The following is a 144,179-nucleotide window of genomic DNA, read 5'->3' on the forward strand; positions in this document are numbered from 1 at the left end:
TTTGTTTAGCTTCAAGTTATAATTATTATTATTATTAATAACATGTATTTTTAGAGTGCCAACATTTTGCTCAGTGCTGTAAATAAATGTGGATATACAAAGAAACCACATGAATTAAATACATAGAACATACAGAGTTACATACATAATGACCAGTACTGATACAAAAGGTGAACAAGGCCCTGTGCAAAAGAGCTTACAATCTAAAGGGGGAAGGGAATGAGAGCAGGTCAGTAGAGGAGTGTAGTAAGCGGTTGAGTGAGTATCTAGAGATGAGTTCAGATATGTAGGGAGGGGCATAGTTGTGAAGTGCTTTGAATGTCAGGGTCATTTTTTTTTTAATTTTATTTTGAAATGTAGCAGAAGCCAATGCAGGAATTGGCAGAGCAGCATTGCAGAGGAGGAGCAGTTGCTGAGGTGTAAAGCCTGGCGCAGTGTTCATTATGGACTGGAGAGGTGACAGTCTCTGGCAGGGAAGGCCAATTAATAGAGAGTTACAGTAGTCTAGACATGATATGATGAGAGGGTGAATAAGAATGTTGGCGGCATCTTGGGTTACAAATGATCATATTTTGGGTCTGTTCACCTCTGGAGAGTGTGCATGGAGAGTGGCAACACAAGCATCAAAACAATGCATTTAGCAGTCAAATTACTTTATTTATATGTATACTGTTTTATTCTTCACAAATGATGCTTATGCAAAGGTTGAACTTGATAGTTTTGGGTTAAACTCCATGTTAGTGTAACTGTATAGCAGTGAAGGGCCCGGCAGGCGTGATGCCTTGGCAACCTGGCCAGTCATGCCACATGCATGCGCGTGCGCACATACATGCAGACAGGCATGCGTGTGCTTATGCGAGGACAGGTGCGCTGAAAAGCCAGCGCGAGAGTGCAGAGGGGGGACCAGACAAGGGGTAGGAGGCAGAGAAGTTATATGCTTGGAACCCCCCAGCTTTGCGCCCTAGGCACATGCCTACTGTACTTACCCTTAGTACTGGCCCTGCTGTATAGCCCCATATCTTTGTTTTTCTATACATTCATGCCATTGTATAAAAATGTAAAGGCAGATATACCCATGAGTAAGGATTGTTGTAACATTGGTTAAAGTACAACTGGACACTAAGACATTCTATGTTTTATACTTGCATTTAAACAAGACTGTTATTGCCATATTGCTTGCTCTAGCAATGTAGAGGTTTTTCTAAGTTTAATACCAATTGGATGTTTTTGAAAAGCTGAAACTATGTTAAAGATTTTCATCCATCCCAGTCATGGTATACAGTATCTAGTACAGTTAAAGGAAAACTATACCCCCAAAATGAATACTTAAGCAACAGATAGTTTATATCAAATTGAATGACATATTAAAGAATCTCACCAAACTGGAATATATATTTACATAAATATTGCCCTTTTACATCTCTTGCCTTGAACCACCATTTCGTGACTCTATCTGTGCTGCCTCAGAGATCACCTGACCAGAAATACTACAACACTAACTGTAACAGGAAGAAGTGAGGAAGCAAAAGACAGAACTCTGTCTGTTAATTGGCTCATGTGACCTTACATGTGGTTTGTATGTGAGCACAGTGAATCTTACGATCCCAGGGGGCGGCCCTTATTTTTTAAAATGGCAATTTTCTATTTATGATTACCCAATGGCACATATTACTAAAAAAGTATATTATTATGATAATGGTTCATTTACATGAAGAAGGGTTTTACACATGAGCTGTTTTACTCAGTATCTTTTAATAGAGACCTACATTGTTTGGGGGGTATAGTTTTCCTTTAAGTCTAAAATAATCTGTGGAAATTTCCTGAAATCATTTAAGGGGATTTTTTACTGACCTGTAAAAAATGTGCCCATAGTGTTTTGGTGCAGTTTTTGGTGGACCCAAAATATCTGCAAAAATTCTTCTCCATTACAGAATCAGAAAACAGAAAAGCAAAAAGATCAAGGCAGTTATATTTAGAAAATACATTAGAATTCTTTTTTCCAATAACTGTATATTGGAAAGGTGCATAAAAGGTGGCCATCACAATGAAGACCACAGATCCACTGGCAATTAGAGTGTTCCGCCCCAAACCCTAGTGATGAGCAAAAACAAGCACAGTATTCATAAGGCCAATGACTAAGACATGGGTGATCTCATTCTGCACTGAGCTGCTACACATATTACCTTGTCTGTAGAAGCTGTATACATGGAGTTAACACATTTTTATGAAAGTTTAATAAGCCTTTAATTATAGATCCAAGTTTAGCAAAGATATATGCGAACCTTATTTTACCTAGGGAAAAACATTCTCATAACTTTCCTTCAAAATTAACATGATCCCCAAATACTGAATTTATTTGCCTCCTTTAGTAACTAAATCATGTTTTAACCCAACTTCTTTTTGCCACCTAAAGTGAAGCCCCCATCACCTGGTTAAATTAGGCATAACTGCAATTTGAGATTGAGTTTAATGAATCTGAAACAAGTTAGTCAAGTATTGTATTACGGGGCTGAAATAGATATGGAAGGAATCCATATTGGAATTACCTAGATGAGCCAAAAGAACTGTATCGCCTCACATTCTTTCATCTTAAACTTGCAATGTGTTAGATATATAGTATTTTGTATCATTTGAGTTCTGAATGGTGTATAAGATTATTATGTTAAAATATAAATATAAACACTTTATTTATCACTGATGTATAAGGTTGGAATGTACAGCATTTGGTCTTCAAAACCCAAAAGTTTCAAACATTTCTACAGGAAGGCCCGCATGTGGTTTGACCATGTGTTACAATATATGTGTCAAGTGCCATGGCCTGCCTCTTGTAAATGGTATAAAGATTTGTAATAGTCTTGATTTCCCTGAGGTGTAACCAAATGAGCAGTGGTTGACAAAATTACAGGTATTTTTAAGGATTTTATTTCGTAGAGGTACAAAAATTATTTATGAAAGAGGCGAAAAATATAATGTGCAATCATAGGATTATGGCAACCACAGTAACCTGGGATATAATATTTTAAATACTCTAAAGGCAACAAACAAGGGACTGAAGAAAGCAGCTGAATAATAGGTTGAACATCTAGTCATACCAATAGGAACAAAGGGGCCAATTTATAGCAAGGATACCCTATTATGAGGGTCACATCTTAAACAGAATGCAGACAGTCTAAGGGCGGCTATGCAAAAAGATGTATGTTAAATCTCACTGGGAACAGAATCATGCTTTGAAGGAGAAAAGAGATGTGACCAATCCCTACACGTATGTTGAAATACTTATCGAAGACCAGAAAGCTGCTTCAGGAGACCAGCAAAATATGGATTTATCATATACTTGAAGATGAGTAATAAAAGCTGACCCAATTTTAGCTGCCGACTTACCCCTCCAGACTATAGGGTGGGCTTGCTTTGGTTACTCTGGTTTCCTCCAACACTCCAAAAACATACAAGCAGGTTCATTGCTTCCTGATAAAACTGACCACATGGGTGTATATATATGTATATATAGGGACCTTAGATTGTAAGCTCCTCTGGGGCAAGATGTGGTCTGTGGTTTGCACTAGACTTTTTTACAACCTTCAGTCCCCTGAGTGCAAATTACTCTTTAAACCAGCCCAATTCCTGAATGACCATTGGACAGTGAGTCAACAGTTTGTTACAAGTTGAAAGTATCAAACTCCATTTTACTTTGGGATTGGGTAAGACCCACATAAACCAGTTTGCTAAAATAAATAATTATTATAAAGTGTCATGGGAACATTCATAAGGCTAATTTACTCAAGAGGTGTATCATGGTGCAATTTATTATGTATTACAAATTAGGGCACTGAATTATGATCATATCCCTTTGCAAACGTATCTCTTTCATAAAAGTATAACTTTAATATCCTTCTAGAAAGCCAAGATTGTATGCGTTTCTCTATATCGGCAGGTCTCAACTGCATAATATTTGTAAATATCATATTGATTGAATGTTCTACAGATGTAGCGTGTTCTGAAGGTGCAACAGCAGGGGTTGTTAGGTGCATGTCTCCTATAAAATCAGGTTAAAGTTCATCTAAATGCACAACATGTAATTAGAAATAAATTGAAGGATGAAGGCGAAGGCAGCACGAATACAAAGAAAGAAAGATGTTTTGGAAGGAAGTGATCTATGAAACATACCGGTTTGTCTTGCTGGATGGGTAAGTCTATTTCTTTTAATTTCTACATCTTATCTACCATATTATCTTCTTTGTTTAGACAGAGGGCTCATTTACAAGTGGCTCAGCAGGGTGCATAAAATACATGCAATTTGCTATATTTTTCAAATTTTGCACCCATTCCCCATCATGAGTGTCCACAGGCACTGGTCCTTGGGTACCAGCATGGAGCTCAAGGCTCCTTCCTGCTAAATACAGAGCTGCATGAGGGTTTGAGTGGAGGGAAACACATTGGGGTTGCTCATACCATCTCGCTAGGTTGTATGTCATTCATTACAGGAATGCCTTTTCCCCTAGTTTGCACTCTGCAGCTGGAACCAGATTTTTATTGTGTTGCAAGGTGCAGAGCACAGCTATATTCAAGATGCAAGTGCTGTGGGAATGAGCACTAAAGGGTGTAATTTCGCTCCTCTTAGTGCCCATGTGCCTCTTAGTTCACCCTTAAATTAACTTTTAGTATGATGTGGAGAGTGATATTCCGAGACAATTTGCAATTGGTTTTCATTTTTTATTAATTGTGATTTTTGAGTTTTTTACTTTTTATTTGCAATTTCAGCAATCTGGTTGTTTGGGTCCTAATTACCCTAGCAGCCATGCATTGATTTCAGCAAGAGACTGGAATATAAACAGGAGAGGGCCTCAACAGAAAGATGAGTAATAAAAATCAATGACAATAAATGTGTAGCCTTACAGAGCTTTTGTTTTTTTAGATGGGGTCAGTGACCCCCAATTGAAAGCTGGAAAGAATCAGAAGAAGGCAAATAATTTAAAAAAAATTATAAAAAATATAAATAATTCAGATCAAATGAAAAGTTGCTTAGAATTTGCCATTCTATAATATACTAGAAGTTAATTCAATGGTGAACCACCCCTTTAATCCTTTTTTGAGTAGTGAGTATCGTGACATTAAGAAGCATAATTATTTCTCCCTATGGGCTATATGGGTGGGCCAGGGGGTTAAATACTAGTGCGTTATTTTTTGTCTTGCAGCAAACGCAGCAAACATACAGACTTCTGGAACAGGTATGTTAAAATGTTGGGGTTTTTTTATGTTCATGGAGTCACCTCTAAGGCCGTTAAATATATTTGTTCTAGCACTGTATCTGATGTTTAACATAGTAACATAGTAAATTAGGTTAAAAAAAGACACACGTCCATCAAGTTTAACCTTTAACTTTTTTTGACCCGCCTAACTGCCAGTTGATCCAGAGGAAGGCAAAAAACCCGATTTGAAGCCTCTCCAATTTGCCTCAGAGGGGGAAAAAAATCCTTTCTGACTCCAAGATGACAATCGCACTAGTCCCTGGATCAACTTGTACTATGAGCTATCTTCCATAACCCTGTATTCCTACACTTGCTAAAAAGCCATCCAACCCCTTCTTAAAGCTATCTAATGTATCAGCCTGTACCACTGATTTAGGGAGAGAATTCACAGCTCTCACTGTAAAAAAACCCCTTCCGAATATTTAGGCGGAACCTCTTTTCTTCTGATAGGAATGGGTGACCTCATGTCAGCTGGAAAGACCTATTGTTAAATAAATCATTAGAGAGATTATTATATGATCCACTTATATATTTATATACCCCTTAAGCACCTCTTCTCCAGTGTGAACATCCCCAATTTGGCCAGTCTTTCCTCATAGCTAAGATTTTCCATACCTTTTACCAACTTAGTTGCCCTTCTCTGTACCCTCTCTAATACAATAATGTCCTGTTTGAGTGATGGAGACCAAAACTGCACGGCATATTCTAGATGGGGCCTTACCAGTGCTCTATAAAGTGGAAGAATGACCCCCTCCTCCCTTGATTCTATGCCCCTTTTAATACAGATCAAGACCTTATTTGCCCTTGATGCTGCTGACTGGCATTGCTTGCTACAGCCAAGTTTATCATCTACAAGGACTCCAAGGTCCTTTTCCATAATGGATTTGCCTAGTGCAGTCCCATTTAGGGTATAAGTGGCTTGGATATTTTTACATCCCAGGTGCATGACTTTACATTTATCAACATTCAATCGCATTTGCCACTTAGCTGCCCAGATTGCCAGATTGCCAAGATCCTGTTGCAAGGATGCCACATTGTGGATGGAATTAATTGGGCTGGATAGTTTTGTGTCATCTGCAAACACTGATACATTACTTACAATACCCTCCCCTAAGTCATTAATGAACAAGTTAAATAAAAGTGGGACCCCACTAAGAACCTTACTCCATGTACCATTAACAACCACCCTCTGTTCCCAATCCTGTGTTATAGTGTTATATCTGCAAAAAACTCTGCAGTGACCACACTGGAGAATCTCTTTCATTGGAAATTAAGTTTTTGATGCCTTTATTGGAGAGCTAGAGAGTGCACATGTTTTTAAGAAATGTATTTGTCCCCATTATATTAAACGTCATCAGTTTTCATAAGCAACATAACCTGCTTTTAAAATTCCACTTCCAGGTCAAGGCTGGTAAGATCTTTCAGAAAACAGATTCGACCCTCATACTGAATGAGCAATCAGTAGCTGAAAAATGTTGTGTGGTTACATGCAAACCACATACAGATTTTTTCCACACTCCCTGAATGAACTTGGTCCTTGTTTATATGGTTTTTAATTTTAAAGGGGTTATTCAATTTTGAATTAACTTTTAGTAGAGATCTAGCTGTAGAGAGTGGTATTCTTAGACAATTATCCAGGAGACGGCCTGGATAGAAAGATGAGTAGTGATGGGCGAATAAATTCGGCTGTCACAAACTTGCGGCGAATTTCCGAGTTTTGGCGCCGGCGAATAAATTCGCGAATTTTTTTAAATGGGGTCAGTGACCCCCCATTTGAAAGCTGGATAGAGTCAGAAGAAGAAAGCATTCGCCGGCGTCAATGTCCGATTTTCACAATTTTTTTGTGAAAACTTTCGAATTGCTCGATTTTTAGTGAAAACTTTCACATGGCACTATTTTTTCATGAAAACTTTCGAATCGCATGATTTTTTCGTGAAAACTTTTCGAATTTCAAGTTTTTTTTCATGAAAATGTTCGAATTTCAAGATTTTTTTCGCAAACTTTTCGATTTCACGATTTTTCTACGAAGCGAAAGGGGAGAAATTCACCCGTCACTAAAGATGAGTAATAAAAAGTAGTAAAAGCTATAAATTTGTAGCCTTTCAAAGCATTTGTTTTTAGATGGGGTCAGTGACCCCCCATTTGAAAGCTGGATAGAGTCAGAAGAAGAAAGCAAATAATTCAAATACTTTACAATTGAAAAGTTGGTAAGCCATTAGCCATTCTGTAACCTACTAAAGTTAATTTAATAAAACAATAAAAAGTTCCTTTTATTACCGGAAATACTATATATATATATATATATATATATATATATATATATATATATATATATATATATATATATATATATATAACCATCAGATCTTCAAAATTATGTGAAAACTGTGTTTTCAGTGATGTAACTATAGAGAACTAGGTCTGCTTCCTCTATAGCTAATAAAAAAACTCTCCTCCCCAGCCGCTCTCTCTTATCTGCATCAAGGAAGGGGGGCGTAAGTCGAATGGGAGTGGGCGGAGTCAGGCCGGGGTGGATGTGGGATGTGGGCATGGCAGAGGCGAGACAGGAAGTGGACAGGAGGAGGGAGATTGGAGTGTGCCGGGCCCCTCTGAAGATTTTTTTTCAGGGGGGCCCTCTAGTTACGCCACTGCTGTGTTTAATTATAGGAGAACTATATCTCACCTCCCCATAATTTTAACTATGAGCAGCCCTCATAGGGTGTCCTGCTGAGAGCTGTATTTAGGCCTGCAGCTGCCATTGCCACTGGACCTAAGTCTGCCTAAGTTTTGGTGGAGCAATGCATTCTGTCCCCCTGCCTTCTAGATGGGGAGTTAGAGTTTTTTTGGAGGCTTTAGATTCCCTTTAAGTATTACCTCACATTCTACTAGAATAGTATAATAATAAATAATACATAAAATAAAAGGTGTCACCGTATAGCAACCAATTAGCAAGTAGCATTTACCAGTTAACTGTTTGAAAGCACATAACACAAAACACAGACATTTTTATGTGTGGTGTTGTGCACCAAAGATTTTTCGCATTCCCTAGAACACCAGTGAAAGCATTCAGCATGTTAAACAAATGTAGTCATTTTGAATTCTAAATTCCAAAGCAATTTGAGTAATTAAATTTGTCTTTCATCTGTCTGATGTCCTTGATAATTTGCTTTCAAACAAATCCCCGTGGAGCCAATCATGTTTAGCGAGTGTTTATATTCCTGACAATAAACCTGTGGAACCCAATCTGAATAAACAGGACAAAAAAAAGTGAGTAAACTGAAGTCTATATTTCTGGGGATGTAAAGCTGTGCTATTAGCAGCGGCCAATCAAAACACTGAAACATGATATTTATCTAGTGATTCGCTCCAGGGCAAATTATAATGGCTGCCCTGGGATAGGTGCAGGGTAGAAATAAATTGATATTTTTTTTTTTACAAAATTAATATATTTGTCATGTATCTGAAAAACAATTAGTACCATATATGTTTTCCTGTTGCTGAGTGGCTTACCTTCTTTTTTTTCCTTAGGCCAGCATGGAAGATTGAACAGATCCCATGTGTAAGTGCAGTGATAGTTGGGTGGTATTCTATGGCAATGCAAGTAGTGGGGTCACCAACTATTATATTTTAGTGCCTTCCTGCCAGTATGCCCCCAATCTACCCTGACTAGGACAAAGAGGGCAAGGCTTGTGGTTGAGTGAACATGTGTTGGCGTTTGGTGGGTATTTTGACAAAATGGGAAGGGACAAGGGCAATGCTATTTATGTGGGCATTGGAGACCCATTCTACTTTTTGGCTGGGCCGTCCATCCAGTAGGCCCAGATGAACAACAGTCTAATAATAATTGTGAGCTTTTCTGATGACAGTCTGACTTCAGATTGCTGTAACTTGCCCCGAGCCAAAAAATAATTTATCCATGCATCCAGTGCGGAGACATCGATAGACCTTGCTCAAGGTGATGCTGTGAAACTGAGCTAATAGGTATATTTTGGCAATGGGGTGCTGCTACACTGAGTCTGATAAACAAAAGTCTTATTGTGTCAGAATCTTCCTTTGAGCAAGGTCCATACCAATAATGAAATAATCATGCTATGATAACTTGTGCGGTTTTCCATTGATAGAAGCGTGTCCTGGATGGTGGGGCTTGGTCCATAGAGCATAGACTTTCATCCATGAAGTTGAGAAATTTCAGGTATAAAGCATTTTTTGCATAGAAACACTCCTCTTGTATTACATAATACCAAGTATTACAGTATATACAGGGAGCTAGGGCTAGCATGGTCCTACCATAGAGTGGGCGCTCCTAATACAAGCCTTTGGTATTAGATCTACTTGACACTTGGCAGATTCTCAGCTACTAACTTTCTGATGTGCTTGCACCTAGCGTCATTGCATTGGCCCTGGTGCAGGGATACAGAGTAGATTTTGGCTCCAAAGTGCATATTCACTGGTTTTAGCTCCAAAAAATGTGCCTGCAACTGGGCCGACGCTGTGACAGTGGTGATTAAATTGCAGATTGTATTCTGTGGTACACCATGTTAAGGACACTTTTCCCCTGCCCTTAATTGCCATAGACGTTGTTAGGTGGGATCTAAATCCTCCATAAACTTGTCCCACAGCACCCCAAGTTCGGCGATAGGAGGAAGGACAGGCATGTTCAGTTCTGGGAAACTGTACTTAATGCTTCCAAAATCAAATGCTGGAACACAGAACATGGAGCCAGATCAAATGGGTTTCTTATTGGAAGATTATTTTGCATTTTAAAGCAGCGGGGGCCCTGGAGAGCCAATGAAAGATTTTATTGAACAATGTTGCTTTAAAAATACAACCCTAGTATTGCTTAACTACATACATCTTATGTGTATGTTAAAATAACCTGAGATTTGTAGTCCAGCAACATTTGAGCAAAGTATGGTTGAAGAACAGCATTTTGATTCCCTTTTGATTTTCCCTTTTAGGGCTTGGAGTGATAGAGTCTCATAAAATGAAGTCTATTTTTCCTTTCCATGACCGGCATGATTAATGGACATTTTGTGCATACTGCTACTAAAAAATGCCTTACCCTTTAAACAAAACAGGGACTGTTTGTCCATATATTGCAATATATTTAAGATGGCCAACTACGTCAAAGTCATCCCATATCTGACCAGTCCTATGCTCAATTTTATCTGATTCATTAAGAATTCTATTGCTTCATTATACATTTTACAAAGGGACTAGGTTTTACCTGCAACTTACTTGCTGCTTTCAAAGTAAACCTCCATACTTGGCTGCCCTTTTATTAGACACCGGTGGGATCACCTGACTATAGCTGGGAAGGGTGGGAGCTACAACATGGAGCTGGTCACTGCTCCTGTATAACTATAACAAACAAGGGAAAGTTGTGCTCACCACTAATTTTTAAAACCATTAGGCGGGGGTGCAATGAGGCTGTGACCACAAAATACATTGCAATATATTTCAGCTGGCCAACTACGTCAAAGTCATCCCATATCTGGCCAGTCCTAAAATGTCGCTGTCTTAAATATATTGATAATGGGTTGAGTGCAGAGGACTCACCCTCATTGCACCCCCGCCTAATGGTTTTAAAAAATAGTGGTGAGCACAACTTTCCCTTGTTTGTTATTATATATATATATATATTTATATATATATATATATATATATATATATATATATATATATATTCAGCACACATTAAATGTTTGTTATCTTTGTAATCTTTTCCAGGATTGTCTGATGTTATTATCTAATCATTACCTTATGAGTCAAGCAAAACACTGGAGGGGACATGGAGGAATAGATACCTCACAGTAAGATTTTCCTAATACCCAGACTGCATAAACACTGAGCTTGTTTGGGTCCCGGGACTTCTGGGCCCCCCTTTAACACATTCACTATCCAGTCTGTCTCCTGCTTGTCCTGCTGACAAATTACTTTATTCATGATTATTTTTACTTCAAGAACTGGCTCTTTTCCCTCGCTTTCTACATGCCAGATTCCCTGTAAATTTGCCCAGCTTACCACGTAAATAGAAGCACATTCAGTAGAGCAAAATGTACAAAATTAGTCATGGCAACATTTTTTTTTTTTTTTTGTATGACCCAATCCTCAACAATTCTTAGCCTAAAATATAACAATTTAACCTGTAACTTCTTGTTATTATGATTTATATATTCCGTGTAGACTTACTGAAGTGCACATTTTCACTCATTGGGGTGTAAATGCCTTTAAATAGCTGGCTTTGATTGTACATTATTGGTTTTAAGAGAGTGAGTGTAAAAATTTACTTTTGACAAAAAAAAAAAAGCTTCCCAGGCAGCCATTACAATTTAGACATGAAGTCCCTCTGCTTTCCATAGTGGATGGAGCTAGGTTGCCACCCATTCAACTTTAAAGGAGAACTAATGTTTAATTAATTAAGTAGGGCAGAAATCAAGCATATTCTGTTTTGGTTTTGGGGTTTTGTATCAAACCAAGGAGATCACAGCCCTTTAATAGCAAGAATCTGTGTCTCCAATGATGCCCCAGTAGCTTCTCATCTTCTTTTCTGCTGATTCATTGCACATGCTCTGTGCTACTGTCACTTACTGAGTTTAGGGACCCACTCACAATATACAGTACACATAGAATAAAAATGTCACAATATAAGGCCGATATGTAAATAATTCTCATTATTTGTACACGGCAGCTCAGAGACCAGAACAATTAGCATCAGAATTAATAATCAGCCCTGTAGCATCAGCTTCTATGACAGGCCAACCTCATTTTCTGCTTGATAATTTGTGACTACCCCTAAACTTAGCTTCTCAACAGCCGCTCAGAGCCGCACTGAGCATGTGAGTGTCACAGACACTCCTAACAAAATCCAACATGGGAAACTGTGACAACCCTGAAGTGCTGGGTCAATACTACTATAGAGATGCTGAATCTTTAGGCTGGTTCACTAAGTTGAATTGATAAATTATGGCATTTCTAGCGATATTCATTTTTAGGGTTTAGTTGTACTTTAAATAAAAAGGCCCGGTTTTTCAATGGGTTGAATGATTTGAAACAAAATTGTGGGAACCTGACAGAAATGCAACTGAATGTGCCCAAGTGACGCAACAAACACATCCCCAAAAATAACACAGTGCAGGTATGGGATCCGTTATCCGAAACCCTTCTCCAGAATGCTCCAAATTACAGAAAGCCTGTCTCCCATAGACTCTATTATAATCAAATAATCCACATTTTTCAAAATGATTACCTTTATCTCTGTAGTAATAAAACAGTACCCTGTACTTGATCCAAACTAAGATAACATTAATCCATATTAGTAGCAAAACCAGCCTATTGGGTTTATTTAATGTTTACATGGTTTTCTAGTAGACTTCAGGTATGAAGATTCAAATTATGGAAAGATCCCTTATCCGGAAAACCCCAGTTGCCGAGCATTCTGGATAACAGATCCCATACCTGTACCTGCTCCCAACATCATCGACAAACCAACTGATATCATTGGCCTACCTCCTTTAACCATCAGTAAATGTGCCAATCCCAGGTGGAGCACAGATTCTCTGGAAAGCAGGACTTCAAATCCCACAATCCATCACTTCACAATGGAACAAGGTGAGCATAGCTGCATGTGGGAAATGGTCCCTGTGAGCAAAGCCAGACTTTCATGGTTTCCCTTTATTCTGTGGAATCATTTATGTCCTTTTCTACATAAGACCAACTGCAAGTCAAATAGGGGAGTATATTTTGCAGTTAAGAGGGGTCCTGCCCCCCGTATTCATTGCCATGTTTTGGAATTTTTGCTTCTTCTTTCATTTAATTGCAAGATATCTTGTGTATCACAGTTGAATCAAAAGCAACTGAAGGGGATACAAACCCCAATATATGTTGAAAAGAAATGACGCACATGCCAGGAGAGAGTTGAAGAGCTGTGACAAATTGATTGCCATCATAAAAGAGGAGCTAAAAATATTATAGGAACTTTTTTTTTCTCTTTCTGCTTGAAAAAAAAAGTGAAACATGTTCTTTGTAGGAGCTGAGGAATAATGTGCCATCTTTTACTGACAAGTGATGTTTCTTTTATTAAAAGGTATAATTATGGGAGTAATTGCTCTTTGCATTGCTTAACAGTGGATTTGCCGAGATGGGACTGTTTTATGTGCTTGTCTGTATATTCATATTACTGGTCTTTCTATGTTTCCTGCAGCTCACTTGTCCTGTCAATATTATACTGTATTTAGTATATGACTTTTCACAAGCCACCACATTTATAGATTATCGGATTGGGATGTCTGATGCCCACCGGTGCTGCTACTTCAGGGCCCTCCACTCCAGTGGCAAGATCCTCCACCTGACAAAAATGAAGCCACCCCCACCAGGGGCCCACAGGAGCTGCCGCCTCAGGGCTCCCCACCCCAGCTGCCATATCCTCTACATGGCAAACCTGATGGTATGGTAATCAAAATTACAAAAAGATCCCTTATTCAGCAAACCCCAGATCCCGAGCATTCTGTATAACAGGTCCCATACCTGTAGTTTAATTTCCAGGGTTTGTAATTTCTTTTCAATATCTTCTTTCTGAAATTATAAATGTACAAGAAATGACTACACCCCTAAAAAAAAACACAGAACTGGAGTGGTTTTGATTGCAGTCTTTGCTGGAATAGAGCTGACTACTTTTTTATATATTTATAGCCACTTACAAACTATAATGAATGTATAAAGGAAAATTACTTCTTCATTGTGCAGAATACATTTTTTTCATTATTGGTATGTTGTTCTTTTTTCTTCTTCCAGCATATCTTTCCCTATCAATTCCACCGATTTTTTCTGTGTTTATATCATTCCAGTATAACGCTGGTAATAAAGTGAGGAACCTAGAAACCTAGAGCACATTGGGTATTCCCTCCTCTGTCCATCCATTGTTTCATCCTCTAAACATAATCTGTCATTAATATTCTTAACATTGCTGACTTCCTTTACATGGTCCCTGGTATAATTCAGTATGGTTCAGTATGGTCCAGAATGGGCACTAAAACAAATGCCCTGACTGATAATTAAAGTAGACCTTGCCTTTCAAGTACACAAAGGACCAAACAGCCCCACATAGATCCAATATAAAAACGCTGGCACACAGCAATTGCAGAAGTCCCTCTACCACCAGATTTCATGGGCTTGTATATACATCATGCTAGCACATATGTTCCCTTTATTAAATAACCCTCATAGTCTCATCTCTTTATCATACTGTACTTCTCTATACTCATTTTATCATCTAGCCTTCTCTCCATTTCTCATTTTTGTTTTAATACAGAAAAGATGAATAGCCAAGATATAGGCATACGAGACAAAATAGAGCAAGATGGGCCACTGACACCTGGGCCTACCAGAGGTTTTCCTGGTGGGCCAGTCCTACATTGTCCATTTTTCAATAATGCCACTTACACAGCAGAACAGCAATGGGTTGGAAAGGAGCCTCTGAAAAAGTGAGTGCATGATTTCTCAGCGTCTGGACTTTGCCATTTGACCTAATCGGGAACCCGTAGGTAAGAGGAAAGATCAAGGCAGAGTTGCCAGGTTGGCGGTTTTTTAGCCAAATAGGGCTACTAATTTAAAGCCCAGGCGGGTTTTGAACAAACTAGCCAAGGTACGGATTTGTGCTACTTTTTGGGCCTTTGGCTGGTTTGTACTCAGGAAACCAGCCAAATGTTTTTCTTCCCCTAATGTGCCAAGCCTGTCTCCCAATGCATGTTGGGTAATGTAGTTTTTGTTTAACAATTTGCCAAGCTTAATGTAAGACTACAATACCTAGCATGCAATGGTACTGACTTGTGTAGAAGTCAGGAGTTACCAAATTTTGGGATCTGTACCCCAGTCTCCCGTCCTGTTCTAACATTTTCCAGTGACTTTCCTCAATTTTGGGGCAAAAATCTGCTGGCCACCAAAATGTCTAGAGGTTGACCTGAAATTGTATATGTATTAAGGCCTTATGGGGCCCCTATACCTCCTGGACCCCCTTTCACTGCACATATTGTGCTACTTTTGAAGTGCCTCTTGGCTAGTTTTGGGCTGAATTTGTAGCTGAGTTTGTCTGGTTTTGAAAATTAGAACTGGCAACCCTGGATCCAGGAAGTAAGCGGCGAGAGTGCATTAGGGAAACGAGAGGCGACAGCGGAACCGCAAGCAGGACTGTGCAGCGAACAAGTAACAACTCGTGACTGTGACTGGAGGATCCTGTAAGTATAAATCAAGTAGGGTCTTCCTTCTTGGCATCACGGCAACGAGCAACTGCTTTGTATCTTGTTTTGTTTTGAGTTGATCGGAGAGGTGCTGACGGGGGAGTCAGAGATCACTGCCCGAAAAACAGTAAAATAGGACACATTTGTATCCAGTAATACATAAGAGACATACAATTCGGTGGAAGTAAGAGAGACTCCAAAAATCTTTTGGTGGAATATTTGAAACTGGATCATGCTACATTCTTGTCGTTTAGAACCAACAATATACTTTGGCAATAGTGTTGATAAAGTTCCTTTCTCTAAGGGTTCAAGCACACGGGCAGAATCGGGGAGATTTAGTCGCCTGGCGACTAATTGCTTCTTCTGCGGGGCAACAATCTCCCTGAACTGCCTTCCACCTGCTATAATGAGAAAACGCCAGCGCCAATGCACTCACAGGGCTTCGATTTCCAAAGTCGCCCGAAGTTTCCTTGTGAGACTCCCCGAATCTGCCCGTGTGCTAGCTCCCTTAAGCAGTGGCTCCTGAATAGTGGGGCTGACTCCATGGGAGGCAACCTTGTAGCCCAGTTAGGATGAAATGCTTATTTACATTATTGAATATGGCTAAAACCATAGAAAAGTAATCCAGGTTTTCATATATCTGTGACTTTGTTAGTAGGCCTGCCCAAAGCTCGGACAGCAAAAAGCCCGACACAAAGGTCTGAAGACTACTACTTTCAGGTAAGTTATTACTTAAGTCAGATTCAAGTTTCCCTGCAGCCCATTATCACCCATCATTTCTTATGTAACAGTGATGGCATTTAACCTACTTCTTTGTCCCTAAAATTTTGAAAGACTTCCCATTGCCGGTTCCCTAGTTTTGGTTTCTTATTTCTTACTACATAGTGAATCTTACAACATAACCTTTCAGAATAGGGCAACTTGATTTGCACTGATGCTCCCAGGCCTGGATTTGTGGCAAGGCCACAAAGGCCTGGGCCTAGGGAGGCACAATTTCAGGGGAGCCATGCCGCACAGCCGCATCTTCTTCCTAACGCACAACAAATGTCTCATTTACTTACCCACACATGTGCAGTTCTCAGTGCCGACAGGGAAAGTGTGCGCGAGTGTTGGGGTGGGCAGGGGGAGCGGACAGACAGCGGCCGGCCTAGGGGTGCCGGAAATAGAAATCTGCCCCTGGATGTTCCATGAAAAACCAAGAACCGGTTCTGAAAACAGGAATAAAAAGAAGAGGCACAGGATAAGGCATTTGCATTAATCCTAAATGAAAACAATACAGCTGTCAGCACATGGTCCATATCTGTTGTAAAGCGACATGTTCCTTAATGAGTCTTTCTTTAGCAATCAACAGCTGTGTTTATTTTGGGTTAGAACCACAATGCTCCCTTCCCTTGTCAATGGTTTGATGGTTTCCCTTTTAAACATGGAGCAACATTCTAAAGCAAAGTGAGGAAGGATATGTCTTACAGTTGACACCGTGTCCCAAGCCTATGCTATATTCAATAGCTCTTGTTAGACATATACAGTATTATTATGAATTCATTGTTGAATGGAGTTGATATCTCTATGAAACCTCAGTAGTTATTGTTGGAATGAATTTGGCTTCTCCATGACCCCTCAGTACAGTGTAATGATGCAGTAATTGTTGGAATTGCGTCGGCTTCTACATGAAACCTCAGTCCAAGAGCCCACTTGTAAAATGATTTCCACTTCCCCTTTCACCAACATTCTTTCTCATTATTCTCACCATATGTTATTTTCTCTGCCATTTTCTTCTGTCCTCTTCTTACTTTTTCCCTTTCGCGCGCCTCTTCCTTCTTCTTTCTTTCTCTACTTCATTATATGTTTCTTCCCTTAACCTTTTTGTCTCTGGTCTCCATCCAACCTTTCTTTAAAAGGGTGGTTCACCTTTAAGTTAACTTTTAGTATGCTAAAGAATAACCCATTTCAAGCAACTTTTCAATTGGTCTTCATTATTTAATTTTAATAGTTATTAATTCTTCTGACTCTTTTGAGGTTTTAAATGGAAGTCACTGACCCCATATAATAACAAATGCTCTGTAAGGCTCTGTTATTGCTACTTTTTATTACTAATCTTTTCCTTTCCTATTCATATTCCAGTCTCTTTTCAAATCAAAGCATCGTTGCTAGGGTAATTTGGACCCTAGCCACCACATTGCTGCTCATGGAGAGCTGCTGAATAAAATAGCTGCTCAAAAACCACAAAAAAAAAAATGAAAATGAATGGCAAATTGTCTCAAAATACCACTCTCTACATCAGGGATCCCCAACCTTTCAAACCGGTGAGCAACATTCAGAAGTAAAAGGAGTTGGGGAGCAACACTAGCATGAAAAGGTTCTCGGGTTGCCAAATAAGTGGTGTGATTCGCCATTTGGTAGCCCCTATGTGGATTGTCAACCTATATTGAGGCTCTGTTTGGCAGTACACCTGGTTCTTATGCAATTTAAACTTGCCTCCAAGCCTGGAATTCAAAAATAAGCCCCTGCTTTGAGGCCACTGGGAGCAACATCCAAGGGGTTGGAGAGCAATATGTTGCTCATAAGCTACTGGTTGGGGACCACTGCTCTACATCATACTAAAAGTTAACTAAAAGGGGAGCAACCCCTTTAACTTGTTCTATATCTCACTATTGTTCACTACTCCCCAATCTTCTCTTGTTCTCTTTTTCTACATTTTCTGCTTCCAATCTGTGATTTTACTTTGGTTTCTAGGGTTTTTTTTAAGTGTGAGGACAGGGTGGTTGAGCAGAAAGCAAAAGAGTGCCTACAGTTATTATAACAATCCTCCAAAAGGAATTCTGTCTGTTATGTTTTGTTGGAGCAAAAGGTTTATGTCTCCTGACTGCTGCTGCTATTGGAGATTTTAGCCATATCCTAGTGCTAATGTTATCACTTTTATGACTTTACCCCCCGGAGTACCTTCTATGTGTATATATTAATATATATCATATCATTGAACAGCAGGGTTGCTTTTTGGGCAAGATTTTTTTATTCCATTCCTCCATTCAAATGTTGTATGTTATTGTTTTTCTGCTACTCTGATTGGAACATTTCACTGTAAACCAAACAAGCAGCTCCATCGGATCTTTCTGACACACAAACACCTACTTGCCTTCTGGACACATTTCTCGACTGACTCACTATGGAAATAGAGCCCGCTCTGCTGCGTTTGCTTTACAGAAAACAACAAGGGGTTAATGGCATCAAGGACATCTAATTAAAGGGGAATTAAACCAGAAAAGGCACAACAGACTGTAGAGGTCAGCGCTGAAAAGCTAGGGAAAAAAAAAATATAGCAAATAGGGAATATATAGGGGCAGATTTATCAAGGGTCGAAGTGAATTCGAGGGAATTTTCGAAGTAAAAAAATTCGAAGTCATATTTTGGATACTTCGACCATCGAATAGGATACTACGACTTCGAATTTATTTCGAATTCGTTTCGAAGTAAAAATAGTTTGAATATTCGACCATTCGATAATTGAAGTACTGTCTCTTTAAAAAAACTTCGACTTCAATACTTCGCCAAATGAAACCTGCTGAATTGCTATGTTAGCCTATGGGGACCTTCTACAAACTTTTACACATCGAATGAAAACCCTTCGATCGATCGCTGAAATCCTTCATATCGTTCTATTCGAAGGAATTTAACGTTCGATCGACCGATTGCCAAATTTGCTGAAAAAACTTAGAATTCGATATTCGAATTTGAAGTATTTAAATTCGATGGTCGAATTTCAAAGTATTTTCAACTTCGAAATTCGACCCTTGATAAATCTGCCCCATAGTGTAGTAAGTTTATAAAGAGAGTTGTAGTTCAACACCTTCATCCACTTGTGTATTAAGAGTACTGTGTTCCTATTCATTAATTGAACACCACGTGCAGGTGATAGGTGGGTGCTCACAAACGTTTCAGTATAAAGCCAGCCTATAATAAATGTAGATGGGATATCCTCCTGGTGCGATCCTTGCTGCAGATAGATGTGGAACACACTGATAGTGTAAAACCTTTTATTACTTAAAAAATCTTAATAAAAATGCACTCACAATTTTCTAGTAAGAATTAGGCATATCAAATCATCCCTTCAGTTGCTCGTCTATGCTTTTTAGCAGAACCGAGATGTTGGTGGTTTGACTCCGGATTAAAGGGGAAGTTCCAGAAACTTTGGACATTTTTTTTTTTTGCTACTTGTAAAAAAAAACTTTTTTCTTTTGGTTTATTAAACGGGAATTTAGACCCAACCTTAAAATGGCCCCACTGTGCCCTCTAGTTATCTAAAGACATTGATGATAAATGTAGTTATACAATGAAAAAAATGAATCAATGAAAATTCTACTGACCAAAAAACTTAATTATAGAGGCAAAATAATTCACCAATGAGAATACTGATTTCAAGCACTATGTCAGTCATCTTGCTCTTATCTTCTATACAGAGATTACTGTATTATTTTGGCGTTGTTATATTACACTGGAATTAAACATGGGGAGGAAGGATAGACTTGCTCAGTCCTAGGAAACTGTGCTTAAAGGGCATGTAAAGGCAAAAAAATAAAATCCCATTTTTACTTGCTTTAATGAAAAAGAAACCTATCTCCAATATACTTTAATTAAAAAATTTGTACCGTTTTTATAAGAAAACTGACTGTATGCGGTGAAATTCTCCCTTCATTTACTGCTGTGGATAGGAATTGTCAGATGGTCCCTAACTGCTGAGCAGGGAAACAATCCTACTTATGAACAGCAGGGGGAGCCCCCGCCTTACTTCCCAGCCATGCAGAACTCAAGCAGCTTTGTTTATGACGATCCCTAAGAAGCCCAGACCACACTGAGCAAGTGTCTTAGTCTTGCAAAGATGTTACAAAGTTACAAGATGGTGACCCCCTGTAGCCAACTTTGAAAGCATAAATTATTAGTTTGATTGGGCTTGTGGTGCAGTAAGTTCATGTTTATATTTAGTATACAAAATACAGCATTTCTAGCCTTATTCTATTTTAGACTTTACATGCCCTTTAATGCTTCCAACTCCAATTGCAGGAACAAAGAACATGGAGCCAAATTTACACAGATCAGCTGGGATTCTCATTGGAGGATTATTTAGCATTTTAATACAGCCGTGGGCCATGGAGATCTTAAAAAACGTTTTATTGTGCAGTATTGCTTTAAAAATGAATCTCTAATGTTGCTGGATTACAGCTCCCAGTATGATTTTAACTTGATAATATGTTAAAGTATGTTGGGATTGTAGTCCCGCAACAACTGAGTACAGTGTGGTTAAAAAGAGCTGTAGACATAATGTCCCCCTAAAGTTGACCATATACTAACAGATCCACTTTTTTGGAGAGGCGGGCTAAATTAGGCTGATCCATTAGTTTGACCCCAGGCTAAGTATCAGATCCCAATACAGGCCTATGGTATGGAACCTGTTATCCAGAATGTTTGGGACCTGGGGGTTTCCAGATAATGGATCTTTCCATAATTTGGATCTTCATACCTTAAGTCTAATAGAAAATCATGTAAACATTAAATAAACCCAATAGGCTGGTTTTGCCTCCAATAAGGATTAAAGGGGTTGTTCACCTTTGAGATAACTTTTAGTATGATGTAGAGAGTAATATTCTGAGACAATTTGCAATTGGTTTTCATTCTTTATTATTGAAGTTTTTCGAGTTATTTAGCCTTTTATTCAGCAGCTCTTCAATTTGCATCTTAAGCAATCTGGTATCTAGGGTCCAAATTATCCTAGCAACCATGCATTGATTTGAATAGGAGACTGGAATATGAATAGGAGAGGGTTGAATAGAAGGATCAGTAATAAAAAGTAGCAATAACAATACATTTGTAGCCTTTCAGAACATTTGTTTTTTAGAAGGGAGTCAGCGAAACCCATTTGAAAGCTGCAAAGAGTCAGAAGATAAAGGCAAATAGCTATAAAACTATAAATAATGAAGACCAATTGAAAAGTTGCTTAGAATTGGGAGTTCTATAACATAATAAAAGTTACCTTAAAGGTGAACCACCCCTTTAATTATAACTTAATTCTCTTATATCTTAGTTTGGTTCAAGTACAAGCTACTGTTTTATTATTACAGAGAAACTCTTATATCTTAGTTTGGTTCAAGTACAAGCTACTGTTTTATTATTACAGAGAAAAAGGAAATCATTTTAAAAAAAAAGTTGGATTATTTGCATAAAATGGAGATGGCCTTCCTGTAGTTCTGAGCTTTCTGGATAATGGGTTTCAAGATAAAGGATCCCATACCTGTACTGTGCAGTCAGTGGATTATCTACTATACTGCAGTATGACATACTTATTGGACACTGCAAAATATTGCTGTTCACAATCATTTGGCACTATGCTGTGACATAGAGCCCCAATGGTCCTGATGGTGGGACAGTGCTGAATTATAGACACCCAATAGAGCAGTGTTAAGCAGACAGTTGTGGTCTGGTCTGCACCTTGAGCTGTTCACAAAATCAGTCATGCACAATGGCACATAAGTTAGGGGCAGGCCCAGGCCTAGGGTGGCAGGATTTTAGGGGGGGGGGGCATGCTTCCCAACCACACCCACATTGGTTCAAAAACATTGGGGATGCGCTGGAGATACAATCATTTTTTAAATTTCCTGTGTGCCAATCCCCATTGCTCCAGTTCAGATGATGAAAAATTGCACGAATAAAGGGGAGGGGACAGGGGCGACAAACGGCAGTGGGCCTAGGGGCACCCACTATGTAAATCCGGCCCTGGTTAGGGGGCAAGAGGTAGGACACCTCCGGAAACATGCAAATCAATGCATAATTACCTAGGGGCACATTTACTAAGCTTGAGTGAAGGATTCCGTGTCGGACTGGCCCACCGGGATACCAGGAAAACTCCCGGTGGGCCCAGGTGTCAGGGGGCCCTTGTGCTGCTAAATATTTGGCCTATTTCAATAGAGACTAGGAGAATAGAGGTTGAGTGAGGAGAGAAATAATAATAGTACAGAGAGTGGGCCCCTGGACTATGGTTCTTTGGTGGGCCCCTGGTCTAATGTTTTTGGGTGGGCCCCTGGGGTCCCAGTCCGACACTGGAAGGATTCGAAGTAAAAAAAACTTTGAATTTCAAAGTTTTTTTTGGGTACTTCAACCATCGAATAGGCTACTAAGACCTTCGACCACGACTTTGACTCGAACGATTCGAACTAAAAATCGTTCGACTATTCGACCATTCGATAGTCGAAGTACTGTCTCTTTAAAAAAAACTCGACTGCCTACTTCGCCACTTTAAACCTACCAAGCTTCAATGTTAGGCTATGGGGACCTTCCCCATAAGGTTTCTAAGATTTTTTTGATCGAAGGAAAATCCTTCGATCTATGGATTAAAATCCTTCAAATCACTCTATCGAACAATTTTTCCTTCGATCGTTCAATCGAAGTATTTGCGGTAAATATTCGAAGTTGAAGGATTTTACTTTGAGGGTCGAATATCAAGGGTTAATTAACCCTCGATATTCGACCCTTAGTAAATGTGCCCCTTAGTGTCCACATTGGTGGCCAGATTAGACAGAGGTTTCCATTGAATTTGTATGGCTGTCTTAACCTACACACAGGCTCTGGCACCTTCTCCATTTGTAACATAGTAACATAGTGAGTTAGGTTGAAAAAAAGACACACTTCCATCAAGTTCAACCTTTTAACTCTATTTTAACCTGACTAATTGCTAGTTGATCCAGAGGAAGGCATAAAACCCCCATTTGAAGCCTCTCCAATTTGCCTTAACTCACTTTCCTCACTTGCTAAAAAATCATCCAACCCCTTCTTAAAGCTATCTAATGTATCAGCCTGTACCACTGATTTGTTTTCATGTTCTTTTAATCATCACTGAAATTAGAAGAGCTGAGAGGTTAGACATGTTCCATCAAATAAATTCATATTTAAAGGACATCTGTTACCCTAAAATATTTTCCCTCACCAAAGGTGCAGTCTGGTAGAGCCCACACTCCGGTTGGGAGTAATATTTTTTTATTTTTTTTTTTAATTGGCCCCGCCAGCGTAGGACGCTTGTACCAGGAGGAAGTGGCCATATTGTGCTTCTGACATGCGCATTATGAGCAAGTTGCAGCATTCGCTCATTATGCCCATGCGTGTGCCACAACATGGCCGCTCCCTTCCAATGCGGGCAATTTTTTCAATAAAGTCTACTGTTACCCCCAACCGCAGTGCAGGTTCTATTAGCCCACACCTTAGGTGGGGGAAAATATTTTAGGGTAACAGATGTCCTTTAAATATGAATTTATTTGATGGAACATGGTAACAGGTGCCCTTTAAGTGATTAGCTTTGCATAGTTGTACTTCTGCTTCCCCATTTTTCGATGCACCATTAGAATTAGAACGTTAATGACATCTAGTGGTCACTTAATAAAACTTCACTGTCAACCAGAAAAAGTATTATCAATAATACCCCCAAAAATGACAAACTATATCACTTTAAGGGCAGAGACACAAGGTCAGATTCAGGGAGATTAGTCGCCCAGCGATAAATCTCCTCTTCTTTTGGGTGACTAATCTCCCCTAATGCCCTTCCCCTGCCTTCCAGAATGTAAATCGGTGGCGGGATGACACTGGGAGTGTTGGCCGAAGTTGCATCACGAGGAAACTTCGACGACTTCGGAAAAAGAATCACTCTGGGTGCTATCCCGCCGGTGATTTGCATTCTAGCTGGCAGGAAGGCAGTTCGGGGAGATTAGTCGCCCCGAAGAAGAGGAGATTTGTTGCCCATCGACTAATCTCCCCGAATCTGACCTTGTGTCTCTGTCCTAACTGTTATCAAATACACATGTGATACATGTCCTTTGGCTGTAACTTTTAAGATGTAAATGAACAGGATTCTGAGCACAGCCTTATATGGATACATATCTTTATTGCCTCTAATGTTACTGATAAATATATCAGTACAATTAGAGGCCATAAAAGTTACCTTAGATTGAAGATTATAGGATGCCGAGTTCACACATCTACCACTCCCTTTTTATCAGTTATTGCTTTACACAAACTTTAACAGATGTTATATATTGGTTTCAGGGGTGTAACTACAGAGGAAGCAGATCCTGCAGCTGCAGGGTGGCCCAGGTGCACAGGACTCTATTTACACTAAAATGACTTTTAGTATGATGTTGAGAGTGACATTCTGAGTGATGCTGTAATTGGTTTTCGTTTTTTTATTATTTTTGTTTATTAATTGAGTTATTCAGCAGCTCTTCAGTTTGCAATTTCAGCAACCTGGTTGCTAGGGTCCAAATTACCCTAGCAAATATGCTATGGACTGGAATATAAATAGGAGAGGCCTGAATAGAAAGATGAGTAATCAAAAGTAGCAATAACAATACATTTGTAGCTTTACAGAGCGTTTCATTTTTAGATGGGGTCAGCGACTCCCATTGGAAAGCTGGAAAAAGTCAGAAGAAGAAGGCAAATAATTCAAAAACAATGAAAAATATATAATGAAGACCAATTGAAAAGTTGCTTAGAATTGGCCATTCTATAACATGAAACTTTAACTCAGAGGTGAATTGCCCTTTTAAACTAGGGTAGTCAGAAGAGATACATGCTCTGGGCACAGGGTGGGGGCACTAGGGAAAGCCTTTAAACTTGAAGCAGATATGAGAGATGCTGCAGTTTTGAAAGCTGATTTCTTAGCTTGTTTGGTATCAAGCCAAAAAGGCCACAAGCTTAAAGCACCCCAATCATGTGCCCGCCACCATTTATCAGACCCCCTTTACGATTACTACACCCACACATTACAGCCACCCACATGCTGTAAATTTCCCTCCTGCTTGCTGATGTGCTACACTACTGCCTACACCTGCAGAAGGGCTGTCAGACATATGAGGTATGTGCCTAGTAGTGATGTGCGGGTCAGCAATAGGTTGAGCAACAGTGGTTCATATCCCTGACTTATGGCAGTGGCATAACCAAAGAGAAATCAAACCTCTACTACTGCGTCTGCTTCCTCCGTATTTGTTAGAAATCCCCCCCCCCCTCCCCAGCCGCACTCTTACCTACCCCGGCACAAGGGTGCAAGAGTGGCGGATGCGGGCGGGCAGGAGGGTGGTTTGAGACCTGGGTAGAGCTGTTGTTTTTGTTACGCTGCTGACTGATAGCTTATCATTTGTAGCTGTGCTGCCCAAATCTTATGGGTATGTACTTATTTATTGGACTTTGACAACACTGAAAGCATTTATGGAAAGAACAGTTTTTTACCCAGAAAATAAATGTGAGTGGTGCCGTCACAGGTTTTTGTTATTCTGTAAACTTTTTATTTGGAGTTAATTTACTAACTTACAACTTCTAGCATACTGCAATGTAGGTGTTAACCTACACGAGTGCTGTTACCGCACACAGTCTTTTGTCTAACTGGCAGTATAAAGGTCTCTACTTCAGTGTTAGGCACCGGGCCTCAGTCTTTGATCAATGTAGGAGCAGGGGGCAAAGGTTGCAGAGTAATTAATTAGCCTAATATACTGTAGAAAAGAAAAATAATTGACCTATTGCTTTGCACCTTCCCATCCCTCTTAGTCCAAAAACACAGTCATATGTCTACCCCACAACATGTGTTAAAACATAAGTTTAATATTTCTCTTTCTTAATGATATTTATTAAAAGTTATGTTTTAACACATGTTGTGGGCTAGACATATGACTGTGTTTTTGGACTAAGAGGGATGGGAAGGTACAAAGCAATAGGTCAATTCTTTTTCTTTTCTATATTGGTTTAATTATTTGACCTTGCACACCATCGGTTGTTTCCTATTTGATTGGAGGTGCTCCCCAATACTCCTTACTTATTATTTAATTAGCCTCCCACTACCCCTTTAGCTTTGCTGGATACATTTGTAAAATTTACCACATAGGCACCCAAGTCTCCCATAAAGCTTCCGCCATAGGCATGGGTCCTCGATTGCCAATATGGTAAATACAGCCCTGGAAGTAGACTAATTCACAGTGGGAGCAAGTGAGGGACATCAAGAGGACAATCTGGAAACAACAGGTTAAGCTTTAAAGGAAAATTAAAGTCGTACCCGCTCAGGCATGCCAAATGTTAGGCATCCCCAAGTGCTCCTATCAACAAAAAACTGCACTGACCTGGGATTGTTCCAGCGAGCACCACGGAGCTATCGTTTAGTGACTTCTCCTTTCATCAAATTTCCCTGGGCAGATACACGCGCATAGAATGAAATCACTGACTTTTTCATTTAAATTCAGCATTTCGCTTAAATGCGCATGCACAGCCTCGAGAAGAAAGAAGAAGCCGGAAGCCGATCGATCCGTGGTGCTCTCTGGAAGAATCCCAGGCCGGTGCAGATTTCTGATGATTGGGCCCCGGGTATCAGGTAAATAAATACATTCAATTGGGGGTCGCTTACATTTGACACCCCCAAGTGGGATATGAATTTCCTTTAAAAATTGGGACTGTGCCGGCGAAAATGCCTTATCTGAGCAATCATTCCAATTGGTCTAAAGGTGCCCATACACTGAGAGATCCGCTCGTTTGGCAATGTCGCCAAACGAGCGGATCTCCCTCCGATATGCCCACCTTGAGGTAGGCAATATCGGGCTGATCCGATCGTGGGCCCTAGGGCCCAATGATCGGATCCTAACAATGCCTTAACGGGCGGTCGGATCGCGGGACCGCATCAACGAATAGATGCGGCCGTGATCCGACGGGATTTTCTGTCCCATCCAATCGAGATCTGGCCGACTTTCGGCCAGATCTCGATCGGTGAAGCCCGTCGGGGGGCCCCATACGCCGGCCATTAAGCTGCCGACACGGTGTGTCGGCAGCTTTTATAGGCCCGTGTATGGCCACCTTAAGGCCGACCTAAACTAAATAATGGTCAGTTGCTGTAGTCTATAAGATATGTAGTAGATGTGTGTGAATCCACTTAGTAGTAGTTTTTTGAGGCATGAGCAAAAATAGTAAGAAGGCGGAATCTCATTAGTGCACCTATAACCAGGTACAGGGGCATCTTATCTGCAATGGGATACAGTCATTCAACACTGTGACCACCAGAGGTCAGCATTCTTCAGTGAAATATATTGCTATTCAATTGTGGACTAGCTAGTATAGGCTGCTTCTCTTAAACTACACTTGGGCTTTAGATTTTATAAAGCTGCAGAAAATAAACTCATGCAATCACTGGACCCTGGTCTTGAGGTTATACATATTTATAAAACATAAAGAAATTAAAGAACAGTCAGGGAGGATCATGGGGGATCTTGTAACACTCATTAGAGCACTGTCCCTAGAGAGTTTGGAGGAATATAACATTTATTTACTGGTTAGTTGTTTAAAAATACACTTGATGTGGGCAAATGTTCTGCAGTTTGGAACTAACCCACCAGTTGGATCTACAGTCACAGTGCCATTTTTATATACAACAATAATTATATGAACCATACTTTCCTGCTGCTTTCATCCTAAGCAGATAGAAGCTATAGGAAGAGTAGAGCCAACATTTAACTTGTACAAACATGGAAAATCCTAACAAGACAAGATGGAGAGCAGCATAGTTCCTGTCGCATGTATGAAGACATGCGGTTACTACACATGGTTCATGATCCTGGGTCATCACTGCAGAATCTTTTTGAATAGTAAAGGAGACCAGAATGATGTAAGTAGTGCTAATAAGGTAATCAAATCCAAAAAAAAATGTGTATACCCCTGTAGGGACCCTGAAGTTTTGCTATATTTTACTCAGGCAGTCTCACTTTTATTTGGCCACCTAAAGTGGTGCTGTTGGTTCTTCAATTACCCAAGGCAGCTATGTCCCTTTTCCTGGGCCATATTATATCAAGGTTTGCCCACTAGGTGTCAGTATCTAAGATATAAAGGGGTATAGCCCTTTCCTGGGACCTAACTTCTCTAGGAGCAAGAGGAATGTTTAGGGAAGATAGTGAGCAGCTTCTGCTCCAATGAGGAGGAATAGTGGGGTTAGGACCCAGGTGGAGTGTAAACCGCTAGTGGGGGGATTTCAGTGGGTGAGTTGAGGACCAGGTAAGGTGCCAAGATACAAGACCCCAGACTGAGGATCCCTATGCGCAGTATTCTGCCCTCAGAGAGTGGTAATTAATACCTATTGCTTGCTTTATCTCCGGGAGAGATTTGCCAGTCTTTGTACACTTTGCCTTGATAGAGGGGCAGCTCATTTAATTTATTATACTATTACACTTTTAATAAACAAGTTATTGTTGCAAAGAAATCCCTGTCACTAGATTCCATTTTGCCAAGAGGAGTATCCAAGGTACCGGGAGTTGCAGGGAGTTGCTCAGGTAAACGTGGGGCAGTGGCACAATACAAGCAGACATAGTCCTGGCCACACACTATAATACATACAGCTAAAATGCACTCAAGGGTGTGCTATCTCCTGCTTCTAATATTGGTGTTTCTGTGATCTGCTTGTGCCGTGTAAATATTTACATGGAATATCTCAAAGGGACCAATGAAAATTCACCTTTTACAGTGCTTGATCTCTAGAATGTTCACCTTAAAAAAAAAAAAGTTTTGCATGCTGTGGACAGAGATCTTCATTTTTTATTCATCATGGATTTTGAATTATTTAAGGTTTTGGTTTGCAGCTTTGCTATCCCATAATATAAACAGTTATATGGTTGGCAGGGCCCCATGCCACCAGCAACCTGGTTGGAATGAGAGACTGGAAGATGACTTGGAAAGGACCAGAAAGGAAATACAAGTAATAAAAATGTAGTTTGTAAAGTGCAAGAATCTGACACAAAGCCCCATGGTTTATTTTGCACTGGTCTATTAGTATTAGACTGGCCTCCTATGGTCCACCAGAGAACCTGAAATCCTGACTCTTATAACAGCTAAATGGAGACAGTGGTATAGAGGTTATTATAAAGAAGTATGGTGTAAGCAGGGGCTATGGTAGAAATACATTATAATTATTGCAGACTGGGTCCCACTAGGGCCTGGACCCACCAGGAGACCCTCTGGAACTATGGCAGTGTAAGAAGCTGAGTATTTTGGCTTTACTATGGCAGACCAGTCTCACCCTGTCCTGGACTTACTTCTGTTAGATTCATAATTCAGCCTCTGAATAAATCTGTGTAGGGCCAAATCAGGTACAAAGTGACTGAGGCAATCACCATAAGCATGTCTGGTGTTAATGTTCTGAATCCATTTTCTACAGAGAACTGACCTGGATGGGTACGGTTTATTCAATGCTCGGAAACAGTTTTCTGCAATGAGCTGCTCTTGAATCCATTTTTGTAGAGATCTTACTGGCATGTAAGGGTGGTGGTTCACCTTTAAGTTAACTTTTAGCATGTTACAGAATGGCTAATTCTTCTAATCAACTTTTCAATTGCCCTTCTTTTTTTATAGGTTTTTAATTATTTGCCTTCTTCTGACTCTTTCGAGCTTTCAAATGGGGGTCACTGACCCCCTTTTAAAAAATGCTCTGTGGCTACAAATCTATTGTTATTGCTAAGTTTTATTACTCCTCTTTCTGTTCCGGCCCTCTCCTATTCATATTCCAGGCTCTTATTCAAATCAATCTATGGTTGCTAAGATAATTTGGACCCAAGCAACCAGACTGCTGAAATTGCAAACAGGAGAGCTGCTGAATAAAAAAACGAAATAACTCAAAAACCACAAATAATAAAAAATAAAAAACAAATTGCAACTGAACACTTCATACCCCTGGAGAACCAGTCTTGGTAAAAAGTAATGATTATAGTCATGGTGGGGGGCTTCTAGTTCCCCTTTAAAAAAAAAGTCCAGTGTTTATGACATTCAGAATATGGCTTTAGAGTGGAAAGGATGTTTTTTTTTTCAGATGGTTTTCTATATTGTATTATGAGTGACTTTTTTATTTTTCTTGACAGGTTCCTAAAGAAATGTTGCATATGTTCAATGTCATAGCTAGTCCACAATCTGCTACTCAGATGATTCCAAGATGAACACAGAATACTGTAAATCACAACCTATATCTGAACCTGGAATCCTGACTGTGCCTTCATATGGGCCAAGCAAGACCTTCTGTTACCAGTCACTTCTTGCCATGGCAAATACACGGGCATTCCTACGTGATACAGAGAGGGGACAGTGTATGTTTAACCTTATTTCATAAGCATGAGACCAGTCAGAGCAACACATATATGTCCATGGTGTGTGCCAAATTTGTGTGCAGATTTCAAGTTCCAGTATGCAAGTGAAGGAGTGGAATCAGCACTGAATTTCAGTATATTAACTTGGCAACCTCTGCAAATGAATCCATGGCACGATGATTGGGCTTTCTCTTTGATTCAGACTGCATGGGCTGAAAGCTTCATTTGGACCAATGAGCTCTATATGTTACTAATAACGGCACAGGCTCAGATGGTGAATACCAAACAAGTGCATGTTACAGCCGCCCGCATGTCCAGAATGGAATATGTAGATATTTGGACTTGCTTCTCAATCTCCCATCTTGCATATCATTTATTATATTGTATGCTCCATGTACATGCTTAATGCTATAATATTGCTTGTGGCCTTTTCATTAATATAGATCTTTTCAAATCAATAGTTTTTGAATGCTTTCAATGCTCTTCCTAGGGGTGACAAACAATTACTAAAAAATAAATAAAATAAAGATGCCAAAGTGTCTTGGGAGGGAAATTCACTCAACCGCAGAGTGGTGGTCTCTTAAAGCAAGATTGAGCAATACAATTATTCCCAACAGGCATTAAAGGGCTAGGAACGTGCATTTCCCTGGGGTAGAGGGTGTTAATATGTGGAGCTGTATGTTGTTCCATCACTGCCCCCATCGGTGCATAAACAGTGCAGTTTGCATTTTGCGCTGATTGCAAAAGGAACAGGTATGTCCACCTCCTTCTCAACTCTGTAACTGGATTCAGCTGCAAGTATCCTGTAATATAAAGTCACTAGTGGCCCAATTCCCTAGGCCAGGGGCCCTAGTTGCCTATATATATATATATATATATATATATATATATATATATATATATATATATATATATATATATAAAAATACAGCCCCCTCTGAAATAGATGCCCTCCAAATACCAAAGCACCTAGCGAATAAAGACATCAGTAGTATGCCAAGATTTTATATGTTGCGAATTTTATCAGCATGAATGAACTGTCGCATTATGGCTGTTTCTTGAGATGCTATACAGGTCTGTACAAGACGGAATGTTTAAGGCTGTAACAATATTTGCACTGGTCAGTTTGTTTCCACCATGCCCAATTAATTATTAATATAACTAATACATATTCATCTCAGTTAAATAATTAAGCAAGGACAGACTTTGAGGCTTGAATGCAGAATACTTTAAAAACTAGCATGCAGAGCTTGAAAAGACCAATGAGAGGAATGAAACTCGCAATGACTTTCCTTAAAGGGGACGCGTCACCCAAAAAAAATATTCAAAATTCTATGTTATCACATTAGTCAAGCAAAATGAACTTTAACACTATATAAATTATATTAATCTTGTTTCATTCAGTCTGGGAATTCATAATTATAGCAAGCATGGAAGTAACCATTTTGTGGGCACTGTTATTAAAGGAGAACTAAACCCTAGCAATGAATATGGCTAAAAATGCCATATTTTAATACTGAACATACTGCACCAGCCTAAAGTTTCAGCTTGTCAATAGCAGCAATTATTCAGGACTTTAAACTTGTCACAGGGGGTCACCATCTTGGAAAGTGTCTTTGACACTCACATGCTCAGTGGGCTCTGAGCAGCTGTTGAGAAGCTAAGCGTAGAGGTCGTCACTAATTATCAAGCAGAAAATGAGATTGGTCTGTAATATATCTAATATGTCCCTGATCCACCAAGACCCAACCATTTCCTGACAAACCCATTCTGGGCTCGGACCTTTTTGTCCTTTCCTGATGGCAACCCTGCTGGGGATTAATGCTTTCATGAAGGCTCTAGTTCCAATGTTCTGCTCAGTCATATGGTAAAGTATATATACAGGAGTGCCCATACTCTACTAATGCTCTACTTTTAGCAATGTTTTCCCATTATGATCTACATCCATAAAAGCATTGTTAGCATTCTGTTCCATGGAAAACGTTACTTAAATATTATATTGATTTATGAGAGAATTTATATTGCAATATTTGATAAACTATTTCTTATGTAACCTTAAGGTGGCCATACACTATAAGATCCGCTCGTTTGGCAAGGTCGTCAAACCAGATATGCCCACTACGGCTGGGCGATATCGAATGAATCCAAACATTCAGCCCAGGGGCCGAACTATCGGATCACAAATGAATGGGCTCCAATGGGTCACAGGACCGCATCAACTAGTAGATTAGGTCCTGGATCGTACATAAATCAAACTTGACCGATCGATATCTGGCCATTTTTTGGCCTGATATCGATCGAGAGGACCCGTCAGGAACCCACACACCTGGGCAGATAAGATGCCTAATTGGTCTAAAGGACCGATATCGGCAGCTTTAATCTGCCCGTGTATGGCCACCTTAAACATAATAAATATCTGAATGAAAAGCATGAATAGGAGGGTGATTTAGACAAACTGTTTGTCGACATTGTCTTGAGAACTACTGATCACCCGCTAAAGGTCTGCTGGTAGTTCCCGACCTACCTTTTGGGCACCCCTGATATACAGGAATAATTATTGGACACTTAGCTATGCAGTGACATTGTTCCTTCTTTACCAAATAAGTCCTTGATATATCAGTTTAACATTTCTTAGTTCCACCGCCCTTCTATTTTCCTCTGTTAAGGCCTCTTAGTGCTACAGTGGTATAAATGCAAACATCTGCACTCTTGTTTATGAAAGATCATTGATCTTGACAACTGCAGAGTTCTAAACATATATGTAAAATTCCCGTCACAAAGCATTACAGGGCATTGACAGGGGGGGGGGTTATAACCAGTCATGTGCTGGGTGTCCTCAGACACAGTACAAAGAACAATGTTTTATTAATAGCAACAGAATGAAGAAAAATGAAACCGCAGGGACCAGAGGTCAATGATACCCTTGTTATCTGATAAATGCAATGGTATTGTCAGTTGAGGTTTTAATTTTCTCCCATTCTGTGCTTGTTAATAAATCATTATGTTTGGAATGGGGAATGAACAGCAGTGTGTTTCTACATAACTGTATCCAAGAATGTCATCTTCTTCTCTACAGATCTTCTTGTAAGGGCATGGCAGGTGTCACACTAGAAATGTTTCTATGGGGCGGTGGAATGTACACTCCTGGGCTGCAAGGTTGCTGGATGATCTCCTGGTGGGCCCAGGACCTGCTTGCCAAACTTCGCAAGGACACATATAGGGCTCAGAACTATAAAATATTGGTTAATGCCTTTGTTCTATTGGTTAATGCCAATGGTCTATTGAACCATGAATAAAGAGTGCAAATATAGTAGGTAGGATTCTCATTAAATGATAATTTGGCTTCAAATAGTTCCCTGGCCCCATATAACTTGCCCAGTGTTACTTTAGAACTCCTCAGATATTGATGGACTAAAGCTTCCATTCATGGTTTAAACTTGATAATATGCTATAAGTTATAAGGGGTCATTTATGAGTGCAAGTGCAGTGTACAAATCTCATTTATAATGCTGTGTTTTACCATAATTCAGTTGCCTGTTGCTATTGCACCTGATGTATCAAAACAAAATGTATATCTCCTTTAAATAGGATTTGACACATGTCAAGTGCTGAGTTTACACCAGAAAGTAAAATCTACTGTGCAGGTACTCCTGCAAACTAGTCTAGTGCCCCATGCGCCTAAGGGAGGAACTCCATGGGCAAATTCAGTGCGATCTGATGCGCTGCGCAAAACTGCAGTCGTCAAGTCGGATGCGACGGAAATGAGGTAAGCAATAGCAATGTCGGATGTTGTTGCATCGTTCGTCCAAAGCGACGCAACTGTTGGATGCAGACGCTGCACGATTTTCATCTCTTACCTTATTTCTGTCGCATCCGACTTGACGCCTGCGTTTTTTCACAGCTAGCAGAAATCACTATGAAGTTCATCCCTTATTTGTGATCAATTTCTTTCAGAACATTACTGAATATACCATTTATTTGTATACCCCTCTCTCTTCAATGCAATTGCGGTTTTCCATTACACAGACAGTTTGTATCCCGTCATTCCTTATTACAGCCTAAATAATACGTTTATGGCATTCTGCAGTATATCTACTACTGATCACATGCTCCTGATGACTGAAAGTCATTAGTGTAGACTTGCCAGTTGGTGCACAGTAGTAGAGAATGCCTTTTATTTATGGCTCTCATGTATTATAATTAATACATATATTTGTGCATTTCTGGGTTGAAATTCTCCTTGTGAGCACGGTGGGTTGCATTGTCATCACAGCAGGTAGTTGGGGCCAAATAAGAGGTTTCTCTGCCAGTAGATAAGCTTCTCATTGCAATATCAGAATAAGAAAAATAGATGAAGGAAAACTGATCCAATGTGCTATACTTTGTAAAGGAATTGACAAGAACAGAGATGGGTGGATTCACGAGCAACTGTATTACCGTTTCAGCAGATCATTTCCTCTACTTCTAATACAAGTAATTCAAAAATAAACAACTGGACTTGCAGCTTCTTCAATTCAACTGACTGGTGTGGAAAGTTCTCGACATATAAACTCTTCCACCAATCCAATCACAATGGCACATTGTAACTCTTCAAAGAGGTGACATCTGAAATTAACAGAGGTGTTTATTCTGTGTAGTTACTGTTATAGGATTATCCAATGTGTCATGCAACTCCTAGATACAGGTGTTACTTGTGAGAGTTGCATGAATGGATGTGTGTTCTGAAACCGCCAGGGTACAGATGTTAGAACAGCATTGTATGTAGCAGACAGGTGGTGTCGAAAGCCCCCGCCTCTGTTCAGCGAAGGTTTCTCCATCTTGACATGAATCGCCTCTTTCACGCCTCTTTCAAACCAGCGGTCTTCTTTATCCAAGATTAGAACCTTGCTATCTTCAAAGGAGTGTCCCTTGTCTTTAAGATGTAGAAAGACAGAGATGTGGTGTTTGTTGAAAATCATTTCTCCGACACTCCAGCTACATATAGGATGACTATGTTTCGCCTACTATGTGACTCTGGGCGGTTATTTCTTTTGGTCTTCCTGTTGGGCTTGGTTGCTGCTGTTTTGACAAAGGCCCAGTCTGGGTAGCCACACGCTTTCAAAGCTCCTCTGAGATGTTTTTGCTCTTTGTCTTTGGACTCTGTATCAGTTGCCACACATTCCGCCCTGTGGTGCAGAGTTCCAATGACACCCAGCGGATGGTGGGAATTGAACATGTTATGTTTTGGTAGCCGAGGATGAGTAGAGTATAACAGTGCTTTATAAGCAGATTCATGCAGGCATTACATGACAGATATTGATCCGTATAAGTGTGGTTCCTGTATACTTCCGTTTTCAAGTTACTCCCCTCTTGGATGCATATCAAACAGTCCAAAAAGGCAAGTTTGTTCCCGTGGACATCTTCCCTTGTAAAATTGATGTTATTGTCCACTGACTTAATGTGTTCTGCAAAGGCCGCCACTTCATTGGATCTGATTTTAACCTAAGTGTCATCCACATATCTGAACCAGTGACTGTGTAGTTCCCTGGAATTTAAGTAAGGCCCTCCTTTCCACTTCCTCCATGTAGCTACAATGGGAGAGACTGTAGGATCCATTGCACAGCCATGGTTTTTATCTATAAAAAAGGTTCTTGTACTTGAAGTATGTGGCACAAATCTAGCAACAAACATACTTGGTTAGGATTGAGCTTCGTTCTGCTGCTGAGGGTGTTATCTTGCTGCAGTCGATTTCTTACAGTCTCAATTGCCTCTGTCGTAGGTATGAAAATCTTCATAGTCATATTTCCTCTACTGTTACTTTTTACCGCATACTACACCTAATGGCAGAATTCAGAAATATATACATTATCTTCTTAGTTATTAATTGCATTAATTAATGTCATATAAATACACAGTGAACATCATTGATTTTTCCTAACAGTAAAATGTCCTTTAGCAACAATACATTGGGTTTTACAGAAGTGTGAAACAAAACAATTAATTCCAGACCAGGTGTTAATTGTTCAGTTACTGACAGGCCCAGATTAGTTGCCGAGGCCACAGAGGCCCAGACCTAGGGTTTCAAAATATTAGGGGAGGCATTCCACCCAGCTGCTTTCTCCAGCACATGTGCAGTGGGAGTGTGGGCGGGTGCTAGGGGAGCCCATGCAGGAAATCCGCCGATGGTTACTGAGATAAGAAAGCTTAGAAAGGAAGAGAAAATCTATTTTCATCCTAGCACGCAGAACCTGTATATTTTGTGTATTTTGTGTGTCTTGTGAACTCCACAGCGGGCTTATGTCCAATTCATCGTCATGTGATGACACACATGGGACAAGTCAGATGTGCAGAATAGAATGGAACTGAATGTATAATCGCAGGTACAAACTACATGTATCTGACTGTCGGATGAAAACGCAGTGTGCGAGTGACAGTCGGATACATGTAGTTTGTACCTATGACTTCATGTTCAGTTCCATTCTCTTCTGCACATTCTACTTGTCCCATGCGTGTCATCACATGGCGACGTGTCGGACAAATGCGCACCATGGAGTTCAGCCCTTAGGCCTAAACTCCATAGGAGACTTTGTTGGATAGTGTCAGATTGAAAAAATGCATTAGACAAGACGAATGCCGTCGCGTGGGTCAAAATATAACGGGACTGATACAAAAATCTGATGGGTAAACTACATGGAAAATATTCTATTCAACATGATGCCACTGTCTGATATGACCACTGCATGCTACATCTTCATCCGACAAGATAAATGTAGATGCAGGAACAAACTACACTATCCAACTTTATCTGATCCAACTTTACCGTCTAGCTATAGGGTAGGACTACACAGGCGTTTTCTATGTGATCTGACGTGGTGCACCGCAGCATCCGACTACATCCGACTTGTCGCATGTGTTTTATTGCGGCGACACCATCTGTCGAAAATCGCTTCTGGAGTTCAGCCCTAAACACATTGGATATAGTCGAGTGGGTCCGAATATAAAGGGACTCATACAAAAATATGATTTGTAAACTACTGTTGGATGGGAACGCTGCATGTTGCGTCTTCATCAGACAAAATAATACATTGACTGTCGGATGTAAACGCATTAACATCATACACCATCCTACTTTATCTGATCCGACTTTATATTACACATCAGATTTTGTAACATCCTACAAAATCTCGTGCTGGTGTGTGGTGCTGCATGGCATGATCAGATAAAATCTGATCTACAAAATCTGATCAAAAGCACTCATGAACTTTTACCCTAAAATATCTTTCATTGTTGCCTATAGGAAACACTAACATCTATTGGTATTTTTCACTAGATTTTCAACACAGAAAAGAGCATAAGCCTGATTTCAAGGAAATATGAGATGATTGCATTGGTAAAAAAATATCCTCTTCTGTTACCCAGAGAGATTAATTACTGCAGGATGAGACCCTCTTTCCTTTGCTTTGGTCCCCCATACTGGGGCCAGCAACACAGCAGACCATGTACCCTGCAGCCTGTGGTGGGACCCCCTATGACAAGTTACTACACCCTTAAAGTTTAACCCTACACCCCAACTCCTGTGAGCTCCTGGATTGGACAGGATCACAGTACAGGTTATGGCGGAGTTAGCAGTACCCACTTGTTAATCTCTTCCATGCAAGAGAATAAGTAATATTCACAGCTGACAGTAGCCTAACATCAGGGCTTGCTGACAACAGACAAACATTAATCTCAGTAAGTCTGCGGTTAACATGATATATTAAAGTGCATAATGTTTATTAGATAAATTGTGTTTTCTCTGGAAAAAAGACACTTGCGAGGGATTACACTTTACAAATACATTTGAGAACATTATAGACAAATAGCAGGGGACCTTTTTACCAAGAGGATCACAGCACCAGAGGCCACCCCTTCAGAATAGGGGAAAAGAACTCTCATTTTAAGGACAGTGAGGTTGTGGAATGCACTGCCAGGTGATGTTGTGATGGCTGATTCAGTTAATGCCTTTAAGAATGACTTGGATGATTTTTTGGACAGACATAATATCAAAGGCTATTGTGATACTAAACTCTATAGTTAGTATAGATATGGGTATATAGAATTTATGTGAAAATAGGGAGGGGTGTGTGTATGGATTCTGGGTTTTCATTTGGAGGGGTTGAACTTGATGGACTTTGTCTTTTTTCAACCCGATTAACTATGTAACTATATGTTTGTCTGACCCCGCCTAAATTAGCAGTACGATATGCCCAGAGGAATCGTGATGCTTACCCTGGTAATAATATTTTTTGGACAAAAACAATCATAACAAATCAACCTAATAATATGCAGTTTCCCTTTTATGTTAAGTAATCGCCTCCCAGTGGGAATATTGAATTACGCGATCCTGTCAGCTCCAGAGAAAGAGATATTTATATCAACGTGGAAGAAAAACAGACTTCAGATGTTTGCAAATAGCAGACAGAGTGTCAGTTAGGGAGTGCTCAGTACAGGGGGAATACCTCCGCTGGCAGTGGTAAAGTATCTCCATGTAATGGGCATGAGGAAACTTAGGAGGCTGTTCCTGCTGAGATGCTTTAGAACACGGGAATCCCTGTGATTACAAATTTGTATGGAATCTCTCTGCACAGGCTACATGAGAAGTTGGTTTCTCTTTACAAGCTTGAAATAGAGGCTATATCTGATAAGTTGTGCTTACTATAGAGGAATACAGGTTTGGGCTGAGCTGGCAGGACCACTGGCGTAACTAGCTATACATCAGGAGGGTCTGCTGCATCATAGTCCCCCTTCCGACCCATATTTTACCATTAAAATATTGTTGCAGTGCTGGCCCGGGAGGTGCAGCGTGAGCGGGTCGGGAGGGGGGGTCAGGGGAACAGAACTGTTAGTGCCGGGCCCTCTCAGTTAATTTTTTTGGCAGGGGGGCAATTGGCCCGCCAACACAATAGCCATTTTCTGCTACCTCCCTACAGATCCTGGGTGCAAGGGACAAAGCACAGGGGGAGGAGTGGGATTGTGACGCGACAAATGGAAGACTCCATGACTGAGATGGGGGGTCCCGGGGTATGTGGGGGCCCATGAGGCGGCAAACACATCAAGTCTGACACTGGGGGAATACCCATGATGCTCTTGCTTTTTCAAACCTCCCAACATTTGAACAATGGAAAGAGGGACAAAAAGATCTGCTGTGCGTATCGAGGCAAACATTTTTGGGCCACGCACATTTTATGGCCACAACCCATAAATACCATGTCCATTTTACAAAATTTGGCAGGTTATTGAACACATTTCTGCGGGTTTTAGGGTCATGTTGTATGTGTTATTACAGTTTTGATAATGAAGGTGAATTGCCCTCTCAGCTGTAAGTTTCAGTCCTCCCAAAATAGTTACAATTGCATCATTGCTTATCTTAAATATTTACAAATGTATGTAAGTGCAGGCGCTGAGTGTTCTGAGCAATATTTACTAATATGCATATGGCAATTTGATACGATTCTTTGTGGATATAAATGTGTATACCCATTATGTGGTGGTAGACAGAAGGATATGTAGATCGTATCACTTTGGTGCTTGTTTCTATTCAGTGGCAGAGCGCGTTTGTGGAGAATTTTATTGACTGGCAGGAAGATTTATATTTTTGTCCCCCTCTTTTGGAGCAATACATCTCAGAGGGTACAAAATGCTACCATCCTGTGTTCCATGTACACTTAGTTTTCTTTTAGAACACATATACTGTCATTTTTCTTTCAGTATTGTCCTGCCATGCTCCTCTATACAGCCATGATCCATCCAGATGACTGTCTGCTGAAAATGTGCCCCGACACATAGCAGACACCTTACTATTTACTATTTGTTTGGGGGAGTTTATGGGGGAGCTTATGTCCATTGCTGGCTTATGATTTGTGATCGAATATACATTTCTATGATTTAATTGCCTTGACAGCCACTCTCCATCTGTTTCACAGAGACTACTGGCAAGCGGAGAGACTAAACATCTTCTGATGAAGTGTCCAGACGCGCAAAATCTATCAGGAGCAGGGTAGGCTACCTCACCCCAGTCACCTTCTCAACTAAAAACTGCAGCAAAAGTGATTGTTACTAAGCAAAGGCAACATTTGCTATGATAGCTTCTGTTGTTATAAAATCCAGATCTGCTGTGGCCAAGAAACCCTGTGAGGATAGAGGAGGTTGTGGGGTGGGTTACACATAGCAAATGTTTTCAAACAGGAGACAGGTAACTGGTACCTGCTGAATAATCTATGTGGGATACTACTAGACACAAGGCTGTAGTTAGGTGTAGACATCAGTTTATCCCTGTTCCTCACAAATCACATCACTATAACAGTCTGCACGAGCGCTGACTACATAATAGGGGGTAGCTCCTCTCAGTTCCCCTGCTGGATTTATTAATATTATTTTCTATATTGACACTGCCCCCTAAAACTGTTACAGCTCCACCTACACGTGATTGGCCAGAAGCCGGCCGCAAAAAGGTGAGTTTTGACCAGACTGGGGGTAGTCCACGAGCTCTTGTTAGGTGTATTACAAATTTACCAGCAGGGTTCAGGTCTGGGCAGAAATCTAAGCCGTGGTGCTTGTATATAGAAATTATTGCCCTGGCTAGAACTGACATACATTTTACAACATGTATTATAGTTGCCCACTACATATTTATAGCCACTCAGCAGCTGCCATTGGAGAGGGGACACCCAAATTGATTTAGACTGGCACAGGGAGTTTGCAGCAAGTCAGTTGCAAACAGTATATTGTTATTGCTGGTGTATCCCCTTAAGGGAGAACTAAAACCAAACTAAAGAAGTAGCTAGAAATGTTGTATATTATGTGTTGGGCTTCTGTACCACAACAAGGCAACCACAGCCCTTAAGCTGGGAAGATCTGTGTCTCCAAAGATGCCCCAGTAGCTCCCCATCTTCTTTTCTGCTGATTCACTGCACATGCTCTGTGCTGCTGTCACTTACGGAGCTTAGGGACAAACTCACAATATACAGTACACATAGAATAGAAATGTCACAATATAAGGTTGAATAGTAATTAATACAGATAATTATCACATGGGAGCACAGAAACCAGTGCAACTAGCATCAGAATTTAATAATCAGCCCTGTAGCATCAGCTTATATTACAGGCCAACCTCATTTTCTGCTTGATAATTTGCAAAGACCCCTAAGCTTAGCTTCTCAACAGCTGCTCAGAGCCCAATGAGCATGTGAGTGTCGCAGACACTTTCCAAGATGGTGACCCCCTGTGACAAGTTTTCAAGCCCTGGATCATTGCTGCTATTGACAAGCTGAAACTTTATGCTTGTGCAATAAGTTCAGTATATAAAATATGGTATTGTAGCCATATTAATTTTTAGAGTTTAGTTCTCCTTTAAGAAATTAAAATGTGCTCCATAATAATAATGATAACACATAGCAGAAAAAAAACACTTTTAATTGTGGCATTTCATCAGAGTGCTACCCATCTATTCTGCCTGTGAGAAATTCCCAAGCTCCTCAGTGGTTTCCTTGGTTTGTCCAGTTCTTCTGTATGTATCAGACAATCTCTGTTTAACAGAGCCCTGGAGAATCTGGTGTCCCCTGAATACATCAGGGGACTCCAGCTTATTCCATGTGGATTTGGAGGGTTATTTTTCTTCCATGAAAATCAATGGGCAATAGCTTTTCTTGTTGGGTAGTCAATGTTGACAAATGTTCTAAGACCTGTAAGCTTTGGGGAGTAAACAGCCTGTGTTTTAATATCCTGAATTGTTCTTTTATTACTTTGGCCTAGTTTAATTATATGTGATTGAAAGGGGTAAACAATTCCATAATGTTAATAATTAAAGGTACAGGTAGAGGGCCTTTAATTTAAAGGCTGTTCGCCTTTAAATTAACTTTTGGTATGATGTAGAGTGTGATATTCTGAGACAATTTGCAATTGGTTTTTTTTTTTTAATTATTTAGCTTTTTATTCAGCAGCTCTCCAGTTTGCAGTTTCAGCAATTTCTGGTTGCTAGGGTCCAAATTATCTTATCAACTGTGCACTGATTTGAATAACAGTACATTTGTAGCCTTACAGAGCTTTCATTTTTTAGATGGGGTCAGTGACCCCCCCCCATTGGAACAGTCAGAAGTAAAAGTCAAATAATTCAAAAACTATAAAAAAAATAAATAAATGATGACCAATTGAAAAGTTGCTCAGCATTGGCCATCCTATTCACAAACTTTAAAGTGAACCACACATTTAACAGTGCCCTTTACCCCCTTGCTCTTTAAATTAGGTTTTCACAAATTATTTCACCTTGCTGCTCTCTAAGGTCATGAGATTACAATGTTGGCTTGTTGATATCCAAGATCAGAAAGACAAACTGCACGTTAATTGATCACTATGGCTGCTATAAATCCCCTATGAGGTCTCATTAAAAACATCATTTGGGTTCATGCAATATGTAACTATGAATACAGCAAGAGGGGGGATATTACCATGCAGCTAAGTAGGTACTGCACCTTGAGAAGCAAAAACAGATCATTAGTGGATGCTTTTCCCCTGCCAGAGGGATTCTTCCCACAATAGGCGAATGTGCCTGTTAGACAGAATAGGTTGGCCTGTTCCAAGCTCCTATGGCTCAATTGTGTTTGAGGCATGTGCTGTTTGCTAGGCAACAATGTGTTTCCACTCCACAGCCAATGACAATTCTAACATCAACAATCTAATTAACATTGTCAGGCTGTGGGCTTGCTGCACACAGATGCCTAGATGGATGGCACAACCGGCACGTAAAATCAAAGGCAGTTCATTGTTTAACACTTAAATTAGGGAAATCCAATCCAAACATGGTGCTACAGGTATGGCATCTGTTATCCGGAAACCCATTTTCCAGAAAGGTCCGAATTACGGAAAGGCCGTCTCCCATGGATTCCATTTTATACAAATAATCGAAATGTTTAATATATATATATATATATATATATATATATATATATATATATATATATATATCTAGCACAGAGGATCCGCACTCACAGGTCTTATATAAATATAAAAAAAATTTATTGTTGTATGCGAGACTAAGTCGTTTTCACTTAAAAATCTAGTAATTCGAACAAATTCACAAAAAAATTGTGAAAAACGGAAATTGATGCTGGATAATTTTTTTCCGCGGGAGATTCACAAATTTATTCGCCGGTGTCGAAACGCAGAAATTTGCAGCAAATTCATACCAGGCCAATTTATTCGCCCATCACTAAACATAACCACTGAATAGAATCACTTCCACCAAGAATCCTCGAGAAAATTCAAGGGACAAATGTTAAATACCAGACAATGAGAACAGGTGAGAACCATTGTGTGATATTTCTTGCATGGGAGATGTGCTCAGAAAAATGTTGATTTTTAAAATGTTGATAATTCTCCCTTTATGGATTTGTCCACTCCAAATCCAAATCTTGCAAAAAGTTTAAGGAATTCATTTGAATCCTGAAATTGTTGCATTTGTCTTAACATAGACGGGTATGGGACCAGTTTTCCGGAGTTCAGGGGACCTGGAGTTTTTCCGGATAATGCATCTTTCCGTAATTTGAATCTTCATACCTTAAGTCTACTAGAAAATCATGTAAACATTGAATAAACCCAATAGGCTGGTTTTGCTTCCAATAAGGATTGATTATATCTTAGTTTGGATCAAGTGCAATGTAATGTTTTATTATTACAGAGAAAAAGGAAATTATATTTAAAAATTTGGATTATTTGATTATAATGGGAGATGGTCTTTCCGTTAATTGGATCTTTCTGGATAACGGGTTTCCGGATAGTGGATCCCATACCTGCACTGTAATTGAAACACTCACTATTGGGTTAAACAGTGGAATTGACTCACTTTACTATAACGACAGAAGGACACAGATTTACAGCTGCGGTGTGCACTACGCATGATTAATGCATTTATTTACAGTACGTTTATTTTCAGCTATTTAACCCAAGCTGAAGGTTGCTGTACTGCAGCGTGTTCCAGTAATTCATCAAATGAATGCTTTCTGCTCTGTTTCTTGGTAATAAGTGATTCTACCCAGATGTTGTTAGTGATTTGTGCATGATGATGAATTTAATCCTAACAAGCAGAAAAAAAAAATACAATCGGGATAACCCTCCGAAACTCAGGCAGCTGAATGTGGTCTGAATCACCAGGAGACATGTATGGCCATGCTATTTTCAGATTAGAAAAGTGAATTTTTCTTGTCGGGTCACTAAATGATCCTCAGATATGAATATGTCCGTCAACTTTTTACATCCTCCTCAAACACTTTCATGTAAATTTATTTTTACCCAAGGCTCACTGTGCTACGTGTTGTAAACCCTCCATAATGTTGCCCGGTGCCCTACTGTACCTTTTGGGGTCCTATTTCATACCTCCCAACTGTCCCGATTTTGACAGCTCAGCCCACAGTCTCGGATAGTTACTGAAATGTCCCGAGTTTCCTGCAAAAAAAGCTACAAAGTTTCTGAAATGTAATTAAGTAAGAGAGAGAGCCCAGAATATTCAGCGCCTACACATAGATACATTTTAATTTAAGATAAGCAAAGAAACAATTGTAACTATTTGAGATAAGCAGGTCTTAACTGAGACTTTGCAGCTTAAAGGGTAATTCACCTTTATTAGCACTACTGTTATAACACATAAAAAACACAGAAATGTGTTCAAACTTTCCGTAACCTGCCAAATTTTGTAAAATGGACATGGTAATTAGGGGGTGTGGCCATAAAATGGACATTGTCTAAATGTTGCCCCTCTATGCTTGACAGATATTTTTGTCCCTCTTTCTATTTTTCCAAATATTGGGAGATATGCAATTTAAGTAAGTAAGTGTAAGGGTACAGCTACACGGACTTTTTTGGCGCGATCCGACGCACTGCGACAAAACGATAAATAAGGAAATAAGGTAAGAGATAGAAATGTCGGATCCGACAATGCATTCACCCTATTTCCATTGCATGCGATTTGTCCCCGGCGTTTTGTCGCAGTGCGACAGATCACGGCGAAAACATCCGTGTAGTTCTACCCTAGGGCTACTGTGATATAGCAAAATTAATTAATGGGGACATTAATTTCATAGCAGTGTTGCAGAAATATTGCAGAACTACAATTTCCAGCATATTATAAAGTGCAAACTGTAGCCCAGCTACCATAATGACAGATCTTTAAAGGGCCACTACACCTTGCCATACTGCAGTGCTCAACCACAATTACTCAGTTGTTGCTGGACTACAAATCCCAGTATACTTTAAAAGGGTGGTTCACCTTAAAGTTAACTTTTAGTATTTTATAGAATGGCCAGTTCTAAGAAACTTTTTTAATTGGTCTTCATTATTAATTTGTTATAGTTTTTGTAATTATTTGCCTTCTTACTCTGAATCTTTCCAACTTCCAAATGGGGGTCACTGACCCCATCTAAAAAACAAATGCTCTGTAAGGCAACACATTTTTTTTTTTATTATTATTCCTCTTTCTATTCAGACCCTCTCCTGTTGAATCTCTTATTCAAATCAATGCATGTTTGCTAGGGTAATTTGGACCCTAGCAACCAGCTAAAACTGCAAACTGGGGAACTGCTGAATACAAAGCTAAATAACTCAAACACCACAAATCATAGAAAATTAAAACCAACTGAAAATTGTCTCAGAATATCACTCTCTACATCATAGTAAAAATTAACAACCCCTTTTACATATTGAGTTTAAGGTATTGGAAGCTGTAGTCCAGTAACACCAGAGACATATTTGTAAAGCTCTCCTTCTTGGTTTTAGATAATAATTTTTCTAGCTCTGAACTGAACTATACATTCCTCATAATCCCATATATTTTGGAAATTAATGTAGTGATAGTTGTTGAGCCAATAAGGATGATTCTCATTGGAAAATTATCTTGCATTTCCACTTAATTTCAATTTACAACTGATTTAATAGCACGCCTATATTTTTCATGTACAGGTATGGGACCTGTTATCCAGAATGCGTGGGATCTGGGGTTTTCCGGAAAAGGAAACTTCCTGTAATTTGGATCTTCATATCTTAAATCTACTATAAAATCATATAAACATTAAATAAACCCAATTGGCTGGTTTTGCCTCCAATAAGAATTAATTATATCTTAGTAGTGATCAAGTACAAGGTACTGTTTTATTAATACAGGGAAAAAGGAAATCGCTTATAAACATTTGTATTGTTTGGATAAAATGGAGTCTATGGGAGATGGCCTTTCAGTAATTTGAAGCTTTCTGCACAACAGGTTTCTGGATAACAGATTCCATGCTTGTAATAATAATAAATTATTCTTATAATAATAATGGCAAACAACAGTGATACAATTGCCCATACTAGTGAGTAAGGGGACTTGGTTTCAATCATGTATTTCAGTTGAATGAAGGGAAGCATTCTTTAGGTAGAAACACAGTCGCTTTTTTTTTTCTTTGGCTGGGAAAAGAAGTTAGATTTGATATATTTGATAATACAGTCCGCTATATAATCTCATGGGAATGGCAAACCTAGCTGCGGGAAATACTCTTTCCCACGCCGATTTTAACATTCGATGGCAATGACATCTGCTTAGCTTTTTTTAAACACCATCTCCCTTACCCCAGAAAGCAATCAATTCCTTCCTTCTCTCTTTCCACATGAGGGAAAAGGAGGGCACCACTTTAAGTTCTCCATAAGAGGAATCACAAATTTAATGGCCCACCAGGTTACAATGCATGTGACATGAAGCCTGGCAGGCTAACCTACAGGGGGGGAATGTAATTAAAGTCGCAAAGAGAAAAACAATTTGCACCAATAAGAATAAAAATCCACATCTAACAATGTAATATTGTTCCTTAAACTGTTATTGCATTACCAATTTTAATAATCTTAAAATGTGCTCAAAGGCGTCATAATCTTTTGGAGCAAACTTAAAGACTTTTTTTTAGTTAGAAGTTTTATTACATTTACTGCGCATTGGCGCAAACTATAAAATTCGCAAACGGTCTTTCACTGTCGGAAGTGGTCGCTAAACAGTTTCCGGGTTAGCAAAAGCTATATTAAATTCGCACAAATCAAAAAAAATTTGCGCAAAGGCATAACTTTTCGCATTGCGAATAGTTTTTCTATTATCGACTTTTATTACATTCGCCTGATAGTGAAATAACTGTCCAATTGGGCCTTGTATAAATGACTCATTAGAAGTTGTTTATGTGTATATAAAGGGGACATAAACATGCCCTAAAAGTCACTCCTTTCCTGTTGCTATTTCATTTGACATGATTTCCATTGAAGGCATTTTAGACATTATTACAGATGCAAGATTATTCTCTATCCATCATTACTAGTGCTCTGTATCCTCTGGGCCTCATGTATGATATTTATGCACAAGCATCATTCCCTTCTGTCCCATTTTGGGGCCACACTCTGCTGCAATGCTTTTGCCGTCTTACTTTACATACCTCAACTTTCCCAAAGGGTCTTGGTCTATCCACCCATTTATTGCATCCCCTTAGGGAACAAGCCTGAGGTCATTTCCTTGTACGTGGCGGGTGTGATTCATTGATTATATTACGTGGTTGCAAATCTCACATCTCTTGCATTATAATGTTTTGTAAATAATCAATCAACAAATACAAATGAACAAATTGATAGAAATTTGTCTCTCTGTTCTTTGTCGTATGTAATATCTTTGGCATCACATTCCATCTGTTTTGTAAATGTTGAGAAATGTAATCGATTAAAAGCTCCAACATGGCCCAATTCAGCCAATATTTTTTTTATTTCTACAGAAATTCTTGTGTGCATGTAGATCAGCCACATGTCTTAGTAATCACGAGCATAACAATAGTGTCAGCAGGACTTGTGGGATGGGGCATATAAAGTGTCTAGCCCTAAAGAGGGCCTTAAAGGACAAACTGGAATTTTCGGTCGATTTAAGAGTTTTCTCCCGTTCTGAAATATTTCAGGAAAATGTATTGATGAATGAGGGGAAATAACCTGTGTGTATTTGATCGGAGTATATTTCAGAAAATAATGAGATCAATTTGATTTTGATAAATAACCCCCTAGGACTACTAGAAAATCATGTAAATAATACATAAACCCAATAGGCTGGTTTTGTTTCCAATAAGGATTAATTATATCTTAGTTGGGATCATGTGCAAGGTACTGTTTTATTATTACAGAGAAAAGGGAAATAATGTTTAAAAATGAGTATAAAATAGAGTCCGTGGGAGATAGTGGTAGTAATGTGTGTCACACAGCAATTGCCTTTCCATAATTTGACCCTTTCTGTATTCCAGGTTTCCGGATAATGGATCCCATACCTGTACTATAAAAATGGACTCAGATGGAATAAGGATACAATTGGAACTATGGCACTCCCCAGCAAATGTTTGTCCGGTCCCAATTAATTCAAGTTATACGGCAAGAAGGAACATTGAGGTTGGAAAGTGGCAATTAGACATAACAGTATTAGGATGTTATACAGGTATGGGATCTGTTATTCCGAAAACTCCAAATTATGGAAAGCTTGTCTTCCATAGACTCCATTATAATGAAATAATCCAGAATTTTTAAAAGGATTTCCTTTTTCTCTGTAATAATAACACAGTAGCTTGTACTTGATCCCAACTAAGATAAAATTAGCAAACCCAGCCTATTGGGCTTATTTAATGTTTACATGATTTTCTAGTAAGATCCAAACTATGGAAAGATCCCGCAGGACCCGAACATGGCTAACAGATCCGATACCTTTACTGCATTCATACTCTTATTATATTAAGATTTTTAATCTTAAACCTTTATTTTTATCATGAGCTATCCACATGAATGTGCAAGAAGAGAGCACATGTATTAGTGTCTAACCCTGTATTCTATACCACTGCGCATCTTAATGTACAAATAGGGGCAGCAAATGAATTCCTTGCATTGCTTCACTGCACCAGTAAAATACAACCCCCCCCCCCACACACACACACACACACACACAACAGACTGCGTCAACTCCTTAGAAATGAATCCAGAATGTTGCACAGTCACAGAGATGTATTATCCTGCTCCTCTATGATAATAAATCAGTAGTAAACGCTGCCTGCTGAGATACACAGCACTCATTACATGCCTGCTTTGTGTAGATAGATTATAAGAGGAAAGGGGCAAGGGGGGGCGATAATGGGAGACAAAAGAAAAAGAAAGTGATGAGAAAAGGAAGGAAGGAAGACAAAAGAAAGTGGAGAGAAAAGGAAGGAAGGAAGGAAGGAAGGAAGGAAGGAAAGGAAGGAAAAGTGGAGAGAAAAGGAAGGTATTATCCTGCTCCTCTATAATAGGAAATCTGTAGTTAACGCTGCCTGCTGGGATACACAGCACTCATCACATGCCTGCTTTGTGTAGATAGATTATAAGAGGAAAAAGGCAAGGGGGGAGTGATAATGGGAGACAAAAGAAAGAGAAAGTGACGAGAAAAGGAAGGAAGGAAGACAAAACAAAGAGGAGAGAAAAGGAAGGAAGGAAGGAAGGAAGGAAGGAAGGAAAGGAAAGGAAAGGAAAGGAAAGGAAGGAAAAGTGGAGAGAAAAGGAAGGTATTATCCTGCTCCTCTATAATAGGAAATCTGTAGTTAACGCTGCCTGCTGGGATACACAGCACTCATCACATGCCTGCTTTGTGTAGATAGATTATAAGAGGAAAAAGGCAAGGGGGGAGTGATAATGGGAGACAAAAGAAAGAGAAAGTGACGAGAAAAGGAAGGAAGGAAGACAAAACAAAGAGGAGAGAAAAGGAAGGAAGGAAGGAAGGAAGGAAGGAAGGAAGGAAGAAAGGAAGGGAGAAAGGAAGGAAAGGAAAGAAAGAAAGAAAGAAAGAAAGAAAGAAAGAAAGAAAGAAAGAAAGAAAGACATTGTGTTTGTGGAATGAGAGAAAAAGAGGAAGACAGAAGAGAAAGCAGCTGTGTGTGTGTTTGTGTAATAGAGAACACACAGACAGATTTAATGTATGTGTTTGTGGGGGTTGAGGAAAGAGAACCAGCATGTACATAAAGGTGTTTTTTGCCAGAGAGAAAGAGAGGAGACTCGTGTACTATTGCGTATGTGTGTCAGTGTGTGTGTCAGAGAGTGTTAGTGTGTGTGTGTTAGGGTGTGTTAGTGTGTGTGTTAGTGTGTGTGTGTGTCAGAGAAAGCTAGAGACAGAGGAACAGATTGCTCGCTGGAGAGGATGGCATCTGCAGGGAAGGGATGCTTAGTTACTGTGGATGGAGAGAAATAGCATCTCTGACGTCAGGACTAACGATTGGTGTCATCCGGGTTCCCTCTCCTGGTGTTATTTGTGCTCACTGAGCGCTGCCCGTTCCACTTCGAGCGGAGTTCTCGCTATTGCTGCGCAGCCAGCGCTATCCGTCTGGAGGGTTTCCATTGCCGCTGTCCTCCGTTACCCCCCTCCCTCCTTCTCTCCACAGATCTCCGGGAGGGGAGGAGGATCTGCGACATCGCGCAGAATGATTGGGACTGATGACTATTTCACGGTGTCGGAATGGAGATTGCTTTGGTGAGTTTGGATAACGGAGCGGCCCCAGCTCTAGTTGTGACCGGGGAAGATGCGGGCTCTGCCATGGCAGCCAATACCGCCACAAACAGGAGAGATCTGCTCCAGATCCCCAGGGCAACATCTTGGCTGAATGATTACAGTCAAGGGAGGCAAGAAGAAGACAGTGGGGAGAGCTGCCAGCAACAGCCACCGGGGACCGACCGAGGAGGAGGTGGATGTGAAGGAGGAGGTGTGGGCCATCACTTGCCAAGCAACAACATGATCATGAGCCACCTTGGCAGTACCATCAAGGAGTGTGACATCGAAACAGTCATTCGCCTGGAGGAAGAAGAGCCTCATGCCCAGCACCATTCCCACCACCACCACCACCATCCGGAGGAGGAGGAGGACCATCAATTTGATCTGGGCATTATGGACCACGAGAGTAACCAGAGGGTGATCATTAACATTGCCGGCCTCAGGTTCGAGACCCAGTTGTCGACCCTCAACCAGTTCCCGGATACTTTGCTAGGCGACCCAGAAAAAAGAATGAGGTTCTTCGACCCCCTGAGGAACGAGTACTTTTTCGATCGCAACAGACCTAGCTTTGACGGCATCCTTTACTTTTACCAGTCTGGAGGCAAAATCAGGCGCCCAGTCAACGTTTCCATCGATGTGTTCGCCGACGAGATCCGCTTTTATGAACTGGGGGAAGAGGCAATGGAGAGATTCAGGGAGGATGAGGGTTTCATCAAAGAGGAGGAGAAGCCCCTTCCATGCAATGAGTTCCAGCGCCAGGTATGGCTAATCTTTGAGTACCCTGAGAGCTCCAGTTCTGCCAGAGGAATTGCCATAGTGTCTGTGTTGGTCATTCTCATCTCCATTATCACCTTCTGCCTGGAGACCTTGCCTGAGTTCAGGGATGAGAATGAGCTACCCCCAGCGCTGTCCAAAGTCCTGAATGATACTCAGGAACACCCTTCCCGGCCTAATGGCCTCACAGACCCTTTCTTCATTATAGAGACAACTTGTGTCATCTGGTTCACCTTTGAGCTCCTAGTCAGATTCTTTGCCTGTCCAAGCAAATCTGACTTCTCTAAAAATATCATGAACATCATTGATATTGTGGCCATCATACCTTACTTCATCACCTTGGGAACAGAGTTGGCCCAACACCAGACTAACAACGGACAGCAGGCTATGTCTTTGGCCATACTGAGGGTCATCCGCTTAGTTAGAGTCTTTAGGATATTCAAACTCTCCAGGCATTCCAAGGGACTCCAGATCTTGGGGCAGACACTGAAAGCCAGCATGAGGGAGCTGGGATTGCTAATCTTTTTCCTCTTCATTGGAGTTATCCTTTTTTCCAGTGCAGTTTATTTTGCTGAGGCTGATGACCCAGAGTCTCATTTCTCAAGTATCCCAGATGCTTTTTGGTGGGCTGTAGTCACTATGACTACAGTTGGGTATGGAGACATGAGGCCAGTGACCGTTGGGGGTAAAATAGTGGGGTCTTTGTGTGCCATTGCTGGTGTGCTGACCATTGCTTTGCCAGTCCCTGTTATTGTCTCTAACTTTAACTATTTCTACCACCGAGAAACCGACCACGAGGAACAGGTAATGCTAAAAGAGGATTCCAGCAGCCGCCAGGGAAGCTGTACTGGAGACCTTAAAAGAAGTCCAAGCAGGGCCTCCCTCAGCAAGTCAGTTGTGCACTTGGAAAATATTGAAGGCATCAATAATGGCACTGGTTCCTTAGAAAAAACTAACCTCAAAGCCAAGAGCAATGTAGACCTCAGAAAGTCCCTCTATGCTCTTTGCCTGGACACCAATAGGGAAACAGATCTGTAGAACTAATCCCCTACCAACATAGAAACTAAAACTGAACAAGGCTTTCAAAACTTTAATATAGAGAATCAATGTCCTCTGAAGGTAGAGAGTGAACAGTATTTGCTGTTGGAACACATTTTGTTACTATTTTTTCAGTATTTCAGGTCATGATTATATTTTATAACTGCTGTTACGAGTCTGGGGAGCGAAAGGTTTATTCTTTACTGGAATACAGAATGTTTATTTTTTAATGCTGGGCAAAAAAAAAATGATAAAGAAAAAATTGTAGGTAGATTCAGGAAGGAAACATTATACAATATACTTTTATATAATGAAAATATTTCTGAAAGAAGACGAGTTCCCTCCTGTGCTTTCCTGGAAAATATACCAGAAAAATATTTGAATTTTTTTTATTGTACTGTACTTTCATGATATAATGTTCCTTGAAAATATTTCATCACCGATATGAACAACTATTCTGAAATTACACTACTTGTGAACAATGTTCTGTTTTTTATAGTATGTGCAGTGAATTTGGTGCACTTGAATTTAGCAGGAAATATTTTTTTCTCTCTGAGAAAATATTGTATGGTTATATATGTATAAATATATGTGAGCCTTAATTTATTTACAATATATTTCTTTACAAAATACTTTATTAAAATTTGATGTTACAGAAGCTCAGTTTTAATACTTCTCTTTTTAGGTTTTTAGAATGGAAATTTGCAGGGAAAACTGTTGACCGGTGTATTTATAAGAGTATTGGCAGATTTTTTTTTTAATTGCACAGAAAACATTTTGCATTTTTAGAGCAAATAACCAAATTATTTCTCTGAAAACCTCTATTCAATCGGTGATGATGTTTGCTTAGTAATTTAATATATAGTTTTCATGCATCAGAATTCACCTTTGATTTCTTTGTAGCATTCAAAATAACAGTATATACAAAAAGAAGATTTTTCTTAGATTTTTTTTTTTACCATTGAGCTCAGTTACCTTAATCTGTTTCTATGTCAAATGTTTAAAAAAAATCCTGCAAAAAAAAACAAACTCGTGTAAGAAACAGGCCACAGTCTATTTGTGAAATGAACTGGTTTAGGTACCGGGGTTCAAAACCAACTCTGATGGAATCTACCAGGATTAAGAGAAGACACACAGAAAACACACCACAATGGAATTATTGGTTTATCATCAAGACCATCAGAAGCTTGCAACATTTACAGTCACCAAGATTAAAGGACTGGAGGAACGAAAGGCTGGAAAGAACACCACAGTCTGCATAAAAGGTTTGCATTTCCATTATTTATCTTATTTGTTGGAGTGACCACCTGCTCATAAAGCATGTTGTGTGGCTGCAGGTTGTTGATGGAAGTTATTATCATGTTCTGTGGGTGTTTTAGGTTTCATTTACAACTTGGAAGGCAGGGTGCAAAGTGCAAAATATATACATAGTCCCAGGAGCACTTATACAAAAATATATATGAATATATATTTGCCTCAGACCTTTGTGCTCCATTTTGGAGCATACAGACCTGGGCCCCCCTTAATTACAGTACTAGCTGAGTTCAGCAGTAATGTAAGTGATGAGGGGCAAGTAGTGGGAGGCATCTCCTCTCCAGCCCCTACATATTCCCTAATGTTAGGGAGCACTAGCAGACACAGGCCTCAATGAGGCCCTGTACTCATCACATGTCCTATGGCAGGTGGTAAGGGCAGGGCTGGCCAATGCTTTGCTATGCATCTCATGCCAAATTTTTTAATCCAGTGTGAGGTGCATAGAGCAGCCAGAAGTGCTACCTGAATGATTGATAAGGGGTGTTTTTTTGTACTAATCTGACCTCTTTAAATCCTCAGGATTGGATGGTACTTACATTTAGGGATGCACCGAATCCACTATTTTGGATTGGGCTGAACCCCAGAATCCTTTGCGAAAAATTTGGCCTAATACCAAACTGAATCCGAACCCTAATTTGCATATGCAAAAGAGTGAGGGGGAAGGAAGAAGAGAGCCTAACAATTTTTTACTTCCTTTTTTTGTGATGAAAAGTCGTATTTGGTTCAGCCAGGTACAAGGATTTGGCTCAGCCAGGCACAAGGATTTGGCTGAATTCTGCTGAAAAGGGACAAATTCTGGCCGAATACCATACCGAATCCTGGATTCGATGCATCACCTACTCAAGGCCGAATTTGCGTCCCCTTTGCTCCGAGGTCTCGCAGCCCTAGTGCCTGCTGTCCGAGGCCTTAGGGGCCTAGCACCGCGGTCCACATGCACCCCCCTCCTGTGAGCGCACATACGTACATGCTCTAATATGCTGTGCTCCCAATGCGGCTGGGCGGCATGCCGCCAATAAACTTTCGCCTCATTAGGCCCGGGCCTATGTGGCCTCGCCATAAATCCGGGCCTGCACCTACTTAAAATATGTCTTTGGTATAGGTCACTTATTATTAAATTAATATTTAATTGGGTCATGAGTGCAAAAGTTTCATATGGTTTGATGGTTGAAACACAACGGCAAGCATCCCAGTTGATGGATGTCTGCAGTGGATTCTAGGAATTTAAGTTCAGCAGAAGCTGGAGGGCTGAAGACGAAATGTTTACCATGTACAGTACATAGTTTTCTTTCCAAGTAGAGGGGGGGTGTTGAATGTTTCCTTTAGGAGAAAGTACCTTTTTGTTCTGAGTACTGCCTTTACAAATAGCTTCTTGCTTAACTAGTTTATGGAAAAGCAAGGTTGCATTGTGGGTTTAACGACTGGATTCTTGCAGGATTGGATTTGTTTATTGATCTCAGAGATGTTTATGTTACTATATATTGATGTAAACAATAGACTGACTAGTCTTCTGCACCCATGATGATCGCATAGATTGGCTCCATGACGTCCTGTGGCTGTAGTTCATTAGGATCACGAGAAAAAGCCTCATTCATACATTGGCTTTTAAAAATACTGCTGGTAATGTGCTTAAATACAGAAGCTCAATTCTGATTGCTTCCCTTCCCTGTTACTTGCTTATAGTAAGAGAGCTCATATTGGCTCTTACTTATGCGCATTGTAACATCTATTTTGCCCACAGCAAACAAAATGCCCAGGACCAACAACCTCCATTGTAGGAGTAGGTAAGGATAATCATTCAGGTGGATTTATTGTAAGTGCAAGGTGCATGTTATACGTTTGTGCTTCAAGTGGAAAAAACAGCCCTATATGATAACATAAAGGAGGGTATTTAATAAACCTCAAATTTATCTAATCTGGCTTTTTTGGGCCAAAACTCAAAAAGACAGAATCCAAAAATCTGCCATCTCAGACCTGTCGAGGTCATGTATAAGTCAATGGAAGAGGCACCTCTCTCAATTTGAAGTTATAAATTTGGATTTTTGTAAATAACCCCCAAAATGTTTGGCCCATTGTGGTATCTATCTTTGGTTTCGTAATACAGGTATGGGATCCATTATCCGGAAACCCATTATCCAGACAGCCCCGAATTATGGAAAGGCCATCTCCCATAGACTTCATTTTATCCACATTTTTAAAAATGATTCCCCTTTATTACTGTAATAATAAAACAGTACCTTGTACTTGATCCAAACTAAAATATAATTAATCCTTATTGGATGTAAAACCAGCCTATTTAGGTTTATTTAATATTTACATGATTTTCTAGTAGATTTAATGTATGTAGATCCAAATTATGGAAAGATCCATGATCCGGAAAACCCCAAGTCCCAAGCCTTCTGGATAACAAATACCATACCTGTACTAAACCCAATATACCAGGGGTGTCCAAACTACAGCCCGCGATCCAGTTTTAATCGGCCCGCAGCCAGGGTCGGATTACCCACAAGGCACCCTAGACAGGGCCTCCCCATCCGCCCCCTACCGTGGCGCGTCGCTCTACACGCACACTTCTAGGAGCGCTCGGCGTGCACGCTGCAGAACAGCTCAACCGCACCTCTACTGCTGCGCATGCTTGTTGGCTATTGGGATATCGCATCACTCCAGGATGAGAGCGAGGTTAGGTGCATGTCAGAGCCAGCCGTCAGCATCCACTTCCTGGTCCACGCTGCTCTAAATACAGTCTGGCTGGCCTGCCACAGTACTCCTTCAAGCATCGCATTTCGTGAGTGTAGAGCGATGCGGCAGAAGGGCTGGGCAAGCGACAAGTGGGCTGGGCAAGCGGCAAGTGGGCCAGGCAAGTGGCAAATGGGCTGGGCAGGCGGCAAGTGGGCCCATTGGTACAGAGCAGCTGGTTCCTCTGGCACATAATGCAATTATGCAACTAGAGGGCCTAGGGCCCACCAATGCCGGGGCCCACCGGGTTTTAACAGCTGTCAGGCTCGCAGGTTGGGCATCCCTGCTTCAATCCTATGCCCGGGCATAAAACTATGGCAGCATATATCAGTATGCTGTCCCAGCTGCTGCATGTCTGGCCAATTGGGAATGCTGGGAATTGTGGTTGCACTGCTTTAGACTGGTACTTGTCGTTGTGTTACAGCTGCTGCTGGTTCAGTCCCAGTGTCTATAGTGGCTTCTCATTTCATATTGCCTGGGATCCAGCATGTCAGGCTGAATGGTCGGCCCCCACACATTTTCACCTCACCAAATCTGGCCCTCTTTGTAAAAAGTTTGGACACCCCTGCAATATACAAACAGATATTATATAAAAATGCATTTAGTTTTTAGTTGGTATTGAAGTGTAGAGGAGACAAGTCCAAAATGTATAAAACAGGCATAATTTGCCAAGCTTTTGCACTTTGTTTTTTTTTCAAGCTAAATGAATCATGTCCACAATATGAATACATCGCTGCTTGCAATTGCCAGTGCTGTATTTGTGAGGGACAGAGGATGTGGCAGATAGATACCCCCTTCCCGACCCCTAACTTGTGTGTTATATAGGCATAGGGAGTGTTTGCAGATGCAGTCCACACTGGGCCCTGTAATTACCGTCTGGGTTTAATGGGTTTAATTCTTTTTATCGATTTTAACCAAAAACCAGCTGATTGCTTTCAACAGGTTAATTGCAGGTTACAAAAGGTTCAAAACATTAGCACATTTCAGATAGCAATATAAAGTTTGAATTCATATGAATTAAATAAAAACTCAATAAAGTAACATATGATACCACATAATTAAACAAAGCTAAATAATAAAAAAAAATTATGCAATTCTCTCTACTCGACAACTAAGTAAATAGGGCTGTCTGTCCTATGGCAGGCAGTAAGGATAGGACAGTTTATGATCACTAGGAGGATGCACTTTTTTTGCCACATAGTACTCCTGCACTTGTAGCACATACAGTTGTAAATTACCCCCTATATACTAAAGCTTTAAACTCTAGGCAAACTTAAGTTGTGTAATTAGGGCCGCCTTTAGCAATCACGGGGCCCCGTACAGCAAATTTTCTAGGCCCCCTGGGCCCCGCCCACCCCCCAAGCCCCACCCCAGATGCCGTCAACACACCATAGTAAAAAGTCCATAAAAAAAAAAAACGCTAGCATCAGAAGTTTTTAAAAAAACATTGGCGGCCAGGGTCACCCATAAAAGTTTAAAAAAAAACATTGGTTCTCAGAGCACCCCTACAAGTTAGAAAAAAATCATTGGTGGTCAGGTCCCCCTATAAGAAAAAAAACCATTGGCGCCAGGGCCCCCCATAAAAGTTTTTAAAAAACATTGGTGGTCAGGGACCCCCCTTACAAGTAGAACAAAAACATTGGTGGTCAGGGGCCCCCCTTACAAGTAAAACAAAAACATTGGTGGTCAGGGGCCCCATAGAATTTTTTTTAAAAAAATTGGTTACCGGGGTTTAATGAAAAAAACAAACAAACAAAACAACATTGGGGTTCAGTGGAACTTACTTTAGCTTCTTCTTCCTTGTGTTCGGGTGATGGCAGATTCTTTGGCTTTGTTTGGCTTCGGGTCTTGCCACTGCCTTGTGTCTTTCCGCCACATCTTCCTTTGTCACTTCGGGGGGCCCGACTTTTCAGAGAGTGCAGAACGGCTGGGCCCCCCTTTCACCTCAGACTTTGCCAGGCCAGGGACAACTGTCCCCGCTGTGTCCACCTGATGGCAGTTACATAGGACTTCTGTGTTCAAACCCTTGACATATCACATGGTACTGTTTATATAGTGAATAAGAAAATCGTTTTATATGTGATTGAAACCTTCTTATATTTAGTTCTCTTGAATGCTTTGCACATATCTCTCCGAATATACCGTAATCCTTTTTCTTTAAAGTTTTCCTTTAAACTCTTTCGACCAGTTACACCACAAAATTAAACGCATTAAAATATATTGTATTGTTACCTTGAACTGGTAACGTGTGCTACAAAAACACTGCTACACTTTATATCAATAAGCCACAGTGTAACTATGGAGGCAGCCATTCAAGCTGAAGTAGGGCAATATGGCTTACGTTTACATAGCAGATAAGCTGTTTAAAATATGATGGTTCTTATGTAGAAGTCAAATGATGTTCGTGATTCTCTACAGAAGTTCTCTGTGAAATAGCACATTCAGTTTCTTTATAGGTGCTGGATGAATGCATACAAACTTTACGGGGGCCCATTTACTTAGCTCGAGTGAAGGAATAGAATAAAAAAACTTCTAATTTCGAATGTTTTTTTTGGCTACTTTAACCATCGAATGGGCTACTTCGACCTTCGAAAAAAAAACTTCGACCCCCTAGTTCGCCACCTAAAACCTACCGAAGTTGATGTCCCCATAGGTTTTGCAATCTTTTTTTGGTCGTAGAAAAATCGTTCGATCGATGGATTAAAATTCTATCGAACTATTTGCGGTAAATCCTTCAACTTTGATATTCAAAGTCGAAGGATTTAACTTCGACAGTCGAATATTGAGGGTTAATTAACCCTCGATATTCGACCATAATTAAATTTCCCCCTCATGTACAATATATATGTTTTTTTTGTTCACTTTATGGAGTCACTGATCTTTGGACTGATTTTAAGTGACCTCTAAGTGTTATCATACTTGTTATTGTAATGGTAATTTTATCTTGAATGTGAGCAATATTTTACTGTTTGTAGATCTCTCCTTAGGGGTGGTTGGCCCAGGGCAAAAAGCAGGTCTGGGGCACCACAGTTTTTACAAAGCAATGTTTTTCATCCTACAGCATGCACCTGGAGACTGCCAGTAGGATGTCTCTGATATAAAGTGTTAATGACAGCACATTGCCTACAGTAGTGGCCATTTCTCCCTAGAGATAACTCAGATTGTCTTTGTATTTTCTCTGCCTACATTCGCTGCTCTGCGTGACATAGTTTGGGGCTGACATATTCTCCCCTTCTTGCTTTGGTATGAATTAGAACCTTGACTGCAGACTAAACCTCCTGTACAAAAATATCTGAGCCATTGGCTCACTTAAGGGGGACACAGATCTTCCATAGCCTGTTTGACCCTTACATGCATTGCTGTACTATAACTCCCAGACTCTCCATTATATTATGCCCACCTTTCTAATGTTTGATTACATTTACAATATAATATTGGCCAACCAAAATGTACATTGTTCTCCATATATTCGATATTACCAATATTACTTCTATAGTGCTGCTAGGGATGATTCTAATAAATGAAGACTAGCTTTGATTCCGTGATTCATTAATGATGCTTACTTATGAGTTAATAGGGTAAATTGGCAATTTTTAGGGAAGGTTTGTGTCTTCTTCAATCTTTGCAAGTGAAATTTGGATGAAATCTATTTGGTTATTTAAAAACTGTAGGGCAGGGTGAAAAGTGCAAAAACAGCAGTTACAAACTGACACTTTTTTTGCACACTTGCTCCCTGCCCTGGACTGTTTTTAATAGCTGTAGCTATACAAAAATATAGATCAATGGAAGGCACACTAGTAAAGTAATCAGTAAAACATATATATTTTGGTAATGTGCAGAAACCCCAAAAGCACCCCCTCCCCATATAAGATACAATAGGCTTGCCCACTAAATAATACCGACCAGGTGGTATTGCAAAAAAAAATTCTCTTTATATAGCAAAGAGCAAATACTCAATACAAACAATGCATATCAAATCAATCAGCAATATAATTCAAATACATACAGCCCCAATACCACCTGGTCTGTATTCTTCAGTGTGTAAGTCCATTATGAGAAAATAAAAGGGGTGCTTCACCTTTAAGTTAACTTTTAGTGTGTTCTAGAATTACAAGTTCTAAGCAACTTTTCAAACTGGTCTTTATTTTTTATAATTTTTGAATTAAGTGCCTTCTTCTTCTTCTGACCCTTTCCTGCTTTCAAATGGGGATCACAAACCTCACCTTAAAAGCAAATGCTCTGTAAGGCTACACATGTATTGTTAATGCTGCTTTTTATTGCTCATATTTCTGTTCCGGTCCTCTCGTATTCATATTCCAGTTTCTTATTCAAATCAGTGCATGGTGGCTGGGCTGGGGTAATTTGGACCCTAGCAACCAGATTGCCAAAACTACAACCTGGAGAGCTATTGAACAAAAAGAGAAATAACTCAAAAACCACAAATAATAAAAAGAAATACAAACCAAATGCAAATTGTCTCAGAATATTACTCTCTACATCATACTAAAATTTAATTTAAAGGTGAACAAGCCCTTTAAATAGTTATTGGTATCTTGGTTACAAAATGGAAACCTTGGCATGGATCTGTGAATGCAGCATTGTCTGAGAGTACATGAATAATAATTGCTGCTGGTATCTGTGCTTAGTAACAGCGTTTGCCCCATGAATACAGAACTGTCTGAGTTTGGCAGCACTTTATTCATGAGGATCGGGCAGGGAAGACATATAGGTGTCCCTCCTCCAAACCTTTAACCTATCATTGCTGTGTTCTACACCTACAACCAGATTTCCCAATCCCAACTGGACCCTGGACACAAGTATTTTTTGATTACGCACTATGGGGGAATCTTTTGCACTCCTTTGGTGTCATAGCACATGAAACCTCTAGTGTTTAACCAGACCAATCCCAAACATATGTCATGATGTGGTAGGAAACTAGCAGTATATACAGTAAATAGTATTTAGTATACAGCCAATGCCACAGAATGTAAAACTCTTATGTAACAGCATCCAAAGCAGCAGCTCAAACTTCATTAAAGATGCAAGAGAATAATCACGGAGAATACTGCCAATGAGCACTATACTCAGTTTACTTCATGCCAGTATAGGGAGGCCAGTATTTTCCTTCCAGGAAAGGTGGCAGGTTGAATATGCATTATTTATTTAATGCCACCCCTAGGCCTACTTACATTGGCAAGGATCTCTGTCTTCTGCCATTCCATTCCTGATGTGATATTCTGGATATATTTATTCATTAGTATCATGGGACATTCTCTTTGTATGTCAATCACTCTTGATTGTATCCCACGCAGAGGGAACAGTTAAATCACTTTACTTGTCCATCTCTAGGTAACAGTGCACATTATCATCTAGTCTTACTGCTTCTTCTGTAGCAGATTCAAAAGCAGCATGGGATTTCTCCAACAATAATGCCATTCATCTAAGCCGCACTTACTGTGTGCTGGGCTCAGGTTTCCTCATCAGAGTGAAAGAATTGCAGAAACTTCACTGGTCTCTCTCTGTGAAATGGAGAAAAAATAAATAAATACCTATAAGGTTTCAGAGGCTCAATACATTATTGATTTATTATTGTCATCCCTAATTCAGAAAAAGCTTCTGCTGTCCCAGGGCATGTCTGAGACAACTACTTGTCTTTCCTTGACTCCTCTGGGTCTCAGGTTTACGAAAGAAACGTCTGCCATCTTGGCTGCTAATTATATTTTGCAGGAAGGAAATAGGTAGTCACGTGACAGGAAATGAGCTTCTCCATGGCAGCAGTATTGGTTTAAAGTTTATTTGTTCAAGTTTAAAGTACGCAGGGGTCTCTAATCAAGCAATGCCAAGGCTGGATCTTAAAGAAATGTGCTCAATTAAAATAAAAGTGAATCCCCCGGTGTGAATCCTGCCTCTTTTGTACACACATGGCTTTTTTATTGTTCTTAGTACAGGTATGGGACCTGTTATCCAGAATGCTTGGGATCTGGGGTATTCCGGATAATGAATATTTCTGTAATTTGGATCTTCATATCTTCGGTCTAACAGAAAATCTAAATATTAAAAATGTAAATATTTAATAAACCCATTACACTGGTTTTGCTTCCAACAAGGATTCATTTATCTTAGTTGGGATCAAGTAAAAGGTATTGTTTTATAATAACAGAGAAAAAGGAATTCATTTTAAAACAAAATTTGGATTATTTGATTATGATGGAGTCTATGGGAGGCGGCCTTTCCATAATTCAGAGCTTTCTGGATAATGGGTTTCTGGATAACAGATCCCATACCTGTGTCTTTGATAGAGGCAGTAAAACCATGTTGTTTGTAGCTTCAAACACCTAAACAACACCATACCAACCTTTTCTGACTTTATTTACAGCATCATGTAGCAAGTAAAAACCGGATATATTAAACTGCCACTATCTAATAATGTATTGGTAGTGCTGTTAGGGGCAAATGGAAATTCATCTTGCATTTATGATGCCTACTTTGCAGAGCAAGTTGGATGAAAATGGCATGCAAATTGGAGAGTTTAGGAGTTTTCATTAGAGATGGCTATACAATTACCAATAAAATGAATTGTATGATTGGTTTGTATACAGGGGCTCATTTATAAACACTGGACAATTTTTCACCTTGTCAGTAACCCATAGCGATCAAATGCTCGATTTCATTGTTCAACCTGCAACTGGCTTAAAAAAGCTAATCACTGATTGGTTGTTATATGGTGCAAATTTGCCCAGTATTTATAAATGAGCCCCACTTATGTTTGGCTGTTATTTTAGTCAAGGCACCCTTGCAGCCCACCGTGTAGCACGATTCATGCAGACCAGTGTATAGGTTAAAAATCGAAATTTATTGAGGTGATCTAATAAAATCATTGTTATTTTTGTGTCAGTGATATTATTTGAATCAATAGGACTGCCCCTTTTCCTTTTTACGGCTGCAGTTCTGATTGCTTTTGCTCTAATAAACCAGAACAGTACCCATAAAAAACAGAACAGTACCCATATGATACCTGCGATATACCTGGGCTGATACCTGGGCTAATCAGTCAGATGTTAAATAGTATAAGTCTGTGTTTGCCCACCTTATGTTTTCTTAAAAAGAAGGGTAGATTTGCTACCCCCCCCCCATCTCCAATGAATCTAGTGGCTTACTTTAGACCTCAGGATACATTTTATGCACCGTGATACCATCCTCTTCTAATGTCCCAGCACCCCTTCACCACCCTGGCAGAATGCAGAGATGCCAACCTGGATCCAAAGATATCCAGGGCTATCTTGTCTATTCCTACCCATCCTCTGCTCATGCCTGGTCTTGTCTCCGTTCAACCCCAACCCCATGCCATGTTCACTGCTTTGAATGTACATCTAGGAAGTTTGGGCAATGAATCCATGCACCACTTGTTACTCTGTATGACTGGGTGAGGGAAGCTTAAATCAAGGTGACTCCCAAAAAGTATAAGCACGTTGACATGTCTGAGAAAGTACAAAGAATGCTTGGGAACCAAATCATCATGGAAATACAGCACTGAAATGATGAAGGCCAGTGCATTTTTGAAAGAAGAGGAGCACTGTGTCTGAAGTAAGCAACAAGAATCACTGGGGGGTACCCAACAACTGGCACCCCCACAGTGATTCTACTTTTCCTTGATTTTTTTTTTAAAACCTATGAGAATTGTTGTTCAACTACAGCACATAGAAAGCTTTAGTACTGAAATATGCTGGAGAATTGTCGCCTAGAAATATTGAAATAACCCATGTTTGAGTACATTCCCATTAAAAATTTCGTTATTACAGTATCTAACTGTATTTTCCTTTCTACAGCTCTTTAAAGCAATAATGTATAATGTAATATATACTCATTAGAGGTCTCAGAATGAATGTTCCAACCAACATACATTAGTATGTTGGTTGGAACATTCATTCTGAGACCTCTAATGATTAGTTTGCTACCTACAGGGTATAGGTTGGAAGAGTTCCATTTCTTTTTCTCCCCACTGGCTCACACATCTACTTATAAAAAAAACAAGGTCAGTCTATTGCTCCAAAACAGTGGTTGTGTGGGTTCACTTCTTTTTCTGTTTGACTGCTTCTATAAACAGAGGAAAACCCATCCTGCTGGGATGCCTTTGAGTAAGTGCAGGACAGAAACTGACTGTATATAACAAAATAAATGGTTCTCTTGAAGCACCAGATTCCTGGGATCTCTCAAACACAAAGGAGCCCATTCCCGTAAAATAATGTCAAACTGTGTGTCAGACTTTCCCGTTATAGGTAAGCTGTTGTGACAAATGGACTATACAATTCGGAGGGGATACATATCATGTATGGCCTATATATATATATATATATATATATATATATATATATATATATATATATATATATATCCATATATATATATATATATATCCATCTTCTTTAGGTTCTGAGCCATCCCTTTAAGAGAGTGACCTCTTTAAGAAACACCAAAGGCTTTACCAGCCAGAGGTGTGGGCTGGAGATTCAAGGGGTGTTTTAGGGCCGTTTTTTCTGCGCTCCCCTGTGTTGCGATGTCTTCCGTTCAGCCGCATGGGAACACAAGAGTAGACGCACTCAATTATTGTGAAGGGGGTTGTACTCACACAGACGCATATAAGCTGCAAATGCAGGTGGGAGGTAGCGTGTCGCATCTCACCTGCGTTCGGTGCATACATGTGTCTGTGTGAGTACAGCGCCCTTCACAATAATTAAGTGTGTCTACTCTTGTGCTCCCATGCGGCTCAACGGAACAAAGCGAAATGCAGGGGAGCGCGGAAAAAAACGGCCATGAGTAAGAGCCCTTAAGGAGGTGAGCAGCAGGTATGTGAGAGTAGGAGCTACACGTGTGAGCTGCTGTGCACTTCACCGGCTGAATCAACTGAGACCAGGGTGTTTGGGTCTGACAGAAAGTTGGAGATTTGTCTGTCATGTTCACCTGTGAGATTTTCTAAGAGACCAGTCTGTTCTCATTGTGTACTGGGGAAAAAGATTCTCTGAAAGTGAGACTATTTACTCCATGCAGACTGGACACAGTGTTTGGCTGAAGTAAGCTATTTTGTATTTTGGGACTTGTGTTGCTGAATGCTGAATTCAAGTATATCTTTCTGTGGTCATTTTTCTGCTGCTAATTTAAGTTTAAAAATAAATGGATTGTTTTTACTTCACTTTGTGTCCTTTCTACTGAGGACACAAATAATGTAGACGTACAGCAGGTGTGTGCAATTTGGCCCTCAATTCTTAACTAAACTTGGATTGATTATTCAGATTTATTCTGATTGGTTTGAAGGTGTTCCAAACAGTGGCACTGGTGTACAGTATGACCCTGCTTGTTGAATTGGCTGGAAATAGACCTTTATGTGGCAAGATTTACGCATGAAAATATTAAGCAAACTGCAGAATTAAAGCATACTAATGACATTGATGAGGAAGGGGCATGGAGTATTTACCTCAAGCAATTATGGTGGCTTATAGAGGTTCAAGTGGTTGTTCACCTGTAATTAACTTGTATTAGTATAATGTAGAGAGTGATGTTCTGTGACCATTTGCAGTTGTTTTTCATTTTTTATTATTTGTGTTTTTTCAGTTATTTAAAGTGTCGGACTGGGACACCAGGGGCCCACCCAAAAACCTTTGACCAGGGGCCCACCAATTAATCTTAGACCAGGGGCCCACTCTGAGAGTTATCTAGGTTTTTATTCAACAGCTCTCCAGTTTGCAGATTCAGCAATCTGGTTGCTAGGGACCAAATTACCCTAGCAACCATGCATTGATTTGAATAAGAGACTGGAAGAAGAATAGGAAAGGCCTGAATAGAAAGACGATTAATAAAAAGTAGCAATAATATATTTGTAGCTTTACGGAGCATTTGTTTTTAGATAGGATCAGTGACCCCCATTTGAAAACTAAAAGAGTCAGAAGAAAAAATTATAAAAAAAATAAAAATGAAGGCCAATTGAAAAGTTGCTTAAAATGAGCCATTCTATAACATACGAAAAGTTAACCTAAAGGTGAATCACCCCTTTAAAGGGGCAGAGAACATTGCACTCAAAAAGTGAAAAGTCTGAGGGAAGCTTTTGGGGTTGGAGCAGGAAGTCCTTGAAAGCTAATAATTAAAATAAAGTATCCTCAAATTGAAGTTCCTTAATATCCAATGGCATTTCATTTTCTTTTTTTTTTTAAATTCACTATCCAGCCATATTTTATCCTCCCACGGTATTTTAAACAGCCAGTTTTATAATCAGTAACAACAATATAAGAACTTGATTAATTTCATAAAGTAAAGATTTCCTCCCTTAAGTGGATTATATACAATAAAAGGCAACCAGAATTTCCGCCCCTTGATTAAAAAAAATGAAATCCAATTGCTGGAGAAATAAAATCTCATGGCCCTCTTCTACATGTTATTAATGTTTTCATTGGAAGTGCCTCTGTGTTCAGCTTTCACGCTTCTCACAAAACACTGTGATTTACGGAGAGAGAATAGCTTTTGCATAAATCAGAACTGTTAAGACTGTAAACACAAGCCAAGGCCTGTGGCAATTTACAGGAAATGTGACAGAATGTCGAGCCCCATATTGCTTTAACAAGGCCTAAAATATATGGAAACAATTTTACATTTTAACGGGGAAATGCAGTGTTTGAAGGCAGATGTCAAGCTGGCCTGCAAGTACACGTATGGGACCCGTTATCTGGAAACCCATTATACAGAAAGCTCCGAATTATAAATTGCCCATCTCCCATAGATTACATTTTATCCAAATAATCCAGATTTTTAAAAATTCCTTTGTAAGAATAAAACATTAGCTTGTATTTGCTCTAGATATAATTAATCCTTATTGGAAGCAAACCCAGCCTGGGTTTATTTAAGGGCAGATTTATTAAGTTTCATAAGTTGTTTTCCCTGAAAATTCGAGTTTTCAAGTTGTCTTTTCTTGGTCAAAACTCCCATTTTCGGTTAAAAGGTGAATATTCTATATTTATTATACCCTGACCCTGGAAATAGCTTGAATCTGAAAATACACCATCTAAAACCTGTCAGTCAATAGCAGAGGTCCCTTGAACCATTTGAAGAGGGTTCACAGCCTGTATGATGTGCAAGTTTTTTTCTGAGGGTTTTAGCCCAAAAAACTCGACCAATTCAAGTTTTCGGGTTGCAGGACTGAAACTTACATATTCGGGTTTTTGCCATTTGAGTTTTTTCTTAAATAAAATACCATTCGAGTTTTGAGTGCATTCAAGATCTTTTGAGGTAAAAAAAAAACTAAGGATAGGACTACACGGCCGACTTGGACGAGTTTCCGTCCGATCCGACGATGGGGGCGACACAAAGTCGGATGCGACAGGAAACAAGCTAAGTAATACAAAAGTCAGATGGTGTTGCAGCGTTCGTCCGACGCGACTCGACAGATGCAGACGCAGTGTGCATCGTTTGCATTCAACAGTTTTGTCGCCCAGCGTCGGATCCGACGGAAACGCATTCAAGTCGGCCATGTAGTCCTACCCTTATAATCGACTCGACCTTTGATAAATAACCCTCTTACTGTTTGAATTATTTTCTAGTACACTTAGGGGCCAATTTACTAAGGGTCAAAGTGAGTTTTCGAATTCAAAAACTTCGAATTTTTGGGTACTTCGAATATCAAATAGGCCAAATTCGACTTCGATTCAAATTGAAAATACTTTGAATATTTAACCATTCGAACCATACTGTCTCTTTAAAAAAACTTTGACTTCGACACCTTAAACCTGCCAAATTGCTATGTTAGCGTATGAGGACCTCCTAGAACCTATAGCCAAACTTTGGCTAAGTTTTAAAACGTCAAAGTATTTTTTTTTTAATATTGTTCGAATCGAACGCAAATGGCCAAAAAAATTCAAAAAGAAAAGTTTGACTATCAAATTTTGAAAAATTCGATGGTCGAATTCCGAAGTTTTTTAACTTCGAAATTCGACCCTTGATAAATGTGTCCCCTAAGGTATGAAGATAAAAATTACGGAAAGTTCCATTATTCGGAGAACCCACGGTCCTGGGCATTCTGCATAAAATACCTGTATAGCAAGGAAGCAAGCCTGCTTCAGGGCTGCTGTTCTGTGACCATTGGCCATAGTTTAGTCCAGAAAGAACTGACAAGGAAATGTATTCAAACTGATAAATGGGAATATGCTTGAGCTGATTTCTACACAGCTATTCTTCACTAGTCAACAAATGTATTTTGTATTTAAAAGGAGAACTAACTCTCACCTAGTGCAGTCTGCATCAGAATAAATTCACCTTCTGCTAATGTGTTGATCTTTGATGACCCCTAAACTTAGTTTCTCAATAGCAGCCTAATGTACGTGCAGTGTCGCTGAAAAACAAAGCACAACATTTCTGTCCACATCATTTCTAGGCTTTAGTACTCCTTTAATATTATCACAATTAAATTGTCTATTGATTATCCTTTGGTAAAAAACACAATTACTATAGATGTGGGTGTTCGTGTGCATATAAGTGATTTAGTGAAGCTTAGCCTCCCCAAAAATAGAAGAACTGCTAAATATTCATATTTGATCATAATCAATTTGATCATAATCAAATAATCATACAATCATATAGGGGCCAACTTATTAAACCACAACTTTTTCGCATATGGCTTTTTGATGGCAAAAATCTGAAAAAGTCGCAGGAAAAAAAAGCGTGACTTTTCTGTGATTTATTATGCTACATAACTGTGACAATTCAGAATCTGAAAATACATGGTTTTAGAAGCTTATGTCTGTTTTTTTCCCGCTGGCTTTTGTACGACTTTTCCTGTTTGTGCTTTTTCAGTTTGGATTGTCATGACATTCGTGAAGTGAGTTTTTAGTCATGGTTACAAAAATCACTAAAATAAGACTGTTGGTAAATAGGCCTCAACATGTAAAGAAGAAGTTTAAAGTCTTCAATTAGTAGTCTTCACCCCCCAAATTTCTCTAATTCACAAAGTGAGCAACCCCACTGGTGTCAGTTGACCTCCTGTTGTATTTAAGGGGGTCACAATCTTTCTCTTTGATCTCCAGTAAAGTAAAGATGTCAGTAGGCCTTCAGGAAGGCCAAGGTCAATGTCAAGATAGAGACAAGGGAATAAGTATTTCTCAGTACTCCAATGCGATTGCAATATCTCTAGAGCTACTATGTACAATTATTGATTCTGTAGTGGTTCTGTTAATAAATTGTGGTCAACTGTTTAAGACCACAGAGGATTCACCATGTGATAAACAGCCTCATTCTTATCCAGAGGTGTAGAGAAGTAGTCATGGAGAGTTCCAGCAGTTGTGACACATAAGATTGATAACTCCTACAACAGAGATGGACCCAATTTACATAAAATGTGATTCTTGCAGAATCTAGTGGTTCATATGATAATAGTTTGCAATTATTTGCAAAATTGCAACATTTTTGTTAATTCATGCACAGAATGATGCTGCTTCTCACCTATTGGGACAGATTCAGTCTGAGGAGAACAGTTTACTGTCCCTCTTAATTCCAGATTTTCCCATAGAGTCGAATGCAATTCAGTTAAAAAAACTTATCTCACTGTTTATCACATGAAACCTCTCTGGAACTAATTTACGAGAGGGTTTTCTCAAGATGAACCATAAAATGATGTTTTTAATTATGCGCAAAATGTCTGTAATTCTGGCAGGCTGTTTAGCACATCTTGCTAGTTCAATGAAACATGATTTAAATAATTACTTGTGTATTGGGATGTTATCGATTGATCCTTCAATCTTTGGGCTTGCTAAAATGAAGAACAAAAATACTGTTTACACTGTCTCAATTTATAATTCAGTTGAGTTTGCTTTTTCTGGATATAAGAATATATATTTCTTCCGTAACAGTGTTGCTTCTCCCAAATGTTGCTGCACTACAACTTTCAGACATATTATCAGGGGTAAAAGCGGGATGGCAGCTATAACCAAACTACCAGAGAGATGGACAATAAAATGGATATACATCATATGGGGCCAGTGACCCAAATGATGCAAGAGGACCCTCCAATGACTGTTGTCTTCCTTTTAGGGATGCAACCAATCCACTATTTGGGATTCAGCTGAATCCCGAATCCAAAAAGATTCAGCCAAATACAGAACTGAATCCTAATTTGCATATGCAAAGAGAAAGGGGAAAAAGTAGACAAAATGCTGGTGGACCATTAGAAGCAGAAGTGCAGTGATGGATAACCATCAATAATGCTGTCCTAATGGAAGCCACTGTGATGCATTTGTGGCAATGCTGGCCTGATGTGCTACTAGATCAGTTCTTCTGTTCCAGATTTCATTGGCCTGTATCCCTAATTAATTTGAGGCCATGTATTATTTCTGTTTGGGGACATTAAATCATCATTAATCTGGAGCCACTACTTCTGATGTAGTACAAATGTAGCCACCTAGGAAGAGAATGTGCTTCCCAAGCTTGCTTTGGTAAAGCTATTTACTAATGAAATGTTTTTTCTGAAAACAGAATCAACAGAGAAATATTTAAATAATAACCTCTGCATAAAAAGGAAACCATTTAATCTTTGAAATTATCCAGATACAATGAACTAAACGTTTGTCAGTGCACGGATTGCAGATACGACATGCGGCTTCTGTTTACAGAGAGTCAATCACATCTGTGCTTATAAACAAATTAATTAGAAACATGATGATATCCTGTAATGAAACCCTGTGCTTGGCACAAGTATCCGTATTCAATGTAAAATGAATTTCCTCAACAGAATAATTGCTTTTGGAAATATGACAGGGCTTTGTAGCATGCTACTAAATACAGGTATGGGACCTATTATACAGAATGCTTGAGACCTGGGGGTTTCAGTATAGCAGATCTTTCCATAATCAAAATCTTCACACCTTAAGGACTCTTACTCACGAGCGGTTGTAGCTGCGCTCCCTTGCGTTCCGTTTTTCTGCGTTCAGCTGCAGGGGAGCGCAGGAATAGATGCATTACATTTTTTCCAATGGGGCTGTACTCACACAGGCGCGTGTAGGCGCCGAACGCAGGAAAAATGCAGCATGTTGCGTCTCAACCTGCGTGCAGTGCCTACACGGAACGCAGGTGAGCGCAGCTACAACCGCTCGTGAGTAAGAGTCGTAAGTCTACTAGAAAATCATTGAATACAACCCAATAGGCTAGTTTCTAATAAGGATTAATTATCATTCAACGAGGTTAAAAAAACACATTTTTTCAAGATTTTTTCTACCCCAAAGCTGAAAATCGCTCAGATAAAAAAATACTCCAGCTAAAACCTGTCGAGGTCATGTAGATGGCAGAGGTCCCTTGAATCATTTGAAGATGTTAATAGTGTTCATGATGTTTGCATTTTTTTCAGTGAGTTTTGTTCCAAAACTTGAAACAATTCGAGCGAAAAACTAAATTTGAGTTTTTGGGTTGTTCATCTTTAATTCACTGATTCGAGTTTTTTCCATACATTTTTTTCTTAATTGATTATTTCTTAATTGTTATTGATAAATAACCCCATAATTAAACCCAATAGGTTAGTTAAGTTTCCAATAAGGATTAATTAGATCTTAGTTTGGATCAAGTACAAGCTACTGTTTTATAATTGCAGAGAAAAAACTAAATCATTTTTACCTTTGCCTTTACAGTTAAGCAATCACCCATTCCAAATATTAGACATATGTGTAAAAACTGTTATAGGTATCGGACCTGTTATCCAGAATGCTCTGGACCTGGGGTTTCTGGAGAACAGATCTTTCCGTAATTTGAATATCATGTAAACATTAAATAAACCCAATAGGCTGGTTTTGCTTCCAATAAGAATTAATTATATCTTCGTTTGGATCAAGTACAAGGTACTGTTTTATTATTACATAGAAGAAGGCAATAATTTGTAAAAATTTGGATTATTTGGATAACAGGGATTCTATGGGAGATGGCCTTTTTGTAATTTGGAGCTTTCTGGATAAGAGGTTTCCAGATAACAGATCCCATACTTGTACACCGAAAGAGTCAGTATAGCGTGCTGTGGATTTATCAATTGGATACATCTAGTGGAAAATGTATAAATATTTTATACAATTTTCTTTTACTTTGTCTGAAGCCTTCTGTATATCTTGCCTGAGAGACTACAATAGAATGTTAAATGTTAAAAGGAACAGTTCAGTGTAAAAATAAAAACTGTTTAAATAGATAAGCTGCGCAAAATAAAAAATGTTTCTAATATAGTTAGCCTAAAATGTAATGTATAAAGGCTGGAGTGACTAATGCACAATAAAACTTTTCCCCAGCTCTCTCAAGGTCCACGGCAAACAACTGTTCATTTAGTTTGCTTTTGATAGTGACCACCTTTACAGTTGCTGATTGACTAACAAGTTAGAGAGGTGCAAAGAGGAAGTTGTGTTTTGGCTATTACGTTACGACATCCATTCACTCTAGTCTTTATAGATTTCATATTATGTTAAATATCGGTATGGGACCTGTTATTCAGAATGCTCATGACATGGGGTTTTCTGTATAATGCATCTTTCTGTAATTTGGATATACATACCGTAAGTCTACTAGAAAATCATGTAAATATTAAATAAACCCAATAGGCTGGTTTTGCTTCCAATAAGAATTAATTATATCTTTGTTTGGATCAAGTACAAGCTACTGTTTTATTATTATAGAGAATATGGAAATCAATTTTTAAAAATTTGGATTATTTGGATAAAATGGAGTCTATAGGAGATGGCCTTTCCGTATGGAAATCCAAATAACTGAAGAGCCACAGGTCCTGAGCATTCTGGATAACAGGTCCCATACCTGTAATATAATATTAACCCTTATGTACTCATTGCTATATGTAAATCATGTATCCTTCTGTATCAGATTGGAGAAGATTTTTTGCGGTATCCCAGGGCAACAGTGTGAAGAACAGTATAATCTATTTATTGCATTTTATAGCTGGCATTATGGAAATTCACGTGTTGCTACCACCTTGTATTATTTGGCTTCTTTTTTGTATTTCTCTTGTAGCAGTCGTCTTAAAACTGCCCCTTATTTTGTACCACCGTTTTTGCTTAATTTCTGGAAACGGTTGGTGCGAGAAATAAAAAAAATACAAAACTTCTGCAGCACTTGCTCATCTCATTCTGATTCTGAGATATGGGGGCGTAAAATGTGTCTGAAGTCTGAAACATGTGAAAATGTGAACGGAAAGGTGGGGGGGTATTTAAACTACAAACCTTTTATTGGAAAAGGTGTAAATGAATCAAGGAAACAGCAGAGCAGTTATTAAAATCTGCTACACAGGTGTCATTTATACACAGAAAGCTACAAAATTAGATGAAAGGGACAAATATGAATTGTACCCAAGTCTGTTATATAAATAGCAACTGATATATATATTACAAATTTATATTATTATGAACTTATGGAGGCAGTAGTAGGCATTGCTGCTTTGCTATATGAGGGCCAAGGATTAGATTCGACCTTAAGTCCAAACTGACCATTGTGTCATCTAAATTTCCATATATTTTTTTTATATCTGACACTGCTGAAGCACCACTATGTTTCCTGTATTTACCAGCTTCCTTTGTAGCTTTTTAGGCTTGTGCATGAACAGTACAGGCATGGGATCCCTTATCTGGAAACCCGTTATACAGAAAGCTCCAAATTACGGTAACCTTGTACTTGATCCAAACTAAGATCTAATTAATCCTTATTGGAAACTAAACCAACCTTTTGGCTTTATTTATGGGGTTATTTATCAAAGGTCGAGCTTTGTGAGGTTTTTATGTAGCAAATAGATAATAATAAAGGACTGGACCACACTCCAGAAACAAGATGTAGTAAAAAATCTTTTTATTGTAGCAAAAACATCACAACAAAAAGCCTTATGCGTTTCGTGCCTCAGGGGCACTTAATCTTAGCCTATGACTAAGTGCCCCTGAGGCACGAAATGCGTAAGGCTTTTTGTTGTGATGCTTTTGCTACAATAAAAAGATTTTTTACTACATCTAATTTCTGGAGTGTGGTCCGGTATGTGCCAGCCCTTTATTATTATCTATTTGCTACATTGCCTCCCTGAGCTGAAGGTCTGGGGCTTGAGCACCTGGACCCCTTTTTTTTTTCTGGTTAAGTTAACCCCAACTACCATTGTTACTGCATTTGACACTGAACGTCCTCTATATATATTTATTGTGAGGTTTTTATACCTCGAATGAACTCACAAGTCATTTTTTTGCGATTTTAAGAAAAAGGTTTATGGAAAAAACTCAAATCAGTGAATTTGAGATGAACAACCCGAAAACACAAATTGAGTTTTCAGCGGGAAAAAAAAATCGAATCACTCGAATTGAAAGTTTTCAAAACCCACTGAAATAAACTCAAACATCATGAACACTATTAACATTTTTAAATGGTTCAAGGGACCTCTGCCATCTAAATGACCTCGACAGGTTTTAGCTAGAGTATTTTTGTATTTGAGCGATTTCTAGCTTCGGGGTAGAAAAAATCTTGAAAAAATGTTTTTTTTTTAACCTCCTTGAATTTATTTTTTATTTTTAACCAAAAAATTTTAGTTTTTTACTGAACAACACCCTCGAAAACTACAACTAGACCTTTAATAAATCTGCCCAATAATGTTTATATAATTTTCTTGTAGACTTAAAGAGATACTGACACCTGAAATTAAACTTTTTTTTACATCTATTATAATATTGGCTTTGCAAGCTTCTTCTAACTTTGCCATAAAGTATTTGCATGATGCTTTTACATTACCTGTCTGATCCCCCATGTTCCTGTATGAGGGGGCTGCCATATTTGTGCAGCAGGAGTCCGTTAGCATTAGAAACTGTAACTAACAGGCTGAGATGGGACAGTCAGGTTGGCAAAATCAGAGTGTCAGAGTGTCAGAGAGTCAGGTTTAGGAACTTCAACTTACAATTATATACAAAAACAAACCTCTCAGCAAAAAATGATCAACATGACCTATAGGTAACATTTAATGTACATTCATATGCTAAAATTCATTTTTTAGTGTCAGTATCACTTTAAGGTATGAAGATCCAAATTACAGAAAGATCTGTTATCCTGAAAAAAGTCCAGGTCCCGTACTATATTGGTAATATTGTGTAACTTGACTGTTGTTATGCACCCCTTGCCCTTTCCCTGTGCAATAGTATCTGTGTGGTATGTCTATAGTTATAAAGCTGTCCAAACAGAAATCTGATCTAAAGCTAATGGTTGAAAATCAACAGTACTGGTAATGTCTGTCATTTCCTTTATAAGTCACAGTAGGTTGTAGTGCCTTGATGAAAAGGCTCCTTATGAAATGTGGATCATTATTCCTTAATGATAATAGGAAACATAAAAAACCCCTAATAGGATTGCTGTGCCATCAACATGGATTTATGCAGCTTCAAGTATAAGGTTCTTATTATTACTGAGATAAAACAATCAGTGAAAAATGAAAAATCGGCTGTTTAAATAGTAACCAAATGCATTGCTACACTTCAGACCCCCTCTGCATTATGGGTTTCCGGAAAAAAGATCATATAGATTTATAGTATTTATAAAAGATCCTTCTATCATGAATCCATAGCATTGCTGCTATACATCTTTATGCATATCGTTCCAGGCCAGTTTCCAACTCATTTCAGGATTACCGAAAGCTGAATATATTTGTGCAGATTTTCTATGGCTGTGCTCCAATTGATTTACTGTTGTTAATCTCCGCTGACGTGGGATCGCCTTAGGCCCTTGTATACATGAGAGTCTTAGCTGGTCCGATTCTACTGCATGTGAAAAATCAGATGGTTTGAGTTTCATTCATTCCTTGAATGTCATTTCCTTAATTCCTACCAGTGATTGCAAATATAAGATGAAATATCGATGAACTAAAAATCACAATTGAACCATTTAGTTGCTTTTATCGGGTCTAACCTAATTCATAGCTATACTGTATGTTTGCATTTAGTCCTATGGCATTGTATATAACACAGGTGTGGGATCCCTTATTCAGAAGCCCAACATTCAAAAAGCTCTAATGTACAGGAGGGCCACTTTCCATAGAGCCAATAATAAAACACAGGTATATAATAGAAGAGAAGAGAATAGAAATATATACAGGTGTGTTTGATCTGTAATCTAGAATGCTCGGGACCTGAGGATAATGATTTCCAGATACGGGATCTTTCTGTAATTTGGATAATCATTCCTTAATTTGGACCATCATTTAAACTTAAATACACCCAATATACTGGCTTTGTTTCCTGTAAGGATTAATTACATTTTAGTTGGGATAAAGTACAAGCTACTGCTTTATTATTACAGAGAAAAAGGAAATCATTTTTAAAAATCTGGATTATTTGTATAAAATGGAGTCTATGGGAGATGGTCGTTCCGTAATTTGAAGTTTTCTGGATAGCTCCTGCAAATATATATATATATATATATATATATATATATATATATATATATATATATATATACAGCTCCTGTGGGGGCCACATGGGTCATAACTGTTGCTTTTGAATCTGAGCTGAATGCTGAGGATCAATTACAAACTCACTGAACAGTTATGTCCCATGTGCCCCCCCCTTCAAGTCACTGACTAACTCAGAGTTAGAGAGCTGAAAAGCAGGAAGTAGTGTTCTGGCTATTATGTTTTACATCCAGTCACTCCAGCATTTATACATTGCATTTTTGGCTAACTAACTATATTAGAAACATTTTTTATTTTGCACAGCCTATCTATTTAACCAGTTTTTATTTTCATACTGAACTGTTCCTTTAAGGAGGACATAGATCTTCTATGGGATTGCTGTATCTACATGTTCTTAGACTATACCTCCAGTGGCATAACTACCCCTCGCCCCTGGACTGTATGGTAGCTACGCCACTGGAGCTATAATCTAGATACAGGTATAGGATCCGTTATCCGGAAACCCATTATCCAGAAAGATCAGAATTACAAAAAGGCCATCTCCCATAGATTCAATTTTATCCAAACAATCCAAATTTTTAAAAATGATTTCCTTTTTCTCTGTAATAATAAAACAGTAGCTTGTACTTGATCCAAACTAAGATATAATTAATCCTTTTTGGAAGCAAAACCAGCCTATTGGGTTTATTTAATGTTTACATGATTTTCTAGTCGACTTGAAGAGATACTGACACCAGAAATTAAACCTTTTTTTACATCTATCATAACATTGTCTTTTCATGCGATCTATAATTTTGCTATAAAAGTATTTACATTACACATCTGATCCCCCATGTTCCTCTCTGAGGCGGCTGCCATATTTGAGCTTCAGAGTAGTCTGTTAGTGTTAGAAATTATAACTGACATGTTGAGAAGGGACAGACAGGTTGGCAAAATAGTCAGGTGTAGGAACTTCAAGTAGCAATTACTTACAAAAACAGATCTATCAGTGAAAAATGATCAACGTGACCTATAGGCAACTTTTAATGTACATGTAATATTTTGAAGAATTTTTTTTAGTGTCAGTATCACTTTGAGGTATGAAGATACAAATTAAGGAAAGATTCAGTATTCAGAAACCCAAGCATTCTGGATAACAGGTTCCATAACTGTACAGCAACGAAAAAAATCTAAATCCCCTTTAAGAAACTGGAAATTGAATAAAGCAGACCTATAAAAACAACCTACAATATGTGCATTGAATCCTAGAAACCAGAGCATCACTATATTAATTATTAGTCACAGCCATTCAGCCATCCACGAACAATGCTTAGTCACCTTAAATAAACCACTCCGTGCATTGCCCATGTACATCTAAATCTGGTTTAAAAAAAGTCGATTTTTATAGTCCTGACCCTGTGACATATGTATGACTGCACAAGGAAAGCACAGGCAGGAAACAGAATCTGAAGCGACGAGGATTAAGGGAAGATTACAAACAGCAATGAGCATGTGAATGATTTAGCCCCCCTCCCGGGCCAAAAAAAAGCAGGAAAAGAGGTTGTTGATTGGTTACAAAATTTAGTATTTTTTTCAGATAATCTGCACAGAGGGGAAGTCTCCTTAGTGTTACAGGGATACAATTATCAGCCTTACCTTGGCTGCTGGGAATTCAATCATTTCTGCTTGCATGGAACTCAATGAGAGCAGCTGCACAGCCTCCTGGGTAGCAAACGTGACAATTAACATTGTGATTATTTTATTTATGGTCTGATCAGTTTGCTCTCTCTCTCTCTGATAACCCAAATAACTGGTTGGTTAAAATAAAATGCAGTTTTCTATATACACTACACAAAATAAAAATCCCTGCTAAAGAAGAAAATTTTTAATAGATTATGGTGTATTTGTCCTATGCTACATTAACTGTTACAAATCCCCAGCCCCCTCCTTCTGCAGCTGTAAACTGCGAGTGTTCTAGGCTTGTCTGCTGATAGAGTCTCTGACTTCAGGGTGATCTGATCCAAACTAACACATGGAGCTTAAGTGCTTACTTATGAGCACTGCAGATGTGCTCGGGGGAAAGGAAGGCCTTTAGGGTAGAGGATGGATGCATTTGGTCCTAGAATTATTATGTTTAAAGGGGATATAAACCTTCCACAGCAGTGTTGCTAGACTAAAAAAACTCCAACATTAATCAGCAAGCATATTATCAAGAGTTAACGCAAGGTGGCGGTTCTAGTCCACCACCAAATAATGCGGGCACACTCGGCTTTCTGAATGCATCTGTAGCCTGGTGCTCGATCTTCTGGGGAGACAGCATTCCCCCAAGCAGTGAAGCACAGAAAACTTTGGACTATTTCTATCAGTGTCAGACTGCCAGCAGCCATAAAGGAGAAGTAAAGCTTAATCAAAGTATGCTAGAAATGTTGTACATTATAATTTGGGCTTCTGCACCAGCCCAAGGCAACCACTCCCCTTTAGCAGTAAAGATCTGCATCTCCAAAGATGCCCCAGTAGCTCCACATCTTCTTTTCTGCTGCTTCACTGCACATGCTCTGTGCTGCTGTCACTTACTGAGCTTAGGGACAAACTGACAATATACAGTAGAAATAGAATGTCACAATATATGGCTGAGTAGTAATTACTACAGATAATTACTACATGGCAGCACAGAAACCAGTGCAACTAGCATGAGAATTTAATAATCAGCCCTGTAGCATCAGCTTATATTACAGACCAACCTCATTTTCTGCTTGATAATTTGTGATGACCCCTAAGCTTTTAGCTTTTCAAAAGCTGCTCAGAGCCCACTGAGCATGTGAGTGTTTCAAGACGGTGACACCCCTGTGCCAAGTTTGAAGTCCTGGATCATTGCTGCTATTTAGAAGCTGAAACTGGTAAATATAGTATATGAAATATGGCATTTTAGCCACAATAATTTTTAGGGGTTCCCCCTTCCTACTAGCACATACATACAAGCGGATACCTGGGAGGTCAGGGAGTGCAAAGGCTCAGGATGCTTTGGGAGCAGGTCTGGCCTGAACACTTATGGAATCAACAGCCTGCTTGGCTAATTAGCAATTCATTTAGATGCATGCTGCAGACTGAACAGTGTTATGTATAGCCATGCACCATCCATCTAAATGAATTGCTAATTAGTCAAGCAGGCTGTGGAGGGGTGAGGCGGCAACCCTAGGGCTGGGGCCCAACGGGTTTTTTTCCCATTGTCCCAGTCTGACACTGCTTTCTATTCTTCTATTGGATGGAACTTGTGTTAGTCATTAAGGAAGTGGGATGTTGAATGTATTTAACACTGCCAGTGTCGGACTGGGACACCAGGGGCCCACCAAAAAAACTTCAGACCAGGGGCCCACCAAAAAACTTCAAACTAGGGGTCCGCCCTCAGTACTATTTTCTTCCTCTCCTCACTCAACCTCTATTCTCCTAGTCTCTTTTCTTTACATACTATAATCTATTCTTACATTTATTAAGCCTTTTTTTCTCATAGAAATAAGGAATGACCATGAAATAGTCCAAATGTTTAGCAGCATGAGGGTCCACTGACACCTGGACCCACCGGGAGTTTTCCTGGTGGGCCAGTCCGACACTGAACACTGGTAGGAAATGGTTGTGTATCACCTGACGAAGGGGTATGCCTCCGAAATGTTGTTTGATCATTTGACACAATAAAAACAAAGGACTCGGTCCCCTTTTATCTGCCTTGTGTGCTGATTCCTCGCTTTTTTTTTTTGGTTCTAATCCACCAACCATAGTCCATAAGATTTCATATGGCATGTTAAAAAAAAAAACGAAATCCATCTCGTAGGCTTTTGACTAATATACCCCCGCAGAGACTCCATCCCCAACTCCATCTGTGACTGCATCCATTAGTGATGTGCTGATACCTAAATGTCAGGCAGGTTTAGGTAAGTGAAGTTGCTGGTACAGGTTCAGATGGGTCACTGGTCTAGCTTTTGGTATTACTAGGACTGTGGCCTCGCAGCTAAATCTTGAGAAAAAGTATATAATTTTTGTTTCACTGCACAAATGATTGTGACACTAGTATCTTAAAATGAGTGCGCCAGTCTCATAAATACATATCTTTCCTGTGATTAAGGTACAGGGAACGGAATCTTTCCTGTGATTAAGATACAGGGAACTAAATTTGCCTTTTATAGTTCCGAGAAGAAACCTATTTAATGTGCCTCTGGTTTCTGTGAAGGAGAATGCCATATGACAAGCTTGTATAGAGACCCAGGCTCGTTGAGCAGAGCATACTGTACATAATCTGAAATGGCACAATTAATGTGTAACGGTAATTATATAAAGGGATATTTCTGCACAGCTGGCCTAAATAGCTCACTGTTGTCTCAATCTTCATTTTTTTCCAAAGAGAATTTTTTTTTTTCCATACAGTTGAGGGGCAGATGGTTTGGACCCTTTTAGGCTTAAAGCATAATTTGATTGAAAGCTGGGGGGGGGTCTTAATCAGATGATAAGATTCTGTATTGGCTTTAAATCTGGGACTCACAACTCCAGAAGCATCGACTGTTTGCCAGTGAGGAATATTTTTTGCTGTGGCTCTGAGTTTTTAATCTTTTATTGGCACAGCATTTAAAGAGAGTGTGTTCTAGTTCCATTAATTGTAGCTTCCAATCAGTAGTTAGCAGTTACATTTGTTGTTCAATTAAGAAATTGAAAGCGAAGCCCTGATTGGTTAATAGGTGCTACAGGCATCTCTGCGTGTACTGCTACTGTATATAACCTTCTTGTAAATATCTGGACTGGATCATTATCATGGAAATAGCTGTTTCCTTCGTCAATAGGCCAGGGACGGAGAGAGGAATTATCTTCATGTATATGATGAAGACAGCGTAACTATAAGTAAGCAGACCCCACAGTTACAGGGAACAGGGAGCCTGGACTGTGGGGTCTGTTTCCTCTATATTCCCTCTGTTAAAAATAAAACCCTCCTCCCCAGCTGCTCTCTTACTGGTGAGGAAGGGGGAAGCAAGTAGGGCGGGAATGGGCAGAGTCAGGGTGGGACATGGGCAGGAGAGAGGCAGGGCAGGAAGCTGCGGGAGGATGGGGATCAAAGATTTTTTTGCAGGGGGGCCCCCCAACGCATTCTATTTACACCACTGCAGGGTTAATTTAAATTCAGGTATATTTTTGTGTTACAGTTTATACCACTAGGAGCTGAACTGCTAAATCATTTTCCTTTTAATAGTTTAAGTTAATATGATTTGCAAATCGTCATAGAAGCTCATTTAAGTCTGCCATGTAACGTGAATCTAAATAAATAAGTAATTAACATTGTATTGGGAGGTTTATATTCTATATACAGGAATGGGATGTTATCTGGAAACTCATTATCCAGAAAGCTTGAAGGCTTGAGAAAGGGCAAGACTAGGCAAGAAACGTTGCCTGTTGGTTACTGACCAATAAACACAAACTTTCACATTTTGCAACTAAGAGGTGCTGCAGTTTTTTCTTTTCTAATTGTATCCAGAATGGAAACCTGTCAATCCCTGTAAGAGCGTGGGAAGTATGAACTTGTTAAGCTCACTGGTATATGTCTGGTAGAAGTAAATCTAGAGCAACCGGACTTGCTAGATTTACGTCTACTAGATATACCACGACCTGGATGAATGAAAACCTTCATAGACAAACTGCTGTATGCCTTACCGACCAATCAGATGTTTGCTTTCATTTTCTGATTTATACTAGATTGATCAATTAAAAAACAGATTTTTTGTTAGGGAAAAAAATCTATGGGTCCAATCTATAATAGCACCGATGTTAATAATTCTCCACTGACAGGACTAACTGCTCTTTGTTCAGTGCTGATTTCTCTCATACGCAAGCAACGCATTTCAACTAAAAATTATATTAACTTAAAAGCATCTAATCATTTATTTCAGTGGCGGATTAACATATTCACAAGTGAAAGAGAGAGATTGTATCGCATATGTAATTCTCAGTCCAAATCAATTTCCTCTGCAGTTTTTGACCCATTTAACTAACCAGTATAAATGAATAAAACAAGCATAAACCTAATCATAAGTTTTTTTAATGGACCTCAATCGTATATGGTTTTTAGAAAGATCAAAATAAATGGTAATTGCTGATTAAAATGAGACTCCAGCATTTGGAAAGTCGTTCTCATCTATGGCAATTAGAGCTGAGTTAACCCTTTTGGAAGAGAAAGGGATTTGGGAGAATGATAGTTCACTAAGGACGTGATTTAAAGGTGATATAACCCTGCAATTGCCAGAATAATGCAACATGTATTATCAAGAGTTAAAGCATGCTAGAAGCTGTAGTCCAACAACATCAGGGATGGATCAGGGATTGCCTTGAAAACTCCCCCCATCACAATCCTGTTCCCGTTATTTAGCCTTTCTGTTCTCCTTTCATGTGGGTCGTTAACTGCTGGCCTTAATTTTTTTTATAGTTTAATTATTTGCCTTCTTTGGACTCCATTCAAAAAACAAATGCTCTGTAACGTCTTCATTGATTACTCAGCAAGTCCAGTTGTTTTTAGATTTACCTATATTAGATATACCATGACCTGGATGAATGAAAATCTTCATAGTCAAAATGCTCTGTAAAGTTACAAATGTATTGTTATAGCTAATTTTTATTACTCATCTTTCTATTCAGGCCTCTCCTATTCATATTCCAACCAATGCATGGTTGCTAGGGTAATTTGGATTCTAGCAACCAGACTGCTGAAATTGCAGAACAGAGAGCTGCTGAATAAAAAGTTAAACAACTCCACAAATAATAAAACATGAAAACCAATTGAAAATTCTCAGAATATCACTCTCTACATCAAATTAAAAGTTAACTCCAATGTTAACAAAATAACCCTTTAAAGGAGAACTACAGATTAAACCAGATAGATATAGATGATTGATATACAGTTGTAGATACATATATTTAGCATAGAATTGGTCTTAAAAAGCAGTAGGAATAGATGAAGCTGCCTGGACCTAAGAGTTTCCTTTGAAAATGTAGCATAATTTAGAATAGCCATGATTTATTCAACATGTATATTCTAATTAATACTGTCACCACGCTTGAAAGCAATTTACCATCTTGCCCATAATATCAAATGTAGCCAAGAGGAGGGCTTGGATGACACTCAGAAACAGCATTAGAAATGAGATTTATTGATCGGAGATGGGGAGATTGATGGGGAGACAGCACAGTATGGCAGCCTTGCTGGTGACAATTCCATGGAGATGTATCATGACATTTTTGTAGAATGTGTGACTTTCCAGCATACTGATGCGACTATATAGCCAGCGATAGCTGTGATCCACAAGCCTTGTTTCCATGGAAATGTTTCCCTGAGGAAAGCAAGAATAATATAGGAAAGAAAATAAACACAAACAAGAGAGCAAATAATAGTTAACTATGAGCACCCAGTGTTGACTTTAAGGATATACTGAATTAATTCTGCATTGATTGTTCTACTGAATATCCAACAGTAACAGCACAGAATTGTGGTTCCAAAGAGACTTGGAGTAGAAGTGAGATTGGATTACGTATGTAACAAAGACTGCTGAGCCCCAAGTACATTGGGAGAGGAATGTGCAATGATTATCACAATGGTCCTATTTTTAATGCTTACCTCTAGTTGTGGAAATTTAAAGTGGGTCTATTGGCAACTTAGCAACAGACTTGGTTCCAGGCTACCCTTTAATATAATAAATACATGTTGGAATGCATGCAACAGTGTTACCCAGAACACCTGGGGGTTGATTTATCAAACGCGGATAATTTTTCGTGTTCGGATTTATCTATTTTCCACACACCGGAACGATTCGTTCCAGTGCAGAAAATAATAGTTGGAATGCTTTCTTACTTGCAAGTGATTTGCATAGCGGAGTCAGTACTGGGACAGATGATTGTGCACAGATGGCTCAATGCCGTCATACATGTTCTGACAAACTGACACAGGTATCAGGTTGAATAAATGCATCTGCTGAAATATGGACATGGGTGTATAATAACTGTTGATGCTGCTTAGCTAGAGGATTGCTATATGTGATTAGGCCCTCTCAGAATAGTGGAGGTAATAGGTCCCCAGTAGTGGTGTGCGGGTCGAGAAATTCTCCATCCGTACACGACCCTAACCCACTCCCTCCCAACCCGTATCTGGCCCGGACCCCCTCTATTTATAGAACAGCGCAAGTCTATACATTTAGGGGCTAGAAGCTGACAGTGCTAGGCCAACGATTTTGTGTAGGAGCTAGTGCCCAATTATTCTGAAAGTTTCTATGAGATTTACAGTTCATACTAGAGACTAGAGATGTGGGAGACGAACCAAAACCCGCGGGTTTACCCGCACGTCGGGCAGGTTTAGGCCGGCTCTCAGATCACTAGTCTCCAGTATGAACTGTAAATCTCATACAAACTTTCAGAATAATTGGGCACTAGTGGTTCCCACTAGAGTCAATAAAGTCTGAGCAGCTACCCCACATTACAGTTTCCTCGGTGGAGCACAAAACTGATCTAATTAGCTCACATTGTCTATCTCACACCCCTGGATTGTGGGTATACCAGGAGCTCTAAATGAAAGCCTACATTCATAGCATCTCTTTCCCCACCTTCCACTAAAGTGTCCAACCTACCTAAAGATTCCACTAAAGAGTCCAAAGAGGACAATGCGAACCTTTCATTTTTATAGATTATGGATATCCATAACAGCCACGAAAATGCATTTTCCACAGGGCATGGGTTATACTTAGAGTAGGAGAAGGCTAATGTCTTCACATCCCCTACATGTCAATTTAGTATTAGATGAATCTACTGTATTTTATAAGGCTGTCCTAATATTTTGGCAGTTAGGGTATATGCCTTCAGTCCCACAGTACAGAAGCTATCTACAAAATAACTTTTAAAGCCTGGAAGCATTTCTGTTGAAGACAAAGAGATGGTAGTTGTCAATGTAGTGCTAGATATGTAATGGAAAAAAGACCTTGCATAGACTATAGTTTTACTATTTTTTTTGCACATATACAATATGTCAGGGGCAGAAAACATATTTATCATGGCTGCATTGGTGCTGGCACAGGTTTGGCGTGGCGTCTAATAAAAATGTTATGTGGTTTGGTGCTGGCACAGGTTTGGGAGGGCAATAAGGAAGGGGAGTAGCTAGCAAACATTTTTATTTGGCTGCACTAGTGCTGGCACAGGTTCAGGGGGGCCTGGTTACATTTTCATGGGCTGGTTGCTGGCATAGGTAGAAGGGACTGAAAATGGGGGATAAATAAATATTTAATGTGGCTGTACTGGCATAGGATCAGGGGTGGCAATCGGAAAGGGGAGCCTAGTTTAATATGTTATGTAGCCGCAATAATGCTGGCACAGTTTCAGTGGACAATAAGGAAAAGGGGGGGGGGTCATTTTATGTGATGGGGTTCTGGCAAAAGTACACAGGGATAATCACATAGGAATGGGGGCACTGGTTTTTTTTTCATTTTAAATCAAGGCAGTACATTGTTCTGAGGCTTAAATAATATGACTGGAGAATGCTTCCTCTGGATCTAGCAGTTAGGCAGGTTCTATAGACATAAAAGGTTGAACTTGATGGATGCGTTTCTTTCTCAACTTGGGTAACTATGTATGTGTGACGTGACTATGGGTGGGGGCTGCTGTTCTGTAGCTGTCTGTTGGGGTTACATGTGCTATTAACGGGGATGAGCAGCGAAGATTTGCTTAGCTCTTATAATAAGCAAAGTGTTCTGTTTTTTTAATGCACAGTGCTGAATATGTTGGCACTAAATACGTGTTGTTTACGATAATCCCCAATTCAATCATTAGGCCATCCTTGTCCTAGGGCCAAGCCTCAGACATCATTCCTTGTTGGTTATAGGATACAATTTATTGCCCTTTAGATGTTTCCTATATTTTATCTACTAAAAAATATGTGTAGCTCTCCAAGGAAATATACACAAAGGGGGATCAGCGCCTGTGGCAACAGAAATCAAGAAACCAACATAGCGTAATACGTTCGCTACAGAGAAAATGGGGGAGGGGGAATGGGCAACCCAGTGTTGTTGTAAGTTCTACTAGGTAAGTGCTCCCCTGGGTAAATTGCCTACTTACAAACTGCTTCTGCAGTAGTGCGCATATAAAGTGTGAAGCTTATGGGGGTGTGGATAAACCTCCTGGTTTATATTCTCTCCTGTGCATTAATCGTTCAAGTGCTTGAAGTATGGATACCTCCACCACTGAGTGAAATGCCTACTTACAAACCACTCCTGCAGTGGTACGCATATAAATGGTTTTCCTCACACTCCTTGTCGCGTCTTGCAGCTCTTTTGCAGACCCTCCAGTGCAAGGATGAGAGCCAGAAATAGTATAATACTGTTTATTCTAAAATACACTTAAAAACAAAAAGAATATGCACTCACATTTTCCTTCATAATAAAATCGCTTTAAATCAGTGTCTTTGTAGTTGCAAAGTCCCAGGAAAGGTCTGTTCGGCCGACTTCAGATCCTTGTTCTCTGGTGTTCAATTTTTATTCTCCTAACGCGTTTCACTGTTAAAACAGCTTCATCAGAGGCATAGATTATTCTAAAATGTTGTTCTCCCTTAAAAACCTATTTCGGTAGCGTCGTTCGTGACTTCCGTTCGTTACTTCCGGTTTATGCGTTCCACCTTTGCGTTCCAGCTGCTTCACTTCCGGTTTTTGCGCAACTTTCGTTTGTTGTTGAAATTGTCACCGAAGTTTCACCGAATTTATATTTGTGTATGGGCATTCTCCTCTTTCTTTATTTAGATTGGATTGTCCATATACTTCTGTAGTGATTCAGACTACTATGTCTGTAAGCAGGTATCTTTTTTTCATTATATAGGGGCATTCGCTCAAAAACAATGTGGGAGTTGTAGTTCCTCTACTTTTTACACATTATATCAATTCCAAAGTGCTAAGTGCAGTATATACAAAGGATCATTACCTTTTCTATAAATTTTTGTTATACATATAAAAATATACATATATATATAAAAAAACATTTTTTTATCATTATACATATAAAAATTAACTCTTGTGAAATTAGTGCATTAATTGTTACGTAATTTTAAAGTGCTAGTGCATTATTTTTTAATATTGAGTATTTTTGTTACTCTGTGATGTGTACATAGACATTTTAGTGTCGTTTGTTGAACTATTGTGTATTCCCACCTAAAATTTTTTCATAATATGAAATAAATATATATTGTTCTCCTGTGTGTTTTTTATAAAAATGCTCTTAAATTTATGTCCATGTTTAACCCTTGTGGAAAAAAGGTTTGCATTTTGTGGATCCACTTACTCTCCTCTTGTAATGTTTTCTTTACCAAATCCCACATCACAGAGTAACAAACTCCCACATTGTTTTTGAGCGAATGCCCCTATATAATGAAAAAAAGATACCTGCTTACAGACATAGTAGTCTGAATCACTACAGAAGTATATGGACAATCCAATCTAAATAAAGAAAGAGGAGAATGCCCATACACAAATATAAATTCGGTGAAACTTCGGTGACAATTTCAACAACAAACGAAAGTTGCGCAAAAAACCGGAAGTGAAGCAGCTGGAACGCAAAGGTGGAACGCATAAACCGGAAGTAACGAACGGAAGTCACGAACGACGCTACCGAAATAGGTTTTTAAGGGAGAACAACATTTTAGAATAATCTATGCCTCTGATGAAGCTGTTTTAACAGTGAAACGCGTTAGGAGAATAAAAATTGAACACCAGAGAACAAGGATCTGAAGTCGGCCGAACAGACCTTTCCTGGGACTTTGCAACTACAAAGACACTGATTTAAAGCGATTTTATTATGAAGGAAAATGTGAGTGCATATTCTTTTTGTTTTTAAGTGTATTTTAGAATAAACAGTATTATACTATTTCTGGCTCTCATCCTTGCACTGGAGGGTCTGCAAAAGAGCTGCAAGACGCGACAAGGAGTGTGAGGAAAACCATTTATATGCGTACCACTGCAGGAGTGGTTTGTAAGTAGGCATTTCACTCAGTGGTGGAGGTATCCATACTTCAAGCACTTGAACGATTAATGCACAGGAGAGAATATAAACCAGGAGGTTTATCCACACCCCCATAAGCTTCACACTTTATATGCGCACTACTGCAGAAGCAGTTTGTAAGTAGGCAATTTACCCAGGGGAGCACTTACCTAGTAGAACTTACAACAACACTGGGTTGCCCATTCCCCCTCCCCCATTTTCTCTGTAGCGAACGTATTACGCTATGTTGGTTTCTTGATTTCTGTTGCCACAGGCGCTGATCCCCCTTTGTGTATATTTCCTTGGAGAGCTACACATATTTTTTGGAGATTTATTTGCAGCTGAGAGACTGTGAGGTGATCGGCAAGAAACATCTAAAGGACTAACATTTTACCTGATTGCAGTTTAAGCAATTAATATATACTATTTTATCTACTATGCTGCCTTGTGGTTCTGGGTATTATATCACATGTTTTGAGGTCCTCCCTGCCCCATGTTTATAATGTGTCTGTCATGAAGCTGAAGCAAAAATACCTTCGCCCATCCATGGTGATGAAAGTTCTTTTTGGGATAATTTAACTCTTGTTATGAGCATGGTATATCATGCATCTCAAAAACAGGAGAGTAATTCTAAACATCTTCTGTGGAGTCCATAAAACAAAAGTATAATCACCAGTAGCATTTCTAACAGGAGACCATTTTTTGTTAAACACAGGAGAATAAATGCCCTCAAATGTCACAATCCAAACAGTATTCTTTTATAGTTTGGAACAGAAGAATAAGTCACCAGAGATAAATCATTTTCGGATGATAATGAAAGGTATACACATTTTCATGGCACAGTTTCCTTTTTTGTAAGGATTTTCTTCTAGTTCTGCAGAGATTTCTCTTTCTTAATATATTTAGGGTTAGATTTATCAACCTGCTATGAAATAAAATGATTGGTAGGGTGCTAAAGTTTAAAACCACTTCTGAATGCTAACACACATTAGCAAAGAGACTGTATGTTGGATTGTGTTTGGTTTTGCTAATATAGAACATACCTTTTTGCCCAAGGGTGTGAACAACAATGCAACAGATTTGCAATCCAGAGACCTGGTGCACTGATCATTTTGGAAATATGTCTTTTTATACAGAGGCACTGTGAAAGATGGACAGGAAAACGTTTTATACTTCATACTGTAAAAAATGCTTACCAGAAACCTTAAAATACTCTGAGACCACAAGTTATATACCTTGATGGGCAGCACCAACACCTCAGGCCCCTTAAATGAATCTGATATGAGTGTAACAGAAAAGGATGGGTGGTCCAGACAAATTATTTACTCTCAGGCCTCCTGGAAGCAAGTTAAAGGAACAGTAACACCAAAAAATGTAAGTGTTTTAAAGTAATGCAAATATAATGTATTGTTGTGCTGCACAGGTAAAACTGGTGAGTTTGATTCAGAAACACAACTATAGTTTATATAAACAAGATTCTGTGTAGTCATGGGGGCAGCCATTCAAAGCTGAAAAAGCCACAGCAGATAACAGATACGCTCTGTAGTATACAATGGGATTCTACAGAACTTATCTGTTATCTTATCCTGTGCTTGAATGGCTGTCCCCATAGCTACAGCAACTTGTTTGTATAAACTACAATAGCTTTTTAAAAGCAAACACACCATGGAGGCAACAATACATTATATTGTCATTCCTTTTAAAACACTTTAATTTTTTGATGTTGCTGTTCCTTTAAATCTTGGATTTATCCATCCAAGTCAATTCTTATCTTGACTACAAGGACTACACCAAAAGGCATAGCCAGGCTGACCTGCCAATTATTGGCTAGATGTCATAGCTTATTGAGACTGTGGGTTCTCTAAATGCTGTATTTAGGCTTGAATTGTCTGCGTTAAAGATTTGGGGAGAGTAACCATGCTGTTATATGAAGTTTTTTCTTTTGACGAATGGGGAGTAAGGCAAATTCATTTTGTTTGCCATTGGTATACATACCGGTACTCATCAAAGATACTTTGTGGCATCTATTGACAGTTACTGTAATGTATCATCTAATTATAACTTTAATAGCTTCTATTATTGATTGTGTGTATTGATTTCTTTGCACTGTCATGAATCTTTCATTTATATGTAGATCTCGTGATTGTTATTAGCAGCATTTATTATCCTTGTGAAGAGCTTCCTCTTTTACTGCTTAGCTGCTGTTGGTGGCGAGCACATGACTTTCCCTAGTGTACATATCTGTAATTTTTCAATGAGCTGCAAGTCGTGCTTTACTGATATTGTTTAGAATAGAGCCCTCAAGTCTATTTGAACAAACATTTCTGCTTGATAATCACCTGTGAAGATCATCATGCAGCAATTGATGTTTACATCAATGGGAAGAAATCTGAAAGGGGTTACATGTACTTTGACTTCTTTTATTTATAGTGACATAAATAAAAATTCGGCTGGCTCCAATCTCTCTTAATGACTACTTAATAATGATCAATGGCACCAAGCTATAGTTGTGCTTAAAACGTGCAGTGCCGGAAAAACTACTGGATTAAAGGTCACCAAGTAGGAAAATTGACCTGGGTGTGCAAACCCCAGGTCCGACACTTGAAAGATGACCACTTAAACCTTTAGGAATATGAAAGTCAGCGGAACTTGCACTCACCGCATCTGCTGAATGGCCCGGGTGCCGTGCCCCGAACCCGTAGCTTAGGCAATATAATTCATCACAAATAATAGTACACGCACTCCTGCAGCCAAGTCGGTTGAGGTAAAAACTCAAAGCTTTATTCCATCATGTTAAAAGATACACATCCTGACACGTTTTGTATCAAAATATATGTAATCATAGGCACTAGTGTGAAAGAAGCGTTACAGCGTATAATGCAGATTTAAATGTTTAATATGTCAGTTACTTTTATAATTAAATTGTAACAATTTTGTAACATTTTGTAAACTTTAAATTTTATTATAACTGATATGCATTTATTTTTTAAATCTTCCTCGTTCATTTGACATTTAGAGGCGATAAAGACACATATTTTGTAGTGGTAGCTTTCCTAATTGTTAAGGGTTAATGTTTTTAGTTTTGAATCCAGAGAAAGACCTTATGTAAGGTTAACCTGGACCTAATTTCCTTCAATTAAGTTTAAATACTGTAGCTGTAACGGTTCTTTCACACTAGTACCTATGATTACGTATCTTTTGATATCCAGCAGGCTAGTCCAGCAGGCTGGCCGTGCAAGAACTGTCATTGGGAATTTTCAACCAACCGATCAAACCAGGTTTGGAGGTATAATATCAGTTAGACTCAGTGTCGGACTGGGACACCAGGGGCCCACCAATTAATCTTAGACCAGGGTCCCACCAATTAATCGTAGACTAGGGGCCCATTCTTCCTCTCCTCACCCAACCTCTATTCTCCTAGTCTCTTTTCTTTATCTACTATACTCTATTTTTCCAACTATTTAGCCTTTTTGTTCTCATAAATATGAGGAATGGCCATGAAATAGGCCAAATGTTTAGCAGCACGAGGGCCCACTGACACCTGGGCCCACTGGCCTTTTCCTGGTATCCCGGTGGGCCAGTTAGACACTGGTTAGGCTTTAGGTCAATCAAAAGAGGCAGTGCTAATGTTCTAGAGCAGGGGTTTTAAAACTGTGGGGCTAGAGGAATGATGCGGGGGTGTGTGTGTGACAGCCTCAAGGCTTTTTAGGGTGGGATTTCACTAGTGACGGGCAAATAAATTAGGCAGGCAAGAATTTACGTGTTTCGGCGCCAGGCAATACAACTGCGAAACTGCAACAGAAATTCGCTGAAAATCTACTGCAAAAAAAAATTGTCAGAATAGTCACGCGCAAAAAATTGGTTGCGGGCATAAAATAGGAGCGCATCAAAATGATTCGGACGCCCATTGACTTTGATGCATTTGCACAAAATAGTAGCGCGTATAAAAAGGACGCTTGTCAAAGTTATTTTGAGACCCATTGACTTCAATGCGTTTTGCAAATCTTTCACTGTTTCGCGAATATTTCGGTAAATTGCTAATTTTCCGGCAAGTGAATGGCCCAGATTCGCCCACCTCTAGATTTCACCATAATCTCTTGTGTTTTTTTTAGATACCACCCAGCTAGGTCAGTTGGGATGAGATCTGAGAGTTGAATGCTTATTTTCTCCACTAGATATTCTTGAAATTATTGATTTATGGCTGGTACAGCAATGGTCTTCTATTTCTGTAACCTTGTCATGACCTAAGGGGGACCCTGAGCTTATATTGGATCTCCAATGGACATTTAGACCATTGTTCTAGAATATTCTAGTATCACGATCACATATTGAGGAACAAGTATCCATAAAGTCTGAATAACAGTATATACCCATTTCATCTACATTTTGTATAGACAGTAACAGTTTTAAATGCAAAGCCAACTTTATTTGTAATTATGTTGTCATTTTAATGAGTGTTTTACTTTTTCTTTTTACAAAACCACTGCATATAAAATTCCTGTGGGGACAATTTTGGTTTTATTCAGAGTGAGATAATTATTTATGCTGGCACAGCGTTCTGCATGTAGGTTTTTATTCTTATTCTCTACATGATGCAAGAGGTACAACCTGATTTTGGATTCTACTAAGATAGATTTTAGGAGGCAGTTAGATTTGCAGCTGACTCTTTTACATTTTAGTAAGTGGATGTACCTGTTACTTTGGGGTTTTAATGTCTCAATTAAATTCATAGCATTGTCAATCTATCAGAGAGAACTGCTGTCAATCTATCAGAGAGAACTGGAGGCAAAAATAGCCTTCTGTTTATCGGAAGTAGTACCCTGCCTTTATTATCTTAAGAATAAAACTGTATACACTCCATAATATTCTTGCATGACATATCTCTGCTCATTAAAGTTGGTTACCCAAGCATAATTGCAAATATAAAAGCATAGCTATAGCCCTGCCTTCTACCTCTGTCATCTTGCTATCTCATAAACATTTTAACTTTCCATCAGTAAAACATTAAGCAACTTCTATAGAGAACTAGGGGGTGCAGTGGGACAGCATTATGGTTGTGTTTAGATCCCCTTTAACAGTATATGCTCATGATATAACCAAATCAAAATAGAGAGAGATATGATAGATAGAAAGAGAGAGAGAGATAAAGAAAGAGATAATAGCTAGATACAGGTATGGGATCCATTATCCAGAAAGCTTCAAATTACGGAAAGGCAGACTCCCATAGACCCCATTATAATCAAATAAACCATGTTTTTAAAAAATTATTTCCTTCCTTCCTCTCGCTGTAATAATAAAACAGTAGCTTGTACTTGATCCCAACTAACATATAATTCATTATTATTGAAAGCAAAACCAGCCTATTGGGTTTATTAATGTTTACAAGGTTTTCTAGTAGACTTAAGCGATGAAGGTCCAAATTACGGGAAGATCCGTTATCTGGAAAAACCCAGGTCCTGAGCATTCTGGATAACTGATCCAATACATGTACTACAACCACCATTATACATAGTAGCAATCAAAACTGGACAGCCCTTGGCTTGCCACCTGCCCGTTATTCCTCCCCTCCCTCAACTGTTTTGAATTCTCTGACCTCCCCTCATCCGCCTTTCCCGCACCTCGATCATCAAAGACCCGCACATTCCCTGCCCCATGAAGTTAGCAATCTGTCCATCCCCACCCCAATTGACCACATCTTCTCCCAACCAGTCCATCAGAATGGTGCAACCCTAGACAGTCCTGAGTACTTTTGCCTGACTACTGTTCACCACAACTAAACTCCTGGGGAAAAAAGGTGCACTCACTAGTTCTATAACCAGTGTCTCATTTTGTAGGTGTGGGTATTAAGTTTTATTAAGGGTGCAATGTAATAAAAGTCACATAATTTGTATCAGGTCTAGTACCAATAATAACCATAAGCTGGTTATCTGAATGCATATGTCTGATTGTTTGCTATAAACTACTAGACAACTAGAGCAAACACTTTCAATTAAGTGCTTAGCTCTTCCAAATCTCCAGATCCAGGAGCCCTTTGTAACTGACAGGAGCAACAAGAAATAAGAACGGGAAAGTGCAACTTACGGGAAGATGAGGTTATGTACATACATTTGGCAGGTCCAGGCAACTATGCACATCAGCAGTACTGCTTCTGAACTCTTGTTGTTCGATCAGTTGCTCTGTGTACAGTTTAAATCAATTGAATTTGAAGTAGATCCAACTGTTCTCTGATAAGTAAAGCTGTAATTACTTTTTCATTGAGCTCTGCCTCTTGTGTGCTGATGGCATGTACACTTATTTATCACATCAGTGTTTATATTGAATGGAAATAAAGGTTAAAAGAAGTCTCAGATGGCCCAGTTAACGTGAAAGCTTTGAAGGGGAAGTTTATAATAAAATTACCTGTAAGCATAATGTAGCATAATGTAGTCAGTTTTATTCTAATACATTAAAAATGTGAAATGACTGTGAAAGATAAGCAATACAAAATAAGAAGAACAATAACAAATACAAAATGAAAACTGAAGACCAATAAAAAATTGTCGAGAATAGATTACTGCTAAACCACATATTCTTATTTTGGGTCCCAATAACCCCTTTTTAATAATGTGAAATGTATGCTACAATCTAAAATATTGATAGTTCTAAAGCAGTTTTGGGGTTTCAAAACCGATATATTAAACCCTTTTTTTTTTTTTCTTAAATGTAGGCTTTGTTTGTTTGTGAGGAAGATGTACAGATATATATATTTTTTTTTGTTTAGAAGCATTTTATTAACTATGTGATTAACTCTGGGAACAGAATTTTGCAGAGCGGTGGCAAGTAGTTGATGCACAATTGCTCACTCACCCCCTGCCACTCGGAAATCCCATCTAGCCACCAAACTCCTGTCCCCAGGGGTGTTTCAGCAGCCATGATGGCACCCCCTCTTTCCTGTCTTAAGCTTACTCTATGCTAACCTGTCCTGTGCTTACCTCTTTTGGGTCGGGGGGGGGGGGGTGCCAGCACTGTTGCAGAGAGGGCAATTTTTCTGTCTGCACTAGAAAGGCCAAATTTCCATTAGGTGGAATGACCTTGCCTGATTACCCCCCCCCCCACCTGGCTTGCACATCCATTGCTCCCTCTCTACTGCCAGTCTCTGCATGTCTATCCTATCCAGGTGCACAAAGGCTCTTGCCTTTACTGTCTACCCCTTACAGAGCTGCTACCTTTACTGACAGCACAAGCTGGACAAAAGAGGTGGACTGGTGTTGTTGGGGACAGAGCCATGACATTAAGGGCAGCCAGCAGGGCTGGGACTAGGGGTAGGCAGAGTAGGCACATGCCTAGGGCACAAAGCTGGGGGGCGCTAGGCACGTACCTTCTCTGCCTCCTACACCCAGTCCGGGGTCTGGCTGGCATCTATTTGCGCATTGGCATTGCGAGTCCATTCTCAAGTCCAACTGTGCATGTGCGCGTGCCAGGTTGCCTGGGTGGCCAGTAACATCACAACCCGCATGGCTGAACAGAATTTTCTGTTTTTCATACCTTAAAACCGACTAGGAGGTTTTAAACCAAACAGCCCATTGAAATACAGGCTGTCCCATTCAAAACTGGGCAGGTGACAATCCTATAGTTACTCCTTTATTATGTTTTCATTGCAGCATAAGGACCCATTTCTGAAGGTGCAAGTGCAATAAGGGCCACAATTTTGCAGCAATAATGACTTATTTCTGCACCTGTACTCTGCAAATGGAGCAGAGCACCTCGCTGTTAGGCACATGGGAGTTATTTATTTAGGGCCATTGCACTCCCCGCAATCCTAGCTTGTAAATTTTAAAATGAAGTGCCAGTGAATGTGACCACTGCCTGCTGCTCCTGTATACAGAGCTGCCGAGGAAATCACAACTAGATATACATGTCAAGTAACAGCGATCCAATATGGGAGCATATTTCTCTGGACCTAGGTGCAAATTTCACTGGGTCACAGTGCAAAATTTAGCATCTCATAGGGTGCAACTGAATAGGATACTGGGTAATCTAGGCCTATATTAGTCTTGCATTCGCTTGCTATACACTGTTGCCATCTCTTCTTTTTAAGAAGACGAGATGCCAAGCAAATGTAATAATAGCAGCCCCATCACCCTGTAAAACTGAGCAGTGCTTCCAAACATATAGAGATATATATATGTATCGTATATAATAAAATAAATGTGTTTGTTTCCATTTGTTGTTGTCGCCATGGAGATTTCTTTGTGCAGGTTTAAGGGTTGCTACGCAAAGACAGTGTTTACATAGGAATCACATGTTTTTTCAGTGTGCGAGAACAAAAAAGAAAAGGACTCGGCTCAGCTGAATGAAGGATTCCCAAATATTATCTGTCATCAAAAAGATCTTAGGCCAGAAGTGCAAGTCATAAAGCTTTCTCTTGGTTGGATGGAAGCCAGAGGCTCAGTGTGAAGTGTTCTTGCTGATGTGGTGGGTCTTACTGTAGATATATCAGCTTTGTGTGGGTATATTTTGGTGTTGCTCAGCTAAGAATTCTGCTCGATCTTACTCAGCTGAGGAATAAAAATTGTCCCTTATGTTTGTTTTGGCTTTTCCAAGCAATGAGGAGGTCTCTAAAGGTGTAGGAAAGGCTGTATTTATTTGGGGGTGACAAAAGTTAGGCACCCTCAAGTGATTGTATATACTTACCTAAAACCCCCGGTCCGGGGGTTCTTCAAGCGAGCACCACAGATTGTTCGGCTTCTGGCTTCTTCTTTCTTCGAGCAGTAGCGCGAAAGGCTGAACTTTAACAGAGAAGTCAACCATTTTATTCTACTGCGCATGCGCCTGCCCCGGGAAATTTGAACAAAGAGGAAGAAGGAAGCCCTGTCGTGCTTGCTGGAAGAACCCCAGTACTGCTTCAGTTCTCTGCTGATAGGAGCACTGGCCCGGGGTTTCAGGTAAGTCAATACAATCACTTGGGGGTGCCTACCTTTTGGCACCCCAAGTAAATAGGCCTTTTCTTCTCCTTTAAAGAGGAAACTATACCCACTGAACATTACAGTTCAGTATCAAAATATATCTCATAACACAGGTCATTTGTAAAAAAAATATATGAAAAATATATTTTTTCTTATATCATGTGCCATTGGATAATCCCATAATGAGACTCGAAGTCTGCCCATCTGGCTGTTTTGAGGCACTGAGCTCATACACAAAGGGAACGCACACAACTAGGTTATATCAGCTACCGAATGAACAGAGCGATGTCTTTACTCTCATACTACTTCCTGTTACAGAACCTTTATTATTTATCAGTCAGTAACACAGAGAACCAGACAAAATGGTGGCACAAAGTAACAGATGTAAAAGGGCAACACATATTGATATGTATATGCCAATTTATAAGGATATACATTGTAAATGATCTGTTGGTTAGATATTTTTATTCAGGAGTTCTCTTTTGCTCATACATTTGTTCCCATTATGTCTTCATAATAGCCTGGAGTATGCTGGGGGCTGTATGTGTTAAAATGTTTTTTACAATGTAAGATGTTTATCCTTCCTTGGTATAATTAAAGGGAAACTACTGACTATATGATAATTAAACTAAACTGTAGTGGGTATTTAAAAATCTGTTTTAAATAGTCTTTATTTTTTTTTCTACTCCACCGAATATTTATGTTGTGTTATATTTTTTTTTTTGTTTGTTGTGAGTTGCTGAAAAAATGGCTGGGCTGTTGACAATAGGAAAACATGTTGGGTTGAGGAAAAACAATTTACACTGTGCTGCAAATGCTGCTAGTTACCCAGTTTTAGAGTGTCTCATAAAACTGTCTGGTTCTCACATGACAAACTGTTACAGCAACCTATTTTAACATTCAGGATTAATGGCTAGGAAAACAAGAGTTCGTTCTCTGTCCATATATAGAAAATGTTTTTGGGTGTATATGGGTTATTGAATGACCTGGGGTTTTCCTGATAAGGGATAATTTGGATCTCCATACCATAAGTCTACTAGAAAATCTTTTAAACAGCTGGTTTTGCTTCCAATAAGTATTAATTATAACTTAGTTTGGATCAATGCCCCTGTCCCAAAGATAAAATTGTCTGAGGCTAATGTATAAATATAGTGTAATGTGTATAGATGCTGCATATTTGGCCCTTTGGCATCTTTTGTTGACCAGTTATTAATCTTGTGCTCATGTTTCTTTTTAACCAATGGCAGAACTTATTTACAAGAAAGTGGGGGGGGGGAGCAGATCCTGCTTTGAGCCACATGAGAAAGGTGCAGATCAATGGGGAGAATTTATAATAAAACTATAATCTTGCACCAGAGTTGTAACCAATAGCAAGTAATTAGCACTATATGGCAAAAAGTATGTTGACAACAGTTGCAACTGGCCAATTAGTCGCACCAATATACAATACAGATTGTTTAAATAACGTAAGCAAGACTAATGAAAGCGAAATACTGGATGGTTGCTGTTAGTAATGTGCGGGTCTAGAAAAGCTCAACTGCACCCGGACCTGCCATCACCGGCTTCCTTCTTCTTTTTATAAACTTGCTCTGACCTGTCCCGCTGATGACATCAGAAAAGGGGCAGGCAGACACATACCTATAAAACCAGAAGTCGGCAGTCTAAGGTTGCAGGTGAGGAGAGCAGCGGAAAATCTAAACAAGCCCCACAAATGGCACAGCGAGGTCGACCCAAACCCACCCAATACGTGGGTATAGGCCCAGCCCGCACATCACTACGCATTACTATTTCAGTATTAGTGAATTCCTGCCCAAATCAGAAAAGAGTTATATATAGGGAATGCCTGTGCACCACACTCTGGGGACACCTAGTAGCTAGAGGGCAGTGTATTGGCAGTACATGGCATTGGCCTACCACCTGAAACTTCTGCTTCACCAATCCCCACCCGACATGCTGCGTAACTGGGTGGCACTTAAACTTCCCTTTACCCATATAACGTTATAACGTTGTTGTTCACAGGTACATTCAGATTAATTAGTGAGCAGGCCCACAAGATGGTTACTGGGAGCAGAAGAATATCTTGTATCCTAGCACTGATTATGAAGTGAAACAATGTCTCGCTTTGACATAAAATGGGGCTTAGTTGAGCCTAGATAAAGCAAATACAGTTAAACCAGTAATTAAATCAATCTACCATAGCCTTCTGAATGCCGAGGTCATAATTATATTCCAGAATGTGTTGCTTCACCTTTTATGACTAATTGGCAAATCCGATTAAGGGTGGCAGAGCTGTGAGTGCTCTCCCTATCTGTTGCCAAGAGGGACTTTCTGACTTGGCAACAGTTGCCGCAACATCTCATTTAAGTTTTTTATGTTGTGCTGCACATTATAAGGAGCTAGGGCTGTTTTCACAGAAAAATTCTGTGCTGGCGACAGATGTCTGATTATCCCTTTCCAACAGCAACTGCAAATTAGTGCAGCGAAAGACATGTTGTTGAATCCAGTACAAGGAAATACATGTATATATTATTTTGAAAAAAATGGGAATAGACCTGTAAAATCGGGTCTAGTATAGATTGAAGATCAAGGATAAAAACCTCTTTCAATAATTGTTCTATTTTATCAATAATAATAATCAGGCCCGGATTTGTGGTGAAGCCCGGGCCTAGGGTGGCAAAGTATTAGGGGCCGCATGCCGCTCTGGCCACTTTCTCGGGAGCACTGGGGACGAGCAGTGCTCCTGGTCCTCCTCTGTGCTCCTCGCTCGGGGGAGGTAGTGTGGGCAAGCGCTAGGATTGCACAGCCTAGGGGCGCCCACCCGTGACGGCCCTGATAATGATATAAACCCTGCTTTTATCTTACATATTTTCCCAAAGAAGAACTGTAAAGAGTATTTTTTTTACATAGAACATTTCATGTTAATTATACTATTCCAGGGTGCAGCACACAGTCTCCCATATTCTTGGCATGAGTGTCTTCTGAGTCAGTGGGGTACCATTTTGCCATGACTTCAACCCTGTAGGTTGTATTGGTTCTCATTGACCACAAGGACTTGAGATGACCAAAATAATTCAGCAGACTTCAAATAAACATAGGCATTTTCAGAGTTTTTGGTGAAATTTAAGCCAAAAATTGCTCCACATTTGAAACATGGGGTGGAAAAGGCACTGCAGAACTCATAAAAGGACATGATACTTTCCAGAACAGTGTAGCAAACTAAAACTTAGCATGGGGAAAATGTTTGCTTCTCTCTTACATTGATCTTTCTCTATTTGCTTATATAGGATAGCCAGAGGAGAGTGGTGAAGCAACAGATGTAACCTTAAGAGATGAACTTCATGCTTCTTTAACAGGACCTTTGAATCTAGTGCCACCCCTTGCATGACTCTGGATCACTCAAACAGGTAAGCAGGAGTGGGTATCTCCACTGAGAATATTACAAGAATAAAAAGCAAAATTATTGGGTAGACAGGAGGACCTCAATCATGTCTTGGCTCACTGGATATTATATTTGTGGCTGGACAAACTGACACTGGAGCTATGACTCTCAGCCCATTATCTAAGTCCTGTAATATTGGAATATATATGGAGCACAATGGATAATGTACTCCTTATGGTATTGGGCACAACGCTGTATGCTGTTATTCAGGAAAACACTGAATATCACTCATGTATTATAAGGGATAATATATCCCTACTGTAAATTATAAGGATATTTGAAGTCACTGAGGAGTTCTGTGACCATATAAAGGCATAAGGCTGCATGCTGAGTTATACAGGGATCTCTGAGTATCACTCATACACTTATAAGGGTTAATTGATGACCAAATGTAAAATATAAGGATATAAGAAATCACTGAGGAGTTCTGTGAACATATAAAGGCCCAAGGCTGCAGGCTGAGTTATAAGGGAACTATGTGTATCACTCAGGGGCGTTTCTGCCATTAGGCAAGATGAGCCTCAGGCGGCGTTACAAGCTGGAATGTGCCTGGTATCACTAATGTATTATAAGGTATAATGCACCCCTAATGTAAATTATAAAGATATTACAACTCACTGAGGGGTTCTGTGACCATATAAAGGCACAAGGCTGCAGGTTGAGTTATATGGGGAACTACCTCGAAAATAACTATGTAATATTAGCTTCAGCATACTGGAATAAAACACTTTCTAAATACAATCAATTAAAAATTCTGTACTGTTTCTGAAGTTTATCTTCACTATCCCACTCTCAGCATCTGTTTATTCTCATTCTGTCTTCAGTCAGGAGTTGGGTGTCATATGAATGATCCAATATATCTTATAGGGGGCTCCTTTTGCCTAGAAGATGTATTAGAGATCACTCTATTAAAATCACCAGAAATCCTGTCTCTCTTCATGCACATTTTTTGCAAAAGGCAGTTATTTTGTTAGATTTTGATTGTACTAGAATCGGTTATTTGAGTGAGCTCTAATACATCTGCTAGGAAAGGGAGCCTCCCTATGAGATATATTGGATCATTCATCTGACACCCAACTCCTGCATGCGAGCAGAATGAAGAGAAACAGATGCTGAGAGAGGGATAGTGAAGATAAACTTGATTAATTCAGAAACAATGCCGAATTTATAATTGATTTAGAAAGTTTCTTATTTCAGTATACGGAAGCTTGTATAAAATTTTCATTTTCATAATAGTTGCCCTTTAAGTATCACTAAAGTATTATAAGGGATAATTGATTCCCCTACTGTAAATTAAATAGTGAATAATATACCCCCTATTGTAAAATATAAGGATATTATAAGTCACAGAGGAGTTCCATGACCATATAAAAGCACGAGGCTGAAGGCAGAGTCATGGAACTCCGAGGTTACTTCTAATATCCTCATTTTTCAACAACAAGGGGTACTTTATTTATTATAATACACAAGTTTTAGTGAGTCATGTGCCAAAAATGACATCACTACTCACCGTTTATAAGGGTATAATTTAAGATATTCATGGCTTTTGTGTATTATAAGGATATTAGAAATCACTGAGGAGTTATGTGACCAAATAAAGGTACAAGGCTGCAGGAGTTATACAGGTCAGGGAACTCTGAGTATCACTCTTGTATTAAATATTCTATAACCAAATATAAAAAACTAAAGAGTGACTCAAGGTGTTTGATGCCTTATTATCAAAGTATTTCAGTGTTCCCTCATGTGGGATTGAGGCTTGATAAATAACATAGAAACCTGAAAGCATTTAATCAGTAAGGTTTCTTATGGCTTTATAATTGATGCACTGACAGTCAACTGCATAATTGATACAGATACAGAGAGCTCTACTTTTTTTTTTTTTTTTTACAATGATCAGATATTTATATTGTAGTGTCAAATGTCAAACATCTATTCATCCCAGCTTGCCTCCTCCAATATTCATGAGATACCTAGCATCTCTACAAAACCGCTTGTTTCTAGGAACTTCAGCCTCCAATACACACAATACAGGAATCATTTGTTTGGTTCATACCTGATAGATAGATCGCTCACTAAATTCTAATAACATTTTGGATTAAGGCTAGGCAAACTATAGACATTTCGCACACTTTTGAATTTGTCGAATTTCGAATTCATGTAAGTTTTTTTTAAACTCCCCGAAACTCCCAAACATGTGAAATTCGACTAGTCAAAACTTATTAATAAAATCGAATTTGTTAAACTCGAACTAATTTAAAAAACCCGAAAACTGGATTGGAATTCAATTCGAATTTAAACATCTAGAATGTCAGGAAAGCTACAAACATCACCAAATTGATCCCAGGACCTCTTCCATTGACTTATACAGTAATTTGCCAGGTTTTAGGTGGTGAATAGTCAAATTCGAGTTCTTAAAGGGCCATAGTATGATAAATCTTGAAATTCGAATTAAAACTCTAATCGAGCTTGGATACCTTATATACCCGAGTATAACCCGAGTTTTTCAGCATCCAAAATGTGCTGAAAAAGTCTACCTCGGCTTATACTCGGGTCAGCGGTACCCGAACCGAGTAGCTGAGTTTGCAGTCACTTTTAATCATTCCTATACCAACAGTTCACTTGGGGAGAGACTGCAATATCCCACAATGCCCTCTGTTGGTTATATGAAAGATTAAAGGACCAGTAACATCAAAAAAAAATATTTAAAAATTCGTTAGAGCACAACGAAAAATAAACATCAAGACAAATGAAATTTTTAAATAGCAAAGCTTTTATTAAGAAATAACTTACAGAATGTCCACTTCCTTTCCTTTTCAGAAACGGCGAATAGGCGACCATCCAGTGTGTAGTGATTGATTTCTCCTGCCTGGCTATTCACTGACAGACGTCGGCTTCCCTTCCACTGGCCTGACTGTGTAGTCTCCCGACGCACACTTGCTTCCTTATACTGCCTCGCAGCTTTTCACTGTGCTTCCCTCCACCGCTCACCTCCCTCTCAGCATGCACAATCCAGTCTCGGCATTCCTCTGCATTCCAATAGCGCACATATCCTACACATGGAAGACACAGACCGGCTTATGCCGTTTGTGTCTCAATTGCACTCTGTTCAGCTTTTCACTGTGCAGGGGGAATGTATTTCATATGTATTTCTGCCTGTAGCAAAGTAATGGCAAAGCAAAAAGCACAATGTGCATGCCTGGGTTTGGGGGAGGCGAGCTGGCTGGACGAGAGACGCCTGACTCAGTACACACCATCTGGATACAAACACTTGATCCGACTAAATTGCTGAACAGAGTGCGATTGAGACACAGACTGCATAAGCCGGTCTGTGTCTTCCATGTGTAGGATATGTGCGCTATTGGAATGCAGAGGAATGCCGAGACTGGATTGTGCATGCTGAGAGGGAGGTGAGCGGTGGAGGGAAGCACAGTGAAAAGCTGCGAGGCAGTATAAGGAAGCAAGTGTGCGTCGGGAGACTACACAGTCAGGCCAGTGGAAGGGAAGCCGACGTCTGTCAGTGAATAGCCAGGCAGGAGAAATCAATCACTACACACTGGATGGTCGCCTATTCGCCGTTTCTGAAAAGGAAAGGAAGTGGACATTCTGTAAGTTATTTCTTAATAAAAGCTTTGCTATTTAAAAATTTCATTTGTCTTGATGTTTATTTTTCGTTGTGCTCTAACGAATTTTTAAATATTTTTTTTTGATGTTACTGGTCCTTTAACAGTGACTGCAATATCACACAGCGCCATCTGTTGGTTGTATGAAAGAATAACAGGGACTGCAATATCACACAGCGCCATCTGTTGGTTGTATGAAAGAATAACAGGGACTGCAATATCACACAGTGCCATCTGTTGGTTGTATGAAAGAATAACAGGGACTGCAATATCACACAGCGCCATCTGTTGGTTGTATGAAAAAATAATAGGGACTGCAATATCACACAGTGCCATCTGTTGGTTGTATGAAAGAATAACAGGGACTGCAATATCACACAGCGCCATCTGTTGGTTGTATGAAAGAATAACAGGGACTGCAATATCACACAGTGCCATCTGTTGGTTGTATGAAGGAATAACAGGGACTGCAATATCACACAGTGCCATCTGTTGGTTGTATGAAAGAATAACAGGGACTGCAATATCACACAGCGCCATCTGTTGGTTGTATGAAAAAATAATAGGGACTGCAATATCACACAATGCCATCTGTTGGTTGTATGAAAGATTAACAGTGATGGCAATATCAAACAGCACCCTCTGCACATGGTAGTGGGACAGTGGGACAATGCACACAGTAATCCGTTTGGCGATTCTCTGTCACCATCAGCTTTGCAAAGAAGTCCGGTTGATCGCTGGGGGGTTCGCTTTGGAAGAATGTGCGCTGCTGGGAGACAGGGCTGTAGTTGTGTCTAGGCTTATACTAGAGTCAATAAGTTTTCCCAGTTTTCGTAGGTAACATTAGGTACCTCGGCTTATACTCGGGTCGGCTTATACTCGAGTATATACGGTAATTCACATTTCGAAATTTCAGAGTTTTGACCAAAATTTTGAATTTTCGACAGTGAGAGTATAGCTATATTTTGTTCAGGCAATTTCACCTATAGTTTGGACGCCTACGGTGGCATCCAAAGAAATCACTTGAGGGATTGTTTCTCTTTCAAGGGTTAAAGTGATAAGAAGTGAGAGACAGGCAGGATTTCAGTTAGCTGAGCAGCTCAAGTTTCCAACATGGAGGATAGTGGGATAAGTATCCCGCTGTGATCAGGCCACCAGTATAGGGACAGATCACAAGAGTGCAATTGTGAAGTGATATGCTGATTGCAAAAAGATACTTATGTTGTTGTATTCATGTGCCATTCCTTTATGATCAAAGTTCTGATGTTACCAGAAGTAACTTGCCTGGGATCAATATGTGATCACATTCTATCTAAGTCGCCCTAATGCTTTTTGGAACACTCCAGATGGACCTGGACATATTGAGGCTCTTTATTCTACCCTTCCATACAGTTATGCAGAGATCTTGTTATTGCTGATTCATACTTACAGTTAAAGTTAACTAAAGAAGTAGCTAGAAATGTTGTACATTGTGTTTTGTTCTTCTGTACCAGTCAAAAGCAACCACAGCCTTTTAGCAGTAAAGATCTGTGTCTCTGAAATGCCCTATCAGCTCCCAATCTTCTTTTCTGCTGATTCACTGCACATGCTCTGTGCTGCTGTCACTAATGAGCTTAGGTACAACTCTAGGGACCGACAATATAGAGTGCACATAGAGTATAAATGTCACAATATAAGGCTGATTAGTAATTAATACAGATGATTACTACATGGCAGCACAGAAACCAGTGCAATTAGCATCAGCATTTAATAATCAGCCTTGTAGCATCAGTTTATATTACAGGATTTTTTGGCCTTATAACTTGCAACGACCCCTAAGCTTAGCTTCTCAACAGCTGCTCAGAGCCCACTGAGCGCGTGAGTGGCGCAGAGACTTTGCAAGATGGTGACCCCCTGTGACAAATTTAAAGTCCTGGATCATTGCTGCTATTGAAAAGCAGAAACTTCAGGCATTTTTAGCCATATTTTATTTAGGGTTTAGTTCTCCTTTAGAAGTATGGTGGTAGCAGAATCATGGGGAGGGGTAAGAAGAATGTATGGTGCAAAATACAAGGAAATACTGCAAGAAAACTTGCTTCCATGTGCTACAAAACCAAAAAGGACAGTGATTCCAACCAAAAAGCCAAGTAACACTGAATGTAATCAAGAACAAAAGGATGTCTTACAATGGCCCATTTATATTTGCACTATATATGGCAGTATTTGCCCTTCATTGCATCTCTTGTAAAGCATGAGACGTGATTAGGCCAAATTAGGATCCAAAATGGATCCAAACATGTCAAATTGGGTCAAACATGTGCCATTGCCCTATGTTGGATGATTGTCTGACCCATGTGAGCTAGAAAACTGTCCTGTGTAAAGACAAAAGTTTGTAGATATAGGAATCCTTGAACTTTAAAATTCGCAAAATTATAGACAGATGGAAATAGCCTTCATGCATTCCAAGGATACAGGTATTTGTGGCCCAGGGTTATTTGGGGAAGCCTGCTGGAGTGTGATTTACGAGCTACATTTGTGGTGTCTCTGTCCTGCTGCTTACAAGTGATTTATGCCTGTGTTTACAGTGGCTCTGTATTCACTGGTCCCTAGGGGTCTAGTATGATTGTGCCGGGAGACAATCCTGCAGTGTATGAGTATGAAACAGCTTTTTATCTACTAAAAGGCAGGTGATCAGTTGTAACCCTTCAGCTTGGCAGGCTGTTTCAATTCTTAATGTTTTCAGGAAGTATAGCAAAATCTGGTTCAATATTTGTTCTCTTAATCTGGTCATATATGGACAGATTTAGATTCATATTTTTTAGTAAGGCAGCAGCAAACTACAACTCCTAGCATTTCCAACATAATAACATAGATTTAGGCACTGGTTTCTAAACCAGTATCTATGGTGGGGTTCAGCCTGAATGTCATTTAGGGTGAAAATGAGGGAGAATGGCCCTTTGGTCTCATTTCACACCAGAATGCCCAGCTTGAAGGTCATTTAAGGTGAGATTTGGGATGAAATATATTTACTCCCCTAGATATTCCTGAAACATTGACTAAATACACCAATAATTCCTATGAATGTACTTAATTCATGAGTGGGTCCTGAAAAATTATGCTAGATAAAAACTGTCAAATAAAGCATCACTCTCTCTTGTCCATGACCATTGCAAGAGGATACTCTAATGAGAACCCTGCCTTCCCTGGATCCCCCAGCATCTTTTTTTTTTTTTTTTTTAATTTTGCTCACATAAGGTACTAACCACATTTCATCTTTTAAGGCAGTGATTGGTCCTGTAGGCCCCAAAAGCAGCGGACGCAGTTATGTATATAACCAGTGGCTTTAGATTAATTAGATTTTATATTGCTTAGTTATGAAGTCGTTAAATATATGCTGACTGTAGATTATCACATGATGGACTGGCAAGTCCCAAAAGTTCTGAATCTGGAAGAAGTCAGCATATTATTTTATCAACCATCTGCATATTTTGTTACAAAATCAGATATTAGGCAACCATATATCGAAAAAGAGAAGTTTATTAGGAGTCCCTTGCTAGATAATTCTAACCTCATAACAGGTGATTCTGCATATGTTCTAACCAATCAAAGATTGTAATGTTGGTTGTCGTTGATGTTTGTTGTCTTAGGGTTTCACATAAGCTGTGATGGAAGCAACACACAATTGTCCTGAGGTTGCGAGTTTGAATTAGGGATGCAACGAATCCAGCATTTGTTTCAGAATTTTGCCAAGATTCGACCTTCTTCAGAAGGATTTGACCGAGACCAAGTGCCTGGCAAACTGAATCTGAATTATCACACTTTTTCAAACAAACAAGTCAAACATTTTTGTACTGAAATATTTTATTGGGTTTTTAAGAAACTACAAAAAAATACACGACAAAAGAAAGAAAAAAAAGAAAAGTAAAAATGTTTAACCACGGAATGCACGTGCAGTTCTCTTTCCCCTCGTTTACATATGAAAATTTGGGTCCAGATTTCACAAAGGATTAGGGATTTTGCAGAATACTAAAATAGTGTATTCAGTGCATCCCTAGTTTGGATCAAGTACAAGGTACTGTCAGTGGTGTAACTATAGAGGAAGCAGACCCCACAGTTGCAGGACGGCCTTAACTGTCGGGTCTGCTTCCTCTATAGCTAATAAAAAAAACCTCCTCCCCAGCCGCTCTCTCTTACCGATGAGGAAGAGGGAAGCAAGTTGGGCGGAAGTGGGAGGAGTCTGGGTGGGGCAGAGGCCGGGGTATGGCCGGGAGGATGGGGATCGGAGTGCACCAGGACCATCTGAAGATTTTTTGCAGCGGGACCCGGCACCCGCCACTGGGAAATGTTTTATTATTACAGAGAAAAAGGAAGTCATTGTTAAAAATTTGGATTATTTGGTAATTTAGAGCTTTCTGGATAACAGGTTTCCTGATAAAAGATCCCATACCTGTACTTTTTTGTTTTTTTATCCAGTAGATACAATTTGTCTTAACAATGCTTTTAACAGTGCTCTTACCTTTCTTTCTTTGTTCTGTTTCAGGGGACACACCTCATAACAGTTGTTGGAGATGCCACAAGGCACTGGATGCACACATGTCTGAAACATAGATGTGAAGAACACAGTGTATAATGGGCTAGCAGGAAACATCCCACCATTGCATTTAAAAAGAAGATCAAGTTATTGCATTATTATTGCAGTTTATTGATAAAATATACAACTCTGTACAATACATTGACCACAAGGAAACATAGAAGTAACAAACAAGCCAAGATAAAAAAATCACAGTTTTTTTTCACAAAACAGTTGGTACTAGTATGGGACCTGTTATCCAGAATTCTTGAGACCTTGGGTTTTATGGGTAAGGGATCTTTCCGTAATTTGGATCTTCATACCTTAAGTCTACTTAAAAATCATTTAAACAATAAATAAACCCAATAGGGTTGTTTTGCATCCATTGAGGATTAATTATTTATGAGCTGGAATCAAGTACATGGGATTATTGTGTTATTACAGAGAAAAATGTAATCATTTTTAAAAGTTTAGTTTATTTGATTAAAAGGGAGTCAATGGGAGATGACCTTTCCGTAATTTGGAGCTTTTTGGATAACGGGTTTCCCGGATAACAGATCCTGTACATGTACCTTAAATGGGAGCTATCATGTTTGGGCAGCTTTGTATTAATTTGCTCGCTTTAAGGGGATGTAAACATTGCTTCCTAAAGGGACAATATACCCCAGCCAGAAGTTGCGGGTCTTGACCTGAAAAAGTCCAAATGCTGTTCTAATGGGAATAAATCAGAGGCACACAAACATTTCAATGAATGTCTGTGAAGAGTTTGGAGTGTCCTAACTGTACAAAAGCTGTAGGAATATTTTATTTCTTCTTTAGAAGTATTTCCTTTTTCTGGTGACATGACACTCATGAATTTTTTCCACAATTGTATTTATTTACAGATTGTATCGCAGTTTTATTCAAATAAATGGGATAATAAAATCTTCCCTTTCATGAGTTTGGTTTTATTGCTGTTAATACAAAGTGAACTCCAGCTGTTGAAGCAGTCCCATCATTTGCTAGAGAATTCTAATCCAAATAATGTTGGAGGAATTCCTTATTTAGTAAAACCTGTAACAGGACAGCACCAAACTGTGCTAAAAATGCCTTTTTTTAGCAGCCCTGGGCACTGAACAGCATGTACGGCTCTTTATTATGTTCCCTGGGGGCCTGAAATGCTGCAAGTCTGTGCCCAGTGCCAATAATAAAGACATTTTTAAATGCAGTTTGGGGATCTGTCCTGTTACATAGTGTACTGGAAAGGTCCAGTGTGTAGGGAAACTTAACCCTCATCCGTCTACTCTAGTAAGGGGCATATTTATTAACATTGGAGACAAATATAACCAGTGATGTTGCCCACAGAAAACAATTATATCTTTGCTTTTTTTTCTCTAACTTGTAGGTGATTGTTCATAACTAATTGCCGATTGGTTGCTATGGGCGACTTCACTGGTGATGTTTATCTCCAATATTAACAAATACACCCTAAGTGTGAGCAGAGTGCCATTAAAGTGGTGGTTTCCCTTTAAGTTACCTGTTATCGAATCACTTTACAAGTACATTAGAGGAAATTATAGACAAATGGCAGGGGACCTTTTTACCCATAAAGAGGATCACCGTACCAGAGGCCACCCCTTTAGACTAGAAGAAAAGAACTTTCATTTGAAGCAACGTAGGGGGTTCTTCACAGTCAGGACAGTGAGGTTGTGGAATGCACTGCCGGGTGATGTTGTGATGGCTGATTCAGTTAATGCCTTTAAGAATGGCTTGGATGATTTTTTGGATAGACATAAGGCTATTGTGATACTAACAATTTTTCCCCCATTGGAGTCTATGGGAGTGATTTTCATTGAGAAACTTGACAAAAATTTTTGCTTATCACTAGTACCCAAGTCTTTTCCCTCTGTATGTATCCTTCTGTGCAAACCTCTGGATAAAAGCAGGCCCGGATTTGCGGCAAGGCCCGGGCCTAGGGCGGCAAAAAAATAGTGTGCGTCCCCATTCAATTACAGCAGCTGCGCTGGGAAGGGGAGGTGGGCGCTGGGACCGCGCGGCCGCCTGGTCGGACCGCGCGGCCTAGGGGCGCCCGTCATTGAAATCCTGCGCTGGATAAAAGGCAGGGAATCATCTGGAGCAGAGGAGGAGTGTACTTCCTTAACCCTAACCTGCAATATCTGGCCTAATTTCAACCTACCCAACTGGAGTTATCCCCCACCAGTCGCTGCAGGTTTCAAGTTAACATGTACATCACTACTAGAAATGTATTGTTATTGCTACTTGTATTACTCATCTTTCTGTTCAGGCCTCTCCTTTTCATTTTCCAGTCTCTTATTCAAATCAATGCATGGTTGCTGGGTAATTTGGACCCTAACAACTAGATTGCTGGAATTTCAAACTTTTTAGCAAGTAAGGAAATACAGGGTTAATGAAGATAGCTCGAGTTGGTCCAATTGGCATCTTGAAGTCAAGAAGGGATTTTTTTCCCCCTCTGAGACAAATTAGAGAGGCTTCATTTCATACAGGTATTTTTTGCTGCCTTCTGGATCAACTAGCAGTTAGGCAGGCTATATGTTGACAGAAAAGGTTGAACTTGATGGATGTGTGTCTTTTTTCAACCTAACTTACTATGTAAATCCTAAATTATTTTAAAAAACAAAAATAAAAAATGAAGCAAGAAGGGGTAGGGCCATTATATTAACAGAGGGAGGTCAATTTGGAGATTAGAGCAGGGGAAAAGCAGAGATTATTTTTTGACTACACAAGGTGTTATCAGCTTATTAATGCTTCCTTTTTAATAGGTCAAACTCTACTTATACAACTAGTGATGCATGTGTAACTCATGAGGAAATTCAAAAGAGACTAGAACAAGGGTAAATGTGAACAAAGGTCCAGGATGGGACAGTATTCATCCCAGTGTACTAAACAAGCTTAGCTCTGTGTTTGCCCAAACTCTTTAGGGCAGGGACACAGATTCTGGGAGATTAGTCGCCCGGGAACAAATCTCCTCTTTTTCAGGGCGACTAATCTCTCTGAACTGCCTTACTGCCTGCTAGAATGTAAATCACTGGCGGGAGCGCTTTGTTTTCGAAGTTGCCTCATGAGGAAACTTCGGGCTACTTCTTGAAACTAAGCATTCCAAGTGCCATCCCACCAGTGATTTACATTCTAGCCGGAGGTAAAGCAGTTCGGGGAGATTAGTCGCCCTGACGAAGAGGAGATTTGTCGTCTAATCTTCCCGAATCTGACCATGTGTCTCTGCCCTTACTTGTGGTGGTAGAATGGTGGTCCCTACACTGAGGAGGGTACTGAATGGGGAATAAAATCCATACACAATTTCTCCTTGGTGAACAACAGCACTTCTCTTGCTCACTAGCCCTGCTCTCTTACACTCCTGGGTAAACTATCACAGGAACTATCCTGTTACTTGCTAAGCCTCATTCATGGGTTCCTTTCACCCTGGTTTCACTTAGGAATTACCTAAGGGCTTGGTTGTGGACTCCTGCACTGATGTTTACATTCACTCCAGGTCCTTCTGCTATGGTGGAGTCCAGAAAGACACTGAATACCTGTTCCTTCTTTTGCCTTCCCTTTTATACACCAGGGAACCAGGAACTGGTAACTTATCATTGGGTCAAAGGGGGATATTTCTCTTCCACAATGCATAGGTTACTGATTGGGTCCCCTACATTGGTGCAGGTTAATATTGCACTGTAAGCTCAATATATTATTCTTCATTTATATAAGGCACAACAGTCCACTTTACAGAGATTGTACATCATTCTCTTTCCCAGTGGACCTTAGTGCTTATTTAAAAAGTATTTGGGTCTGGTTGTGCTCTGTACCTTGCAGCCAAACAAAATCCAGTGTAAGGTGTGCAGCACTACATCGATGAGTACAGTACAATTCGGCAAAGTATGTATAATATGCCATAGGGTTGACAGTACAGGGCCCTGCTGTGTACTTTGTAAACCAAGGCTCCCTGATTTGAGCTTTTAAATGCGTTGAGGGGTGGGCAGTGGCAAAACTAAATGGTATTGGGCCCCACAGCAAATTCATTTTAGGGCCCCAACATAGCCAGAGGTTGTTCTGTTTTACCACTATATATTGTAATTAAGAGCCTTATGGGGCCTTCTATACCATCTGGGCCCCCCTGCAGCTGCAGGGTCTGCTTCCTCTCTAGTCACATCCCTGGGGATGTGTAGGGGACTGATAGAGAAAGGAAGGGGCTGACAAGATTTTTACTGCAAGATCCTCTTGCATTAATTGGAGATTTAGGGTTTTATTTAATTAAAGGCACCACATGTATAAAGGATCTAATCTACTATAGCAAAAAATCAGCAGGTAGCATTTACTGGTCTCCTGTTTAAAAGCAAACTGGTTGCTATAGGTCACCACACTTGTGCAAACTTTGTGCCTTTTTGTTAATTATGGGGGTTATTGTCCAACATTTGATTCTATGGTTGTTGGACCAGACTGTAAATTATATCCTTAAAAACGGCACGTTCTGATGTCAGCATTCAACCGGCCAGCAAATTTGACGCATCACGTCCGAATTTGACGCCACCGCGTTCAAATTGAACGCCGGGGTGCCTGAATTGGACGCCGGTGCACCCAATTTGGACAACTTTCCTGTGAGCATTTATGGCCGCACATTGATAGAAGTACTACTAGAAATCTTTACTCAGATATTTATAATACACATTCTAAAATTCTTCATTATTATCAGCTATTCCCACTTATTCTAGCCCTGCATTTGGAGGTCTAATACATTGGGTAAGCACAGTCATAAATCAAAAAGTAAAAAAAGGTTTATTGAATTAAGAGCATAATGAAAAGGAACCCTGTGTGTTTTGACACCGAAAGGGTCTTCATCAAGGGTACAAAATACATTATAAGGCAGGATACAAATAAAATACAAAAATAGGTATATTTTTTTATTTTTTTCCCCAATAAAGACAGTTTAGTGGTAGAAACAGGTAGGGTTGCTTTTTATAATGTTCTTGGTTTAATAAACATATTTTTACTTTTTGATTACGAGTGTGTGGTCCCTATCATCTTATAGTGATAATTTGAAGCCAATTATGGGTTGCCTCCTGTGTACCTGCACCTCATTATAAATAATTAGGGATGCACCAAATCTAGGATTTGGTTCGGGATTCTGCCAAGATTCAGCCTTTTTCAGCAAGATTTTGATTTGGCCAAATCCAAGTGCCTGGCCAAACCGGATCCGAATCCAAAAAATGACATGGTTTTTTTGTCACACAAAGAAAAAAAGTCAAACATTTTAGCTGCCCACGGTGTGCGCAGTTCTCTTTCCCGCTCACTTCCCTGATTTAAATATGCAAATGAGGGTTCAGATTCGGTTAGGTATTTGCTGAATCTTTCAAAAAGGATTCGTGATTCCACCGAATCCTAAAACAGAGGATTCCGTGCATCCCTACACATAATAGGGTATGTGCTACCTACCATTGTACAAAATTTAGAGGTGACATATACCTTTCATAGCATTGTTGCACCACCAAAATGTTGCAGAACTCCCAGCATACTCTTGACAGTTTAAAAATGTTGTGACAGCCAATGACACACTCTCGAGGAATGTATAGAATGATTACAAGGACACACATTTAATGTTGATATAGAAAAATGAAAGTCCCTTTGGCAGCTATGAAATCACGAGTTACCATATTGACTAACCAAGGTATGGCTGCTGTGCTACAACCTGTATTAGATGTTGCTTTCACTTTTCCAAATAGTAGAGATGCACTGAATCCACTATTTTGGATTCAGCCGAACCCTCGAATCCTTTATGAAGGATTTGGCCGAATACCGAACCGAATCCAAATATGCAAATTATGGTGGGAAGGGGAAAACATTTTTTACTTCCTTGTTTTGTGACAAAAAGTCATGCGATTTCCCTCACTGCCCTTAATTTGCATATGCAAATTAGGATTCGGTTCGGCCGGGAAGAAGGATTCGGACGAATCCTGCTGAAAAAGCCAGAATCCTGGCCGAATCCTGAATTCGGTGCATCCCTACCAAACAGTCAAATAACAAAAACCTGTAATGTACTGGAGCAAACTGAGGATGCTAGCTTGTGGCTCCATCTACAGACCAAAAACATTATTGACCGTTATAGTTTACATTTAGCATTCAAGATGATTGCATTTCATCTCACAGCAGGATAGGCCTAATTCATAATTCTTTCTCAAATCAATATAGAATGGAAAAAACAAACACACACAAAATTAGGCCTCTCCTATACAGTATTAGATAAACTTAAAGTGATACAGACACTGTGTAGATCCTGTGTTCTGTTGCACTTAGAATAGCAGGAGAATATTATCAGGGGCTAAAACCAAGTGCTGTACCCCCACACCAGAAGACTACTCCCCGAGTGCTGCCCATGCTAGCCCACTCAATACGTACATGTATGTTGCCTCATCTCATATCATGGCTGGGACACTGGCTGGGACACTTGCTTAGTAAATGCATGTACTCAGTGTGGCCTCCAGTTCATCTCTGATGTTACCATTGTTGAAGATACTCCTTTTTAAATAAAAGCAGAAAGACATTTCAGACACCAGAAATAAAGTTGTGGGGCCACAGCAGGGAAGGATCTAATGAGTAGTACAGGTATGGGACCTGTTATCCAGAATGCTTGGGACCTTGGATTTTTTTTGGATAACAGATCTTTCTGTAATTTGGATATTCACGCATTAAGTCTACTAGAAAATCATGCAAACATTAATTGCACCCAATAGGCTGGTTTTGCTTCCAATAAGGATTAACTATATCATAGTTGGGATCAAGTACAAACTACTGTTTTATTATTAGAGAGAAAAGGGAAATTGTTTTCAAAAGTTTAAATTATTTGGATAAAATGGAGTCTATGGGAGATGGCCTGGGTTTTTAGATAATGGATTCCATATCTGTAGTGTAAGTAGTGAAACCACCAAATTGGTACTTAGCACCACGATAACAAAACGTTCCATTGTCCCAAGCAATTGAGCCATATATGGGTGACCAATGAAAATGCTATGTTGTTTCCATTGTCCCTAGACTGGGTGGGATGCCTGGAGCACTATCTGATATTCTTATAAATCCTCATATAATAAATAACTGCTGGTTAAGTGTAGTCACTTAAAGGGGTGGTTCATATTTGAGTTAAGTTTTAGTATATTATGGAATAGATAATTATAAACAACTTTTCAACTGGCCTTCAGTTTTCCTTTTTTATAATTTTTACAGTATTTGCCTTCTTCTTCTGACATTTTCCAGATTTCAAAACAAAGAATAGTTAATTATATAAATACAAAATGAACTGGAAGTATAATAGATTCAAGAATGAATGCCTATCAGGAATCAGATTACATCTCCCAATGACTAGAATGGTCAGTGCATATGATGAATTTATCTGTTAATACGCTTTCTGTGATACAAATACATGTACAGGTATGGAACCTGTTATCCAGAATGATCAGGACCTGGGGTTTTTCAGATAACGACTCTTTTGGTAATTAGGATCTTCATACCTTAAGTCTACTAGAAAATCATGTAAACATTAAATACACCGAATAGGCTGGTTTTGCTTCCAATAAGGATTAATAATATCTTAGTTTGGATCAAGTACAAACTACAGTTTTATTATTACAGAGAACAAGCAAATAATTTTTTAAAAATTTGGATTATTTGGAAAAAATTGAGTCTATGGGAGACACTCTTTCCATAATTCAGAGATATCTGGATAACGGGTTTCTGGATAATGGATCCTATACCTTTGCTGCAAATGTTGCTAGCCTTCCTCGTTCTTATTTCTCCCCTTTTCTCATCTCCTTTTCATTTCCTATCTTTAACCAGGCAATACACATGTTCTTCCATTTATACAACTATATGATACTGAATGCTTTAGCATGTAAAAAACAAACGTTTGCTTAATATACGCTATTGAAATACAAAAAAAAATAAAAAAGGTAACAAGTGAATAGCCAGAAATTTAATGCATGTTGAATCTCTGGTATGGTATTACCTCTGCACAATTAACAAACCCACTTGGGATGGAACAACACAATCTTGCACTACAGTCTGTTCAACACTTGATGAGAACTATGTTCATACCATGAAACGTGTGTAGTTGCTGAACTTCTAGCACAAGACTTTGGGTGCAAGCTAGGGGGCAGGAAGCAAGTGTAGCTCCACCTTCTCCACAGCCAGGAGGGCATTTCTTCTGTAGGTTCTCTCTGAAGTACCAACTTTGCCTCTCATTAGTTTTCATGAACATAAGTGGGAAATTCAGAGTCGGAGCGAGTCGACTGCCATCTTGCCTCATGGTCGCAGCACTCCTGCTCCAGGTGAAACATGACCTGCTGCCGTCTTGCCCATGTACTAACCCTGTGGGTTCTGTCAATAAGGGGGTTACTATTTCTCCTGCCCTAATTTACTTTATCTCCATGTACAGGCTTTGCACAAACATACAGGGCTTTGTCTACTGCACATAGTAAATGCAAACATGTATGTGATTTCATGGAAACTCTATGTACGAAAGCTGGAAATAGCTCAAATCTGAAAATGCGCCAGCTAAAACCTGTTGAGGTCATGTAGAAATCAATGGCAGAGGTCCCTTGAACAATTTGTTTGTAGCCTTCATAATATTTGGATTTCTTTCAGTGCTTTGTGCTCAAAAACTCTATAACTTTGAGCGCTTCAAGTTTTTTTTGCCCAAAAATATGAGTATTGGGATTTTCCCCCCTGAAAACATTTGTATATTTTTTTATATAAATAAGCCCACATTTTAATTGTGAGTTTATTTGAGGTATAAAATAAAAACCTCACAAACTCAACCTCTGATAAATAACCCCCTTACTGTATCTCTTTGTACAGGCTGTAAGGGAATTTAGGGGGCTGTTCCTACTGGCTTGTGCTTATTATAGAAGAGTAACTATACTGGCACAGCTCTATAGTATCTGTCTGTACAGGCTATGAGCAAACAGTGTTTAATACAGAAGAATACCTATGCTGGGAAATGAGTGGGCTCTCTGTACAGGTCCAACAGTCAAGCAGCCTGGTCACTGCCAGAGTAATGAATGATTTGTGCTGCTTAAACACTCATCTGCCCCTTTATTAGTAGAACCTGCCCCCCCATCCATACCTTGTATATACCATTTCATCTACTAAGCACAAAGCCCTTCCTATTGTGTAGTGTAACCTCCCATCTCTACCCACTATTCAGGTAAAGGAAAGGACCCCCAGGTTACACTAGACTTAGCAGCAGTGATGAATGAATGGATCTGATAGATATAAAGCACAGACACTGCACTGACTCAAACTCATAAACATACAAAGCAAAGCTCCGTGTCCATAATAAGCTGGGTATGTACTGCACATCTAATGGTAAATTATTGCCATATAAACCTCATTCATCAACAGGGTACACTTCCCCTTTAAGAGCAGGGAACAGAGGTGACTTCACCCCCTAAGGATGACAGTTGGTTCAGACCGTTGGTTGACTTTGCGAGAGAGAGGTGAGTGTACTTTTGCTCTGATAGATTTTTTTGTCAAATAACCCATTTCTTAACAAAAAAAAGGGTAAACATTTGGGTGACATCCCTCAGACTAGTGGATGTTTCTGTTCTCATTGATTTTAGTGAATTTAGAGGATTGTCCCCCAAAATGGGCTTGAGAGATGCCTTTAGTCTTAGTGCTGGTTGGGAGACACAGACCCAGGATTTGGCAAATATGCAGCGCTGCAATCAAATATACTGTACACCTTTTCTACTGAAGGTAACATTTGGGGACCCCTGTACCACACCATAGGGTGTTCCCAGTACTGACAGGCTCCTTAGAGTTTTGCCCCTCTGTCCTGTGGTATCTGCTCCCTGGGTATCTGTCCTGCTCTTTTGTACCAACATTGTAGCTAAATACATGTTCCCTTTATCCAAGTCTGGAACTAGGTGTGGGAAGCAGAAGCACGTGCCATAGGGACAGTTTGGGGGTGCTAGCAAATGATTGGGGGACATACAGCAGGGTTCCATAGAAGAGAGGAGACATCATACCCAGGGATTTGACAGTTGGTTTAGTCCGTTGGTTGGCTCTGTGTTAAGTGTAAATTCCTTCTGAGAGATTATTTGGCCAAATAACCATTATTTTAGTAAGAAAAGATGGGAAATGGTTGGGTGACACCCCCCAGACTAGTAGATGATGATCATTTTACTGATTTTAGGTAATTTGGAGATTATTCCCCTAAAATGGGCTTGGGAGATTCCTTTAATCTTCGTGCTGGTTGGGAGACACAGACCCCGCATTTGGCAGTTATGAAGGACTAGCAGCAAATATACACTTTCGTTCCACTGGGACCCCATAAAAAGATAACATTTGGAGACCCCTGGGCTATGTCATAAAAGTCCTAATTCTATCATTCTATTCTAGTGCCCAGTATTGACAGGCTCCTTAGAAATTTGCCCAGTGCCCCCTGGTTTCTCCATTGCTCTTATGTACCAACCTTAACATGTAACTACATTTAATTGAGTTACATAGTTACATAGTTAGATTGGGTTGAAAAAAGACAAAGTCCATCAAGTTCAACCCCTCCAAATGAAAATCCAGCATCCATACACACACACCTACCTACTTTTAATTAAATTCTCTATAAAAAAAACATTAATTTGTTTTTAGTACGTTTTATGCACTTTTCCTTTAAATACCCCGGCTGTGGGAGGCAAATAGGTACATGTTAGGGGAATTATTTAATAAAACAATGTTGAATTGCTAATCCCTACAGTTACTCAGTAATACAGCCCTAGGGCCTAATTCCCCTAAAAAATGGTTACTGATGGCAGCCCTGCCCCCCAATCTACTAAATCTTGTGGGTGTCAAGGTGCCCAAAATCTGCCCGTGTTCCATTGCTAGGGGTAGTGAGACCTGTAGTGGGTAGTGCAGAGCTAAGGAACAGAAAGGCAACACAAATCACTGTCTCGCTGAGCCTGTTCTTCTCTAGCTATAGCTGAACTACAATTCCCAGCATCCCCTGCGGCATAGTTGTAGTTCTAATGCAATGTGTATTTAATGTTCCCTGTCTATTTATTGCTTCATTTGGTGTCAAGGGTACCACTCATCCTAGAAACTGTAATAAGCAACTGTCCCTAGCATCAGCACTAGTGTGGATGATATGTAAGGAAGGGCCAAAATGGAAATATTAGTAGCAAAAATCAGAAGAATAAATTCCTACAAATTCCTAAATTCCTAGTGTTTATGGGTGCAGGGAACTGATCAGAGTAGGTCCCCTGCCAGTAATATACGGCAGTAATATTCATCTGTTTTTAACCATTAGTCTGTACAGTCCCCTAAGTACATTAGGGTCACCAGGACCCACACTTGGTTGGCAGGGGTGTCCAGGGCCTTGATTGCACCAACCTTTTGTATGTGCATTAATTGGCTTCTTCATTCTATTAAAGCTGCTACTGGTTGGTGTTACTGGTTATTTCGGAGCAGCAAACATATTCAGTAGCGCAGTATAACTGGGAAGAATAGAGAAAGGGAAAAACAGTATTCAAAGCTTTATGTGTCAAAGAGTGTTTGGCTCACAATCTCTTTTTGTCTCTCCCCAAAAACAATTAAATACTAAGAGCGATCTTAGTGATCTGAGCGATTTGCAGCGACTCCAAAAAGCGACAAAGAAGAGGATAAAGAAGAAAAAAAACAGTCTTTTTAAAGACTACCAACTTACATCAAGAGCAGAGAAATTACAGCAACCTGCTCAACCCATTGCGGGTCATCAGGAGGAAGGTAGGGATCCTGAATTTATCCCTCTGGTAATATTTATTACATAGCAGATGAGGTTGAAAAAAAGACACACGTCCATCAAGTTCAACCTTTTTGTCTAAATAAAACCTGTGTAACTGCTAGCTGATCCAGATTTGTGGAACAAATAAATGGGAGGGGATTGTCTGAAAAAGTTGAGGGTCTGGGTGGACCTTTGACTTGTGACAGGTACAGAAAGCAAGTTTTTATTTCAGAATTCAGGGTTTAGTGGAGCCGATAAAGACACTGGGATGGGGGGGGGGACATATTAAAGACAATGATTATTGTAGTTTTTAGCTACAAATAGTCTTTAAAATTTCCACATATATATTTGGGGGTCAGGGGCTGAGATCCCGGAGCAATATATGGCCTTCCCACAGTGCGACAGTCATGCTGATATAGTTCCAGGGGTAAACTAGCAGCAAATAAGCACTTGTATAAGTACATTTATAAGCAACTAAAATAGTTTAATTAATAGTTTAATGATATTAGTTTAAATAATAGTTTAATTAAAGGCTAGTTCTCTTAGAATGTCCTATGCATGGTAACAGCAGGTCATTGTTAATATGTGTAGTGGGAAAGTTACAGAGAGATGCTTGTCTTGAGCTTGCCATTTACCAGCAGCTACAAACATTTGTATTCTTTATCTCCACTAAAGCAGTGACTTATACCAACCTTTTTTTCCTGATACAGGAGCGTCAAGATGGGCGCCAAACTGGGCAACATCCGGCACCGGCATACTGAGGTAAGACAGATGGAAATATAAAGTCTTTGTTTCATGCCTGACGATTAGAGTCCTTGCCACCAGATATAAAGGGGAACTGTCACTGCAAAAGAGAAAATCCTCAGCTTACAAGAAATATTTTGCAAACCTGTTTGACAAACATTACTGTTACATTTTTCAGATGTTCTTCACAAATATCACATAAAAAATGTTCAATATTCATTAAAAAGTTTGGGAGGATTTCAATTGCTTAATCATTTTTTTCTTGATTTTGTTCCCTATTCTCTATAGACTGTTGACATCAATCAGTCTTTTGATGCTTGTGAGCCCTGGGTGAGTATTTGCTTTTCAGGTATGAAGCAGGAGCTGCTGAGAGACATCCGGAAGGAGATGAGGATAGCAGCAGGGGCGCAAAAGCTGTACCTTGTCACCAAGGACAGACAGACCAAAGCCCAAGTGAAGGAGCTGAGGAACATCAGTGAGAGGAAGGTGAAAGCCCTTTTCTCCTCTCTCCACAAGCTCAATGTGCAGCTAGCTCAGAGGGAAGCAGAGAATTCTCCAGGTAAGATATAACAGTCTCTGGCCTCTTTCCTATTGGCATTACATGTGTGTCATCATAACATCACATACACTACCTCTTCATGGACATTAGGTTGACCCCCATTAGATTGAGCTCAAAAACAAAAGGACTGCTCAAAGCTCTTCCCTGTAGCTGCTTCATATGTTTCCTATCGGGTGCTCTGTCTGCTGCATCCCCACTGCTAAGATCCACATCAACACCAAAGAATTGGACGGCACTCCGATCAAAAGGAATACATGTTTATAGCATACTCCTGCAGGGATCCTTGGGCGTAGGATCCCTGCAGGAGTATGCTATAAACCTGTATTCCTTTTGATCGGAGTGTCGTCCAATTCTTTGGTGTTGATGTGGACCATTAGATTGAGCCCCACAGAACTATAGATGACCTTCATATCTTTTAAATTTATATTTTAAAACAATGTTCATTGGCAGCATCTTAACAAATCAAGAAAAAGGTCTTAAGCCTTAGATTCAAGAATGTTGTATTTGAAAATCCTAAATCAAATTTATTTGCAATATTTCAGATGCAGTTCTGGAGACTACAAGGGACACCGATGTCAACTTCCCTGCACCAGAGATCACTGCGCCTGAGGTTCAGGTCATTTCAGACCCCGCCATCGATTCATCACAAGTGAGTATTTTACATTGACGCCATTCATTTCTTGGACACAAACACTGCCCTTATCATATCCATGTAAAGCCACATTCAATAATTGCCTGTCTCTTGTTTGCAGCATCAACATGAAGAATCATCTGAGGAACCTGTTCCAGAGATAGAACAGCCGCCTGAAGAACCATCTGACAGGTAAGGATATTTTGGAGTTTATTAGAGATTAAATCCCTATCCCATACAAATGATTGGCATAAAAAAAGAGGACAGGTGGTAAGATGCCCCTTCATTTGGCCGGGAGATTCCACAATACATAATTGTACAGTGCCATCTATGAATTATGGCTAGGGGTGCTGTAGTATTAAGGATTATGAAGAACATACTTGCTAAGGGAAGAAAAAAGGATAGCGTGAAGCTAATAAATCACTAAGGGAAAAAAATGAATTAGAATAAACACTAACCCGTCATTATATTTAAAGGGACTTACCTGTAGAAGATACAAATGAGGAGGCTGAGGAAGAGGCAGAATCTGTTGTTGAAGAAGATCCAGTGCAACAACAACAACAGAATGAGGAAGAAAGGTAAACTCACACTTTATATGGGAGGCTGCGGTTAAGACTGATTTCTACTATAAACTTGCATTATACTAATCATGTACCTCAATGACCTCTTCCCAATAGTGAAGTTCCTGAGAATGAAGAAGACTCTTCTGAAACATCGATGGGTCCTCTCCCCGGCGATTACAGCCCCATTCCAGAGGATTCTCAGGCTGAAGAGATGACAGTAGAGGAGGCTGAAACGACACAGTAAGACAAACCCTCAATATAAGACATAAATACATACATTATTAATATAGATATACATTGTTTTTCAAGCTGCACAAAACACAATTTATGTTATTCCCTTTCAGAGAGCTACAGTTCAGCAGTTTTACAGCAAAGGACTTTCGCCGGATTAAGGTTTTAGGCAGAGGAAGCTTCGGCAAGGTAACTGATTCAGTCTCTAATCAGGACTTGGATCTTTAGCAGCATATACAGTGTAACAATGACACTAAACTCACTTTCTAATTCCAGGTTCTACTAGTAGAGTATCTTCCAGCAAACATCTATTGCGCTATTAAAGTGCTCAAGAAGGACAACATCGACTCCACTGATGATATAGAACAGTAAGTTCATGGGGAATGATTCCATAATCCTCTCATTTTGCTTTTGGAGCAGTCGCTTCCTGTCTCACAATCTTTTCTATTTTATATACTTTTCTTTCACTTCCCTTCCTTTCACCCAGTTGCTTTTGTTACCATGATAATTTACTCTGTGCCGGACTCATTTTCTCTTTTATATTTCAGCATTTTAACAGAGAAGCAAATTGGACAGTTGGTGAATCCACACAGTTTTATAGTGGACTTATACGCCACATTCAGCACCAAAAACCAGCTGTTTTTCATCATGGAGTTTGTGGCAGGAGGCAGTTTAAGAACCCACCTGATGAGGAGCAAGCACTTTGATCTACAGACAACCAAGTAAGTAGAAATGACAGTAGGTGGATATTTGTCCCAGAGTTATAGGAGACTGAGGAGTAGGGGAGGATAATGATAGTGGCAGAGGTATGCTACACTAATAGTAAAGGGTTTTCACCTTTGAATTAATCTCTAGTATGATGTAGAGAGTTATATTCTGAGGCAATTTGCAATTGGTTTTAATTTATGATTTGTGGTTTTTGAGTTATTTAGTTTTTTATTCAGCAGCTCTCCAGTTTGCAATTAGTTTGCAATTAGTTAGCCACATAACCCTAGCAACCATGCATCGATTTGAATAAGAGCCTGGAAAGAAGAGGGTCTGAACAGAAAGATGAGTAATAAAAAATAGCAATAACAATACATTTGTTACTTTACAGTGCACAGTATCTTTTGCTTTTTAGATGGGGCCAGTGATCCCCATTTAAAAGTCTGAAAGAGCCAGAATAAGAAGACAAATAAATAAAAAAATGTACAAAAAGGAAGACCAATTGAAAAGCTGCTTATAATTAGCCATTCTATAATATAATAGTTAAGCACCCCTTTATGATTCCTCTATGAATGCGCCATATAATAATCAAATGTCATTTTCTTATTCTTGCAGGTTCTACGCTGCTTGTATAACGCTTGGTTTAGAAGGAATTCACAGCAAGGACGTCATACACAGGTAAGAGTTAATAAAGGGGGATTTGTAGCTGTTGCAATTTAGTAGCAGGACAATTACAGGTTGAAAGTCACTGCTTGGAAAGCTAAGGGTAGGAAAAAGAACAGGAACCAGAATTCTTTGAGCTTGGCTTATGGCTCAGCTATTTCACAGCAGTTTTAATGTGTCATAACATCTCCCTTTTATTTTAATACAGAGATTTAAAGCCGGGGAATCTACTAATGGATCAAGACGGCTACATCAAGATCGCCGATTTTGGGATGAGCAAAACTGGTAAGAGCCACCTTGTATTATTACACAGAGCAAAGGGAACTCATTTAGGGCATACAATTATAATTTTTCTTTTTTTATCAAGGCATTGGATATGGAGACCGCACCAACACCATGGTTGGGAGTCCTGCTTATATGGCGCCCGAAGTCGTGATGGAGGAGGAGTACTCAAGAGCCGTCGACTGGTGGGCTCTTGGCGTCATCGTTTATGAGATGCTCCTCGGAACGGTAAGCAGCAATTGCCACTGGCCAGCTATAGGTGGATGTATTAAAGTTAAATACTGTTCTTTATCTATACTCATCAAACACTATGTATAAAAAAGCATGGCCTCCTAATAAATACCCATGAATCATTTCAGAGACCTTTCACCGGATACGACAGGGACTTTATATATGATTCCATCGTGGAGGATGAGCCACACTACCCCTCATCCCTGGACTCCGCAGCAGTAAGCTTCATATCACAGGTAAGTAGCGCTGAGCTTTCAGTTTATTATAATCACTGACAACTTTCCCTTGAGTTCCCTGAAGCTTCTGCTATTATCGAGAAGAACGTAACAGCTCCGTTCGTACCCAGCCTAAATGGACCGGAGGATGTGGCGTATTTCGATGAGGAGTTCACCAAACTGTCAGCGAATCTGACCCAGCCCAAAGGACCCCCTGCTGAGATGGCAAGCGAGATCGATGAAGCCTTTCTGGACTTTAACTATGCAGCATTTTAAGTCCAAAGGGGATGATGGGTAAGAAAAGACCTAATTAAAAATACATGAAACACAAGTCAGAACAAGAAGTGCCTAGCGTTAGTACTCCTATAGTTATGGATGCATGGGGCACTGATCAGAGCAGAGCTGGCTAAGGGAAGCAGCCATATTGGGTGCATGCAGGGCAAAGTGGATTTTATGGGAATATTGAGATGATCCCTGTGATGATTCTAAATTTGTGGTTTTTGTATACGTGGCAAAAACAATCACAAAAAACTCTCAGGCTGCTGAAACCTGTTCACATTCCAAGGAAACCAATGGATGTGTATCTTCATCATTTGGGCAAGTAGAAAGCCACCATAAATTTCACCCCAAACGTCACAGAAATCAAAACTGTGCAAATTGCTTAAAAATACATGGAAACCAGTGATTGGTAATCACAAGTTGTTGGAAAAGTTGCAACCACAATTAGTCAATATTTTTATTTTGACAAACCACCCAATTTGTGATTAATGTGCCCCAAAGTAATATAGGGTTTCAGGAATATCAATTGCCAAGTAAAATATGAGGAATGCATTTCAAATTATATTGTTTGTCTTTTGCAGGCTGGAGTTAGGAAAATGCACCACCTGACAGCTCCACCAGGTAAGAGTACCCCAATTCCACCAGCAGTGCCTTCTCTACCATAGCATTACCAACAATGTCTCTTCTGCCTCCCTTTCCACTATAATACCATCAGCAGTGCCTCCCCTTTCCTTCTACTGTAATACCATCAGCAGTGCCTCTCTTTCCATTATCTGTAATACCACCAGCAGTACCTCCCCCTTCCTTCCACTGTAATATCACCAGCAGTGCCTTCCTTTGCTTCATCTGTAATACCACCAGCAGTGCCTCCCTTTCCTTTTTACTGTAATATTACCAGCAGTGCCTCCCTTTCCTTGCACTGTAATACCATCAGCAGTGCCTCTTCTCCTCTTTACACCCCAATATGGCATCATAAACAGGAGAACCCTTAAGCCACTTGGTGGAACCTGCATTCCATTTTACTCCATCTCTCAAACTGTAGAGGCCGGGGTCTGCAGACTTCCTGGGGGTCAAATGGAATGAAAGGGAATGCAGTTTTCACTAAACAGCTTACTGGTGCTCATGTGTATGCTGCCATTTTCCTTACCGTTTCCATCACACTTGATGTAATATGGTGCATTGATCCTGGGAGCAAATCCGATTGCCGTTAAGGGGTCAGGAAGGAATTTTTCCCTCTAGTGAACAGATAGAACAAAGCTTCACAGAGGTTTTTTGCCTTCCTCTGGATCAAAAATTGCACTTTTTTCATTATTATGATTAATAAAACTGTGTCTTGCACAGATTAACCCATAAGCCACTGTGTGTGTGTGTCTTTATTCTGGGTATTGGTCTCGTTTGGCAGGGGTAACAAATAAGGGGTAGTAAGCGAGAGAACTGACCAAATTAGCAATGAAGAAACATTGAAAGGTTTAGTACCTTTGGGTGAGAGACACAATCCTCCAGCGGGCATGGTTGCTGCAACAAGCATTCTTACACTGGGATAACATGATGGAGATTCTGTTTATAATGGTCATTCTGGGCATCCTCCATCATGGCAATAAGGCTGTATACTCAGTGCACCCACTGGCACACGCACATCAAAAACCTGGAGGGAAAGAAAAAAAAATGATAAGATAAACCAGAGTTTAATTGAAACTGACACTTGAATGTATCACATTAAGAGCATATGGTTATAAAAGGGAATGAAAAATTGAACATTTTGAAAGCATTCAGTGTAAAGAGTCATAGTCTATATTCCAATATCCAGCAACCATATTTAATATGAGGAATGGATCCAATTCTTATTTTCATAGTCTGGCCTATCAGGTGCCTCCACCATATGGAATATAACACACATGAGCAAACTGGCTCTCACCTTCCCTTCTCTCCAGCCCTGAGCCCCAATCAATGAAGGTTAAAATGCACAACCCAATATTCATTGGGCAGATGAGAAGATGCATGTGGGTACAAAGCCTGAACCTGCCCTGTAGGTTACTATACAGCCATTTCTGCTGTGAACACAGAATACTGGCAGGTAAGTAAAAATGCACACGATTCATCCATATTACAGATCCCCCATACTAACATAAAGGGAAATCCTTCTGATTTGTGACACACAAGTAATTGTTTTCTATGTGTCAAATCCATATCCCTTTCCAAGTGCATTGTTTAACAGGCAGGGAAACATTCACAGTTTAACAGGCAGGGAAACATTCACTGATTTGGCCAAAATCAAAATCTTCTTTGGATTTGTGTTCCACGTCTGGAATTGGATGCTCAGTTGTTTAGCAGGTGTCCATTCAAGGATATCACCTTCTCCCCACCCTACAATTTATAATTTTGCCAAGCCAACATTGTCTAGGTCACTCCAAGACTGTTGTGTCACCGAGTGGGTTTGTCACATCAATATCAGAAACCTATTTATAGGGGCACTACTATTAGAGGGTGCAGAAAGTGCTACAGTACCTGTGACCCACCAGCAGGATTGGGCATCCTTAGAAAATGTGCAGGGGAAGCACATTTTCAATAAAATGCAACCTGGTTTCCAACGCTAAGCTTGTACACAGTGGCGTAACCAACAAGAACAATGATCCTAAGGGGCCCACAGACTTAGGGGGTCCGGTAAGGACCTGCAAACCCCACCAGGCCCTTCCCCTATAGCCTGCAATCTCAGTTCTGCACCCTGTCTCCCACTTTCGGCCATGAACTGAGCTAGACACAGGCAGAGTGAGCTCCTGTCCAAAGAGAGACATCCACAGCGTTTTAAGGGGGAAATGCATTAAGCGATTCTTAAGACAATACCTTCCTCGCAGAGGGCCCCCTCATGGCTAAAGGAAAAAACAAGATGCATGTCTCAAATTTACATTGTTTATAGCACCCAGCGTAGAAGCAAACAGGGAAATTAAATCCAAGATGGTGCCATATCCTCCACTGGAACTTCTTATCCTGAACATGAGAACCAGTGACAGATATGTATAATAAGCAAGTCTCCCCCATATCTGAATAATTCTGAAAACACAAGCTATCCCAGCTTAGGGAAGATAATAACAACATATAACAAACCTACTGTACAGGAGCTCAGAGTTGAAGAACAACTTTGAACTGACAAAAGAAATCACCAGCGGGCAGAACCCCTGAGGCAGCTTGTCTTATGCAAGAGCAGAATAAAAAGCTTCCAAGCTTTGCTGGATACAAACACCAGCATGGCCAAACCTGCCAACAACCGAGCAGCAGTCTAGAAGTCAGAGTGGAAGATGAACAGCAAAGGCCTGTACAGAGAGATACACAATAAATGGTACCAATAACCATTACACATCTGGTTTCATAGAAAAAAACACAAGCTATCCCAGCTTAGGGAAGATAATAACAACATATAACAAACCTACTGTACAGGAGCTCAGAGTTGAAGAACAACTTTGAACTGACAAAAGAAATCACCAGCGGGCAGAACCCCTGAGGCAGCTTGTCTTATGCAAGAGCAGAATAAAAAGCTTCCAAGCTTTGCTGGATACAAACACCAACATGGCCAAACCTGCCAACAACTGAGCAGCAGTCTAGAAGTCAGAGTGGAAGATGAACAGCAAAGGCCTGTACAGAGAGATACACAATAAACGGTACCAATAACCATTACACATCTGGTTTCATAGAAATAAAGTTTTGATATGGTGCTGTTGAGAAATAAATCAAATAATATACAGGGATCTGTCATCAGCAGACCTGTTATGAAGTAAGCTCCGAATTACGGAATGGTTGTCTCCCACAGACTCCATTTTATCCAAATAATCCAATTTTTTTTAAAAATGATTTCCTTTTTTCTCTGTAATAATAAAACTGTAGTGTGTACTTGATCTCAACTAGGAAGCAAAACCAGCCTATTGGGTTTATTTAATGTTTAAATAATTTTCTTGTAGATTTACGGTATGAAGATCCAAATGACAGAAAGATCTGTTATCCGGAAAAACACAGGTCCCAAGCATTCTGGATAACAGGTCCCGTACCTGTATCAGATTTTAATACTTAAGTCAGCAACAAGCCCTTACTAATAGGGATGTAGCGAACAGTTCGCCTGCGAACTTGTTCGCGCGAACTTCGACCGTTCGCGTCCGCCTAATGTTCGCGAACGTTTGGGAACGTTCGCAATTTGAGTTCGCGACCATTCGACCGCTAAAATCGAACGATTTCCATTCGTTCGAACGTTTTCCATTCGTTCGAACGATTAAAATCCCTCGACCGTTCGATTCGAATGAAAATCCTTCGATCGAACGATGAAAATCCTTCAAACGTTCGAATCGAACGAAAAATCCTTCGAACGTTCGAATCGAACGATTTTGCGGGTGTTCGAAGCTCGCGAACGGTTCGCGAACGGTTCGCGAACCGTTCGCATTTTTTGCCGGTGTTCGCAAACGGCGTTCGCGAACACCAAAACGGCGGTTCGCTACATCCCTACTTACTAATCCATCATACTAATTTCCATGGGAAATCAGGTAAAAAATAAATTGCTAGGAAACATCTGAGCTAAAAATGTGTTTGGATTGTGAACTTAATCCAAACACAGGGGCTCTCCCATAACCTAAATAGACCACATGCCTGCGTCACCAGCAACGAGGCTGAATAGTGCTGGAGATTAGTTAAAAACCATTTCTGTGCAGGTCACTAGACCTATGATTTATTGCCAAGGCCCAGACAGATCTGGACTACCCACTCTCTTTACTCACAATTCTCTAACCACTTCTCACCACAGGGAACATGTGCAAGGCTAATGATAACTGCCACGGATTATATACTTTTTTCCAAAATCAACCAATTTTTAATTCCAAACAGATGCTTAAACTGCAGCTTGAAAAACTACCCTGTGACACTGCATCTTAAAGAGTATGAACAAAACGTTCATGAGAGTCAAATATTTTTCCCTTTGCATTTGTCCACCCAGAGAGGTGCAAGGGGTACCTGGGAACAGGGCAAAACCTGGTGATGTGCCCTCGGGAGGATTTTCACTAAGAATAAGAACAGTTGCACCTCCAGCATAGAAAAGATTATCTAAAAGGAAAAAACAGTCCACTGCTTTTTTTTTTGCAGGCGTATATTTATTGAGTTTCAACAGGGAGAGGAGGGAAGGGGATAAGGATATAAGGTTACAATACAAAAACAGAAAAAAGAAACAAGGAAACATTTGTTAAATGAAATAAACGTAGTAATGTCTGCTGTTTGAGCCAGGAGCATGAGTTACTTAGCAATATTTCAATTAATGTAGATGTTGAGGTCAATCACCCAACGGGTCCTAGGGAAATCATGTACAGTGCCCTTTCAGGGTTCTTGTTCTGAGTGTAATTCCAGCCAGGGGGACCATATTTTTTTTAAATCTGGTGGGGCACCCTTTTGCTTTGTAAGTCAGTTTTATATTTACCAATGACTTTCCTATCAGTGACAACCAATGTTGTAATGTGGGAGGTTGGGGGGGCATCCATTTCAACACCAAAGCTTTTTTGGCATAGTATAACACAGTTTTAGTAAGCGTTCTGAATGTCACTGCAGCCCACACAGTGTTTACAATGCAGTAGTTTTTTGTAAGAAAATGTGTTTTTTTAAAGCACACAGTGGCTTCTGAGTATCTCAACAATACACTTGCCTGAAGAAAGGTGTCAACTTTGATATAAAACACCGGTTATTGTACATCACAATTTATACATGCGGTACAGAAGACTCGCTTGTGCAGTTGTTCTCCTGATACCAACACTACGGGGCTGTTTTTTCCACAAACCATTAAAAATTGGTGGTTTTCTCACTTTTTTAAAGAAGCTCCAAAAATTTGAGATTTATTAAGTCTCTAGGTCTTATAGAAGTCAGTGGGAGCTGCACTGATCTTATTGGACCTATTTACATCAATTCACACTTTTATAGGATTTTGGAATTTTTTTCGCTAGGAATTGTCAGAAAAACTAAATTTTTTGGAGGTTTTCGAGGTATTCTTATATTTTTCGACCATCGTTTTCCATTCATACTTTTTTATTCAGATTTTTTAAAGGAGAACTCAACCCCCCCCCCTACCATATGCCCCCCAAGCACCCAGGCATTGCCCCTCCCCTCTCCTCAGAGTTTTAATGTAAAAAACACTCTTTAAAAGATTCTCACCCTTAAATGCAGAGAAGCGTAGCGGAGCTCACGGTCGCCATCTTGCGAATCTTGCAGGTCCAAAAGGCCCCGATGATAATTCTTTCTGTGGATTACGGGAACTGGAGTTCAGTCTTGTTAGACAACATGGATCAGATGACAATGGGGCATCTCCTTGAGTCACTTGCCAAATATATGTAACAGTCTCATCTGGATAAATGGGATATTCCATCAGTTGTTCCCCTTATTAAAACAAATTCATATTTAGGGTTACATTGAACCTAACAGGTTTCAGGTTTGTATTTAATTATGGGGAAAGCCTAATTACAGTTGCTATAAATCACACATAAGTATTACCGCTATACCCTGCACCTATAAGCTGCATCTATAATGTTAACAAAGGTATAGGGTTCATAGTGCAAAAATGTATTTATTGCAACATCAAAATATACCACAAAAATATATATTCATTTATTGCAACATCAAAATATAATACCACAATATTAGAAAGGGGAGGCCTGTTTACAGTCTTAATTTTGGAAGAGAGAAAGAGTATTTGGATTGATAAAACAAGCATTTCTTAAAAGGGGTGTTCACTTTTAAATGAACTTTTAGTTTGATGTAGAACGCGATATTCTGAGACAATTTGCAATTGACATTTTTTATTATTTGTGGACTTTTTATTCAGCAGTTTGTAATTTCAGCAATGGGGTCCAAAATTACCCTAGCAACCATGCATTGATCTGAATAAGAAACTGGAATATGAATAGGAGAGGGACTAAATAGAAAGAGGAGTATAAAACAACGGCCATAACAATAAATGTAAAGTCTTACAAAGCATTTGTTTTTTGGATGGGGTCAGTGACCCCCATTTGAAAGCTGGAAAGAGTCAGGTGAAAAAGGCAAATAATTAAAAATCTGTAAAAAATGAATAATGAAGACCAATTGAAAAGTTGCTTAGAACTGGTCATTCTATAATACACCAAAAGTAAAAATAAAGATGAACCATCCCTGTAAATGCTCCCTCTAAAGGGATTTCTACTGGCACAGTTTGATGGGCCAACCAGAAAGTGACGTAACCCAATCTTGCCCACCACCTGTATTATAGGATATACATCATTAATATCTTACCATACACTGGTCCTGAATCCCCTTTGCTAAATAAAAAGGTACAGGAAATGTCTCTCCATGGCAGTGTCTCCACCTAGTGGGATCCAGGGATGCACCTATGGCTGGCCCCACTAGAAAACAAATGATTAATCACGCTGTTGCAGAGAATCAATAACACAATTGCCCTGGGGAACCTGTGTGGCACAGTCCTCACCAGGCAAAGTCCCACACTTCACTCCTGTTTCATAAAGAGAGTCACAGTCCCTTTCCCCAAGAACTCTTAAAGGGGGTGTTAACCTTTAAATTAACTTTTAGAATGATATAGAGAGTGATATTCTGAGACAATTTGCAATTGGTGATCTTTTTCCATTATTTATGGTTTTTGAGTTTTTTTGCAGTTTGCAATTTCAGTAATCTGGTTACTAGGATCTAAATTTCCCTAGAAACCAGGCATAAATTTGAGTAAGAAACTGGAATATGAATAATGCCTGAACAGAAAGACAAGTAATAAAAAGTAGCAGAGAAGATGGGGTCAGCGACCCCCATGTGAAAGCTTGAAAGTGTCAGACGAACAGGGCAAATAATTCAAAAACTATAAAAAATAAATGATGAAGATTTGTTGAAAAGATGCTTAGAACTGATCATTGTAAAACATACTAAAAGTTATCTTAAAGGTGAACCACCCCTTTAACTTTCCCCAGGTAGTGCTACCTGCCCGAATACCTCTCCTGTTGGACAGAGTAGTTGCTCCCACGTAGCAGGCACACGGACAACACCTGTATTCATCCAGGGAACATGCTGGAGTTTCAATAACTCTCTCAGTCAGACTCACCGGGACTCACACAGAGCTGGTACAGACATCCACAGTGTCTCCACATTCTCAATCCAAGCACATTAAGTTTGCTTTAATCTTCAGGGCACAGCTCCCAGCTCTATCTGCAGTGAGAATACAACAAACCTTCTTCATTTTTCAGGGCACAGCTCCCAGCACCATACGCAGCTCAAGCACAACAAATCCCCCTTTACTGGAATCAATCGATAGGCTCCTGTCACATTCTCTCCACTGCCTCCGAGCTCTGAACCCTCCATGGTTGAGCTCACAAGGCTTGGGGACCTGGACCCCAAACCTTCCACCGGCCTCTCAATTCCTCAGGTCCCTACATCTTGTCTACAGTCCCAGCACTCCAGACTGGAGAGAAACCAGGAAGTAGACTGACATTGAGCACATGAGCTTTATGAAGAAATGGAGCAATAGTGACACCTTCTGGCCAAATCAGGAATCTGCCAGGACACACTGCACTAGGGGCAAAGGACTCACAACCCCTCCCTTATCCAATTTAGGTCCAACACTTAGCTGGCCACAGCAGGGGATTTCCGACCATGTGGGATTTTCAGACCAGACTTAACCCAAGGGCCACGTTACCCTCAGAGCGTGCACAAATGTGCGTGTCCATGTGCTATAACAGTGGGGAGGGCAAGGAGAGCAGCGGAGGGGAAGGGCAGGGGAGGGAGGTAGGGGAGAGTGACAGTCAGGAAGTTAGGAAGGTGAGTACAACAGAGGGAGAATTATTCCCAGGACTAGGGGTAGGCAGAAGACCATTTAACAGGTACCTGCCCAGCGCCCTGTTGCCGGTCATGTGGGCAGGGGTGTAACTACAGAAGAAGCAGACCCTGCAGCTGCAGGGGGCCCCAAACGTTAAGAGCAATTTCAACATATATTTGTAAAACTAAACAACCTATGGATATGTTGGGGGCCCTAAAATTAATTTGCTGTTGTGCCCAGTAACATTCACTGCATGTAGGGTTCTTTGGTGGGCACACTTCCCAATCCTTGGGGATACATATTATATGGACGACTGTGTTTTGTGCTGTGCTTGTTACCTACGGAGACAAATGCAGAAATAACAGGCTTTTAGTTCATAAGCCATAACATAACACTGTGCAGTTAAATTATTTCCCATATTACTTATATTTCTATAAGAGAAAAGCCATTCCCCTTTATTCCCTACAGTTTTAATGGTTGCATTAAAGGGGGTGTAGATATAACTGCTAATAACTGTGTAGAGGTGCTGGGCATGTACCTCCTCTGCTTGCGCTCCCCTAGTTCAGGTCTGAAATGGTGGCAGTTTTAACAATTCCCTGCACTCTCTGGGTTCAGCATTTGGGTGGAGCAATATTGTAAGAGAGAAATCATCAAGAGTTTATAGGGGTCATTGACAAAGAGCACTAAGTGAGCCTCTTAGGACATACCATAGGGCAGGTGGTAAGAAGAGAGCTTCATTTTGATCTGGTTATTAGTTGCTTTTTATTACTCATCTTTCTATTTAGGCCCTCTCCTATTTATATACCAGTCTCTCATCCAAGACAATGCATGGTTGCTAGGGTCATGTGGATCCTAGCAACCAGATTGCTGAACTTGCAAACTGGAGAGCTGCTGCATATAAAGCTAAATAACTCAAAAAATACAAATAATAAAAAATAAAAACCAATTGCAAATTGTCTCAAAGTGTCACTCTCTACATCATGTTCATTTAAAGGTGAACAACCCCTGAAACAGTACTTTATATTTGATCCTAACTGAGAGGAAGGTAAATTACCCAACAATCATGCATTGATTTAAATAAGAGACTGGAAGATGAAAAGGAGACGCCTGAATAGAAATATGAGCAATAAAAAGTAGCAATAACAATACATTTGTAGCCTTACAGAGCATTTGCTTTTAGATGGGGTCAGTTTAAAAAACTATAAAAACATAAATAATAAAGACCAATTGCAAAGTGGCTTAGAATTGTCCATTCTTTAACATACTAAATGTTAACTCAAAGTTGAACCACCTCTTTAAGGGTATAAGTGGTTTGGATAACCTTACATCCCAGGTGCATGACTTTACATTTATCAACATTGAATCTCATTTGCCACTTAGCTGCCCAGATTGCCAGTTTGTCAAGATCCTGTTGCAAGGATGCCACATCCTGGATGGAATTAATTGGGCTGGATAGTTTTGTGTCATCAGCAAACACTGATATATTACTTACAATACCCTCCCCTATGTCATTAATGAACAAGTTAAATAAAAGTGGACCCAATACCGAGCCCTGAGCGACCAGGGACAAAGGGTAACTGTCAGAGTAATCATTCCTGAACCTCAGGGTCTGTTTCAATGATGTGAGGTGGAATCCTAGAAACCTCATCACTTTAACTCTTATTAGTGTTACAAAGGAGAGAAGGGATTTTGGGGGCATGAACGTCAGCAGCTTGAGAGTTAATTAAATATGCAGGCAGCTACTCCTTTATATAAGGATAAACAATTAAAGGGTACAGTGCTGAAGCATTTTTAGAAGGCAGTTCTTATCTATGCAATATACTGCCATGACCTGTTTAATAGAATAGTCTCATAAAAGCATTAGATCTGACAAGTGCCAAGCCTCATGCTGTTCAGTGGGTAATCATGTGCTGTCCGTAAATGTGACCCAATGGCCAAATCCAGATGTCAGCATTATAGTGTTTATTTGAGAAAATCCCCTCCATTCACACAATGAAAACATTTCATCTTAGAATTATTTTAGAAATCTGTTAATACTGGACCTTGAAGTGTTATTAAGACCCGGTAGCTACACTTATTTATACAGTTTGATCAGGATTAACATTCTGAATTAGTTTCACAATTCCCCAAGCCGCAGACACAGGTGCTGACAGTCAAATAGAAATGATCCTGTACTAAATGTGTATGTTCAGAAAATAATCCCAGCATAGACTTCTATCAAAACAAGAGCTGAATGAATGGTTTCAATCTATTATTTAAGTGATTTATATTCTGTGCAGCAATAGCTAATGTGTAATTTGAGTGTGATATACTTCACTGACTGATGCTCTTTGTATAAAACATGCCATGGTTTTCTAGGCTTGACTTTGGTGATGTGCCCCCTACTGTTGCAACAACCGATATCTAGAATTGAGTTCATGAAAACAGCTCACAGAAGATTCCCAAATTCAGTTAAATATCCCCAGTTTCATGGTGTTGGATTGTGTCAATTTATCTTAAGCAGGAATAGTCCATACCTACCAACATTTTGGTAATAAAAAGGGGGGACAAAAAGAGTCACCGCGAATAGCGAAGTGAATTTTTTTACACACCCTAATAACCATGATCAATTTAAAAAATTTGGCAGGTTATGAAAGGTTGAACACATTTCTGTGTTTTTTTCAGTTATTACAGTTTTGTTAATAAACGTGAAATTACCCTTCATGCTGTGAGTCTAACTTGTCCCAAGAGACCTGTTCATCTTAATTGTTACAACTACTTAGTTGCTCATTTCAAAATTGTTTCAAAAGTATCTTACTGCACCCGGATTGTTACTGAAAGGTCCCGATTTTCTCTTTGATCTCCTGCAGTGAACAGCCAGAAAAATATACAAAGTTTCTAAAACTTAATTGGCTTTTGGCAGAGAGCCCAGAATATGTGGCCGGTGCACTTAGATTCATTTGTAACAATTTGATATAAGCAAAGAAATTGTAACAATTTAAGATAAGCAGGTCTCTTGGGAAAACGGATTTGCAGCTTAAAGAGGTTGTTCACCTTTCTTCACCACTACCCATAAAACAATCCTTAATGTTCCCCTTACACTGATAATCTATGTTTCGCTGCTATTATATCTCTAGTTAGGCATGTACCATTTAAAATGTACCATAGGATGCAGAATTCACTAGGAGACATTGTTGAAAGTTTTGTAGGAGGCGGAGCGTTTATCCTGCATGCATCTGAGCGTCTGACGTCATGGCCTGAGCTTTTCCTTTACTAACTGCATATTGGCTATCAAAAGAAACCTATTCATTGGCTATACAAGTAGGGTTTGCTTATCTGTAACTGCACAAACATGAATACCAAAGCCGCTTTGTTTCTTACTCCCAAACAGATAAAGCTAACACTCCCACAGCATTTTAAGCAGAACGCAAATTCTTCTGTGCCCGATCTATTGCAAGAAAGCACCACTAATATTCAAATGTTTTGGACATGTATCCTCCTCCCTCCCTTCCTCCCTCCTTCAGAATTCAGAATGTATCTCAGCAGAACTTACTAGCTCTGCTTCAGATTGCATTGGAGAAAAGTTAGCTGATCAAATATACATCTATTCTTAACTCCTGTAAATAAAAAAAAGTGTGTCTGTTGTCTATGCTAAAGTGTACGTGTGCTTATCAAGGCAGGAATAGTTCAACCAATTTCAACCAGACAAAGTGCTGACATATACAGTAGACTTTGAAGTTCCTACTGCCAGTATTCAGCGTTACACTGTGTTTCATTACACTTGAAAAAGGGGATCGGCGACTCCCCCCTGGTGCCTCAACGAACTCCTGCCATAGAACAAAATTCTAATTTCCCAGGTAAATATCTCAAAAACTATTCAAAATGGTTTTTAACAAATACATTACATACTGTATTTACTTAAAATTACTTCATCTTCTCTGATAACTGATTTTTTTTGAAGGGCAATTCACCTTCATTAGCAAAACTGTAATAACACATAAAACCACAGAAATGTGTTCAAACTTTCATAACCTGCCAAATTTAGTACAGTGAACATGGTAACTGGGGGGTGTGACCACAAAAACTGGTAAAATACAAAAAAGTTTTGCTGTGACAAATCTTTGTGTCCATCTTTCTATTTCCAAAATGTTGGGAGGTATGTGGGCCTAAAGCAGCAGTTTTTTTCGGGTGGTGTGCCACTTCTGGGCCTCTATCATTGGAGGAACATTATTATCTGTTATTTATGCAACTTACACCATAAAAAGCAGGGAACCACACTGGGAAATGGGTGGTAGATTCAAATACCTATCTGGCTTCTAATACAAGCTGTAGCTAAAATACAATTGGGGAACATATGGGCAAGGGTTCAAACAGGTGTCACGGCCTAGGGGGCAAACCAAACTGAAATGTGGCCCTGTGAGTATTCTGAATTCATCTGACCATTGAGTGTGATTGACCAAAGAAATCAACTTATTACTGCGTGCCCAAGGCAATAATTTGTCTGCCAGGGAAAGATACAGACCACCAGAGGAATAAATACAATAAAAATGTAATTGGAGAGATGTCTACCAGCTATGGCTCACTAGTTGCACAGAGGACATGCTGATGTCTTCTTGGGTGCAGGACTTTAGATGGATAAGTAGTAGACCAGACAATGATACTTTCCAGGACGTTATCAGCTGAGATGGCACAAGGACATACAGGAACATGCAGTTGCCACTCCTAGAAGTTCTAAATAGCCTTTTGAGGGTAATTTGTTTTCCTACTTCAAATGGAACCTCTGAGCTTTGGCCTCGTGCTCATTCTAATCCTGCCAACAAACATACAAGTTATCCTTGTTTGTATAAAGCATCCTGTAAACTGTTGATGTATTTAATATCTATTTCTGGTGGTATATTTAAATCCACTAACAATATCATTTATTTTATGTAGCCTCAGGGGATTCAACATAAAATGTTTTAGTGGAAAAACAAATTTGCATTATAAGTAGAGCTGACTTGCAGATTCCCTGAGGACAAAACCAACTCAACCACAAGATTCCAAAAAATTATTTTGTGGTGTGGATCCGTTTCCCCAATGGTACAAAAGAGATGGAGACTGATATTGTGTTCTCATTTGAAAGCAATGAGTATGAAACTACAGAGACCTAATGGCTCATTTACAAGCAAGTGCAAAATAACATAGTGACATAGTAAGTTATGTTGAAAAAAAACACACCTCCATCAAGTTCAACCCTTTAACTTTTTTTTGCCAGTTGATCAAGCGGAAGGCAAAAACCCCATCTGAAGCCTCTCCAATTTGTCTCAGAGGGGGGGGAAATTCCTTCCTAACTCCCATAATTCTGTATTCCCTCACTTGCTAAAAAGCCATCCAAGCCCTTTTTAAAGCTATCTAATGTATCAGTCTGTACAACTAATTCAGGGAGAGAATTCTACATTTTCATAACTCTCAGTATAAAAAAACACCTTTCGAATATTTAGGCGGAACCTCTTTTCTTCTAATCGGAATGGGCGACCTCGCATCAGCTGGAAAGACCTACTGGTAAATAAAGCATTAGAGAGATTATTATCTGATCCCCTTATATAAAGTGCAATTCAAATACAAATGTATGCAAAATGCAGTGTTTCGTTCCCCAGAATTCCATCAGGCACTCACTAAGTAGTAAAAGCTGAATGTGATGCCCCCTCTAGCTGGGCACAAGTTCTGGGTCATAGTTTCAGAGTTGGCATGGTGTATGCCATTGAGAGAGCTGTCAATAATGCATTAGCATCAGTTTTCTTGTTCAAGCCAGTTGCATCCATGGTCACGACCCACTAGGCAAACCTGAGAGTACAAGACAAACAGGGTTCTGGCTCCAATGTAACCTGTAAACTGTTCATATAGCTGTAAACATTCAAGGAGTCTGTGCAACCCCCTAAAGTAATCCGAAGAATTGTAGAGCAATGGAATAAACAGCTTCAAGGCAGTACTTTCAAACTCCAAATTTTCTTTTATTTTAGCAGTGTAAAACACACAGTGTGTGTTTTACACTGCTAAAATAAAAGAAATTTTGCAGTTTGAAAGTACTGCTTTGAAGCTGTTTATTTGGGTTTTACACTGCTAAAATAAAAGAAAATTTGCAGTTTGAAAGTACTGTCTTGAAGCTGTTTATTCCATTGCCCTACATTTCTCCGGACACCTGAGAGTACCATGTGGTCCAGACAGGCAGTAGTTCCTGGGTTCTCTATGGACTATGTAAACAATTATATAACAGGTATATGCAGTCAGTACTACTATTCTCATGACATGACAGATTGTATCACAGTTTTATTCAAAGAAATTGGATTATAAAATCTTCCCTTTCGTGAGTTTGGTTTTATTGCTGTTAATACTGAGGGAACTCCGGCTGTTGAAGCAGTCCCATCATTTGCTAGAGAATTCTAATCCAAATAATGTTGAGGGAATGCCTTATTTAGTAAAACAGCACCAAACTGTGCTAAAAATTACTTTTTTAAACTGCCCTGGACACTGATACAGCTTGTATGGCTCTTTGTTATGTTCCCATGGGACTTGAGATGCTGCAAGTCTGTGCCTAGTGCCAATAATAAAGACATTTTAAATGCAGTTTGGGGATCTGTCCTGTTACATAGTGTACTGGAAAGGTCCAGTGTGTGGTAGACTTAACCCTCATTCATCAATCTAGTAGGGGGCATATTTATTAACATTGGAGACAAATATAACCAGTGATGTTGCCTATAGCAACCAATTAGATCTTTGCTTTTGTTTTGGAACTTGTAGGTGACTGTTCAAAGCTAATGGCTAATTGGTTGCTATGGGCAACATCACTGGTGGTGTTTGTCTCCAATGTTAATAAATACACCCTAAGTGTGAACAGTGTGCCATTAAAGGGGTGGTTCACCTTTAAGTTAACTGTTATAGAATGGCTTATTCTATTACTTTATTTTTCAAAGACATATTTGTATTTTTTCTGATTCCCTCTGGTTTTCATTGACTCCATTTAAAAAACAAATGCTCTGTAGGGCTAGTGATGTGAGGGTCAAGTAAAACTCGACCCGCACCCGACCCTAACCTGCAAAATGTTGCCATTGTAGGACCTGCTCCTAATCTGTACCCACGTCTTATCATTCTACTATGCTACTTCTGTGTGCGGATAAAAGGCAGGGAATCTTCAAGAGCAGAAGAGGAGTGTACTTCCTTAACCCTAACCTGAAATAGTTGGCCAAATTTCAACCCAACCAACTGGAGTTAAACCCACGGGTCACTACGGATTTTTGGTCAACATGCACATCACTACTGGACAGGACCGGACTGGGAGTAAAAAGCAGCCTAGGCAAAAAAATCAAAGCAGTCTGGGCAAAAAAATCAAAGCAGCCCAGGCTTGGCCAGAGAAGAGGCACTTATGGGGTAATATGATACATATGTATAAATATATAAGGGGATCATATAATCACCTCTCTAATGCTTTATTTACCAGTAGGTCTTTCCAGCTGACAGAAGCTCACCCATTCCGATTAGAAGAAAAGAGGAAGAATATTCTGAAAATTATACATTATTCATATCAGTCTCTTTCCCAGTGGACCTTAGTTCTTATTTAAAAAGTATTTGGGTCTGGCTGTGCTCTGTACCTTGCAGCCAAACAAAATCCAGTGTAAGGTGTTGAGCACAACCACATCGATGAGTACTGTACATTGTGGCACAGTCTGTTTCATATGACATACGGCAGATAGTAAGTACAGGGCCCTGCTGTGGACTGTGTAAACCAAGGATCCCTGGCTTGAGCTTTAAAATGAGTTAAGGCAGTGATCCCCAACCAGCGGCTCATGTGCAACATGTTTCTTTCCAACCTATTAGATGTTGCTCCCAGTGGTCTCAAGGCAGGTGTTTTTTTTGAATTTCTGACATGAATACAAGCTTTAGATGCACAAAATAATGTGTGATGACAAACAGAGTCTCCTGTAGCCTCCCAGTTCACATAGAGGCTACCAATAGCCAATCAAAGTCCATATTTGGCACCCCCAGGAACATTTTTCCATGCTTACGTTGCTCTCTGAATTCTTTTACATTCAAATTTGGCTCACATGTAAAAAAAGGTTGGGGACCCCTGAGTTAAGGGATGGGTAGGGGACTGGTAGGAAGAGGCTGACAAGATTTTTACTGGAAGATCATCTTGCATTTATTGGAGATATAGGGGATTATGTAATTAAAGGCGCCACATTTTCAAAGGTCTAATCACCTATAGCAACCAATCAGCAGGTAGCATTTAATGGTCACCTTTTTAAAAGCAAACTGGTTGCTACAGGTCACCACACTTGTGCAAACTTTGTGCCTTTTGTTACATATGGCGGTTATTGTGCAGCATTCTTTATGGTTGTTAGACAATAGCTCCCAATATGCTGGAGAATCTTGAAAGTTATAGTCCAGCCATGTAATCTGAAAGAATAAAGTATATAGACACTGAAATGATATATTATTATTGTCAAACACACACCATATTATAATAAATTGAACCTACTTATTGCATCAGGGTATA

General features: G+C 39.6%; 3 protein-coding genes and 2 long non-coding RNA genes across 6 annotated transcripts; 4 read left to right on the forward strand and 1 right to left on the reverse strand.

Annotated features, from left to right (window-relative positions):
• The first annotated feature begins 7,627 nt into the window (after positions 1-7,627).
• Positions 7,628-31,186, forward strand: LOC108710772. The gene is made up of 8 exons (XR_005966133.1): positions 7,628-8,805; positions 9,368-9,438; positions 10,977-11,059; positions 13,517-13,692; positions 14,557-14,728; positions 15,351-15,478; positions 16,137-16,201; positions 30,385-31,186. It is a non-coding gene; the product is annotated as an uncharacterized LOC108710772 (long non-coding RNA).
• Positions 31,187-50,471: 19,285 nt separating this feature from the next.
• Positions 50,472-110,285, forward strand: kcna5.L (potassium channel, voltage gated shaker related subfamily A, member 5 L homeolog). The gene is made up of 3 exons (XM_018251932.2): positions 50,472-54,231; positions 101,686-101,805; positions 109,980-110,285. The coding sequence occupies exon 1, from the start codon at positions 51,122-51,124 to the stop codon at positions 52,964-52,966; it is 1,845 nt and encodes a 614-aa protein (XP_018107421.1). The 5' UTR covers positions 50,472-51,121; the 3' UTR covers positions 52,967-54,231; positions 101,686-101,805; positions 109,980-110,285.
• LOC121401115 lies at positions 84,589-90,736 on the reverse strand. The gene is made up of 2 exons (XR_005966143.1): positions 90,500-90,736; positions 84,589-84,784 (listed from the first exon to the last, which is right to left on the reverse strand). It is a non-coding gene; the product is annotated as an uncharacterized LOC121401115 (long non-coding RNA).
• Positions 110,286-122,443: 12,158 nt separating the features above from the next.
• LOC121401221 (regulatory protein zeste-like) lies at positions 122,444-124,283 on the forward strand. Its single transcript, XM_041585551.1, has 4 exons — positions 122,444-123,070; positions 123,613-123,719; positions 123,823-123,893; positions 124,178-124,283. The coding sequence occupies exons 1-4, from the start codon at positions 122,863-122,865 to the stop codon at positions 124,281-124,283; spliced, it is 492 nt and encodes a 163-aa protein (XP_041441485.1). The 5' UTR covers positions 122,444-122,862.
• LOC121401077 (serine/threonine-protein kinase N2-like) lies at positions 123,972-126,685 on the forward strand. Of its 2 annotated transcripts, XM_041585448.1 has the most exons (9): positions 123,972-124,279; positions 124,379-124,504; positions 124,609-124,684; positions 124,772-124,863; positions 125,044-125,217; positions 125,816-125,878; positions 126,072-126,148; positions 126,231-126,373; positions 126,505-126,685. In XM_041585448.1, the coding sequence occupies exons 2-9, from the start codon at positions 124,419-124,421 to the stop codon at positions 126,649-126,651; spliced, it is 858 nt and encodes a 285-aa protein (XP_041441382.1). In that variant the 5' UTR covers positions 123,972-124,279; positions 124,379-124,418; the 3' UTR covers positions 126,652-126,685. The 2 variants fall into 2 exon arrangements, with proteins under 2 accessions (XP_041441382.1, XP_041441381.1); XM_041585447.1 differs by lacking the exon at positions 123,972-124,279 and having other exon boundaries at positions 124,309-124,504.
• The last annotated feature ends 17,494 nt before the right edge of the window (positions 126,686-144,179 follow it).

This window comes from Xenopus laevis, chromosome 3L, assembly GCF_017654675.1.
Source record: "Xenopus laevis strain J_2021 chromosome 3L, Xenopus_laevis_v10.1, whole genome shotgun sequence".
NCBI classification, from domain to species: Eukaryota; Metazoa; Chordata; class Amphibia; order Anura; family Pipidae; genus Xenopus; species Xenopus laevis.

Excerpts from the sequence above, each read along its gene's own strand:
- kcna5.L (XM_018251932.2), top strand. The coding sequence starts at position 51,122 with ATGGAGATTGCTTTGGTGAGTTTGGATAACGGAGCGGCCCCAGCTCTA.
- LOC121401221 (XM_041585551.1), top strand. The coding sequence starts at position 122,863 with ATGAAGCAGGAGCTGCTGAGAGACATCCGGAAGGAGATGAGGATAGCA. Across the intron at positions 123,071-123,612 it reads GGAAGCAGAGAATTCTCCAG|ATGCAGTTCTGGAGACTACA; the intron begins GTAAGATATAAC and ends GCAATATTTCAG. Across the intron at positions 123,720-123,822 it reads CCGCCATCGATTCATCACAA|CATCAACATGAAGAATCATC; the intron begins GTGAGTATTTTA and ends TCTTGTTTGCAG.
- LOC121401077 (XM_041585448.1), top strand. The coding sequence starts at position 124,419 with ATGGGTCCTCTCCCCGGCGATTACAGCCCCATTCCAGAGGATTCTCAG. Across the intron at positions 124,505-124,608 it reads GAGGAGGCTGAAACGACACA|AGAGCTACAGTTCAGCAGTT; the intron begins GTAAGACAAACC and ends ATTCCCTTTCAG. Across the intron at positions 125,879-126,071 it reads AGCAAGGACGTCATACACAG|AGATTTAAAGCCGGGGAATC; the intron begins GTAAGAGTTAAT and ends ATTTTAATACAG.